Source organism: Oncorhynchus kisutch, linkage group LG17 (genome assembly GCF_002021735.2).
Source record: "Oncorhynchus kisutch isolate 150728-3 linkage group LG17, Okis_V2, whole genome shotgun sequence".
NCBI classification, from domain to species: domain Eukaryota; kingdom Metazoa; phylum Chordata; class Actinopteri; order Salmoniformes; family Salmonidae; genus Oncorhynchus; species Oncorhynchus kisutch.
Window position 1 is genome coordinate 30,928,108 of NC_034190.2, and position 121,896 is coordinate 31,050,003.

The following is a 121,896-nucleotide window of genomic DNA, read 5'->3' on the forward strand; positions in this document are numbered from 1 at the left end:
CATGACGTTGAAGGAATTGTCCATAGTGCTCTGAGACAGGATTGTGTCAAGGCACAGGTCTGCCCGAAGGGTACAAAAACATTTCTGCAGCATTGATGGTCTCCAAGAGCACAGTGGTCTCCATCATTCTTAAATGGAGGAGTTTGGTACCACAGAGACTCTTCCTAGGCCAAACTGAGCAATCAGGGGAGACGGGGCTTGGTCAGGGAGGTGACCAAGAACCCAATGGTCACTCTGATAAAGTTCCAGAGTTCCTCTGTGGAGATGGGAGAACTTTCCAGAAGGACAACCAGAAGGACAACCTCGTCAGCACTCCACCAATCAGGCCTTTATGGTAGAGTGGCTAGACAGAAGCCAGTGAAGCATGGTGGTGGCAGCAACATGCTCTGGGGATGTTTTTCAGCGGCAGGGACTGGGAGACTAGAATCAAGGGGAAGATGAACAGAGCAAAGTACAGAGAGATCATGTACCTCAGACTGGGGGCGAAGGTTCACCTTCCGACAGGACAACGACCCTAAGCACACAGCCAAGACAATGCAGGAGTGGCTTTGGGACAAGTTTCTTAATGTCCTTGAGTGGCCCAGCCAGAGCCCAGACTTGAACCCGATCGAACATCTCTGGAGAGACCTGAAAATAGCTGTAGAGCGACGCTCCCCATCCAACCTGACAGAGCTTGAGACGATCTGCAGAGAAGAATGGGAGAAACTCCCCAAATACATGTGTGCCAAGCTTGTAACGTCATACCCAAGAAGACTCAAGGCTGTAATCACTACCAAAGGTGTTTCAACAAAGTACTGAGTAAATGGTCTGAATAGTTATGTAAATGAGACATTTCAGTTTTTTTCTTATACATCCTGAGTGGCGCAGCGGTCTAAGGCACTGCATCTCAGTGCTAGAGGCATCACTACGGACCATGGTTAGATTCCAGGTTGTATCACAGCTGGCCGTGATTGGGAGTCCCATAGGGCAGTGCACAATTGGCCCAGCGTCGTTAGGGTTTAGCCGGGGTAGGCAGTCATTGTAAATAAGAATTTATTCTTAACCGACTTGCCTAGTTAAATAAAGGTAAAATAAATAAATGTTTTGCTCCAGCTTCAAGACAGGGACCTTGTCAGTTGGCACAACCTCCAGGGCACAATGGCAGGGAATGTGGTGTGAACTGTGGTAAAGGTTAGATCCTTGCTGAACGCCACATTGTCACGCCCTGACCGTAGATTGATTTGTATGTTTCTATTTTTTGTTTGGTCAGGGTGTGATGTGGGTGGGCATTCTATGTTGTTGTTCTATGTTTTCTTTTCTATGTGTTTGGCCTGGTATGGTTCCCAATCAGAGGCAGCTGTCTATCGTTGTCTCTGATTGAGAACCATACTTAGGTAGCCTTTTCCCACCTGGTGTTTGTGGGTAGTTGTTTCCTGTTTTGTGTTTTCACCTTTCAGGACTGTTTCGATTTTCATTTCTTACATTCACTTTGTTATTTTGTATTTTTCGTGTTCTGGTATAATAAATAATCATGTACACTTACCATGCTGCGTTTTGGTTCGATCCTTCCTACTCCTCATCCGATGAAGACGAAGATCGTTACACATATTGAGATTTTATTGCCTATGCTTTTCTATTCTTTGAGCAAATGATTTGAATTATGTTCATGTTTATGATTCTAACTTAAACCATGTTCAAATGAAAATGTTATCTTGGAACAACATACAGAGCCTTCAGAAAGTATTCACACCCCTGGACTTTTCCCACATTTTGCTCTGTTACAGCCTGAATATGAAATGGATTACATTTAAGATTTGTGTCACTGATCTACACACAATACTCCATAATATCAAAGTGGAATTATGGTTTCAGAAATGTTTACAAATTAATAAAAGCTAAAACGTCTTGATTCAATAAGTATTTGTTATGTCAAGCCTGAATAAGTTCCAGATTAAAAATGTGCTTAACAAGTCAGATAATAAATTGCACGGACGACGTGTGAAATAATGGTGTTTAACTTTATTTTTTAAATTACTACCCAATCTCTGTGCCCCATACATAAAATTACCCGTAATGTCCCTTAGTCGAGCAGTGAATTTCAAGCACAGATTCAAGGACAAACACCAGAGGCTTTTCCAATGCTTCGCAAAGAAGGGCATCTATTGGTAGATAGGTAAAAAAGAGCGAGAGAAAAAAAGCAGACATGGAATATCCCTTTGAGCATGGCAAAGTTATTAATTATGCTTTGGATGGTGTATCAACACACCCAGTCACTCCAAAGTTACAGGCGACCTTCCTAACTCAGTTGCAGGACATGAAGGAAACCACTCAGGGATTTCTCCAATGGTGATTTTAAACCAATTACAATGTTACATGACTGTGATAGGAGAAAACTAAGGATGGATCAACAGCATTGTTGTTACTCCACAATATTAACCTAAATGACAATGGGGGAAAAAAGGAAGCCTGTACAGAATACAAATATTCCAAAACATGCATCCAAAACAATACAAAGCATAGCGTTCGGAGCGAATCCAACACGAAACTGATCACTGAGTACCACTCTTCATATTTTCAAACACGATGGTGGCTGAATCATGTTATCGGTATTCTTGTAATCGGCAAGGACTAGGGATTTTTTTTTAGGATACAAATAAAAGGAATAGAACGAAGCACAGGCAAAGTCCTAGAGGAAAACCTGGTTCATTCTGCTTTCCAACAGACACTGGGAGACAAATCCACTTTTCAGCAGGGTAATAGCTGAAACGCAAGGCCAAATATACACTGAAGTTCGTGTAGATGAAGGCGAGGAGACATGTTAAAGAAGGATATTTAACATGGGCCAGCCAGTATCCCTGTGGAACACTTGACAACTTGTAAAGTCCATGCCTGACAAATTGAGGCTGTTCTGAGGGCAAAAGAGGGTGAAACTCAATAATAGGAAGGTGTTCCTAATGTTTTCTACACTTGTTGTATATCCATCCTCTCAGAAAATGAATGTCAAATTCCTTACATATTGCTTTGTAACACTTTTTACCTTCTAATAGAACTATATGAGCTAGAATAATTGGTGTAAGAGCTTTACCAAGCACTTTTTAACAATTATGAGAGATAAATTATGCCGATTACAAATACCTGTGATACCTGTGAAATACCTGTGATTGAACTTTTCACGTTACATAATCACAACCATTTATATGTTCATGTGTGTGATTGTCATAAACATACCACCTCAAAGGCTGATGAAAGAGCCTCTTGGATAAGTAAATGACCAATATCAAGCCCATGTAAATATATCAAGTTTTATTTCTACTAACAGGTATTATGCAATATAAATACTTTGAAAATACAGCCTCATCATCTAAAGTCCTAATAGTCACAGAATATCTAAGCACTGAGTGAACATTGCAAATCATCATGAAGCGTTCTGATTAACACATGTCCATCTAAGCCCCAACCTTTTCTTATTACAAACGTCTATCGTTTTACGATCTATATCATTCTGACTTCAATTCTTTAAACTTTTTAAAAACTTTTTATTTTATTTTTACATACGACAATCAATCAAGGTGGATAACTATCATATAATATTCAATAAATAACGTAGTAATAACATAAGATTGGTACTTCTTTAACATGGATGGCTTTCTTTCCTTGTGCGCAGCTAAAATAACTTGGGGGGAAAACTGCAGAAGCCATTTCTAAGACAGATATCCAGTGATCCAGCAAAACACAAAAAGTAAACCACAGCAAAAAGGAACTAAAGAACAGTGTTATTCGAAACAGACAATCCAAGACTGACCCACAATCCTCCTCATTGAAGAGTAGTCATTTTCATGGAGTCAAACTGCACATTACCATCTAAAAGGGACATTTTCTGTTCTCAGTCCACAACACCATTGGTTGTGTAGATCCAGCTATATGCATGAAGCACTGCAAATCTGTAAGTTACATAGTGATTTCCTTTTCCATGCATTTGTTTTGGATTCATTTTCCATTCCGTCTGGATCACATAGCCCGGGACGTGGACTTACCTCAACTTTCTGAGGTCTGAGAAACACCATGTTTGAAATGTTCCACATGGTCAGTGCTCCCTAGCAACGGAAGCCAGTCTTCCAATGTTGGGATATCCACTTGAGTGGATATACAGGCTTAACGCGACAGAAAATACATAGTCAGCAGCATTGACATAGTGGTAAAACAATGGGTGGGTAAACTATGAAGTCCAGTGGGCGATCAAGAGAAGACTAATGAAATACAGGAAGTTACATTGTTATATCTGTATTGTTTGCATTTTACTGTAGGCCTATAGGGAAGGTAGGATATGGGGAGATATTGAAATGTCTTTTTTTTGTACGTTCTTAAATTTGTCTAATAAGATTAGTACAGATTTTCTCAGGGGACCCCACAGGGTGCCCCGACCCCAAGTTTTGGAACCACTGTACTAACCTCTCGCTCTCTGCTTGCTTCCCCTCTCTCTGTGTCTCCTCTGCCGCCTCCTGCATGCTTTGCAGCCTGCCGCAGCCTCGCCACCGTCTGTCTGACTAGTCCCATTGATAGAACAATGAGCCAGATATTTCACCTGATGTATAAATGTGAAGCATCCGGTTGGCATTTCCACCCACTACCAAATATGGTGATGAGAGGAAGCATAGTTGCCGGCAGTGGAAGAAGATGGAGCGAGATGGATTTTGGCTGACATTCCGAAAAAATAAATAATTGATTAAACATTTGATCTCCATACAGTTTTCTGTTTCCAAAACTAGAATCTGTAACAGTGGACTGTGTTTTGTAGACTTTACCCTTTCCCAAAGTTGTGTTATTTAGTAGGAGGGTAAGGGTAAATGTAATTATTGCACACGCGCACTTCAGAGTAGGCGTTCCCTAAAGGACATATGCAAATAAATGCTAGAACGCTCCAGTAGGATCAAACTAACTTGTGCTTGGCTCTGCCCACCTCCTTAGTTATTCTGCCCACTATGATTAATTTGCTCCCATTGGAAATGACAGGCTCTGGTCTATCTTGGGTTAGTTATAAACATTTCAGTACTCTCTGTAAAGCAAATTTATGATTTATGATTTTGCCCCTGCTCTGGTCAAGCGCCATTTAACATTAGCTTCTTTCTTCATCCAGCTAGCTAGCTGGCTAACACTAGCCAGAGCCTTTAATAATTTAAAATGTTATAGCAATACTAGAAGTCTCTGCCACCTGACTGACATATCTATATGCAACTATTTGCCAGTTGTACACTCATTCTCCAAGAGTCAGGTTTTTTGTTTGTTTGAGGGATGTCTGTAGACACGGCTGGAGTCGCGTATGTTTAGGAAAAAATAATACAATTATGTACGGCATCTCGCAAACCCACTAGTCTGTCAGCGGCGTCTCTAGTTGCCTACTTTTATAGCCACTTGCCGTTGGTCTGCTGGGGTAGTTTGATTCACTGGCCCTCGGTCTGTGCTGCGATTCGCGAGAGGGCAGAGTTTAGCTGTTCGCTAAAAGAAGGAAGGCGCGAGTAGAACTCATCAAGAGAATTTGCGTTCTGAGCTTTGATCTACGCTGGGAACGCAATAATAAGTGGGTAAACGTCATTTCACAACTTAAAAAGGTGAGTAAATAATACGTTTATAATGGATTATATATATATTTCTTTGCATATCCCAACTCCTCAAGTCACTCGCAGTTGCCGTTGTACAGCGCCCCTGGAGCAATTAGGGTTAAGTGCCTTGCTCAAGGGCACACCCGACACATGGTTGGCTCCAGTATTCGTATTCCTTTCGGTTACTGGCCTAACGCTCCAACCTCGAGGCTACTTGCCAGCATTTAGTGTGTTTACCCTCCACTACATCCCTGGTCAGCAGAGTCTAGCATAGTTGTTGTTGATGTAAACATGGCTAGAAATGGACGGTAAGCCACAAACAGCTGCCTCATTATTGTTGCTTAAAGATGGGAGAAACTCCTCAGTGAGGGAAACCATACCACTGTCCACCCAATGGCCATTGTTATTGATTTTGTTTGTTTTGGACGAAGCAGAGGTGGGGAGCGTCGTGCATCAAGGTATACTTTTTTGTTTGTTTTAAGAATAATGAATATATGCTGCTGTTCTATGATGTCCGAGAGAAAAAAATGTGTTTGTTGTTTGCAGTAATTTGTTTCTTGTTGTAATATCACAAATGGACATGGCAGTTTTACTATTAAAGATTCCAGCTTTCAAGGTGGATGGTAACTTTGCTTGTGTGAGCTGGCTGACCAATCCAAACAGTTTCCAAATAACACACACAAAAAAAGTGTCAAAAGCTCAAATAAACAGATGACTAAAACACTAACACACACATTCACAGTAAACACACATACCGATCCGATTACTTCAAAATGTTCTATCAATTCTCTGGAGGGATATAATATAAAAGTTTCAGTCTTTGCTTGTCTTTTTGCTCTGACATGGATTAAAAGGGTTTGCATCGAAGGTTACATAAAACACCCTGGGGGATCCTGGTTTTCTACCCTTTAACAACTGATTTAGAATCAGTTATCACTAACATAGCCTGAACTCAATCACCATGAGCTAAACAACTACACCATCTCTAGGTCAGTATACTGTCACCACATAAACATCTAAGCCCCGTGTGTGATGTAGCAGATGCTTAAGTGCATCGCTACTGCATTCCTGAGAAGTTCTGCCACTCTGAATGCAGAAACGCCTTGTCCTTTCTGTGTCCGAGGTATTGACGGTGCTTCTTGAGTATGTTGAGTTACAGTGTAGAGGGTTGTGAGTTCACACCCCAGTTGGGGAAGAATATCCACTCTGTCACGTCCACATGTAATGGTAGCTTTATCAGTCTGGGAGGGTTAGTTAGTTGTAGACAAAGAGTGTCCCTTGAGACAATTGGGCCCCTCAAGTGAAGAGTCACTGTTCTCCTGTAGTCATGGCTTGGTTCCTGTGAGGGACTGCAGGCTTCTCATCTTGCAGCAGTGCATTTTGGGAAGTCGAGTTTTCAGGGCATGTGGCATGCAGAGTTTTCATGTCCCCTTCCTAAGAGACGTTGTGGAAGTAGAGGAACGGCCGCTCACCTGTAGAGGACAGAGACAAGGGGCAAAGCGGAGTCAGATCACAGATCATACCAAGACATGTTTGTGTTGCTGAGTGTCAGTTGTCTTTCTATGAGTGTATTTGTGTGTGTGTGCAAGTATACTTCTGTGTCTGAATGTGTGTTTCGGATTATGCAAAACTGTCAGTTTGTGTGTGTGTATGTGAGTTAATCTTTCGGTGTGTGTCAGTGTGTCCTCGCGTCTCATGCATTACAAAGGCAACAGAAGAGGAAGGAAATAAGAAGAGAACAACAGACAGGTAGGTAGAGAGAGTCCAGGAGGGCCTGCGTGTGGTCATGATTGGCAGGATGTTGACATGCCATATGGAGACGCACGATTGTTTACCCCAAGGGGGGATGTCAAGGCTTTTTTATTTTTTTGTGTTCCTGTCAGCTCCTCGTACCAAACAGAGAAAGAGGGAGACAGCAGTCTGACACAGACGCTCAAGTATCACTGCTTCGCCTTTAGTGTTTCAAACACTGATTTCTCTTTTGGATTCTCAGAGCTGGGAGCAGAAAAGAGTGGTGAGGGATTTTTTTAAAGGTCTAAATACCATTAGTATTTTGTTATTGACGGGATAGGGGGAATGCAGAGGGAGATATACATGGAAGGGCACACAGAAAGGAGACGGATTCTATTTCTAGCGAAACAAAACCCAAACATGGAAAGTAGCATACTTGTTTGGAGGCCTCAGTGGAGGAATGGACTTCATTTCCAAAATGTCCATTGTACTGCAGTATCGCTGTAGAAACAAGAGAGACAGAGCAACACTTCAGAATCCCAAGACCTTCACAATGAAAAGTTAGAAGAAAAAAACTGAACCTAATAATATCACAGTAAGTTAAGGTATCTGTTGTATTTTTAGGGCAATATTCCATTTAGATTTCAGGGTAATATTGCCTTGGAGTGACAAGCGGGAAAAACACACACACACACACACACACACACACACACACACACACACACACACACACACACACACACACACATATACACTAAATCAAACTGTCCACTTAGGAAGCAACACTGATTGACAATAAATGTCACATGCTGTTGTGCAAATGGAATAGACAACAGGTGGAAATTATAGGCAACAACCCACACAAGTGGCTCAACGAGTGCAGCTCACACAAGTGGCTCAGGTAGTGCAGCTCATCCAGGATGGCACATCAATGCGAGCAGTAGCAAGAAGGTTTGCTGTGTCTGTCAGCGTAGTGTACAGAGCATGGAGGCGCTACCAGGAGACAGGCCAGTACATCAGGAGACGTAGGAGGGTAACAACCCAGCAGCAGGACCGCTACCTCCGCCTTTGTGCAAGGAGGAACAGGAGGAGCACTGCCAGAGCACTGCAAAATGACCTCCAGCAGTCCACAAATGTGCATGTGTCTTACTTATTTTCCACCATAATTTGCAAATAAATTCATTAAAAATCCTACAATGTGATTTTCTGGAATTTTTTTCTCTCATTTTGTCTGTCATAGTTGAAGTGTACCTATGATGAAAATCACAGGCCTCTCTCATCTTTTTAAGTGGGAGAACTTGCACCTCAAACCAATTGAGACGGTTTGGGATGAGTTGGACCTCAGAGTGAAGGAAAAGCAGCCAACAAGTGCTCAGCATATGTGGGAACTCATTCAAGACTGTTGGAAAATAATTATAGGTCGGGTGAGAGAATGCCAAGAGTGTGCAAAGCTGTCATTAAAGTAGCCACCCTTTGCCTTTTAAGAATCTAAAATCTAAAATATATTTTCATTTGCTAAACACTTTATGTTACTACATGATTCCATATGTGTTATTTCATAGTTTTGATGTCTACACTATTACTCTATAATGTAGAAAATAGTTTTTTTTTCTAATTAAAAAAAGAAAACCCTTGAATGAGTAGGTGTGTCCAAACTTTTGACTGGTACTGTGTGTGTGTGTGTGATATATATATGCCATTTAGCTGACACTTTTATCAAAAGCAACTTAGTCAGTTATAAGTACATACATTTTACATATGTGTGGTCCAGGGAATCAAAACCACTATCCTGGCTTTGCAAGCCTCATGCTCTACCAACTGAGCTACAGAGGACCAATGGTCACTGTGCTGGTGGTCAGGCATCTCATTAGCATGCACACACACCAATTACTGTACATCCCCCATAACTGACATCTGATTAATCATGTATAAACATTTTCACAGGTCAGTGTCACAAGCAAATGTGTTTGTTCAAAGTTGAGGGACTGCCATCCAAGGACAAAAGCACACACACAGGCAGACTGGCATTCACAGTCATATCATTAACACCACACTCTTTCCTCTATTGTTCGAGCTAGATAGATGCTTTGTTCATGGAGTATATGCTAGCTAGCTATCTACCATTGCAGCTGACCTGCTAAAGTATGCTAGCGTTAGCTAGCCAGCTAGCTCTAATTGCAGTGTTGGAACCTGTTCCATTGATAAATTGTTTATCTTATGCAATGATAACTTATCCAATCTTTTTACTGGCGCTGTGCAGCAGGCACGTATTATGCAGAAACAGTAGCTAGCCCATTGGGTTTTTCTTTCAGATTTTTTATTGAACAGAATAAACTCAGAGTGATAGCGTGTAAAGAATAGGAGAGTGACAAAGGGCTGTGGGTTAGATTTGAACTCATGCAGACACAGGTATACATGTGTGCTGGAGGCAGTGACGCTAACCGCTAGAACACCTAAGCCACAGAGTATTGGGCTCATTAGTACTTCCGATGTGCCATTAAGATGGGGGAGGGGTGGGCTTCATTCAGAGCAGTGGATGACAACTTTCGTACCAAATCTGACAGCCCTGACACCAGCCCCTGGCTGCCTGGAAAGTAACGCATATATTACCGCAAATTAAACTGCCTGGCCTCTGATGTGCCTTTGGCCAGCGCTCCCGTGTCACATGTCAGATGTCCTCCTCTTGCTCTTTTTCTCTCTATGTCTGCATATCCCTCTCACTAGGTCACTCTTTCGCTCCTTGTTGTTTCTCCCTCTCTTTCCCTGTACTTGCTCACTGCTCTTTCTCCTGCTGTCACCCCAATTGTGTCAGGTCTCTGATGTTCTGGGAGTGGAATTTACTGTGTGTGTGTGTGTGTCTGTAGCCTCGATGCCACCTCTTTCTCTCGCTCAGACACACACACCCTTATCCTTGTCACACAGTACTGGGTGCCCACTGCCCATCTGTGTCACTGTGATCCATGCACGCACATACTGGTACACCAGCGGAGGTTACTGAGGGGAAGACGGCTCATAATAATGGCTGGAATGGAGTGAATGTAATGCTTTTAAACACAGTCATGTGTTCGATACCATTCCAATCACTCCATTCCAGCCAAAATACTCTGTTCCAGCCATTATTATGAGCCGTCCTCCCTGTCCACTGTGACACACACACCCACACACACACACACAGGTCGACAGCAGACAGAGAGACCTATTCCTTGACTGGTACTATCACCGGCAGAAACATGCAATGTCCTTCTGTCGGCCTTGGTAAACATGTTTCCCCCAAGCTATTAGCATTCATGCCAAAACACTCGTAGAAAAACAGAAAAGGCGGCGGACAAATGAAATGAAAAACTCATACTACAAAAAGGTCACGTTATTACATGTGACTCAAAGGGCTAAAGAGGATGATGATGGGATCTACGACGACAGGCTGCAGGTTAGAGCTGCTACTCTCAAAGTGACCTGAGTGTACAGTACATGGTCAGTTTTGTGAATGCATATTTCTCTTCCTCTACATGCTGAATTATGTAGGGCTGTGGTGAACAATAAATAAATGCCATTGGGGCCGCAGGTAGCCTAGTGGTTAGAGCGTATGGCCAGTAGCGGAAAGGTTGCTAGATCAAATCCCTAAGCTGACAAGGTAAAACATCTGTCATTCTGCCCCTGAACAAGGCAGTTAACCCACTGTGCTGTCATTGTAACTAAGAATTTGTTATTAACTGACTTGCCTAGTTAAATAAAAAGGTAGAAAAAAAGGACTACATTACCCAACACTCAATCCCCCCCTTACCTTGTTGGTCAAGCCTGGGATCTACAAAGCCCCAGTGCTGGTAGAGAGCTGCCAGGTCATGGGGGTTGTAGTTCTTCAACAGACCCAGGATGTCCATGTCCATCGGGGAGTCTCTGCTGTCCCCAGCCGTCAACTCCCTCTTCCCATGGCCGAAGACGGTGGTGGGTGCCAGGTACCCACTGCTGCCCTGCGCCCCAAACATGTTTGTGACTGACCAAAGGTCTTGACCTTTCAGGGCTGCAGGGGGATCCTGTGGATGGCTGTGTGGGTGTGGGTGTGGACGGGGATGGGGGTGTAAGTGAGTTCTGTCTGGGGTAAGATGGGATGTGTGGTCGGCCCTGCCATGGTTCCTGGCGAGAATAAAGCCAAGGCCCTCTTGCGGAAGCAGGCTTCCCCCGGCAGCAGCCCGATGATGGCTTCCAGATTTGGGTCTGCTTGTTGACTGCTGGGTGAATCCTCGGATGCTGGTTGAGGCGGCGGTGGTGGCGGCGGCAGGAACTTTAGGGTGGGCTTCTGTTTTAGATCGGGCGCTCTTATTTGCCACCTCCCCCGTATGGTTTGGGAGGCTTGACAACCTCTTCTTTTGAGGTAGGAGCGACTTCCCACCACCAGTGGGTGACCTTGTGGAGGTACGTGACCCTGACATCATGGCCTGGCTGGTGTTGGACTGGACAGTAGTAGTTGTGGTGCTTGTGTGGGTCTTTGGCCTCTTGGTGCCTCCACCTGAAGGTTGCGTGGCAGTGGAACCTGGGGCTTTGGTGCGCTGGGACCGGGGCACTGGGAGCGCTGGGCAGTCTTTTCCTCCCAGGAAAGGCGGGGGCCCCGTGCGTCGTCCAGCAGCCTTGGAGCCCTTGAAACAGGTGACGTAGGGGGCCCACTTGGGGGCCAGGGAGCTGCCACTATCCACCCTGTGGGCCACACGCTGGTGGATCCACAGCACCTCCAGGTAATGGGTGGTGTGGGTGCAGAACGGACACTGGTGTCTGACTAGCTTACCCTCGGACAGCGCTGCCACAGGGTTCGCATCACTATCCTCCTGCTGGCCCTCGGGCGGGGCAGACAGGTTGAGGAGGCTGGCGTTGATGATAGATTCCTGAGAGGATTGCCCTTTGACCTTTAGGCTCCTCGAATTTTCAGACTGTCCGCTCGATGCCGCCCTCTCCTGGCCAGGAGGATTCCAGTAGGGCTGGCTGAGCAGTGTGCTCTTCAGCCGGAGATATTCCATGTAACCTGAGACTTTGGGAGTGCCGTGGCTCGGGTCTTCTATAACTGCTTCCAGTATGTGATGACGTGCATCCCTGATGTGCTTGTGCAGCTTGTGCATGTGGAACGTGAGGCAAGAAGGGTCGCTGGTGTGGAAGTCACAGTGCTCGCAGAAGTATGGCTTGGAATCTGTGGATAGCAGAGTACAGGTAGACTAAGCTCACATTTTAAGAAAATGAGCTTCAGCAAGGTGTGAAGATTTAATAAGCTTTCACAAACATGTGGATGAGATAGAAGGACATTGTAATGCTACTTTTCATCAGTCCTTTTTAGTCATTTAGCCTAACAACTCAACTATTTTCAATACATGCTAAATTCAACCGTGTTCACGTCCAACTTAACTTTTACTGTTGAATGAAGCCTTCATGAACCCTTAAGTATATTCCAGAAAACATTCAAACAAATGTCAAGCTATATGAATGGTACAGAAAGGTTTATGCCTCACAGTACCAGATGCAAGGGCCTTTCATATTCCTTTATGTAGGATGAGGGGTGGAATGGGCAATCCATGCCACACGATGGCGCCATAAAGCCATATAATTTGCAGTGGCACCCTAAAGGCAACTGTTGAACACCCATTTGACCTGTATGAGTACTGCTCCATGACAACTGCTTCTAACTGGAAAACTGAACTAAGACATCCACTTCCATACTACTTCAAAATGTGAGAAAAGTGCTACAGAATAATAAATATATCCATCACTTTTTGCTTGTCAATGTCATGAGTGTAATTTCAAACATTACAAGAGTTGCTAGTGATGGGCATATTTACCATGTAACCATGTTTATTTGTTTTATTTCACCTTTATTTAACCAGGTAGGCCAGTTGAGAACAAGTTCTCAACTGCGAACAGGGCCAAGATAAAGCATAGCATAGCAGTGCAACAAAAACAAAACAGAGTTACACATGGGATAAACATAAACAAACGTACAGTCAATAACACAATAGAAAAGGTATATGTACAGTGTGTGCAAATGTAGTAAGATTAGGGAGGTGAGGCAATAAATAGGTCATAGAGGCAAAATAATTATAATTTAGCATTAACACTGGAGTGATAGATGTGCAGATGATGGTGTGCAAGTAGAGATACTGCGGTGCAAAAGAGCAAAAACAAAATAACAATATGGGGATGAGGTAGTTGGGTGTGCTATTTACAGATGGGCTGTGTACAGGTACAGTGATCGGTAAACTGCCCTGATGCTTAAAGTTGGAGAAGGAGATATAAGTCTCCAGCTTCAGTGATTTTTGCAATTCGTTCCAGTCATTGGCAGCAGAGAACTGGAAGGCGGCCAAAGTAGGTGTTGGCTTTGGGAATGACCAGCGAAATATGGTAATGTGGTAATGTCTGAATTTTGGGGAATTATTGCTGTGAGAGTAAGGAAAATTGTTCTGTTTTTTCAGATTTTTTTTTAACCCTTTTTGTGATATCCAAGTGGTAGTTACAGTACTGTCCATCGCCGCAACTCCCGTACAGACTCGGGAGAGGCGAAGGTCGAGAGTCATGAGTCCTCTGAAACATGACACCGCCAAGCCGCACTGATTCTTGACTCGGAAGCCAGATGCACCAATGTGTCGGAGGACCACCTTTCAGCTGGCGACCGAAGTTAGCGTGCTTGTGCCCAGCCCGCCACAAGGAGTCAATAAAGCGCGATGGGACAAGGACATCCCGGCCAGCCAAACCCTCCCCTAACCCAGACAACGCTGGGCCAATTGTGTGCCACCTCATGGGACTCCCGGTCACGGCTGGCTGCGACACAACCTGTGATCGAACCCCTTGTCTGTAGTGACGCCTGTAGCACTGAGATGCAGTGCCTTAGACTGCTGCGGCAAGAAAAATGCTCCTTTTGAGGATGACTTTTTTCAGAAATGTTCCCTTTTCAATCAGGATTTGAAGTGTGAATACAACCAAGATGCCTTGGTCGAATCGAATTAGTGTTGCTAATCTAGGTGATAGTGTGGTTTTGTCTTACCTTCATAGGTTGGGTCCCTGATATTATTCCTCTTTATGGAAGAGGCAGACAGAGAATGTTCTTCTCTTGGTGTGCTGGGATGACTGGAAGAGTTTGATTTGGTGGCTTGCTTGCTGGCTTGATGGCCATCTTTCACCTTTTTCTGCAATATTCCAAACGTCTCTGGGCTGAGCCCATTCAACAAGGTGCGGCTATTTCTACTGTCACCATGCTGGTGGGAGATCCCACCGCAACCACCATTAACGACAACATCCTGGGAACCTTTCTTCTTCCTGCTTTGGGAGGAGTCCAGCTGCCTCTTCCGCTTCTCCTGTTTCAGCGGCACATACTCGCCTTTCTCCTGGTCAAACACCACGTCGGCATCCGCCAACCTCTCCTCCCATCCTAGACTTTTATCTGTCACCTCAACCACATGCCCTCTGGTGACCAACTGCCAGGCCTGGTAACTGCATACCGGGTCCAGCTCGGGGATCCGTCTTCCAAGATTCCCCTCTATAGCTGCCTCTCCATTCCCGGCTGCCCTGAGGTTAAGGCATTCCAGGAAGCGACTCTTGGCGGCGGGTGATGACGAGCCGTTTTCGGGGTCTTGCTGCAGTGGCTTGTTGGGGGTATGGCTCTTGTGGACCCTCTCGTGCAGCCGGAGGGTCTTGCGGTCGTAAAAGAAGTTGCCGCAGCCAGCACACAGCTCGTAGAGACAGTCATCGTTCACCAGGGACGCCGGCTCCCGGAGGACCCCGTTGAGGGTGGTCGGGGACTCGCCGCTGTCACCACCCCCAGCCCGCAGCTGGCTTTTGGCCCGATGAATCCGCATGTGGCTCTGGAGGAACCAGGCCTGGCGGAAGCGCCGGCCGCAAATGCGGCAGCCATGGTCTAGGGAGCCGCGGTGCTTCTTCATGTGGGCCTTGAGGAGCAGGGCCTGGGAAAAGACTTGGCTGCAAGACCCGCAGGGGAAGGAGCCAGCACTGGCCTCCTCGACCCTTTCGTCCATCCAGTTGGTCCCTCCCGGAAATAAGTTGCCCTCAGCCGTGGTTGGTGATTTGTCCTCCTTGCCGTCATTCTGGATCACTGCGTCGTCGTCTTTCTTCTTTGAGTTTTTCTTTTTTGTCTTGCCATTGACTTTGTGCTTCTTGGCCGAGGTGCCTTTGGCAAGGTTGTTGTCGGGACTAAGCAGTTGCTGGGGGTCTCTCTGTGTTTGTCCTTGCTCCCCATCCTCCTCCACTTCCCCCTCCCTTTTCTTGCCTTCCTCTTCTTTCTTGCCCAGGCTTCGGCTGAACAGGCCCAGCTTGTGGCTGCGGATGTGGACTTTCAGGCTGCCCTTCTGGGCCGCCCGGTGTTCGCAGTAAGGACACTTGTATGGCTTCTCTCCAGTGTGCCTGCGCATGTGCTGGGACAGCGAGCTAAGGAGAGGGAAGCTCCGTCCGCAGAGACCACAGGTGTGGCCAGAGGCCATCGCATTGTCCCCCTCCTGGTCACTCTTGACAGCGTCGGCCTTGCTTTGGTCCGCCCGCTCCTGCTTCGACACCACCTCCATGGGCTGTGGCAGCTCAAGTGTCTGTTGATCCCCAATGAAGAAAACTGACTTGTACGTTCCAAAGTCATAAGGTTCTCATAGTGATGAGGGATCGGTCTGTAGATGTTGGATTTTCTTTAGCAATCATTAAGACTGGAGAGATTATCATTAAAAACACCTAAAAAACAAAAAAAACAATTAGGCCATATTATAAAACTAATCATTTATTATAACCACGCAACCAATACAATAACTGACATCTGTTAGGCTATATTTACAACCCAGAGACAGACGGAGGCAGACAGGGACAGACAGGGACAGAGCGAACACAGTTCTCGGACGGAGCTTCTACAGCTGCACCATCGAGAACATCCTGACTGGTTGCGTCACTGTCTGGTATGGCAACTGTTCGGCCTCCGACTGCAAGGCACGACAGAGGGTAGTGCGTATGGCCCAGTACATCACTTGGGCCAAGCTTCCTGCTATCCAGGACCTCTATACCAGGCGGTGTCAAAGGAAGGCCCTAAAAATTGTCAGTCATGGACTGTTCTCTCTGCTGCCGCACGGCAAGTGGTACCAGAACATCTAAGTCCAAAAGGCATCTTAACAGCTTCTTCTCCCAAGCCATAAGACTTCTGAACAGCTAATCAAATGGCTACCCAGACTATTTGCATTTCCCCCCCTTTTACGCTGATGCTACTCTCTGTTTATTATCTATGCATAGTCACTTTAACTCTACCTACATGTACATATTGCCTCAATTACTAACCGGTTCTCCCGCACCGGTACCCCCTGTATATAGCCTTGCGACTGTTATCTTACTACTGCTCTTTAATTATTTGTTACTTTAATTTCTTATTTTCTTTTACATATCTATTATTATCGCATTGTTGGTTAAGGGCTTGTAAGTATGCATTTCACTGTAAGGTTGTACTTGTCGTATTCGGCGCATGTGACAAATACAATTGAATTTGATTTGATTTGACAGTCACCAGGAGGTCAAGCAGAGGGGAAATGCTATCGTGCTGCAGTCATCAAAAACAAAACAACGCTATGACCATACAAAGAGCACCAACAACTTTGTCTAGAGGACTAGCCTCTATACAATGACGGTTGCAAATAAGTCGAAAATACACATCCCATTCCCTGGTACATTTAAAATGATTTCATCCACAGCTTAAGTTTGCATACATTTTGAAAAGAGCTTCTCGCATTGGGCCCAAGTGTAAAGAGTTTACATAGGACTACTATTACTAACAAATCATCATGTCCACATACGGTCGGTTTTTTGAATGTGTATGTTTCACTGTCACAACGTAAGAGAGTGTTACGTCTGTGCGTATTTAAGTTTTAGAAATGCAATGGCGTGTGTTAGAGAGGAGAGGGAGAGAATTTGCATTACACTCACTTTTGAATGGCTATTGTCCACAACAACAGGATGATTGATGGTTGTCCTTAAAGGAAGCGTACACTGAAAGTGTGTATGTGTGTGCGTGTGAGTGTCCTCTGTTCCCCATGCCTTAATTGCATGTGTGTACTGAAGCATGAAGAGGTGCATTCAGTCCTGACCAGTCAGGATGAGGCCTCAGGGCCAGTCCACTCCAAACTGCATCAATACGCCATTATCAACAAACTACATTTCTTTATCTCACAGACAAACAAACAGGCTGAGACAGTCACACACGCGCAGACAGACACACACACTCGCAATACTAACAGCGAACGTCAAGGTCACATTGAGTGGTTATTAATATGAAGGGAAATGCAATGTCATAAACGAACAGTAGTTAACCTCACTCATACAAGAGACACTGAGATAAGCTCAGATAAAATAATTATAACAATGGGGCAGGTGGCATCAGCATCGTTAAGAGGAGTCAACTCCTCCTGCACTATAGATACCCTAAAGTAAAAGAAAATGTGAGCTGTTCCTATATCAAACAAACAATGTGTTTATTATTTACGTCTAAGATAAAGATGTATCTTTGTGAAGGGGGCATCTGTTCCAAGTTGTGTTTTTTTATTATTTTTGTGGATGATACACACACATCCTTCACGGGCCAAGTAATTGGCGGCAGGGAGATGGTTTCCCAGACCACAGCAGAAGATGGTGCCTTACTTCTCAAAAACTATAACGGTGCGCAAAGTGCCCAGGCTCTCTTAGAGCCAACGCAGTACAGGCAGCCGCGGGAAAGGAACACCATTGTGTCAGCTGCACCAGAACTGTCACATTTCGTCACGTCTCGCCCTCCAACCATTACCAGGGGGTCCTACAGTGGCCATTGTTGGGCAATGGGGCCTGCAAAAGATGTCTAGGGGTGAGAGAGCAGTGGCGGGGGGGGGGATGACAAAAGAGACCTATCTGTCCCGTTTCAGGCCAGTCTGAGCCATGCGTGTGTGCGCGCGCGTCCCAGCATGTCTGTGTGTGTGTGTGTGCGTTCTGGGCTTTTCACTGTGTGTGCTCTTCCAGCAAAACAGCCAAGACACTGGCATGGGCTCCAGAATGGGAGTTGAGTTAGACGAGTGTGGTGGCAGGTGTTAAGAGGGCAGACGCTGAGGGATTAGCGTACAGACCGAGTGGCACAGTGGCTCTGTATGGGGGGGGAGAGACAGGGAAGGGGGTGGTTAGTGGAAATTAAGGGGTTAAGGTGACGGCCGGGCCGGGTGATGATGGGTTAACACAAAGGGGGATGGTGGGATGATGTCAGAGCGAAAGGAGGCAACAGATGGTAGTGGAGGGCCATCAGGCCTGTGTGTGTGTGTGTCTTACAAGCAGACTAAATGAGTCATCCCTGGTAAAGTTTTTTGGAGGGTATGAAGTGTTTCCAACTAGGTACCAACTAGGTCATTGTTAGGTTTGGGGTCTTAAAATGCCATCCAGCTACCTATCCTAATAGGCAGCAACACCATCTTTTATAAAAACTCTCACAAAATGTTTGACAGACATGAACAATTCCATGGTCAGACTAAACAATTTCAAAGGATCATTTTGAAAAAACACATTTACTTGAAGAACAATGCAGATGCAAAGTTTGGTAACAGAATGACTGTTTGTGCCGGCAGTCTGTTACCAAACTTTTGCATCTATACTGTTCAAGTAAATGTGTTTTTGTAAACTTTTCTGGAAATTCTTCCAAGTTGCCCAGTTGTACGGTTTGTTGAACTTTGCAATCATTGGTTTTTGTTTGACATAGATTTTAAAGTAAAAAATCTGAGTCTCAACATAATTCTGTTGTCCGTGGACAACAAACTTTCCTGAATTGAAAACACACACACAAAAACAAACCAAAAAGAGTATTTCTATGAGAGGGTTTAAACACATGCTGTGTCATTTAGTGGAGTGAGAAGACGTCTGACAGTGTGCTGTGTGTTCCGATCTCTCTAACCTCTGGCTGTTCCTTTATTATGTCTCTGTTCGTATAAATCTCTGTTCTTCGAAAGTCCAAACTAAACAGAAATGGGCCTAATAGAGAAGACCATGATCTTGAATGATCATCGATTTGTGCAATAGAAACAAAGAGCAAAAAGAGGAGATTTGAAAAAAAAAAAGGTACAGTCTGCAATATTTACAATTCAAAACAAATGGAAGAGTGTGCCTTTAAAGATGTATTAGCTCTATGTTGAACTTTACAAAGAGGGTAAGCTCTATTGAAGATGAGAGGGGCAGTGTTCTCTCAGATGATCTACATAAAGGAAGACAATACATAATATAGGCCAGGGGTTTCCATCCCTGTTCCCGGAGAGCTACCATCGGTAGCTCTACCTGTCGGTTTTCACTCCAACCCTAATCTAGCGCACCTGATTTGTAATAATTAGCTGATTGATCAATTGAATCAGGTTAGTTACAACTGGGGTTGTAGCGAAAGCCTACAAGAGGGTAGCTCTCCAGGAACAGGGTTGGAGAGCCCTGATATAGGCTTTTAGCCTAGCTAGATAACACATTCAATGAAAACAGAGATGTGACATTGACTTCAAGATACACACACACAAACAAAAAACAGGACACGTTGATGAATGATACACACAGGCACAGATAGCCAAACATATTGCTATGAGCTGACTTTTTCTGTACAGCCCCTCTCTCCCGCTCTCTTTTCTTTGGCAGATGAATAGCCATGTCCAGTCAGCTGTCCTCACATTTATTCAGCCTGACGTCCAAACCAGCTCAGCATAAACTCCCCATGGCCAGGGCTCTGGTGCTGAGCTAAGAGCCTGTGTGTGTGTGCGTGTGAGAGAGAGTGTGTGATGCATGAGAGACAGTATGTGAATACATGCATGTGTGTGGCTATGCGTGCACGCACCAGTGAACCTGTGTCTGAGTATGTGAGTGTGTTGTCTGTGTGTGATGATTAAGTCACCCACATATGCTCTCTCAACCAACTGCAAGCTGTGCCAACATAGCCACTAGTGCTAGCATGTGACAGTCCTTATGCTAATGTTATGCTATACAGTGTGCTTCTGTCAGTGATCCAAATTTGCCCAATCCCAAATCAACCTCTAGACCCTACTCCCTCCTAGATCTGTAAGGATTGGAGTACACAATTCCTGTGAGTTTATCAAAGGGCAAGGTGCAGCTATTATGATATTGCTTACAACTATCCAATTAATGCATAAAGACTATGGGTCAATTAGGGATTGAGTGAAATTATCCCAGTGATTCACCTTGATTATTTGTAGGTGGAAGATGTATTTTTTTAAATACATAAGACAGCATACAAAACAAGAGACCAAGACAACATAAAACACAACGAGAACCATAGTAAATTGAGCTATTGAGATAGGCAGGGAGACGCCTCCACTTTGATCACAAAGGGATGCTCTTTGGTCCCAAAGTGTCCCTATTTTGGCCACAGAGGGTCCGCTCCAACGTCCAGCTAAAAAGAGACAGACAGAGGTGTGAGAGGCGACGGGGATGAAAGCCGTCTGTCGTGGTGAGGTCACAGTGTAGAGGCCCTTTAAACGAGGCATTGTTTACCAGGCCGCACGGCAGCTCCAGTGTCCGTCACACTGACTAACACCCTCTACACTGTCTGCCTAATCCACGTCCTGGAGACCCACTGCGTTATAGACGTGTCAGTAGCACTGCGTTATAGACGTGTCAGTAGCACTGCGTTATAGACGTGTCAGTAGCACTGCGTTATAGACGTGTCAGTAGCACTGCGTTATAGACGTGTCAGTAGCACTGCGTTATAGACGTGTCAGTAGCACTGCGTTATAGACGTGTCAGTAGCACTGCGTTATAGACGTGTCAGTAGCACTGCGTTATAGACGTGTCAGTAGCACTGCGTTATAGACGTGTCAGTAGCACTGCGTTATAGACGTGTGAGAAGCACTGCGTTATAGACGTGTGAGAAGCACTGCGTTATAGACGTGTCAGTAGCACTGCGTTATAGACGTGTCAGTAGCACTGCGTTATAGACGTGTCAGTAGCACTGCGTTATAGACGTGTCAGTAGCACTGCGTTATAGACGTGTCAGTAGCACTGTGTTATAGACGTGTCAGTAGTACTGTGTTATAGACGTGTCAGTAGCACTGTGTTATAGACGTGTCAGTAGCACTGTGTTATAGACGTGTCAGTAGCACTGTGTTATAGACGTGTCAGTAGCACTGTGTTATAGACGTGTGAGAAGCACTGTGTTATAGACGTGTCAGTAGCACTGTGTTATAGACGTGTCAGTAGCACTGTGTTATAGACGTGTCAGTAGCACTGTGTTATAGACGTGTCAGTAGCACTGTGTTATAGACGTGTCAGTAGCACTGTGTTATAGACGTGTCAGTAGCACTGTGTTATAGACGTGTCAGTAGCACTGTGTTATAGACGTGTGAGAAGCACTGTGTTATAGACGTGTGAGAAGCACTGTGTTATAGACGTGTCAGTAGCACTGTGTTATAGACGTGTGAGAAACACTGTGTTATAGACGTGTGAGAAGCACTGTGTTATAGACGTGTGAGAAGCACTGTGTTATAGACGTGTCAGTAGCACTGTGTTATAGACGTGTCAGTAGCACTGTGTTATAGACGTGTCAGTAGCACTGTGTTATAGACGTGTCAGTAGCACTGTGTTATAGACGTGTCAGTAGCACTGTGTTATAGACGTGTCAGTAGCACTGTGTTATAGACGTGTGAGAAGCACTGTGTTATAAACGTGTCAGAAGCACTGTGTTAGACGTGTGAGAAGCACTGTGTTATAAACGTGTCAGAAGCACTGTGTTATAGACGTGTGAGAAGCACTGTGTTATAGACGTGTCAGAAACACTGTGTTAGAGACATGTCAGAAGCACTGTGTTATAGACGTGTCAGTAGCACTGTGTTATAGACGTGTCAGAAACACTGTGTTATAGACGTGTGAGAAGCACTGTGTTATAGACGTGTGAGAAGCACTGTGTTATAGACGTGTGAGAAGCACTGTGTTATAGACGTGTGAGAAGCACTGTGTTATAGACGTGTGAGAAGCACTGTGTTATAGACGTGTGAGAAGCACTGTGTTATAGACGTGTGAGAAGCACTGTGTTATAGACGTGTGAGAAGCACTGTGTTATAGACGTGTCAGTAGCACTGTGTTATAGACGTGTCAGTAGCACTGTGTTATAGACGTGTGAGAAACACTGTGTTATAGACGTGTCAGTAGCACTGTGTTATAGACGTGTGAGAAACACTGTGTTATAGACGTGTGAGAAGCACTGTGTTATAGACGTGTCAGTAGCACTGTGTTATAGACGTGTCAGTAGCACTGTGTTATAGACGTGTCAGTAGCACTGTGTTATAGACGTGTCAGTAGCACTGTGTTATAGACGTGTCAGTAGCACTGTGTTATAGACGTGTCAGTAGCACTGTGTTATAGACGTGTCAGTAGCACTGTGTTATAGACGTGTCAGTAGCACTGTGTTATAGACGTGTCAGAAACACTATTATAGACGTGTCAGAAGCACTGTGTTATAAACGTGTCAGAAGCACTGTGTTATAGACGTGTCAGAAGCACTGTGTTATAGACGTGTGAAAAGCACTGTGTTATAGACGTGTCAGTAGCACTGTGTTATAGACGTGTCAGAAACACTGTGTTATAGACGTGTGAGAAACACTGTGTTATAGACGTGTGAGAAGCACTGTGTTATAGACGTGTGAGAAGCACTGTGTTATAGACGTGTGAGAAGCACTGTGTTATAGACGTGTGAGAAGCACTGTGTTATAGACGTGTGAGAAGCACTGTGTTATAGACGTGTGAGAAGCACTGTGTTATAGACGTGTGAGAAGCACGGTGTTATAGACGTGTGAGAAGCACTGTGTTATAGACGTGTGAGAAGCACTGTGTTATAGACGTGTGAGAAGCACTGTGTTATAGACGTGTGAGAAGCACTGTGTTATAGACGTGTGAGAAGCACTGTGTTATAGACGTGTGAGAAGCACTGTGTTATAGACGTGTGAGAAGCACTGTGTTATAGACGTGTGAGAAGCACTGTGTTATAGACGTGTGAGAAGCACTGTGTTATAGACGTGTCAGAAACACTGTGTTATAGACGTGTCAGTAGCACTGTGTTATAGACGTGTCAGTAGCACTGTGTTATAGACGTGTCAGAAACACTGTGTTAGAGATGTGTCAGAAACACTGTGTTATAGACGTGTCAGAAACACTGTGTTATAGACGTGTGAGAAGCACTGTGTTATAGACGTGTGAGAAGCACTGTGTTATAGACGTGTCAGTAGCACTGTGTTATAGACGTGTCAGTAGCACTGTGTTATAGACGTGTGAGAAACACTGTGTTATAGACGTGTCAGTAGCACTGTGTTATAGACGTGTGAGAAACACTGTGTTATAGACGTGTGAGAAGCACTGTGTTATAGACGTGTCAGTAGCACTGTGTTATAGACGTGTCAGTAGCACTGTGTTATAGACGTGTCAGTAGCACTGTGTTATAGACGTGTCAGTAGCACTGTGTTATAGACGTGTCAGTAGCACTGTGTTATAGACGTGTCAGTAGCACTGTGTTATAGACGTGTCAGTAGCACTGTGTTATAGACGTGTCAGTAGCACTGTGTTATAGACGTGTCAGAAACACTATTATAGACGTGTCAGAAGCACTGTGTTATAAACGTGTCAGAAGCACTGTGTTATAGACGTGTCAGAAGCACTGTGTTATAGACGTGTGAAAAGCACTGTGTTATAGACGTGTCAGTAGCACTGTGTTATAGACGTGTCAGAAACACTGTGTTATAGACGTGTGAGAAACACTGTGTTATAGACGTGTGAGAAGCACTGTGTTATAGACGTGTGAGAAGCACTGTGTTATAGACGTGTGAGAAGCACTGTGTTATAGACGTGTGAGAAGCACTGTGTTATAGACGTGTGAGAAGCACTGTGTTATAGACGTGTGAGAAGCACGGTGTTATAGACGTGTGAGAAGCACTGTGTTATAGACGTGTGAGAAGCACTGTGTTATAGACGTGTGAGAAGCACTGTGTTATAGACGTGTGAGAAGCACTGTGTTATAGACGTGTGAGAAGCACTGTGTTATAGACGTGTGAGAAGCACTGTGTTATAGACGTGTGAGAAGCACTGTGTTATAGACGTGTGAGAAGCACTGTGTTATAGACGTGTGAGAAGCACTGTGTTATAGACGTGTCAGAAACACTGTGTTATAGACGTGTCAGTAGCACTGTGTTATAGACGTGTCAGTAGCACTGTGTTATAGACGTGTCAGAAACACTGTGTTAGAGATGTGTCAGAAACACTGTGTTATAGACGTGTCAGAAACACTGTGTTATAGACGTGTGAGAAGCACTGTGTTATAGACGTGTGAGAAGCACTGTGTTATAGACGTGTCAGTAGCACTGTGTTATAGACGTGTCAGTAGCACTGTGTTATAGACGTGTCAGTAGCACTGTGTTATAGACGTGTCAGTAGCACTGTGTTATAGACGTGTGAGAAGCACTGTGTTATAGACGTGTGAGAAGCACTGTGTTATAGACGTGTGAGAAGCACTGTGTTATAGACGTGTGAGAAGCACTGTGTTATAGACGTGTGAGAAGCACTGTGTTATAGACGTGTGAGAAGCACTGTGTTATAGACGTGTGAGAAGCACTGTGTTATAGACGTGTGAGAAGCACTGTGTTATAGACGTGTCAGAAATACTGTGTTATAGACGTGTCAGAAACACTGTGTTATAGACGTGTCAGAAACACTGTGTTATAGACGTGTCAGAAACACTGTGTTATAGACGTATCAGAAACACTGTGTTATAGACGTGTCAGAAACACAGCCCACTGAGTAGACCTGTCAAATATTGTGTGGAAACAAGAAAGTGCATGTCTGGGTAAGAAACACCGTTTATAGATGTGGTCCACACAATGTGTGTGATTGACATCTATAAACAGTATCTCTATAAACTAAACAGAAATGAGGAAGTATGTCTTGTCGCCATTGCAACTACAACCTAATTCTACAGTGAAACACCGCTTTCCCAAATCAACAAAAAGATCTAGTCTGTATCCCTCAGAAAAGCAAAAAGGTTCAAGTAATTGTTAAAATAAGAGTAAGATATGATGAAGTCTCATGTTCCTTCTTTGATTTAACATTATGGCATAAGAGGTGCAAAATGTGCACTAGTACAAACACACAGCATGTCTGGCCCTTAAAGCAACCAGCAGCTGGTGTGGTTATGCTGCTGCTGTGTGTGTGTGTGTGTGTGTTCAACTCTCCACCCGGTTACACAACAAATACACAGGGATTACTCTTGATAGCATGTGATGAGCTGCTCAATGAGCTGCCTTTTAACATTCCAGGCCTGCTACACCACTGAAATGTGCTGAAGGTAAACCAGGGAGGGATCTTGAGCATGGAGATTGAGGGAATGAAGAAAATGCACGCAAATGCACACAGACACACACACATATAGCTCCCCTAGGTGAGTTTAAAGCCCGATTTTGAGCAATTCCAGAATGTTGTGTAATATGAGGCGGTGTTTCCTGTATTTTCCTGGTGGGCCTGACAGTGCAGCACAGACCTCTCCCTCTCCATCTCTACAGCCTCGATTGGTCGGTGTGGGAGACACTGGAGTATAATCTGGTGGCATTAACTTGCTCTCTAAAAAAAGCACTCTCGACAGGGATTAGATTATCATGGTAAGGTCAGCTCAGACTCCCTCTCTCTCCATCCAACCCTCTGTCTGTTTCTCTGTCAAACATAGTGAATATAATCATTTGAAATGCTACAAGGGTCGAATACCGAAATGAGAATATCTAAAGTAATATGGCCCAACACATATGATCCATCTCATCCAATTCATCAGATTTCGCAGACAGCACATCTTTTACATTTAATTAGTGGCAGCCTGGCAGGTTAATGTTTTGTAGAATACTATACAGAGATTACAATGAGCGTAAATTTGCTAATTGTATACTTATAACAGTATTAGTGCCAATTTCCTGATTGATCAAATTTTAGATGAAATTGGTGGAAATTGACACTGAAATGGTGCTAAACATAGTGATAATCCTAGTATCGTATAGCCTGGCAATAAGCACAACATTTTCAGATGCATCTCTGTCATGTAAAGTAAAGAGTAAGGAAAGCTTACATAATTATGAAATGAAAGGCACTGCAGTCTAAAGCCGGTAAAACATATAGCCTAAGGCTGTGTAGGCTACATCTAAGCTATCACTCTTATGTAGCAGGAAGTAAATACCCACAAAGACAACAGATTAACAACCAATTTTGTTTAGCATTGGATTGAGTTGTCAACAAATGTGAATTCTACTTGAAATAAACCAAATCATTCAATCCGATTGTCGATATGTAGGACAGGAGTTTTTCAAATATGATAAAATGCCATACCTGAAACATTTTTACAGACAAAATCCCCATTAAAAAATATAATATATATATATATTAGTTGGTCAGGCCGAATTACTTGTTAAAAACAGTATTATTAAATCATTTGCAGTCACTAAATAAAACCAGTAGTTTGTAGAAAAAAGAAGGAATGGTATCACTGCTAGGGTACACAATAGTAGGTATTTTTGTAAATAGAAGGTGCTCTTTGGCCATTGAGTGCAAAGTACATCTGTGTACTCCCTGATGAAGGCCATGCTGCCGAAACGTGTCAGTCTTTAATCCTTGTTCCCTTCAACATGCCATACAAATAAATGCAATTTAATTAGAGAGTCCCTTGATCCTCCTTGCATTTTTAAAAGGTGCAATAGGCAGAACACCCTCCACCATTTCCTGGTTGCCAAAATTATAATAGTTAGCCTAATTTCAGTTAATGTGACAAAACAAGCAATGTAGAGAATCATTGTACCATCAAAACCGCTGTGAAATACATGTTCAATAACCCAAAATATTGTATTTTCAGCTAGTGTATAAAACCGAAAGTAAAAGATGCAAAACTTAAGACCAGGAAACCTAAAAATAGCGCACATAGAATAGATCTACATCTTCTTAGACTTGCTTTCAATGAGAAAGAAATGTGCGTTACAGATATGTCTGTGAATTTGGTTGAGTCTCCAAAAAACGTTTCATATTGGAGCTTAAAATGTACCGTTTGAGCATTTACACATCATTTGTGGGGGACCATTCTAATGAAGTGGTATCCAAATCGGTCCTCATTTCATGTGTGCATTTAATTACAGCTGGCTGCATCGGGATCAGGTTCTCTGAGGTGGTGCAGCATCTTTTCCAACACCGCCTCATTGGAAGACTATAGTATAGGTAACCGGACACCCATCCAATCTTGTCTTCTTCTCCCTGTCTCAGAGGGCTGAACAGAAGGGATCTGGGACTGCCTCGCTTCCTCATCTCCCATCTGGACAAATTACCAGTGTTTTCCCTACAGATGTGAGATCTTCATTTGAGCCAGTTTGCTACAGCAGGAAAATAATCCTGCAGCAATAAGACATTTGAATTATGTGGATTAGATTCATGGACATTTTTGTAGGGGTTGAAAATCAAGTCTGAAATTTCAAAGTGGAAGTTACAAACTTCAAAAGCCTCTGTAAACCTCAGATACACTCAGAACCTCAGACAAGTTTTACATGTCCTTACATGCAGGAAAGTTTTCCTGCAACAGGATGATCAAATTACGATTTTACATCTGTATATTGAAATACAGACAAGGCAGCCCCATAATTAATATGTTTCAAGTCTTCTCATTGAAATGTTTTATTTTGTCTGTAATGGATGGTGATTCTGAAAATAAGAATCTAAGGCCATTGTCTTACGTCAGATAACTCAACGATTCTGCCTGCAGTGATATGTCTCGTATCTCACAAAGAGTAATGGGATAGATCAAAAGGAGTTTGGCTACAATATGCTATATAAGATCTGAAACTGTTACCTACAGGAGGTAACATTGTCTGCTGATCCCCATTTCTCCCTCAAAACAGTTGATCTAAGCTAAAACAATGAATATGTAAATAATGTTGATGTTTTTGGGGAGAAAGTCGCCCAGTTTTACATGTAGCTAAGGATTATTGTATTTCAATGGGAAGTATTTCAGAATTTTGACTATGGGCATGAAAGCTATCATAAATGTGTCCAACATTAGCTTGCTAGCTGAGCAAGTCACTGAAACAATGTTGCTAACCAACTAGCTACCAATTTAGTGCTCCATACACAATATTGAATCTTTCAAAAAAAGCTAGCTAGCAATATACTGTAGTGGTACTAATGCTTACACTGAGTTTTCATGAAGCTGCTGTGCTCAGCTAACTCAACGATACAACGTATTTTGGGCCTGCATGTCTACAACTTCATGGTAATTTAAAAAGGTTAAGCAAGGTTTTATGTAGAGCTAGCTAGCTAGGTAAATAGTTAGCTAGCTACAATAGTTACTCCTACAAGACAGGTCGGTTGAGGGACGAGGGTCGCGTAGAAGTAACGCAAACTGTCGTAAGACAATTAGGGGTCAATACTACAGCAATAGTGAGAGGAGAGAGGAGAACCATGGGAGTATGAGTTTTCCCAGCTGATCAATCTTGGTTAGTTTGTATCTACCCACAGTCAGACAGACCAAGAGAACATTACCACTCAAACGGGAAACACTATAGATCGGAGCTGCACAACTCCAGGCCTTAATGAGTAAACTCACAGTCTTACTGCTTTATCGACTTGGTATTTTATCGATCAATTAATGTCATCATTGAATGGCTGGAAAGTCTGCATAACTGTAATGCATCTATTTGAACGTCAACCATAAGGAAGCATGATCAGACACAGAAAAGAATGAAGCACTGACACAGAATAGGCAGGAACTCAGATATGAAAAGGTGACATAAGCTTGATTTCAAATGGGACAACAAAAAAAAGAAAGGTTGCTCAGCAACTCCAGAGGACATCGGTTTTTATTCAAGTCTAGTGTTGAATAAAAAGCAGACCGTGAATCAATGGGGTGATGGAGTTTGTCTGTGTAAACGCAATGTCAGTTTTCAACCCAAACAACATAACCAACTCAACTGAATGGTTTGTAATCACATTAGCAATGGACGAATAATACATTAAATGCTATATTAAGTCAGAGATATGAATATTAACTTCATCGTATGAAGTGTAGCTACAATAACGGCCTTCGTGACAACGGGCTTCTTTCAATCTGTATTGCGGAAGCGCAGCATTACAGTGTGATTGAAATTTAAAGGCAATGTTCCAGCGTTAGCGGAGGCTCAATCAGAAATTACCTTTCATTTCGATAGCGCAATCTGTAACGCTTCAGCAATACAGATTGTAGAGACTTTTGGGGCTCTATCCAATGTACCGTAGAGGTCAGGGGTGGGCAAACTTTTGGCTCGAGGGGCACATCGGGATTTTGAAATTCAACAGAGGGCTGCACAGATTTTTTGGGGGACTGACTTTTTTGGTCAAAATCAATGAGGGTCAGAAAAGGGGCAGTTATTTTGGAACTATATTGTTCCATTATAATTTCTACATGCTTTCTATCTAGTTGTAGACGTTTGAATGTGGCCTGGAGTGTTTTTTTTAACCCAAAATAATAATCTACCACAAAAACAAACAAAAAAACACAGGCTGTAGTTTTCCCACCCCTGGTATTAGCAGTAGCACAAGGCAATTTGCAGATTTAAAAAGTAACAATGCAACCACTTGCCTGAAACCATATGAATAATCAGTTGCTTAAAACTACATGACACCTCCCAATATAGTTATCTTAACTGACTAGGCCTAATTTGCAGAATAGCAAGTAGAAGAACAAATGTTGGCACCTATATCCATTCACTAATCAGGCAACATGTTCCCCATCTGTATAGAGTGGGAGACCTTAGTGATTTTTAAAATTAAAATGCCTAATATTGGCCCTTAAGTGGCACTGTGTACTGTATATACATTTTGTTCAAACCCATATGGTTATTTGTTTAACCTGATTGAAAGCACTGTACCAGGACTTCATTTGAAGAATGGTAATGCTCAAATTATCGCAAAATTAGAAAGCCAAAAACAGGAACAGTAAGCATCCTGAATGCTGCCAAGACAGTCACATGAACAGCCTCTATGGTTAGATAGTCAATCCTCCTGTGTCACTCTATTTAGTACCAACATCCAAAGAGAAGATGCACCTTCAGCATAATCTCTCTGATGCACATACACACTAACGGATGCACAAGCACACACAAACAAAAACAAAAAAACACACACCATGCCAGAACAAAGTCCCCTGCCCACATTGCTCTCAGTTGTGGCATTGCCAACTGACCAGAGCCAAGGTCTTCACCAGACACCAGCATGTGTGTTCTAAACACAGCTGCCGCAAGTGAGCTCTCTCCACACACACACACACACGGCTCTCTCTCTCTCTCTCTCTTACCTACAGTACATGTTGACTGCCCACTGTCATTAGCATGCAAAAATAACACACTTCTACTTACACACACCAAAACCCCTCTTATTTTCTCTACAGCCTTTACACACATTATTGCACAAAGAACTTTAAGCAAAAGCACACTCACGGTTTGAGTTTGAAACATGTCAACGATGTTATGCTAAACTGTCATTCTTGACTATGAATGGTGTTTTTCAGTTTGTGGTCCACAGTGGTACAGCAGAGAATTTGCATACTACTAATGATGCCACTACTGTACCCTGTGCCTGATACAGGAGGTAGGTTATTCAGAAAACTGACTTTACAGTAAAGTGCAGTAAATTTCTACAATGCTGTAGATTGGATCCTACTTCTATTCAGCATAATAACAATGACTTTGGTTAACCATTACTATTAGGCTATTGATTATATGAGGTCATCTTTTTTTTAAGCAGGTTGTCCTGTACCATACATTGACCCGCAGCACTAAGCGGCATGAATACCCCCATCATGGTAATAATACACGACTGCAATGATTTCAAGATCCTACCTATCCACATGATTTCAAAACAACTCTTTCGAGATAAACCCTATCACTGAACAATCTCAACCTCCCTCCGCCATGTCCCCCCCAACCACACCACCCCACCCCAGCCGCCACGTCTCTCCCACTTAATCTGTATGATTAAATCATTTTTTCCTTGCCCCTAATTTTTTGGGGGGACGGCAATACTCTGCCTGCCTGATAGTTGCTGAGCATACTCCCGATTGATCGCCATGCTGAGAAGATTACCCTAATGGCACCGGATTACCTCCCCACATGTTGGCCACACGCGGGGGGATGGTGTGTGTGTATGGGGGGGGGGGGTTATTTAAATAATTATCTACCCATCCATCTATCTCTAGCTCCTATGTATCCGTCTGCCTGTCTACCTACAGTATCTGTCTGTCTGCATCTGTCTGTACAAAAAAATATCTGTCTGTCTTTATGTCTGTCAAATCAAATCAAATGTTATTGGTCGCGTACACATATTTTGCCGATATTGCAGGTGCAGCGAAATACTTGTTTCTAGCTCCAACAGTGCAGCAATACCTAACAATTCACACAAATCCCCAAAATGTAAATACACACAAACATACATACATGATGGTGTATATAGACATTATGGACAATATATGAATAGAAAAGGTGTGTACAGCAGTAGTTATATAGGATTAGCTTTGACTAGAATACAGGATATACAGATGAAGGGGGTAAAACAGTATGTAAACATTACTAAAGTGACCAGTGTTCAATGACTATGTACATAGTGCAGGAGTCTCTAAGGTTCAGGGTAGAGTACAGGGTGGTAGTCAGCTAGTAACAGTGACTATGTTCAGGGCAGGGTACTGGGCGGAGGCCGGCTTGTGGTGACTGTTTAACAGTCTGATGGCCTGGAGATAGACAGACAAGACAGACAGTCTTTCAACCATCCAGATCCATCTACAGGCATCTTTCTCCATCTATATACACACACACACACACATCATTACTTTTACAGGCCTCTAATCATCAGATTAATATATGTCACATGCTATTTTGCCAAGCTTTATGTCCACTGCGTCAGGCCTACACTGTTATGCTTTCTTTCAAAGTGCAGGACAATCCAGGAGGCAAGTCACCCAAGCCATTGGTGACAAAAGGTTTTGTAAATTCTCCCTAGTCACAAGACTTAGATTCGAAAGTGTTGTCTTAGTGTCTCTGGACATGGCTGACCATTCTACAGCATGCTGTGTGGATACCTACCTGCAATACAGAAATACAATTCAACAGGGCGACGGTCTGTCTTTAGACAAACTGTCCATATTTTAGTTATAGGTCTCCAACGTACTGTGGTGAGATGGTTAAACAGCAGCAACAGTTGAAGAAGGACAAAGACGTTCAAATATTAAAGTTGCCTGTGTGGGTTTTTAGGCAGTCCAGATGGAGTAGACTGAGAAGCCATTGAGCGAGTGGAGAGAAAAGGAATTCTAGTAATCTGTTGCTGATCTTGTACAATAGGCGCCTTGTTTCTTGTTAGGGCCCCTCACAAACACAAGTTTGTGTATGTGCACTGACAATGATAGCACCAATAGTCTGCCTTATGAATGTAAAGGAGGCAGAAATATATGGCGAAAAGGATAAGCAATTGTGACAGCAGAGTAGGCCTAGCCTGTTTTCGTTATCTTGTGGAGTCAAGTCAAACATGACACGCTGTCTCTAATCAAGTCAAGTTGTCTTCAATAGACATTATAGATCTAGATATTATAGAACCTTCCGAGCTGCCTGTTGAACATCAAGTTCGCACTGTGAATTAATTAACCATTGAAGGACGGTTTATCCCCTCCTCTTCAGAACAATGGACTTGTGCTCAACCTTTTTGGGGACACCATGAAAAACAATAATTAAAACAATGACAAATATTTGCATATGGCCTTTCGTTGCATAACCTAATATCACTTGAGTCTGTTTCCATCTTTAAAGTTAAAAAAGTCCCTTACCTGACTATAATCAAGGGCTAAACGAATTTGTTCTGTCCTCCAGTAGCCTAACACACTAGAATAAAAAAACAAAAACGCGATGACAGTAGCCTACATCCGTTAAAAAGTTGTCCAATTATTTTAGCGGGGATAATCCTCCAATTATATGTTTATAGCCTCCTGCTCCCAGATGAATTCCTGAAGTGATTTCTTACTGCGCTCAATATGCCCGAATTGCAAAATTTTTGTCGGGTCGTTTAATCATGGTCTCCATGTCCCGTTTCGACTCGCTACCCTTGAAATAGAATCGGCTTAGTACTCGACAGACTTAACAGTTACAAGCAATAGGCTTCAAGACAAAAACGCATCAAAACAAAAAAGTAGGAGCTAAGCTCCGCCCTAAGCTTCCACCAGACCGTAGTTTCTGTAACCTAGGTATAAAAACATTTTATGACAAAATTAGGCAAGATTTGATCTAATTTCTTCAATGGAATGCGCTGTTGAAATAATCCCTCCACACTGCCTCTACACGGACATCCACCGCCAATAAATAAACAAATAATTATGTAAAATAACCCGCGAACCCATCACCGTTTATAAAAACGCTTGTAAATGTAGGTAATGTCAGCCTATAATCGTTCTCTTCTTACCTGTACGTTGTTGATGTTATTAAAAACCTAAGGGCAGAGTAGATGACTGTGCATCGATGGCATACTTCAAAGTGAAGATGTCTGCGTGACGCCACCTCCACAGTGGCTGATAGTTACGTTATCTCTGTTTTGGATGTGTAATAAAGTAGGCTAGCTACCCTGACTCACGTAGCCTAATAACAGCTCTCAGCAATCCTATGTGGGCTGAATGGAATTTCACAGGAGAATACTCGTGGGTTTCCATTGTTGGCAATACAAGCCAAATGTTTTTCAAACTAGTGTGTCAATATAATGTAATTATTTAATAGACCGACATAACTTTCCCAATCATACTGCTCAAGAGACTAATCTGTATCCACTCATTATTGTAAATTGCTCTGGATAAGACCGTCTGCTAAATGACTAAAATGTTAAAAAAATATATATATATGTAGGCTACCTACTATTGCCACTAGCTGCTGAAATAATGCCTTCAAATCTCTCTCCTACTGTATTGTCACAAGTGCAAACACGGATGCAACATTGATTTCAATGTTTAGAAAATAAATACAAAGCACAAGGTAGAATTCTATTATTTTATTAAGATTAATCTGTAAAAGGAGGCAAACACTTAGCATGTAAACTCCAACACAAAAGAAGGCAATTTGAACAGTGTAAATGGACAAGGAGAAGACAATAAGATTCACCCATCTGGTCCAATATTACTTGTATTCATTCAAATTGACATATTTCGTTCCAACTTAGATTTACGAAACAATAAAATTGTCTATGTGAGTATGAAACTATTATGTTAAATACAAAGTTACAATCCAATAAGGAAAGTAACACACCACAACAACTAGAATGTCCATGAAACCTTCTGAGGTTGCCATGTCAGTTGGGAGTGTACAGATTTGAGTATATCATCTCACCAATGTGGGCAACAGCTGTCGCTTGAACAGGACAAAGCCTACTCTGCTGTCTCGCCCTACCATTAAGCAAATGCTCCAGTTTTGTGTGTGTGTCTGAAAAGACATGCCACACGATCCCCTAATCTCCAATTACCCCACAGAAACATAATCTCTCCCCCACCAGCCACCCCCCAATCACTGGGCAAATAGCTGGGAGCGTTACCCATGGTCCCATGGAGAGGGTCCAACATAACAAGAATCACACATTGGCCATAATCAATAGTGGTTTCGATTACTTTATCGTACCATCAAATATTCCCAAAATGTCTTTAAATGCTTCCAAGTAACCATGTTTTTGTAGAGGTAGGCAGTGACATACGCAGAAATCTGTTGATGGTAGGGCCAGCAAAAATGTAGATGTGGGCAAAAATATTATTATTAAATTATCATAAAAGCCTACCCTACTGTAATCGATCACACACAACAAACCATCTAACATGTGATTTTGCAATACAGACCAAATAGACTTGTAGGCCTACGTAACATTTAAAATGCAACTCACATATTTGACCTAGATAGTTTGTGTGTATACATTGATATGTAGGCTACGTGTGCCTTTTAAAAAATGTATGTAGTTCTGTCCTTGAGCTGTTCTTGTCTAATGATGTTCTGTATTGTGTCATTCTGTATTATATTTCATGTTTTGTGCGGACCCTTGGAAGAGTAGCTGCTGCTTTTGCAACAGCAATGGGGATCCTAATAAAATACCAAAATACCAAGCTACAGGGCTTGGTGGCACTCCTTTCACAACGCCATCAGAGACTTAGACTTAACCTATAGTGAAGAAATGGATCTTCACTTGGAAGAGAGGCTGCTGAACATATAAAACAAATCCGAGCCGTTTATGTAAACCATTTAGAATAAGGTCTGAGGATGGTTTGGGATAGACTTGAGGAATGCTACAGTTCACCAGAGGTGATAGAAAGTGCGCTCACCAAACGAATCAACAGTTTCCCCAAGATCTCCAACAAGGACTACCCAAAGCTGAGGGAGTTGGGCGACCTGCTTATGGAGCTTCAGTCCGCCAAGTCCGAAGGAGACCTCCGTGGTCTAGCTTTTCTTGATACAGCTCGAGTTGTTAAACCTATAGTCCAGAAACTGCCCTTCGAGTTACAAGAGAAATGGATCTCCATTGGTTCCAACTACAAGCAACAATATCATGTTCCGTTCCCTCCTTTTGCCTTCTTTGTTGACTTCGTCATCCAGCAAGCCAGAATCATGAACGACCCCAGTTTCAACCTTGTTGCCGATGTTTCTGCTAAAGCAGACGAAGTTCCCTGGAAGCAAAGCAGACAGACAAAAGTCTCAGTTCACAAAACAGAGGTATCCCCCACTACCCCCTCTGACTCAGACAAGCCTATCAAGAAAGCTGAGAACTCTGAACGGCAGTGCCCTATCCACAAGTAGCCTCACTCCTTACGGTAGTGCCGCGCCTTCCGCGAGTAACCACTGGACCAACGCAAGGTTGAAAGGCATGTGCTTTAAATGTTGTTCATCCTCCTTTCACATTGCCAAGAACTGCAAGTCAAGCTTTAGCTGCTCAGAATGTGAAAGCGAGAGTCATAACACCTCCCTTCATCCAGGACCACCCCCCTGGGTAAAAAAAACAGACCCTCCTACAGAGCACGGTGGGGAGGAAGAGCTCACACCTTTCGACGTAACGTCTTAGTGCACGCAAGTCTGCGGTGGGAACATCACCGACAGGTCTTGCTCTAAGATCTGCCTCGTCTAAATCTACCCAACAGGCTACCGAGATAGAGCAGTGAAATTCTATACCATCTTCGATGAGCAAAGCAACAGATCATTGGTTTGTTCTGAGTTCTTCGATATCTTCAGGGTACAAGGCCCCAGCTCTCCCTACTCCCTTAAGACCTGCGTCAGGGTGATGGAGACAGTAGGAAGACGAGCCAATGGCTACCAAGTAGAATCTATGGATGGGCAAGTCAGTCTTCCACTGCCAACTCTTATCAAGTGTAATGAGATCCTGAACAACCGATCTGAGATCCCAACTCCAGAGGCAGCACTCTACCATGCTCACCTGAAGCCCCTTGCTCACCTCATCCCAGAACTCGAGCCCAAGGCTCCCATCATGCTCCGATAATGTCCATAAGGTGCTCAAGCAAGTTAATGGGCCCAATGACTCATCATATGCCCAGAAGCTTGACCTCAGATGGGTCATAATAGGCTATGTCTGCCTGGGGAGCGTTCACAAGCCTCTCTCAGTGAGTACTTTTTACACAAACACTTTGGAGAAAGGACGCCCTACTCTCTTCGAGCCATGTCTCAACCTCTTCGTGGAGAAAGAAAGTTTCCAGAATGCCCAAGCTCCCAATCAACATGCATTGTGCTGCTACAAAAGTCTTCCTTGCGACAAAGAGGAAATTCACTTGGGCTGCAATGTGTTCCAGCAAATAAGAGGCAACAATAAAGTGGCCTTCTCTGTTGAAGACAGCTCTTTTCTGAAAATAATGAAGGAAGGACGACAGCAACAGCTAGGTGGCACCATCGAGAATGGTCATGCTGAAGTGACTCCGCCCATGAAAGAAGAAGAAGAAGGGTGGTACCTACCTACATTTGATGTCTATCACCCAAAGAAGCCTGGTCAAATCCGGGTGGTTTTTGACTCTAGTGTCAAATACGATGGAGTATCCCTCAGTGATGTTCTCATGACTGGGCCCGACCTCAACAACACACTCCTTGGGGTGCTTTCTCGTTTCAGTAAGGAATCTGTCGCTGTGACAGCAGATATCCAACAACTGTTCCACTGTTTTCTGGTGAAGGAAGAAGACAGTAACTTCCTGAGATTCTTGTGGTTCCAGGACAACGACTTGTCCAAAGACATCATCGACTACCACATGAAGGTCCATGTCTTTGGCAACAGTCCCTCTTTAGCAGTGGCCATCTACAGCCTCAGACAGTCTGTTCAACAAGGACAAACAAACTACGATCCTGATGTCAGACAGTTTGTGGAACATGACTTCTATGTCGACGATGGCTTAAAGTTATTTCCTGCAGTCCAAGATGCAGTCACCCTGCTCAAGAGAACACAAGAGATTATCGCTAACTCTAATCTGAGGTTACACAAGATTGCCTCGAACAAGTAGGAGGTAATGGAAGTATTTCTATCTCAAGATCATGCAAACGACCTCAAAGATCTCAACATAGGGTCAGACACTCTGCCTATGCAGCACAGCTTGGGTCTCAACTGGGACCTCAGGACTGACACTTTCAGCTTCAAAATAGCTGAAGATGAGAAGCCCTTCACATGCCGAGGAGTGCTATCAACTGTGAACAGTCTGTATGACCCACTGGGATTTGTGGCCCCTGTCACCATTCAAGGCAAGTCTATTCTCAGGGTGATCACAATGGCCAACGGAGAATGCAGAAATGGAGGAGCCATGGAGAGAGTCCTTGAAAGAGCTATGTAACCAACATATCCCTAGGGCCTACACTAAGGTCTCACTAAGGACGAAGAGAAATATGCATATTCCCAGATGCATCCACGAAGGCAATAGCCGCAGTTGCCTAACTCAAAGTGATAGACATCAAAGGATTGAGTCACATGGGCTTAGTTATGGGTAAAGCAAAACTGACGCCATGCCCAGAACACACGATTCCAAGGTTGGAACTCTGCACAGCAGTCTTGGCAGTCAAGTTGGCCAAGCTCATCACCTCAAAAATAGACATCGAGCTTGATTATACAACCTTCCACACAGACAGCAAGGGGGTGTTAGACTACATATACAACGAGATCCGACGTTTCTACGTCTATGTCAGCAATCGAGTCCATCGGATAAGGAGATCTACTCATCCAGAACAGTGGCGCTATGTACCTACAGATCAGAACCCTGCAGATCATGTGACGACATTCATCCCTGCAGCTTACCTCTCAGACACAACCTGGCTCTCTGGCCCAGAGTTTCTGACACGCCAGTCTCTCAGTCTTGAAAGGGATGCTTTTGAGCTCATCAACCCCTCCTCAGATGCTGACATTCGCTACCAAGTGTCCACACTGAAGACAACAACTTCACCCAAGCAGCTTGGATCCTTAAGCTTTTCAAGGTTCTCCATGTGAGCAAATGAGGTGAGATAAGGGAGGTAAAGGCAAAAAAGGCCATGGTGGCGAAGTAAATACAATATAGCAAGTAAAACACTGGAATGGTAGATTTGAAGTGGAAGAATGTGCAAAATAGAAATAAAAATTATGGGGTGCAAAGGAGCAAAATAAATAAATAAATACAGTAGGGGATGAAGTAGTTGTTTGGGCTAAATTATAGATGGGCTATGTACAGGTGCAGTAATCTGTGAGCTGCTCTGACAGCTTGTGCTTAAAGCTAGTGAGGGAGATAAGTGTTTCCAGTTTCAGAGATTTTTGTAGTTCGTTCCAGTCATTGGCAGCAGAGAACTGGAAGGAGAGGCGGCCAAAGGAGGAATTGGTTTTGGGGGTGACCAGAGAGATATACCTGCTGGAGCGCATGCTACAGGTGGGTGCTGCTATGGTGACCAACGAGCTGAGATAAGGGGAGACTTTACCTAGCAGGGTCTTGTAGATGACCTGTAGCCAGTGGGTTTGGCAACGAGTATGAAGCGAGGGCCAGCCAACGAGAGCGTACTATCTTCATCCATCCTTTATGTTGTATGACTTAGGAAGCTTTGTCATTTCATGCTGTTTCAAACAATGTGCGTAAAAATCCTGGTAGGGCGGCCATTTCTGACATACTGGATCCGTTGCGCCTGGAACCATGCACAAAGTTGCTTAGGTCACTCATTTGGCCATTCTAACTTTCAATCGAACAGTAGCCTAATGCCTCAGTGCCTGTCTGCCTGCTTAATATAACAAGCATTGTCCATGTGCTTCACTGTCTCCATGAGCAATCCATTTTAGTTAAGTGGGTAGTTTACCTAATAAACTGGTCGGTGAATGTATATCCCAAATAATGTTCTCTCAATCTGATTGGGTGGGCACCAGCCCACCCGAGCCTACATCCTTGTTGTAGAGCGTAGTTTTGCAGCTGTATATCTGACATTACATTGAGACTCAAATGAGAGTCCATTACTGTATCTACTACAATATCAGTAGTATGTAGATAGTGTAGTAACTCTAATGGTTTGTAGCATGTCATAAATGTACATCAGTTTAGGTGCATGTGTCCATATATTTTTCAGTTTTGTTTTCTCACTTTTTCCCAACAGATCTGGATATCAATCCTACATAATCAGTAGCAATGTAGGAAATGTAGTTACTCTTTGAATGTTATGTAACATGTCAGTTTGCATATTCGTTTAGATACATTTGGTCTTGTTTTTTCATGTCTCACTTTTATGGAAGTTCAGGGCTTTTTGAAGATGCATGGAGGAAGCTGGTCCTCGTTGGGGGAGGGGCAGTAGCTCTAAGCCCCATCACATCTCTCTGTCTCTCTCTCTCTCTCTCTCTCTCTCTCTCTCTCTCTCTCTCTCTCTCTCTCTCTCTCTCTCTCTCTCTCTCTCTCTCTCTCTCTCTCTCTCTCTCTCTCTCTCTCTCTCTCTCTCTCTCTCTCTCTCTCTCTCTCACTCACTCACACACAGACAGAAACACACACACACACACAGCGGGGTTAGGTTGAATTGGTCACACCCCACAGGATGTAGAATTTGAGTTTGAGTGACAGGAAGTAGAATTGAATTCAGTGCAATTCAAATAAATTCCACTCAGTCATAGAACATGAGAGTTTCACTGTGTCTGACAGTTCACACTTCCAGATACCAAAGAATATATCACTTTTCTCTGGAAACAATGTTCATATACTCTTTTAACCTTAGTGCTTAGAATAGCCAATTGCTGTACTTTATATTTCCAATAACCACATCATTTCTTTGGCTTCTTTTTGAAGGACTAAGGGTCAACTTGAGGGTTAAGCTAATGCATTCTGGGAAAAGTAGTATTTTTCCCATATTGAACAAAATGTAAGTGATTAACATTAAACAACATGATCATGCTGTTTAATCAGCTTCTTGATATGCCACACCTGTAAGGTGGATGGATTATCTTGGCAAAGGAGAAATGCTTACTAACATGGATGTAAGCAAATTTGTGCATAACATTGAAGATAAATAAGCTTTTTTGCATATGGAACATATATGGGATGTTTTATTTCAGCTGATGAAAAATGGGACCAACACTTTACATATTTTTGTTCAAGTTAATATAGAATAGAAGAGGCATTTGAATTTCACTGAATTCAATTCTATTTCTTTTCATTCCAATTCGAATTGCAATTCTGTATCCTGTTTGCTACTCCAATTCCAATTCCTGAATGTAAATGAAAATGTATGAGGCATTCTCAATTCAATTCTAACTGAGACCAACCTTGACACACACATGCCTGGAATCTGGGCACAATATGTAATCAACCAAACTTGATCTGTTGCTCCTCCCCAACAGAAGCCCCTTATCGCCCAACCAGATGCATTTCCCTGGAAGGTAGTTTTGTGAGAACAAGAAAGATTGCATGGATGCAGAACAGTGTTCTTTAGGGATAAGCTTTCATTGGCAAATCTCTTTGGAAAAATGTGAAAAAAGGGACCATGGGGGAAGTGATCATCACTCAAAAGAGTAATATGTCCTCATGTTTATTTAATTATCTCCTCTGATGACTTTCCTTTCCTACGACTTGTCACAATACATTTACATTTTTACATTTTAGTCATTTAGCACACAATCTTATCCAGAGCGACTTAAAGTTAGTGCATTCATCTTAAGATATCTAGGAAATGCAAAAATGCTTCTAAATTTTGTAATTTCCATGTTGAAATTTCAGACTTGATTGTTATAACAAAAAAAGTATTGCCTATAAAAATGTATATTAATTATAATCCACATAATAATTCACATTTCCTGTCATTGCAGGACTATTTTCCTCCTGTAGCAAACTGGCTCAAATTAAGATCCTACATCTGTACTTACTTTTTACTAATAAATCTGTGTTTATACACTGAATGTACAAAACATTAGGAACACCTTCATAGTATTGAGTAGCACTCCATTTTGCCCTCAGAACAGCCTCAATTCGCCAGGACAGGAGTCTACAACGTGTTCACACGAATGCTGGCCCATGTTGACTCCAATGCTTCCCACTGTTGTGTCAAATTTGCTGGACGTCCTTTGGGTGGTGGACCATTCTTGATACACATAGGAAACTGTTGAGATCGGAAAACCTTGCAGCGTTTCAGTTCTTGACACACTCAAACCGGTGTGCCTGGCACCTACTACCATACCCCATTCGAAGACACTTAAATCTTTTGTCTTGCCCATTCACCCTCTGAATGGCACACATACACAATACATGTCTCTATTGTCCCAAGGCTTAAAAATCCTTATTTAATCTGTCCCCTCCCCTTCATCTACACTGATTGAAGTGGATTTAACAAGTGACATCAATATGGGATCGTAGCTTTCACCTGGATTCACCCGGTCAGTCTATGTCATGGAAAGAGCAGGTGTCACTAATATTTTTTACAGTGTTATAAAGTACTTTGAGATTGTTGGCTGTTTGTTGACCAGAGGCTATAACCCATGCACCAGCCGGTTGAACTATATACTGGCTGGCTTATCTGCTCATAACATTAGAAAAATCTTGTATTAGGGAGTTCACACTATTACAGACACACACTGGCTTTATTTATTCAAGGATCATCTGGGTGATTGTGACCCAGATCTCTGTTCTGCTAGTATCAAAGTTAAAACTCTGAAGAAGTGAGTGTCATATTTTCTCAGTTCACTTGAGTTTTTTAGACAACAACCATATCAAGAGTAAAATACTCTATCATTTAGTTCTAACATTATTCATTCTGAAATGGAAATGTCTAATTACAAAATTATACTTTCGTTTCCTTATCCTTTAAGCAGTCTATGGACAGGATATGACAGCAGTCAATTCTTTATATAAGGTAAAAAAAACAAAAAAACATTTGGTGATATTTATCTGGCATTGTTTTCAAAAGCTAATGTTTTAGCATATGTGGCAAAAATCCCGTTCAAGTCCTGGTACTGATATTAGCATTTTTCACGCATCATGTCCAAAAGGTATTTAAAATTGATTGTGAAGCTCAACAAAGTCATTATAGATTATTTTAACATGGATGCATGAAAAATTATAATATCGATAACAGGACTTGAATGGGATTTGTGCCATAAAATCCTAAAACTTTAACATTTGGAAAGTGACAGGGAAACTAAACCAAAGCATGGATTGATGTCATACCTTCTCCATAGCTTACGTGGCAAGGAAACCAATATGTTATTTTGTCATTTGGGTGAACTATCCATTTAAAGAGAGAGTTCACCCAAAATACAAAATGACATATTGGTTTCCTTACCCTGTAAGCAATCTATGGACAAAATGTGATTGACAGCAAGCCATGCATTGGTTTAGTTTCCTAGCACTGTTTTCAAATGCTATCGTCTTTATTCGTATTTTTCGTGCATCGTGTCCAAACAATTACCATTTTTGAATCTAAGGGTGAATAGAGCCGAATATATTTATAAAAGTCACCTTGTCTGAGAGAGTTTACATGGTTATCAAAAAGTCACGCCGGGGTAAAACTACACGAAACACAGCCCTTATTTTATGTGTTTCTAAAATTCCCTATGGGAAAAATGAATGGTGGAAAAACAATTAGAACCATTTCCCTGTTTGACCGCTAGGTTTAATGGGTATTATAACACATCCACTGTGGGGCTCTATTCACATTGAAGGGGAATACCTCAAAATTCTCCTTAACTCCATTTAGAATTGGCACTTTGTTGCCTCAGTCTCTTGTTAAAGGTAAATTCCACCCTTTTCAACATCAAATTCGTCTTTTCCAATACTAACCCAACAGGTTTCTATGTTTTCTACTCAAAAAGATAGATGAAGAGAAGTGTTTCTGATGGCATCATGCGGAGACACCGATGAGGTGCTTCTGCTGCTGATGCAATCATCCAGCTTCCAGCTCAGCCTCCACTCTGAAGGGAAGCCCTTGTTGGTCATGAGAGTGGCCTTCCATTGCTGCAGCTCCGAACTGTAGGCTGGGCTGTCAAGGTGGGACATTATCTCACCTAAAATACAGGTGGGAAGTTAGAGCGAGGGGAGTTGACTGATAAGACAATAATGATGTAGCAGTTTTACATCTTAACTGTAAATGAAGGGTTTATTCCATCAGTAAGTTTCTGTTCTCAAACAGTTTATCTTTGTTTCACCTGAAATCTTTCAGTTTTATCTCTCTTTGAGTAGTTACTGAAGCATATCGACATAATTCACCTTTAGATGACTGAACATACAGTGGTTTGCAAAGGTATTCACTCCCCTGGCATTTTTCCTATTTTGTTGCCTTACAACCTAGAATTAAAAAGGATGTTGGGGGGGGGGGGGGGGTTGTATAATTTGATTTACACAACATGCTACTTTGAAGATGCAAATATTTTTTATTGTGAAACAAACAATAAATAAGACAAAAAAAAACTTGAGTGTGCACAACTATTCACCCCCCCCCAAAGTCAATACTTTGTAGAGCCACCTCTTGCAGCAATTACAGCTGCGAGTATCTTGGGGTACATCTCTATAAGCTTGGCGCATCTAGCCAGTGGGATTTTTGCCCATTCTTCAAGGCAAAACTGCTCCAGATCCTTCAAGTTGGATGGGTTTAAGTCATACCACAGATTCTCAATTGGATTGAGATCTGGGCTTTAACTAGGCCATTCCAAGATATTTAAATGTTTCCCCTTAAACCACTCGAGTGTTGCTTTAGCAGTATGCTTAGGGTCATTGTCCTGCTGGAAGGTGACCTCTGTCCCAGTCTCAAATCTCTGGAAGACTGAAACAGGTTTCCCTCGAGAATTGCCCTGTATTGAGCGCCATCCATCATTCCTTCAATTCTGACCAGTTTCCCAGTCCCTGCCGATGAAAAACATCCCCACAGCATGATGCTGCCACCACCATGCTTCACTGTGGGGATGCTGTTCTCGGGGTGATGAGAGGTGTTGGGTTTGTGCCAGACATTTTCCTTGATGGCCAAGAAGCTCAATTTTAGTCTCGTCTGACCAGAGTACCTTCTTCCATATGTTTGGGGAGTCTCCCACATGCGTTTTGTGGAACACCAAACATGTTTGCTTGTTTTCTTCTTTAAGCAATTTTTAAGCTTTTTTTCTGGCCACTCTTCCGTAAAGCCCAGCTCTGTGGAGTGTACTGCTTAAAGTGGTCCTATGGACAGATACAGATACACAGATCTCAGCTGTGGAGCTTTGCAGCTCCTTCAGGGTTATCTTTGGTCTCTTTGTTGCCTCTCTGATTAATGCTCTCCTTGCATGGTCCGTGAGTTATGGTTGGTGGCCCTCTCTTGGCAGGTTTGTTGTGGTGCCATATGCATTTTTTCCCTTGTTTTGCGATATCATAGATTCATCTGCAAATGCAGAAAATCTATCAATCAACAAGAAAATTAGAAAGTACACCTCCACGTTCGATATTCCAAAAAGTTGAAAATATCAAAACGGTCAGAACAAATGATCTAATTAGAAATAACATGTGGATGAACTTAATTCCAACATCCAGTCTAGTGCCTCCAAAAGTGAACCACAGTGATACAATCTCTTTCAAAGGGCGTAAAACCCTCTAACACTACAGAGACACTAAGCTTGCGCTTTGAAAAGCTACATTTTGCCAAACCAATCAGATCTCAACAATAGCAGCTCACCGAATGCTGCTTTATAACTGATGCCCTCTGCTGGTATGAAATTCCGGCAGACTGGCCACGTTCATGTTTGCTGTTGAACTTTCAACATTACGAAAGTGCTATGTTGATATCGGTAGCATGTTGTATTTTATAATGGAACAATATCAATTCAACGAATATCAGTTCCAACTCACTTGAGCAAATCAAATCATGAAAAGGAGCTTACATGTGATACTTCAAGGAGGTAATCCACGTCCTTATGAAGTTTTCTGCATAATGAGATACATCTTGTCTGTTTACATATGTTTTTTGACATGATTTTTAGACAACACATGAAAGATGGTGGTCAAAGACGTTGTTGTCATGGGTTTCTGTTGTCAGGAAGGACAGCTCTCAGTCATGAAGTGTTCAACTCACAGGGCTGCTAACACACCCATCTTCAAAATAGCTTCCAACACTCTACTCTGCAAACTAGATGCAGTCTATCATAGTGCCATCTGTTTTGTTACCAAATCACCTTATACCCACACCACTGCGACCTGTATGCTCTAGTCGGCTGGCTCTCGCTATATATTCGTCGCCAGACCCACTGGCTCCAGGTCATCTATAAGTCTATGCTAGGTAAAACTCCGCCTTATCTCAGTTCACTGGTCACGATAACAACACCCACCCGTAGCACACGTTCCAGCAGGTATATCTCACTGATCATCCCCAAAGCCAACACCTCATTTGGCCGCCTTTCCTTCCAGTTCTCTGCTGCCAGTGACTGGAACAAACTGCAAAAATCGCTGACGTTGGAGACTTTTATTTCCCTCACCAACTTTAAACATCAACTATCTGAGCAGTTAACCGATCGCTGCAGCTGTACATAGTCCATTTGTAAATAGCCCACCCAATCTACCTACCTCATCCCCCATACTGTTTTTATTTTATTTACTTTTCTGCTCTTTTGCACACCAGTATCTATACTTGCACATCATCATCTGCTCATTTATCACTCCAGTGTTAATCTGCTAAATTGTAACTATTCGCTCCTATGGCCTATTTATTGCCTACCTCCTCATTTTTTTATTTTACCTTTATTTAACCAGGTAGGCAAGTTGAGAACAGGTTCTCATTTACAATTGCGACCTGGCCAAGATAAAGCATAGCAGTTCGACAGATAAAACGACACAGAGTTACACATGGAGTAAAAACAAACATACAGTCAATAATGCAGTATAAACAAGTCTATATACAATGTGAGCAAATGAGGTGAGAAGGGAGGTAAAGGCAAAAAAGGCCACGATGGCAAAGTAAATACAATATAGCAAGTAAAATACTGGAATGGTAGTTTTGCAATGGAAGAATGTGCAAAGTAGAAATAAAAAATAATGGGGTGCAAAGGAGCAAAATAAATAAATAAATTAAAATTAAATACAGTTGGGAAAGAGGTAGTTGTTTGGGCTAAATTATAGGTGGGCTATGTACAGGTGCAGTAATCTCATGCCTTTTGCACACACTGTATATAGACTTTCTTTTTTGTACTGTGTCATTGATTTGTTTATTGTGTTATCGGCTTGTGTATATACAATCCATGTGTAACTCTGTGTTGTTGTCTGTGTCACACTGCTTTATCTTGGCCAGGTCGCAGTTGCAAATGAGAATGTGTTCTCAACTAGCCTACCTGGTTAAATGAAGGTGAAATATAAAATAAACAAATAAAATAGTGAACGTGTCCAATTTTCTGGAGTTCCAGAGTGGACCAGTAGGGGGCATCAGTTCCATGTCTCTCTTATCATTCCCCTCTGTGTCTGTCTGGAGGTTATTGTACAGCCAGTCAATCAGACTCTATCACTGTGGTGGACTTTTGGTGGAGGGACCAAACTGGCTCTAAGTATTCAATTCAAGATCTTGACCTCTGATATCAACATCACAATTCATTTTCTTAACGGTGTTACAACTACCTCAAATAGAAAGTCGAAATGTAGGCTCCATTTATTTTGGGTGAATTTGTATTGCCATTATTTACCTTTAGAATAGTACACTTAAAAAATAACATGTATATTAAAGATGTAATATATCAAAGGGTGCTTATACAGTGCGTTCCTTTCAACGGTTATTGTTGAACTCAGAGTGGTTTGGCTAAATGTATCTTTTCAAAGAGCTGTGTCTCTACAGTGTGAGGGGTTTTTGTATGGCCGCTGAATGACATTGTATCACTGTGGTATACTGTTGGTGGAGGAATTAGGCTGGATCTTGGACAGTACAGTGCATTTGGAGAGTATTTGGACCCCTTGACTTTTTCCACAATTTGTTGTGTTACAGCCTTATTCTAAAATGTATTAAATTGTTTTATTTTTCATCATCAATCTACGCACTATACCTCATAATGAAAAAGCAAAAACAGTTTTTATACATTCTTGCAAATGTATAATGATTTTTTTTTTAAAACATCACATTTATGTAAGTATTCAGACACTTTACTCAGTACTTCGTTGAAGCCCCTTTGGCAGTGATTACAGCCTCGAGTCTTCTTGGGTAAGACGCCACAAGCTTGGCACACCTGTATTTGGGGAGTTTCTCCCATTCTTCTCTGCAGATCCTCTCAAGCACTGTCAGGTTGGATGGGGAGCGTCGCTGCACAGCTATTTTCAGGTATCTCCAGAGATGTTTGATCGGGTTCAAGTCCGGGCTCTGTCTGGGCCACACAAGGACATTCAGACACTTGTCCCGAAGCCACTCCTGCATTGTCTTGGCTGTGTGCTTAGGGTTGTTGTCCTCTTGGAAGGTGAACCTTCGTCCCCAGTCTGAGGTCCTGAGTGGTCTGGAGCAGGTTTTTATCAAGGATCTCTCTGTACTTTGTTCCGTTCATCTTTCCCTCAATCCTGACTTGTCTTCCAGTCCCTGGCACTGAAAAATATCCCCACTGCATGACACAGCCACAATCATGCTTCACCGTAGGGATGGTGCCAGGTTTCTTCCAGACGTGACGCTTGGCATTCAGGCTAAAGAGTTCAATCTTGGTTTCATCAGACCAGAGAATCTTGTTTCTCATGGTCTGAGAGTCCTTTAGGTGTTATGTACTTTTTAACGAGAAGTTTATCTTTAAAATGGTGTAAAATACTTGTATGTTTGAGGAATTTTAATTATGAGATTTCTGTTGTTTTGAATTTGGAGCCCTGCACTTTCACTGGCAGATGTTGACGTGGGACGCTACTGTCCCGAATATCCCAGAGTGGTTCAATCTCTGCACCAAGACAGTATGGTCCACAGTGTCAAACGCCTTTGACAAGTGTATGAATACAAATACGCAATGCGGCTTCCTATCCAGGGCACAGTGAACATCATTCAAAACCTTCAGATTTGCTGTGACAGTGCTGTGGCCAGACCTGAATCCTGATTGCACACCACTCAAAACATTGTTTTCCTGGAGATAGGCCTTAAGCTGCTTATTGACTAGGGACTCCAATATCTTTGCCAGAATAGACAATTTAGATATGGGCCGATAGTTATTCAGTAAAGTGGGATCACATCATTTCAAAAGAAGTAGGACAAATGATGATTTCTCACAATCTGGAGATTTCATTACATTCTAGAGTGAGGTTCAAGATGCATGTTAAAAGAGGGTAGCAGCTAATTGTAGGGGGTCTAGATTATCAGGGCCAGGGGATTTTTCTTTTCAATCAATTGCTTTCAGGGTTCTACACACCTCTGAGACAGTGCTTGGGAGTGTCAGGTAATTTCACAGGGGGCTCATGTTGAGCTTAAACCCTATCAAATAATCAGCCTGCATCAAGAAAATGTTGATTAAAAGAATTCAGAATAGAGGTTCTCTCAGTTACCACCTGTGAGTCAACCAGCAGTTGTTTAGAGAGCTATGCATTTTTGGGGCACTCTAAACCTTTCACAACATGCCAAAATATTGAAGGATTATTCTGATTATCAGCAGTATATTTGAGGTAGTGGTCTGCTTTCAGGTTATAGGCACACCCTGAATCTGAAGGCATTTAAAAGCCATACAATCAACTGAGTCAGACCTTGCTTTAGCCTACATAGCAATCCTTATGATTTCAGCTAGTTCATCTGAGAACCAAGAGTTGTCTCTGCCCTTAATTCTGTATTGTTTGAAAGGGGCATGATTGCTGCATACATCCTGGAAGGCTTCATGGGAGTAAAGAAAATCTAATTCAACATCAGGGATGAATTCAACTTTATTCCAGGCAATGTTAAAAACGTAATGTAACAAACCCTGAGTATCAAACTGTTTCCGTTTTCGTGGTGATGCGTGGAGATAATGTAGTTCAGGAGTTTTACCATCCCTTACACAGGCCACAGCGTAGTAATTTAAAAAATGGTTTATTTGATTTTTGACCTTTATTTAACTAGGCAAGTAATCACTTATATGATTTGCAAAAACACCAGAAGCATTAAAACGATGTGGAGTATTCGTTAAAATAAGGATTTTAGAGGACACTTTGCATTCAACCTTGTTACATTGTTTACAATCTGAGTAAGAGTGTATTGAGTTGATCAGAGTTGGTTGTCAACAAGTCTAGGTTCAGGTTACCCATAAGCACAAATTCAGATTTGACATTCTGTGATAATAATTAAAAAACACCATCCAGAGTGCCAGCAATAGCAGATGGGGGTCTATAATTACAGGATTCAAGGATGCACAGAGATTTATATTCAAAGCCAGATATTCAAATTGCTTGGGTTCGGTAACTGAAGCCAGAATGGTTGATAAAAACAATGTCTTTTATACATACAGCAACACCACCACCCTTAGATTTGCGATCTGACCGAAAAACATTGTAACCAATGTCTTTGTCAGTGATAGATTTTTTTGAGCTAGGTTTCAGAAAGCATAAATGCGTCCGGGGTCTGCGGTTTTTATCCACTCACTGGTCTTTATCATGGTACTAATACTAAACCCATGTGCTCTAAACTCACTGTTCTTTATCATGGTACGAATAATGAAGCCATGTGCTCTAAACTCCCTGGTCTTTATCATGGTACTACTACTGAAGCCATGTGCTGTAAAATCATTGGTCATTGTGATGTTACCAGAGCCATGTATTTAGAGAGTTAGGACATTGAGGTTTCTGCTAACTCTCTGGATGTTTCTAATACTGAAGACATGTGCTCGAAACTCAGTGGAACTCTCTGGGAACAGGTGAACATCTGGCCATGGTACTGCTGTATTCTGGTGTTGTGGTCACCCTGCCCATGTAAATCTGAGTTTCAACTCAACCAGAGCTCATGATCGCTCAGCCTCAAAACCTCTAGGACTGGGGCAGCTGTGTGTCTGACTAAAGAACTGAACATGGGCTGGGGAAGCAGACTTTACACTTAAAAAAGTTTTCCAAAATGAATCTTCAACTGTCCCCATAGGATAACCTTTTTTGGTTCCATGTAGAACCCTCTGTGTATACAGTATACAGTATGTAAACTACAATTATTTGTGACATATATGTAGAATAATGATATCAAAGTGGTACTTCTTGAATGGAATCGATATGACTGTATTCACTTTCAGAGTTGGGGGGTATAGAAGTAGGGCATGAATATTTTGGAAGATGTGTTTGGACAGGTTCAACATTCATTCTGTTGTGTGCTGAAACAGGTGCTCCTTATAATAAGAAAATAAATATATTTAAAATATATATATATAAACCTTTTCTGAATTTTGTTCAACATGTCCTTTAAAAGAAAGCATTTTCTACAGTTCTGTATCATTACAGGTCCCAGTGTGTTTACAAAGATTTTTGCAGAATATATTGAGAGATACTGTATGGACAGTATCATAGTCTATAGGCAAGTCTAGCCAATAAGCTACATTATTGTATTGTAGAGTCATATTGTGAAGAATTGATGTTTAGAATACCTTAGAATATGGGAGACTCTGTAGCTCTGCAGCTGTTGAGTCAGAGCAGTTCCTCTTTAGCTGAGGGAGGTTTTTGTACGACGCTCTAACACTGTGTGAACGGATAGCTGCCACCCTGCTGACAGTAGTAATCTCCTGCATCTTCAGCCTGGACTCCACTGATGGTCAGAGTGTAATGAGTTAATGAACTACCAGATCCACTCCCACTGAAACGACCTGGAATCCCAGACTGACGGTTTGTAGAAGCATAAACCAGGAGTTTAGGAGCTTCTCCAGGTTTCTGCAGGTACCAGTGGAGATAATCACTAGTACTTGAACTGGCTGTACAGCTGATAGAGACAGTCTCTCCTGGACTAACAGACTGAGATTTAGGAGACTGTCATTATTATATCTGCTGATGAGTCTGAAAAATAAAACATAAGTGAAGAAGGAATGATTAATAAGGTTATCACAACAAATAGACATTGCAAATATTCCACATTCTATCATGAAACATGATAAAACCAGATGATTCATTTTAACCAGATGAGTTAAAACCAGATTATTTGTTTTTATTATTTTCTTCAATATTCACAAATTAAGTTTAATTCTGAAGCCAAATCAGCCAAATCATGAATCCAAGTTGGTCAAAGTGTCTCTCACCCTGAACAAGGATCCCCAGTGTCCCCAGCAGTAGAATCAGTGACATCATCATTGTGCTGCGTGTGCGTGTCACACACACACAGATAAATGAAGTCCGCAGTTTCCAAAGGTAGGTCTACTGTATATCACATTTGAGAATACAAAAATCATAAACCACATATTGTAACAGCTATATCTTAAATTATGCATAGTTTGACCCGCCTACATAGTGGTTTATGTCCCTCAACAGTGGTTGTCAGTCCCAGGAAAAGGTAAATGAAGCTGAACAGTAGAATTGCTTCTTCTGCAGTGCTTTCACAAAGTATTCACACCCCTTGACTTTTTCCACATTTTGTTGTGCTACAAATTGGGATTAAAATGGATTTCAAATTCTAAAATGTGTTAAAAGAAATACATAAGTATTCAACCCTCTGAGTCAATAGTTGTTAGAATCACCTTTGGCAGTGATTATAGCTGTGAGTCTTTCTGGGTAAGTCTCTAAGGGCTTTGCACACCTGGATTGTACAATATTTGCACATTATAAGTTTTTAAAATTCTTCAAGCTCTGTTAAAATTATTATTGATCATTGCTAGACAGCCATTTTCAAGTCTTGCCATAGATTTTCAAGCTGATTTAAGTAGAATATTTAACTAGGCCACACAGTAACATTGAATGTCATCTTTATAAGAAACTCCAATGTATATTTGACCTTATATTTTAGGTTATTGTCCTGCTGAAAGGCGAATTTGCCACCCAGTGTCTGGTGGAAAGCAGAGGACATGAACATTATGGGTTTTCCCTGGGTCAAACACTTTCTAACAATTAGCTAGTCATGTCTCTCTACTACAGAATGTATCAGATTGTTGGGTTTGTGGATTGTTACCAGACAGTGCTGAGACTATGCCATTACTAGCTATACCCCTCGGTTCTTATGAAATATTGCTGTGGACCAAAGCAGGAAGTCTTACAGACATGGAGTTTGATTGGGTAGAGGACGAGGTGTTTTACATCAGACGATTTGCTCCCCCAGGTTATTTGTGTAATATAGCAAATGGAACCGGTCTCCAGTAGGGGGAAAAGTCAATGTAAGTATAACCTTTCTGTCTACAATAACATAACTCTGCCTTTACTGTTGAGAAATGGAACATTCCACACGAACATGTCGTTGGGAATAGTTATCAACTCAAGAATCACAATGTGTATGCTTAACCTACTTCCTCGGGAAGTGGAACTACTTTAGAGCTACAACACCAGGCAAAAGTTTGCACACACCAACTCATTCAAGAGTTTTTCTTTATTTGTACTATTCTCTACATTGTAGAATAATAGTGAAGACATCAAAACTATGAAATAACACATAAGGAATAATGTAGTGACCAAAAAAGTGTAGACCTGAGGTGTGTTGGGTCATTGTCCTGTCGAAAAACAAATGATGGGATGGGCAAACCAGATGGGATGGCGTATCGCTGCAGAATGTTGTTGTAGCCATGCTGGTTAAGTGTGCCTTGAATTCTAAATAAATCACAAACAGTGTCACCAGCAAAGCACCCCCACACTATCACACCACCTCCTCCATGCTTCACGGTGAGGAACGTACATGCAGAGATCATGCATCTCTGCATCTCACAATGGTACAGCGGTTGGAACCAATCATCTCAAATTTGGACTCATCAGACCAAAGGACAGACTTCCAACTGCTCGTCCATTGCTCGTGTTTCTTGGCCCAAGCAAGTCTCTTCTTATTATTGGTGTCCTTTATTAGTGGTTTCTTTGCAGCAATTCGACCATGAAGGCCTGATTCACGCAGTCTCATCTGAACAGTTGATGTTGAGATGTATCTGTTGCTTGAACTCTGTGAAGCATTTATTTGGTCTGCAATTTCTGAGGCTGGTTACCCTAATGAACTTATCCTCTGCAGCAGAGGTAACTCTGGGTCTTCCTTTCCTGTGGCGGTCCTTATGATAGCCAGTTTCATCATAGCGCTTGATGGTTTTTGTGACTGCACTTGAAGAAACTTTCCATTTTCTTGAAAGTTTCCGGATTGACTGACCTTCATGTCTTCATCATCTTCAACCAAGATCTCAGCGATCACTGCCTCATTGCCTGCATCCGTAATGGGTCAGCGGTCAAACGACCTCCACTCATCACTGTAAAACGCTCCCTGAAACACTTCTGCGAGCAGGCCTTTCTAATCGACCTGGCCGGGGTATCCTGGAAGGATATTGATCTCATCCCGTCAGTAGAGGATGCCTGGATATTTTTTTTAAATGCCTTCCTAACCATCTTAAATAAACATGCCCCATTCAAGAAATTTAGAACCAGGAACAGATATAGCCCTTGGTTCTCCCCAGACCTGACTGCCCTTAACCAACACAAAAACATCCTATGGCGTTCTGCATTAGCATCGAACAGCCCCCGTGATATGCAGCTGTTCAGGGAAGCTAGAAATCATTATACACAGGCAGTTAGAAAAGCCAAGGCTAGCTTTTTCAAGCAGAAATTTGCTTCCTGCAACACTAACTCAAAAAAGTTCTGGGACACTGTAAAGTCCATGGAGAATAAGAACACCTCCTCCCAGCTGCCCACTGCACTGAAGATAGGAAACACTGTCACCACTGATAAATCCCCCATAATTGAGAATTTCAATAAGCATTTTTCTACGGCTGGCCATGCTTTCCACCTGGCTACTCCTACCCCGGACAACAGCACTGCACCCCCAACAGCAACTCGCCCAAGCCTTCCCCATTTCTCCTTCTCCCAAATCCATTCAGCTGATGTTCTGAAAGAGCTGCAAAATCTGGACCCCTACAAATCAGCCGGGCTAGACAATCTGGACCCTTTCTTTCTAAAATTATCTGCCGAAATTGTTGCCACCCCTATTACTAGCCTGTTCAACCTCTTTTTCGTGTCGTCTGAGATTCCCAAAGATTGGAAAGCAGCTGCGGTCATCCCCCTCTTCAAAGGGGGGGACATTCTTGACCCAAACTGCTACAGACTTATATCTATCCTACCGTGCCTTTCTAAGGTCTTCGAAAGCCAAGTCAACAAACAGATTACCGACCATTTCGAATCTCACCATACCTTCTCTGCTATGCAATCTGGTTTCAGAGCTGGTCATGGGTGCACCTCAGCCACGCTCAAGGTCCTAAACGATATCTTAACCGCCATCGATAAGAAACATTACTGTGCAGCCGTATTCATTGATCTGGCCAAGGCTTTCGACTCTGTCAATCACCATATCCTCATCGGCAGACTCGACAGCCTTGGTTTCTCAAATGATTGCCTCGCCTGGTTCACCAACTACTTCTCTGATAGAGTTCAGTGTGTCAAATCGGAGGGTCTGCTGTCCGGACCTCTGGCAGTCTCTATGGGGGTGCCACAGGGTTCAATTCTTGGACCGACTCTCTTCTCTGTATACATCAATGAGGTCGCTCTTGCTGCTGGTGAGTCCCTGATCCACCTCTACGCAGACGACACCATTCTGTATACTTCCGGCCCTTCTTTGGACACTGTTAACAACCCTCCAGGCAAGCTTCAATGCCATACAACTCTCCTTCCGTGGCCTCCAATTGCTCTTAAATACAAGTAAAACTAAATGCATGCTCTTCAACCGATCGCTACCTGCACCTACCCGCCTGTCCAACATCACTACTCTGGACGGCTCTGACTTAGAATACGTGGACAACTACAAATACTTAGGTGTCTGGTTAGACTGTAAACTCTCCTTCCAGACCCATATCAAACATCTCCAATCCAAAGTTAAATCTAGAATTGGCTTCCTATTTCGCAACAAAGCATCCTTCACTCATGCTGCCAAACATACCCTTGTAAAACTGACCATCCTACCAATCCTCGACTTTGGCGATGTCATTTACAAAATAGCCTCCAATACCCTACTCAACAAATTGGATGCAGTCTATCACAGTGCAATCCGTTTTATCACCAAAGCCCCATATACTACCCACCATTGCGACCTGTACGCTCTCGTTGGCTGGCCCTCGCTTCATACTCGTCGCCAAACCCACTGGCTCCATGTCATCTATAAGACCCTGCTAGGTAAAGTCCCCCCTTATCTCAGCTCGCTGGTCACCATAGCATCTCCCACCTGTAGCACACGCTCCAGCAGGTATATCTCTCTAGTCACCCCCAAAACCAATTCTTTCTTTGGCCGCCTCTCCTTCCAGTTCTCTGCTGCCAATGACTGGAACGAACTACAAAAATCTCTGAAACTGGAAACACTTATCTCCCTCACTAGCTTTAAGCCCCAACTGTCAGAGCAGCTCACAGATTACTGCACCTGTACATAGCCCACCTATAATTTAGCCCAAACAACTACCTCTTTCCCAACTGTATTTAATTTTTATTTATTTATTTATTTTGCTCCTTTGCACCCCATTATTTTTTTATTTCTACTTTGCACATTCTTCCATTGCAAAACTACCATTCCAGTATTTTACTTGCTATATTGTATTTACTTTGCCATCATGGCCTTTTTTGCCTTTACCTCCCTTCTCACCTCATTTGCTCACATTGTATATAGACTTGTTTATACTGCATTATTGACTGTATGTTTGTTTTTACTCCATGTGTAACTCTGTGTCGTTTTATCTGTCGAACTGCTTTGCTTTATCTTGGCCAGGTCGCAATTGTAAATGAGAACTTGTTCTCAACTTGCCTACCTGGTTAAATAAAGGTAAAATAAATAAATAAATAAATGTCTTAAAACCTCTTACGTCGACCCGAGACGCAACTGTCTCATCTAGCCATCAGCAAATGCAAATGCGCTACGCCAAATGCTAATAGCACTCGTTAAAATTCAAACGTTCATTAAAACACACATGCAGGGTAGTGAATTAAAGCTACATTCGTTGTGAATCTAGCCAACAAGTCAGATTATTAAAATGCTTTTCGGCGAAAGCATGAGAAGCTATTATCTGATAGCATGCTACACCCCGAAATACCTGAATGCGACGTAAACAAAAGATTTCGCGTAGCCTGCGCTACACAAATAGCAGAAATAAAATATAAAACTTTCATTACCTTTGACGATCTTCTTTGTTGGCACTCCTATATGTCCCATAAACATCACTATTGGGTCTTTTTTTCGATTAAATCGGTCCATATATACCCAAAATAGCCATCTATGGAAACTGTGTGATTCAGAAAAAAACACAGTTTGAAAACGCTACGTCATTTTTTTAAATTAAAAAAGTTGACGATAAACTTTCACAAAACACTTCGAAATACTTTTGTAATCCAACTTTAGGTATCAGTAAACGTTAATAATCTATCAAAATGATCACGGGGCAATGTGTATTCAAAAGCTCCATGATTTCAAATCATCTTCCAAAATCTGTCTTCCAAACCTTCCAGTCGGAGACCGGATGGAAAGTGATCTCTCTAGTAGGTTTGACCAAGAAACAAAGACACCGGAAATGACGAGACTGGCGACATCGTGTGGAAGCTGTAGGAATTGCAATGTCGGCCCCATGTAATTTAGTTTCCATTCAACAATACATGCAAGTGGCGGATTGATACTTTTTTCAGTATTCAGTGACCAGATTTTCGATGAAACACACGCTCTGTTATAGTCACAGCCGTGATTTAACCAGTTTTAGAAACGTCAGAGTGTTTTCTATCCACACATACTAATCATATGCATATACTATATTCCTGGCATGAGTAGCAGGACGCCGAAATGTTGCGCGATTTTTAACAGAATCTAAGAGGTTTTAAAGTAATGATGATCTGTCATTTCTCTTTGCTTATTTGAGTTGTTCTTGCAGTAATATGGACTTGGTCTTTTACCAAAAATGGCTATCTTCTGTATTCCACCCCTACCTTGTCACAAAACATTTGATGGCTCAAATGCATTAGGAAGGAAAGAAATTCCACAAATTCCACAAACTACCTCATTAACTTGGTTGAGAGAATGCAAAGCTGTCATCAAGGCAGAGGGTGGCTACTTTGAAGGATCTCAAATATAAAATATATTTTGATTTGTTTAACACTTTTTTGGTTACTACATGATTCCGCACACTGCATACCATCTGGATAGATGGGTCTCGATCAGTGGCTGTCAGTGCCGTTTAAGATGAGGAAGGACAATTTGTTTTTCATGAGCATGGCGTTATTACCTAAAATTGGATGACTGTCAATGTAACAGCGATAGTTTAGGCTACGATATGATACTCAAATGATACTCAAAAAGAAAACGTTCCAAGCCAAACTGCTACACACTGCCTACATAGTTGTCACCATATTAACTAAAGTCACCTCATAGTCAGCATAGCTAATAGAACTAAGGCATTAGTAAACCCACTACAATCATGCAGTAATGTTACAGTGTACAGTCAGTAAGCAGTTACAAATTAGTAAAACCAAAAGCTTACCTTGACTTGGTAGAGTTCCAGTGTTGTGTTGGAAAGTCATAGCCAGCTAGTTAACATAGCATCCCTCAGTTTGAGCAGTGTTTCAGTTGGCTAAACTAGCTAACGTTCACTGCATTTGTTAGCTAAGTAAGTGACACTTACTTCTCTCTTCCTTCTCTTTCATTTTGGAAGAAATTATTTTGTTCAAAACTGTTCAACTACTGTCTTTCTCTCTCTTTGAGTCAATTACTCACCACAATTTATGCACTGCAGTGCTAGCTAGCTGTAGCTTCTGCTTTCACTACTAGATTAATTCTCTGATCCTTTGATTGCGTGGACAACATGTCAGTTCATGCTGCAAGAGTTCTGATAGGTTGGAGGACGTCTTCTGGAAGTTGCCATAGTAGCTGTGTAAGTCTATTGAGGGTGGTGAGAACCATGAGCCTCCTATGTTTTGTAATGAAGTCAATATACCCAGAAGAGGATCTTTACAAAATAGTGTGTTTTAATCAATTATTTGGTGAAGTATAGCTTTATCTTAAAAGTAACTCTTTTTTTATGCTTCACAATTTTATGTTTAAGACATTCACTGAGGAGTATGGTCCTCCCCTTCCTCCTCTGAGGAGGCTCCACTGGTCTCGATTGACCGTGACTAGTATTGACAGACCCACCCGCCCACATTGTGAATTCTGATTGGAAAGAACGGACTGGCTGTTTGAGATGGTGACAGTGACTGTAAAAGGTTAAGATTTTAACTGACGAAAGATAATACTTGGACAGTGAAACTATTTCAAACATGAAATAAAGGACAGAAAAATAGAGGGATAGAAGAAGGAAGAAGAAGGTCAATGAAGTGATGAAGGAGAATTCCGGTAGGCTACATATGAGAACTCTCTAAGTGAATCTACAAATAAATTAGATTTATACAAATTACCAGTTATTGTCAATAGCTTCCAAATGAAGATAACATCAGATAGCAGTCATCATGGTGGTGTCACGTTCTGACCTTTATTTCCTTTGTTTTGTCATTATTTAGTATGGTCAGGGCGTGAGTTGGGGTGGGCAGTCTATGTTTGTTTTTCTATGTTTTGGGTATTTCTATGTTTCGGCCTAGTATGGTTCTCAATCAGAGGCAGGTGTCATTAGTTGTCTCTGATTGAGAATCATACTTAGGTAGCCTGGGTTTCACTGTGTGTTTGTTCCTGTCTCTGTGTTTGCACCAGATAGGGCTGTTTAGGTTTTCACGTTTCTTGTTTTTGTATTCAGTTGTTCATGTGTACATTTACGTATTAAAAGAACCATGGACACTTACCACGCCGCATATTGGTCCGCTGATCCTTTTCGGAAGAAGAGGAGGAAATCCCTTACAGGTAGATTTATGCTGGAATCTGTGGCAGGGAGGAAATTAAACGTGCAATCATCCCACTGGGCACAAATGTCAAATCAACGTCTATTCCACGTTGGTTAAACATAATTTCATTGAAATTACATGTAAACAACGTTGATTCAACCAGTGAGTACCAAGTGGCATGTTTGAAATGTTCTTCTACCCGTATCACCCTTATCTTACCACTAGATGGAAGCACCGTATCATGTCCATACATTCACAGACATGGATTAAATGCATGAAGAATCCGTTACTACTCCATTTATCCTTCAAAAGTTTGAATCAACTTTTTACACAGTTAAAATCACTGAACATTTTAGATTTTTCTATGCGGGTAAAAAATAAATAAATAGAGGCTGGCCCCTAGAGACATCTGCAGTAGAAGTTTTGCCTATGTCAGTGTTTCCCAAATTCGGTCCTCGGGACCCCAAGGGTTGCACGTTTTGGTTTTTGCCCTAGCACTACAGTTTATTCAAATAATCAACTAATCATCAAGCTTTCATAATTTGACTCAGCTGTTTAGTGTTAGTGCAAAAACCGAAACGTGCACCTCTTGGAGGGGTCTCAGTGTCGTGTGCTACATTTTAAAATATCTATTTGTGAGAATCGGGTTGGCCGTAGCCTGAATTACAAAATAGTACGCATCTAACTGTTTATGGTTAGATACCAAACAAATCTCTCTCTCTCTCTCTCTCGCACACACACCTCATTGAAAGAAAGTTGACCAGAGGCAGTTAACCCATATCATTCCTATGGTAAGAGAAGTGAAGAAACTTGAGAGGATTTCAAGCAGTGCACAGACTGTTCTAACTATCTATTTTGGGGTGTCAAGCACCTGCAAAAAAACGAGAAACAAAGAATTAGATGTCTAAAGTCTACTGTCTTCCAGATAGCGCTTAGATCTTTTATATTTTTATTTCACCGAAATAACACCTCCAGCTTGGACACCACCACCCCGGATTAGGGCCATCTGATTTTGAGCCTGGGGCTGTGCTGTGCACTGGTCCTCCCTGGTAACATAGTTGTCCTGGTTGTCATTCTGCTCTGCTCGTCCCGACGCCCCAACTTTACCCTGTGCCTCATGCAGAACCTGGTGTCCTCCGACATCCTGTGGCCTGGCCACGGTGCCCGTGTGGATTTATACTGAGTGTATAAAAAACATTAGGATCACTTTTCTAAAATTGAGTTGCACCCCCTTTTCCATCACAATCACCTCAATTCGTGGGTGCATGGACTCTGCAAGGTGTTCGAAAGCGTTCCACACGGATGCTGGCTCATGTTGACTCCAATGCTTCACGGAGTTGTGTCAAGTCGGCTGTAATGGATCCCTAATCCGAATAGCTCGCTCCAACTCATCCCACAGAATCTCAACCTGATTGAGATCTGGTGACTGGGCAGGCCACTGCAGTAAGATGAATTCAGTGTCATGTTCATTGAGCCATTCCTGGACAATCCTAGCTTTGTGAAATGGGACATTATCCTGCTTAAAAAATACATTTGCAGATGGATACACTGCTGCCATGAAGGGATGCACCTGAATGGCAATGATGTTCAGATATCGTGAGGCATTAAAACATTGCTCCACTTTTATCAAAGGGCCCAATGTGTGCCATGAAAACACACCCCACACCATCACACCACCACCAGCCTGTAATGTTGACAAGCGGCATGATTGATGCATGTATTCATGTGGTTTTATCCATATTCTAGTCCTCCCATCAGAGTGAAACAGTAGTTTTTCCACTTCTCCAGTGTTTTCATTCCTCAGCCCACTACTACTGCAGTTTCTTGTTTTGAGCTGAAAGAAGTGGATCTCTGTAACGTCGTCGGCTGCCATACTCCATTCGTGTCATGGTACGACGAGTTGTGCATTCTTTTATGGGTCTTTGGGCACCATTGTTGTACTGGACAGTCAGTTGACTAACTGTAGCCCGTCTGTTGCTCTGCACAATTCGTGTCAGCCTCCTTTGTCCTCTTTCATCAATTACCATATTCGACCACTGGCCTGCCGTTGGATGGATGTCCTTTGGGTGGTGGACCATTCTTGATACACACAGGAAACTGTTTAGCATGAAAAACCCAGTACTTGACACAATCAATCTGGTACGCCTATCACCAACTACTATACCCCGTTCAAAGGCACTTAAATCTTTTGTCTTGCCCATTCACCCTCTGAATGATACTAATATGCAATCCATGTCTCAATTGTCTCATGACTTAAAAATCCTTCTTTATCCTGTCTCCTCCCCTTCATCAACACTGATTGAAGTGGATTTAACAGGTGATAAAGTGGATTTAACAGGTGATAAAGTATCATAGCACCTGGATTCACATGGTCAGTCTAAGTCAAAGAAAGAGCAGGTTTCCTTAATGTTTTGTACACTCTGTATATACAGTGCCTTCGGAAAGTATTCAGACTCCTTGACTTTTTCCACATTTTGTTATGTTACAGACTTATTCTAAAATGGATTTCATATATTTTTCTCAGCAATCTACACATAATTAAAAATATATTTAATATTTGAGCTTCTTCAAAGTAGCCACCCTTTGCATTGATGACAGCTTTGCACACTCTTGACATTCTCTCAACCAGCTTCATGAGGTAGTCACCTGGAATGCATTTTAATTAACAGGTGTGCCTTATTAAAAGTTAATTTGTGGAATTTCTTTCCTTAATGTGTATGAGCCAATCAGCTGTGTTGTGTCAAGGTAGTGGTGGTATACAGAAGATAGCCTTATTCGGTGAAAGACCATGTCCATATTATGGCAAAAACAGCTCAAATAAGCAAAGAGAAACGGCAGTCCATCATTACTTTAATTAAGACATGAAGGTTTGAGCCAATGTATATTTATAAAAAAGTATTATTTACCTCAGATCTGTAATCCTCCAAGAAGCTAGCCAGAAACTCCAGGAGGCTGGCCTGAAACTAGCCAGAAGCTAATCCAGAAGCTAGTTCAGAAGCTAGTTGGCTCCTTTACTGGCAAGTCGTTGGTGTTCAGCTAACCACGGTTTGTGGTCATCGGCTATCCTTTGGCTCGAAAGTCTATCGCCAGTTCTGTACGGTGCAGCGCGGCTCGGAGCGGAGCATACCGGACCAATTTTTCTCTCCATGTCCCTGGATTTCGACTGCTCTCTGGACATTCATGCCCGGATCTCACAGCTAGCTAGCTGCTATCCGTGTGACTATCGGCCTTCGTCGATTCCGGAGCAAACATCAATTGTTCCGGAGCTAGCAAGCTCCGTCAATCACTCCTGAGTTCCATCAATCGCACCTGGGCTGCAGTCGCCTATCCGGACCCGTTTTGCTGCCTTCGCGGAGCCCCACCGGGCCTTCACAACTGGACTGCCGACGTTATCTACCCGAAGGAGTTATTCGGCTGGCTCCTCCGTCGCGACGTTACCTGAACGCCCATCTGCGGCCTGCTAACCGTTGGCTGTCTTACCGGCTGCTATCTGAATAGACAATCGGACCATTAATTTTTTATTTTTTCATTATTATTATTATGTTTTCTTCTTGGGCCTCTATAACTATATCTATTGTTTTTATTTTTGTTGTTGTTGTGTGATTTGGATTGATCCCCTCTACCACACGGAACCCCACTAATCTACTGACGGAGCGCAGGAGGTGGCTAACAACAGACCTCCATCCTATGCTAGCTTGCTACCGATGCCCTGGCTAGCTGTCTAAATCACCAACCAACCTCTCCACTCACCGGACCCTTTTGATCACTCGACTAAGCATGCCTCTCCTTAATGTCAATATGTCTTGTCCATTTCTGTTCTGGTTAGTGTTTATTGGCTTATTTCACTGTAGAGCCTCTAGTCCTGCTCACTATACCTTATCCAACCTATTAGTTCCACCACCCACACATGCAATGACATCTCCTGGTTTCAACGATGTTTCTAGAGACAATATCTCTCTCTTCATCACTCAATACCTAGGTTTACCTCCACTGTATTCACATCCTACCATACATTTGTCTGTACATTATACCTTGATGCTATTTTATCGCCCCCAGAAACCTCCTTTTACTCTATGTTCCAGACGTTCTAGACGACCAATTCTCATAGCTTTTAGCCGTACCCTTATTCTACTCCTCCTATGTTCCTCTGGCGATGTAGAGGTGAATCCAGGCCCTGCAGTGCCTAGCTCCACTCCTATTCCCCAGGCGCTCTCTTTTGACGACTTCTGTAACCGTAATAGCCTTGGTTTCATGCATGTTAACATTAGAAGCCTCCTCCCTAAGTTTGTTCTATTCACTGCTTTAGCACACTCTGCCAACCCGGATGTTCTAGCTGTGTCTGAATCCTGGCTTAGGAAGACCACCAAAAACTCAGACATTTTAATTCCAAACTACAACATTTTCAGACAAGATAGAACTGCCAAAGGGGGCGGTGTTGCTATCTACTGCAAAGATAGCCTGCAGAGTTCTGTCCTACTATCCAGGTCTGTACCCAAACAATTTGAACTTCTACTTTTAAAAATCCACCTCTCTAAAAACAAGTCTCTCACCGTTGCCGCCTGCTATAGACCACCCTCTGCCCCCAGCTGTGCTCTGGACACCATATGTGAACTGATTGCCCCCCATCTATCTTCAGAGTTCGTGCTGCTAGGCGACCTAAACTGGAACATGCTTAACACCCCAGCCATCCTACAATCTAAACTTGATGCCCTCAATCTCACACAAATAATCAATGAACCTACCAGGTACCTCCCCAAAACCTTAAACATGGGCACCCTCATAGATATCATCCTAACCAACTTCCCCTCTAAATACACCTCTGCTGTCTTCAACCAAGATCTCAGCGATCACTGCCTCATTGCCTGCATCCGTAATGGGTCAGCGGTCAAACGACCTCCACTCATCACTGTAAAACGCTCCCTGAAACACTTCTGCGAGAAAAGCCAAGGCTAGCTTTTTCAAGCAGAAATTTGCTTCCTGCAACACTAACTCAAAAAAGTTCTGGGACACTGTAAAGTCCATGGAGAATAAGAACACCTCCTCCCAGCTGCCCACTGCACTGAAGATAGGAAACACTGTCACCACTGATAAATCCACCATAATTGAGAATTTCAATAAGCATTTTTCTACGGCTGGCCATGCTTTCCACCTGGCTACTCCTACCCCGGACAACAGCACTGCACCCCCAACAGCAACTCGCCCAAGCCTTCCCCATTTCTCCTTCTCCCAAATCCATTCAGCTGATGTTCTGAAAGAGCTGCAAAATCTGGACCCCTACAAATCAGCCGGGCTAGACAATCTGGACCCTTTCTTTCTAAAATTATCTGCCGAAATTGTTGCCACCCCTATTACTAGCCTGTTCAACCTCTTTTTCGTGTCGTCTGAGATTCCCAAAGATTGGAAAGCAGCTGCGGTCATCCCCCTCTTCAAAGGGGGGGACATTCTTGACCCAAACTGCTACAGACTTATATCTATCCTACCGTGCCTTTCTAAGGTCTTCGAAAGCCAAGTCAACAAACAGATTACCGACCATTTCGAATCTCACCATACCTTCTCTGCTATGCAATCTGGTTTCAGAGCTGGTCATGGGTGCACCTCAGCCACGCTCAAGGTCCTAAACGATATCTTAACCGCCATCGATAAGAAACATTACTGTGCAGCCGTATTCATTGATCTGGCCAAGGCTTTCGACTCTGTCAATCACCATATCCTCATCGGCAGACTCGACAGCCTTGGTTTCTCAAATGATTGCCTCGCCTGGTTCACCAACTACTTCTCTGATAGAGTTCAGTGTGTCAAATCGGAGGGTCTGCTGTCCGGACCTCTGGCAGTCTCTATGGGGGTGCCACAGGGTTCAATTCTTGGACCGACTCTCTTCTCTGTATACATCAATGAGGTCGCTCTTGCTGCTGGTGAGTCCCTGATCCACCTCTACGCAGACGACACCATTCTGTATACTTCCGGCCCTTCTTTGGACACTGTGTTAACAACCCTCCAGGCAAGCTTCAATGCCATACAACTCTCCTTCCGTGGCCTCCAATTGCTCTTAAATACAAGTAAAACTAAATGCATGCTCTTCAACCGATCGCTACCTGCACCTACCCGCCTGTCCAACATCACTACTCTGGACGGCTCTGACTTAGAATACGTGGACAACTACAAATACTTAGGTGTCTGGTTAGACTGTAAACTCTCCTTCCAGACCCATATCAAACATCTCCAATCCAAAGTTAAATCTAGAATTGGCTTCCTATTTCGCAACAAAGCATCCTTCACTCATGCTGCCAAACATACCCTTGTAAAACTGACCATCCTACCAATCCTCGACTTTGGCGATGTCATTTACAAAATAGCCTCCAATACCCTACTCAACAAATTGGATGCAGTCTATCACAGTGCAATCCGTTTTATCACCAAAGCCCCATATACTACCCACCATTGCGACCTGTACGCTCTCGTTGGCTGGCCCTCGCTTCATACTCGTCGCCAAACCCACTTGCTCCATGTCATCTATAAGACCCTGCTAGGTAAAGTCCCCCCTTATCTCAGCTCGCTGGTCACCATAGCATCTCCCACCTGTAGCACACGCTCCAGCAGGTATATCTCTCTAGTCACCCCCAAAACCAATTCTTTCTTTGGCCGCCTCTCCTTCCAGTTCTCTGCTGCCAATGACTGGAACGAACTACAAAAATCTCTGAAACTGGAAACACTTATCTCCCTCACTAGCTTTAAGCACCAACTGTCAGAGCAGCTCACAGATTACTGCACCTGTACATAGCCCACCTATAATTTAGCCCAAACAACTACCTCTTTCCCAACTGTATTTAATTTTTATTTATTTATTTAGCTCCTTTGCACCCCATTATTTTTTTATTTCTACTTTGCACATTCTTCCATTGCAAAACTACCATTCCAGTATTTTACTTGCTATATTGTATTTACTTTGCCATCATGGCCTTTTTTGCCTTTACCTCCCTTCTCACCTCATTTGCTCACATTGTATATAGACTTGTTTATACTGCATTATTGACTGTATGTTTGTTTTTACTCCATGTGTAACTCTGTGTCGTTTTATCTGTCGAACTGCTTTGCTTTATCTTGGGCAGGTCGCAATTGTAAATGAGAACTTGTTCTCAACTTGCCTACCTGGTTAAATAAAGGTAAAATAAATAAATAAAAAAGGTCAGTCAATGAGGAACATTTCTAGAACTATGAAAGTTTCTTCAAGTGCAGTCGCAAAAACCATCAAGCGGCATCATGAAACTGGCTCTCATGAGGACCGCCACAGGAAAGGAGGACCCAGAATTACCTCTGCTGCAGAGGATAAGTTCATTACAAATTGCAGCCCAAATAAATGCTTCACAGAGTTCAAGTAACACACATCTCAACATCAACTGTTCAGAGGAGACTGCGTGAATCAGGCCTTCATGGTCGAATTGCTGTGAAGAAACCACTACTGAAGGACACCAATAATAAGAAGAGACTTCCTTGGGCCAAGAAACATGAGCAATGGGCATTAGACAGGTGAAAATCCTTACTTTGGTCTGATGAGTCCAAATTTGAGATGTTTGGCTCCAACCGCCGTGTCTTTGTGAGACGCAGAGTAGGTGAACAGATGCTCTCCTCATGTGTGGTTCTCACCGTGAAGCATGGAGGAGGAGGTGTGATAGTGTGGGGGTGCTTTTCTGGTGACACTGTCTGATTTATTTAGAATTCAAGGCACACTTAACCAGCATGGCTACCACAACATTCTGCAACAATACATCATCCCATCTGGTTTGCGCTTAGTGGGACTATAATTTGTTTTTCAACAAGACAATGACCCAACACATCTCCAGGCTGTGTAAGGGCTATTTGACCAAGAAGGAGAGTGATGGAGTGCTGCATCAGATGACCTGGCCTCCACAATCACCCGGCCTCAACACAACTGAAATGGTGGGATGAGTTGGATCGCAGAGTGAAAGAAAAGCAGCCAACAAGTGCTCAGCATATGTTGGAACTCCTTCAAGACTGTTGGAAAAGCATTCCTCATGAAGATGGTTGAAAGAATGCCAAGAGTGTGCAAAGCTGTCATCAAGGCAAAGGGTGGCTACTTTGAAGAATCTCAAATATAAAATATATTTTGATTTGTTTGACACTTTTTTTGGTTATACATGAATTCATGTGTTATTTCATAGTTTTGATGTCTTCCTTATTATTCTACAATGTGAAAAATAGTAAAAGTAAAGAGAACCCCTTGAATGAGTAGGTGTGTCCAAACCTTTGACTGGTACTGTATATAAATATGAACATAAAATAGGATTTCATTGGTACCAGACAGGATGACATTGATTCTGCCTTAAATATGTATAGTAGTAATTTTAAATACTATTTGAATTACCATCATATTTGTATTTTGTTCAGACTATCGTCAAATTTAAATTAAATTAAAATATTGTAACAAAAAATTGAAGTATCATTGAATTGGAAATCAAATTACATGCATGGGAAAGCATATTTTTTTTACAACAAATATTACATCCATAGAATGAAAGTATTAATGGATTTATCTCACACAAAATAACACATACACAGAAATCTTACAACAGTAAGTACTGTTTTTCTGGGAACTATACATAGTCATATAAATTGTACAATGAGCATATGATCCAATGAATGGAATTATACATGTTTTCATTTGATATTCACACTATGCACATGTCTTCATTTAATTATTCCAGATGTATGCACAGTTGCAAGAAAAAAGTGTGAACCCTTTGGAATTACCTGGATTTCTGCATAAATCTGATCTTCATCCAAGTCACAACAATTGACAAACAGTGTGCTTAAATTAACACACATTATTTTTAATTGGCTTGTCTGTATTGAATACATCATTTAAGCATTCACAGTGTAGGTTGGAATATGTATGTGAACCCCTAGGCTAATGACTTCTCCTAAAGCTAATTGAAGTCAGGAGTCAGCTAACCTGGAGTCCGATCAATGAGACGAGATTGGAGATTGTCACGCCCTGACCATAGTTTGCTTTGTATGTTTATGTTTTGTTTGGTCAGGGTGTGATCTGAGTGGGCATTCTATGTTGTGTGTCTAGTTTGTCTTTTTCTGTGTTTGGCCTGATATGGTTCTCAATCAGAGGCAGGTGTTAGTCATTATCTCTGAATGGGAACCATATTTAGGTAGCCTGTTTTGTCATTGTGGGTTGTGGGTGATTGTCTATGTTATGTTGCTTGTTAGCACAGGTTCATTAGTGTCACGGTGTTTTGTAGTGTTCAGTTTTTCCATTAAAATGACGAACACTTACCACGCCACATCTTGGTCCGGTCCTTACTCCTCTTCAGACGAAGAGGAGGAAATCTGCCGTGACAGAGATATTGGTTTGAGCTGCCTTGCCCTATAAAAAAACACTCACAAAATTTGAGTTTGCTATTCACAAGAATCATTGTCTGATGTGAACCATGCCTCGAACAAAAGAGATCTCAGAAGACCTCAGTTTAAGAATTGTTGACTTGCATAAAGCTGGAAAGGGTTACAAAAGTATCTCTAAAAGCCTTGATGTTCATCAGTTCACAGTAAGACCGATTGTCTATAAATGGAGAAAGTTCAGCACTGTTGCTACTCTCCCTAGGAGTGGCCTTCCTGCAAAGATGACTGCAAGAGCACAGCACCGAAGACTCAATAAGGTTAAGAAGAATCCTACTGTCGGCTAAAGACTTGCAGAAATCTCTGGAACATGCCAACATCTCTTTTGAGTCTACGATACGGAAAACACTAAACAAGAATGGTGTTCATGGGAGGACACCACAAAAGAAGCCACTGCTGTGCAAAAAAAGTTGATAATGAAACCACTTTCAATAGAACAGTCATGACACAGCTGGACTGATGAGTTCCTATACATGTGGAAACAAAAAAGACAACATTCCAACATTCCAAGTAAATGATGTCATTAACTATATAAAGTGAAAAGTATTGAATAAATTGCACAATCCACATGATTAACATATAGTGGAAACAAAGCTTGGTCCTTTCAAAATACATTTGGTTTAGTATCTAACCATTAAACTAATGTTTGATACACAAACCATTGTCACCTGTTAGCCTATTCTTGCAGTCCAATACTTACTATTGGATGTTTTCAGTATGAGCATAATCAAACGTTGCAATAAAAATGTCCATTGGTATAGTGCAGCTTGTGGATATGTTGGCGCATCGATGGTGTAGAGAATACAGCTAAGTTGCTGCATTATACATATTTACGTTCATACGTTCAGAGCAGAGAGTAAAATGAGCAGATTTCTGGGCGCGATAGATTCAAGGCATAATGTACAGACAAAGGTATGGTAGGATGTGAATACAGTGGATGTAAACCTAGGCATTGATTGATGATGAGAGATGGGCATTAGTATTTAATTCACCCAGCTCGATGTAGGTTTAGGATACTACATGATACTCAAATTTTCCCTATACCCATCGTGAGATACTACGACCAAGACTTCAAATAATAATAATGAAGGTGCACATGTCGAGAGACAAATCAGAGTAATTAAAGTGACAGACAGTGACACATTCAATACCGCATTGACACTCTTGCTTGCATCTAGCTGATCTGGGATATAATCATTAGTCCAAACGGAGTTTCTATTAGACAAATTCATGTAGGTCCATCTGCGTTTCGTTCCTTTTAAGAAGCGTTTTGCAACAATCAGCAGAATGAATACACCCCTGATAACCCCCACACACAGTTCACTTTCAAACAGCAGCAGCCTTACAGCATCATCACTTTGCTTGTTGTATAATTCCTTCTCTTATCTGTGCACTCTCTTCCTCCCACCTTTTCCATTCGCTTGTGGAGTTCAGTGCACTACAAAACAGCTGTCTGTGACAGTCCAAAAAACCTCTCCATGCCAAACCTTTATATCATAACTGCAACACAGACTACATCATTGTAATCATATTAGCTATTGTCATAGTTAACTAAACTACTTTGTACACATGGATTGGATTGTGGGTTTACTATCACACAGTACAGCAAGCAGTTTAGCAGTTACACCGGCGGGCCCCGGTGGTGATACATTTATAAAACCTAAAGCTTACCTTGACTTGGAAGAGTTGCAGTGTTGGATAGCCTTAGCTACCCAGCTAACATAAATAGCATCCCTCTCTATTTAAGTCAGGTTAAGTAGGCCAAATTAGCTGCATTAGCTAGCTAAGTAACAAAGGTAAACTACAAGTACAACCAAATATAGCTATATTTCTCTCGCTTGCTCGCTCGCTCTCGCTCTCTCTCTCTCTCTCTGCTTCTCCTTAATTTTGAAGAGATTTATTTAAAAACTGTTAAACTATTGTCTTTCTCTCTCTTTGAGTCAACTTCTCACCACACTTTATGCACTGCAGTGCTAGCTAGCTGTAGCTTATAATGTCAATACTATAGTCATTCTCTGATTCTTTGATTAGATGGTCATAGTGTCAATACATGCTGCAGGAGCTCTGATTGGTTGGAGGACGTCCTCCGGAAGAAGGAGGCGAGAACCATGAGCCTCCTAGGTTTTATATTGAAGTCTATGTACCCAGAGGAGGACAGAAAATAGTCGTCCTTCGGCTACACCATGGTGCTGTTGAGGCTACTGTAGACCATTGCAAAACAGCTTGTTTTAATCAGTTATTTGGTGATATTTAGTAGAGTTTTATCTAAAAATGATATCTTTCTAAATGTTGACTCGTTGACAAAGCCAAGTTTCATTAGAACATTGTGTGAAGTATTTGTTATGACATAGGCCTACACTTCTCAGGGTAAACTTTTGTGATCCAACTTGCAATAAAAGGCCATTTGAGATCATGAGAATGTAGATGAGGTGAAAATATCATACTGTCGATTTTATAGGTGTCTCAAAAAGCACAAGTAAAACCCAAGCTGATCTTCTGCTCTTAGATTTTTTTAAGGACCCAATCTGGAACATATTCAAAGGTCCATTTATATTGGAGAAACATGGGACGATTCAGAACCATAGTTTATATGTGAACAAGAGTTTTGAGCAGTCTGACTGTGAGTCGAATGCCTTTTGTATCCGATTCCCCTGGAGAATTTTGAATCCTCCATCAGCTGACCTGCTATTATGCTACATTTGCCTGTGCCACAGGTGAACCCCAGTCTCCGGCTCAGGGACAATATGTGGACTAGAGTTGTGGTGTTAACGACTCAGCTGCACTGTATCTGTTTCCTAACACAAACACACTTAAAATAAACAGTGTAAACAAGTGCTACATTCTCACTGAGTCCAAGTGTTTGTGGCATTACAAACTCACATTTAAAAAAAAGTCTGTATACAAGGTTAAAGATTGACCGAATGGACCTATGCTAGAGAGGAAGCTCAAGGGCGAGGCAACATTAAGTGGCCCGCTTCATAACTCTGTCTGGCCTTGCTTTGCTCAAATCAAGAAAGCTGCATATGCAACCACATGAGGGCATTAGAGTGTGTGCATGAATGCACGTGTGCATTTGTGTAAAAGATGGGACATTTGCATAGCTGTCCTGCCTGACTGCTCCACATACATTTAAAACCCCAGTGTTGATCAGTGACTGTTCACTCCTTTCAGATCCACTGACACGCAGCACAATGATGATGTCACTGATTCTACTGCTGGGAACACTGGGACTCCTTGTTCAGGGTGAGAGACACTTTGACCAACTTTTATTCATGTTTGGTTTAGCTTCATATTTAATCATTTGGTTTTGACTGATATGTTTCATGATAGGCTTCTGAAGATTAGCAATGTCTATTTCTTGTGATAACCTTACTAATCAGCTTTCTTCACTTTTATTTTATTTTTCAGAATCAGCAGCAGATATAATTCTGACTCAGTCTCCTAAATCTGTCTGTTCGCCCAGGAGAGACTGTCTCTATCAGCTGTACAGCCAGTTCAAGTACGGGTAATAATCTCCACTGGTACCTGCAGAAACCTGGAGAAGCTCCTAAACTCCTGGTTTATGCTGCTACAACCCGTCAGTCTGAGATTCCAGGTCGTTTCAGTGGGAGTGGATCTGGTAGTTCATTAACTCATTACACTCTGACCATCAGTGGAGTCCAGGCTGAAGATGCAGGAGATTACTACTGTCAGCAGGGTGGCAGCTATCCGTTCACACAGTGTTAGAGCGTCGTACAAAAACCTCCCTCAGCTAAAGAGGAACTGCTCTGACTCAACAGCTGCAGAGCTACTAAAACTTTAGAGAACTTTATCAAAATATGGCACATTATCAATCATACTATATAACTTGTTTAGACTATAAAGGATTATCTTTCAATGTATTAGGCAAAGAAATGGAAACCATTGCAATCAGGCTAAGTGTTTATTTTCATAGATTCAATAATTGTATAATTTGGTCAATTAATATGAATACTGCACATCTCATGAATTTAAAAAAATAGAATTTAAAATTATAAAACGTAAATGAATAGAAGTGTTTAATTTAATACATAGAAATCTATTTGACCCCAACCCAGATAGGTCCAACACATTGAATCAATATTTGAATTTGAAAACAAAACAAGTAAGGCTTTTATGTTTTTGTATTCACAACTAAAGTCAGTTATGTGATACATTTGATCTCCTAATGTTATCACAAGTCCTAACTGTGAGTCGTAACGTGTGTTTTTGTCTCTGTCTGTGTGTTTCTATCTCCTATTGAAGGTTGTATTCATGGCTGGGGCTCCTCTGATCTCTGGTCAGTATGAGTAAGGGAGACTACCAGCAGAATCCTCCTGGATTGCAACTCTAGTTTGGAACACTCTTCTCTCTGGAGCTTCATTCACAAACACACTGGGACCCGGAGGATCCTGAGTTGTAGAGGATGCTTCTCTTTTGAAGAAGATGCTGAACAAAGTGTTAGAAGTAAAGATTGGGATAAGTTTCCTGTTATGTTCAGGACATTAGGTACTGATTTAGCGCTGTTCATGACTGATCTCCGAATGTTTAACCTGTCTGACCCAACTCAACTATTCATCACACTGTCCCAACCCAACTTCTACACCCCTTCAACTCTGAAAGAGTGAAGGAAGTCATATTGATTCCAATTTAAGAAGCACCCCTTTCATATGATTAAACAGTACATACATAAATGCACATAGCTAACCATACAGTATTAAACCCATCAAAATAACATTTGAGTAAAGTTCCCCATTTCAGCATTATACAAAGTCCAGTGTAAAGTCTCTTTCCACAGCCCATGCTCAGTTCTCTAGTCCAATATACAGCTGCCCCAGTCCCAGAGGATTTGATTTCAGGGGATTGTGGTGGAGTGGAAACTCAAATTTGCATGGCCAAAGTGACTGCCACAGTCCCAGAATAGAGCAGTACCATGGCCCGGTGTTCACCTGTCCCCAGAGAGTAATCAGTGAATTCTTCAGTATAGGTATCAATCATGGCTTCCATATTTGTAAAATCATGAAGACTAGTGAGTTTAAAGCACATGGCTTCAGTTTTGGTATAATCATGACCATTGAGTTTAGAGCACATAGCTTTACTATCGCTGCAGATATCATTTTGAGGGGTACCAAATTTGGCCCAATAGCCATGCATTCTTTGAGAGAGGTTCATAGACTGAAATGTATTTGTAAAATAATTTACTATGGGTCATGAATATCTCCATGTGTAATGGTAAAACTCATTTGATAAGGATATCCAGGCAACAATATTAAGGATGGAAAAGTTATTTATTATCGCAACATGTCAGAACCAACAGCATTACAGAAAAGCTCATTTAATTTTTTGTGTTTTTGTCCATTAAAATAACATCAAACTGATCAGAAATACAGTGTAGACATTGTTAATGTTGTAAATGACTATTGTAACTAGAAACGGGATATTTTTTTATGGAATATCTACATGGGCGTACAGAGGCCCATTATCAGCAACCATCACTCCTGTGTTCCAATGGCACGTTGTGTTAGCTAATCCAAGTTTATAATGTTAATAAATCATTAGAAAACCATTTTGCAATTATGTTAGGACAGCTGAAAACTGTTGACCTGATTAAAGAAGCAATAAAACTGGCCTTCTTTAGACTAGTTGAGTATCTGGAGTATCAGCTTCCAGTCTGAGGGGAAGCCATTGTTGGCCAGGCACATGAAAGTGGCCTTCCCCTGCTGCAGCTCCACGCTGGAGGGGGGCAGGACTGTCAGGGTTGGACGAACATCACCTAGGAGACAGATAGTTAGGGAGAGGGGAGCTAACGATCAAATCACCAGACTGATACGACAATCTTGCTGCAGCAGTTTAAAATCTTAGCTTTAAATGAAGGTTTTTCCATTCGTAGGCTTCTGTTCTTCAAACAGTTCATTTATAATTCCTTATGTCACTCTTTCACTTCCATTTGAGTAGCTACGGAAGCATATTATAACTACATGAGATGACTGAAAATACAATCAACTATCTTCAAAATGTAATTATTTCAAATGTGAAATATTTCAGCATACTTCTCACTTATTGTAATGCAGAGTAATAAAATGCTAAATAAACTAAAGTTTAAAAAAAAATGAATACAATAAAAGAACAATAAACGGGCTACAGTGCATTCGGAAAATATTCAGACCCATTGACTTTTTCCACATTTTGTTACGTTACAGCCTTATTCTAAAATTGATTAAATTGTTTTGTTTCTTCATCCATCTACACACAATACCCCATAAAGAGAAAGCAAAAACAGATTTTTAGAAATGTAAATATGACATTTACATAAGTACTCAAATCCTTTATTCAGTACTTTGTTGACGCACCATTGGCAGCGATTACAACCTTGAGTCTTCTTGGGTATGACGCTACAAGCTTGGCACACATTTATTTGGGGAGTTTCTCCCACTTTTCTCTGCAGATCCTCTCAGGCTATGTCAGGTTTATGGGGAGGGTTACTGCACAGCTATTTTCAGGTCTCTCCAGAGATGTTCTATCAGGTTAAAGTCTGGGATCTGGCTGGGCCACCCAAGGACATTCAGAGACTTGTCCCGAAGCCACTCCTATGTTGTTTTGGCTGTGTGCTTAAGGTTGTTTACTGTTGGAAGATAAACCTTCACCCCAGTCTGAGGTCCTGAGTGCTCTGGAACAGATTTGCATCAAGGATCTCACTGTACTTTGCTCCAGTTATCTTTCCCTCGATCCTGACTCGTGTCCAAGTCCCTACCGCTGAAAGACATCCCCGCAGCATGGTGCCGCCACTACCGTGCTTCACCGTAGAGATGGTGCAAGGTTTCCTCCAGACGTGACGCTTGGCATTCAGGCCAAAGAGTTAGATCTTGGTTTCATCAGACCAGAGAATTTTGTTTCTCATAGACAGAGAGTCCTTTTAAGTGCATTTTGGCAAACCCCAAGCAGGCTGTCATGTGCCTTTTACTGAGGAGTGGGTTCCGTCTGGCCACTCTACCATAATGGCCTGATTGGTGGAGTGCCACAAAGATGGTTGTCCTTCTGGAAGGTTCTCCCATCTCCACAGAGGAATTCTGGAGGTCTGTCAGAGTGACCATTGGGTTCTTGGTCACCACCCTGACCAAGGCCCTTCTCCCACGATTGCTCAGTATTGTTATTGTGAAGTGGACAAGTCTAGGAGTAGCAACAGCTCAACCGCGAAGTGTTAGGCCACACAAGCTCACAGAACGGAACCGCCGAGTGCTGAAGCGCGTAAAAATCGTCTTTTCCTCGGTTGCAACACTGACTACCGAATTCCAAACTGCCTCTGGAAGCAATGCCGGCAAAATAACTGTTTGTTGGGAGATTCAAGAAATGGGTTTCCTTGGCTGAGCAGCCACACACAAGCATAAGATCACCATGCGCAATTCCAAGCGTTCTCTGGAGTGATGACTCACACTTCACCATCTGGCAGTCCGACAGACGAATCTACAGCATACAATGACATCTAGACGATTCTGTGATTCCAACTTTGTGGCAAAACGTTGGGGAACGTCCTTTCCTGTTTCAGCATGACAATGCCCTTGTGCACAAAGTGAGGTACATACAGAAATGGTTTGTTGAGATTGGTGTGGAATAACTTGACTGGCCTGCACAGCGCCCTGACCTCAACCCCATCGAACACTTTTGGGATGAATTGGAAGGAATGGTCTGTTCCATATCTTCAATCAAATTAAACATGTACAACTGTGACATTACAATGTTTAATGGTATTTTTCATCAGTTGTTTTATATGAAATGTAATTTCCACCACACTGTCATTGCCACAATGCTAATTCATCACCATCACAGATATTATTTTAGAGCAAAGGTGTATTAAAATACAATTGATATTGACTGTTTTTCCCATATGTGGACCGTGTATGCGTGTTCTTAAGATAACTCCTAATATAATGTAAAATATTACGATTTTAATGTGGTAAATTCAGATTTCTAAGTATCATTAAGGCACATATGGACATTTGACATGACAATGATGAATACATTTAATTAAGAAAACTTCCAAATAGTAAAGAAATACATGAAAAAAATTAATTTGTGTGAAATGTTATACAAAATACCTTAGGCACAATTTCTGTAAATTCCTTTTCAGATAAAATAGAAAATGTTATGACGTGGTGGTTATGACATTTCCCCTCTGGTATTTGGGGAAACTGATTAAAAGCTTTATATTCTTAAATAGTATGGTCTTAGCCACTAGTAGATCTTGTTTCCAGACAGAGTGACGAACATTTTCAGAAAGATAAAAATCAGTTTCAATAGGTTTCATTTTCAAAAACATTTAACATCCAAACGTGCCCGTATTCGTCAAATCAACCGGCTATGAAACGAAACAGCAGAAATACTTTTGAAAAGAGCTACTGCAAAAATGTTTCCTCCGAATTGCTCTCCGAGGACGGTGTTTTTGACCGTGACAACCTGCTGACTATCTGCTGCTTCAGTGGACCGAAGAGACTGGAAAGAGAACACTATTTCTTTACCATGTATTTGTTTTTATATAAAAAAGTACATATTGTTTAATAGGAATAAAGCTGTTTTTTTAAGGTGTTTTATATAGATTTTATAGTGACATTGCTAGCTACTTATTTACCTCAGCCAGACAGTTTTATTTAGCTAAAGTCGTTATCTAAATTAGCTATCTAGCTGTTATTGTAGCTGCTTTCTGTTTGTCTAGCTAGCTAACTTTTTTTTCTTTTTCTAGCTAGCTAACTGTTGTTGTAGCTGCTTTCGGTTTGTATGTAGCTTGTACTTTAATGGCATCCTCAAAAATATTGTATCTTTCCAACCAGGCAAAGTACTATGAAGGCACTGATCTCGACAAGAGGCGCATCATTCGTAGGGGAGGCAGAGAAATTCACAATTCAGTGTAACGTTAAGCAGTTCATTTCTGTTACTGTTAGATAACTGGAAGTATTTATGAACAACCATTTAACAACACTTTATTTTTCATCTAGCTAACGTTAGTTGGTCATCTACATGTACTGTACTCTATATCATCGACTGCATCCTTATGTAATACATGTATCACTAGCCACTTTAACTATGCCACTTTGTTTACATACTCATCTCATATGTATATACTGTACTCGATATCATCTACTGTATCTTGCCTATGCTGCTCTGTACCATCACTCATTCATATATCCTTATGTACATATTCTTTATCCCCTTACACTGTGTATAAGACAGTAGTTTTTTGGAATTGTTAGTTAGATTACTTGTTCGTTATTACTGCATTGTCGGAACTAGAAGCACAAGCATTTCGCTACACTCGCATTAACATCTGCTAACCATGTGTATGTGACAAATAAAATTTGATTTGATTTGTTGCTAGCTATACATTTAGTTGTATGTCAGTCCGATTTAGGTATCTAGCTATAAGTTAACCCTGATCAATCAAATGGATAGGTGTAAACAATTATGGTAACTCCAACTGCTCTTAACTACATTTAGGTGTCTTTGTTTGACAGAGCGAGACCCATACAGAAAGAGAGAGAGGAAGAAAGTGAGAAAGAAAGTGACAGAGGGAGAGAGAGAGGTGGGAAGAGAGCGAAAAACAGAGAGAGAAATGAAGAGCGAGAGAAACAGAAAGAGAAAGACATCAGTGCAAACTTACTTAGACTTTAGTATTTCAACAACTCTTCTCTTCCAATTTGTTAGGCAATCACATGTACCTACCGGGGAAGGATGGCCAGCCACACAGGAGAGTGATTTTCACCAAGGAGGAAATGGAGACCGTGCTGACAGATGCATGCTGGACATTTCGGAGTGAATCGCATGATTGCCAAAATCAACGGTCAACCACTGAAATCCCTGACGCCTTACACTTCGGTGAAGCCCGTGAGACAAAGTATGTTAAGCCTTGGTTGACATTTGAGAAAGCAATAAATGGTGGTTATGCTGAGCTCATTAAAAAAGACAAGCCAGTGTATGAATCAAACGGATTTGCATATGAATGGAGTGGAAATGAACTGATTTTGTGATCTGCTAGGTAAGCAACTTTAATGTGTCAAGCAGATTACACGTTTTCATTACCATTTCCAAAACGTAACAACGTGTTTAAGACATGGATTTCATGTTGTAATGTTAACAAGGTACCAAAATGTCATTAGAATTAATGTTTTCATTTTATTAGCTAAACAAAACTTGTTTAAACAGTGAATAAATCAGCCTTGTTTGCATAGCGATGATGAAAAGAACGTCATTTAGGCTGTAATGATCTCCAAAATTTGAATCATTAGGTAATCACACCTTTGATATAGCAACGGACGCTAATAGTTTGTCAAATCCCATCGTGACGTAGAGGGGGACCCTATTTGGCTGGGGGACATTATTTGGCATGACAGGCCCAACAAATTAACCACCAGCCAATGTGACTGGTGAAATACACATTCTTGCATTACTCTACCCACATTTGTCAGGTGGCTGGTGTTCATTTTATGCCCTACATAGGACACTGAGAAGATAGTTTCAAGCTATATATACACTGAACAAAAACATTAACGCAACATGCAGCAATTTCAAAGATTTGACTGAGTTACAGTTCATATAAGGAAATCAGTCAATTGAAATAAATAAATTAGACCCTAATCTGGGGATACAGATATGCATCTGTTGGTCACAGATACCTTTAAAAAAAGTAGGGGAGTGGATCAGAAAACCAGTCCGTATGTGGTAAAAAATACAATTTGTCTCATCCAGCACGACACATCTCCTTCCCATAGAGTTGATCAGGCTGTTGATTGTGGCCTGTTGAATGGTGTCCCACTCCTCTTCAATGACTGTACAAAGTTGCTGGATATTGGTGGGAACACGCTGTCATACACGTCAATCCAGAGCATCCCAAACATGCTCAATAGGTGACCTGTTTGGTGAATGAGTATGCAGGCCATGGAAGAACTGGAACATTTTCAGCTTCCAGAAAATGTGTATAGATCCTTGCATCATGGGGTCGTGCATTATCATGCTGAAACATGAGGTGATGTTGGCAGATGACTGGCAAGACAATGGGCCTCAGGATTTCATCACGATATCTCTGTGCATTCAAATGCCCATTGAAATGCAATTGTGTTCGTTGTCCGTAGCTTATGCCTTCCCACACCATAAACCCACTACCACCATGGGGCACTCTGTTCACAAAGTTGACCGCAACAAACTGCTCGCCCACATGACACCATACACGTGGTCTGCAGTTGTGAGGCTGGTTGGAAGTACTGCCAAATTCTCTGAAACTACATTGGATGCGGCTTATGGTAGAGACATGAACATTTAATTATCTGGTGGACATTCCTGCAGTCAGAATACCAATTGTAATCGTTTAATTCAGCTCATTAAACATGGGACCAGGACTTTGTGTGTTGCGTTTATATTTTTGTTCAGTATACAGTATATGGGCAAAACGTCTACTGCAGATTGTGGATGTGTCTAGGGGCCAGCCTCTACATTTTGTATATTTTACCACCATTATGAATTCATCATTTTCCTTTGACTTTAACAGTGTGTAAAAAGTTGATCTGAACTTTTGACAGATAAATGGATGAGTAATGAATTCTTCATGCATTTCATCCGCCTTTGTCCGTGAATGTATGAACATGCTTCAATGCTGCTATCTAGTGGTAAGGTAAGGGTGATAAGGGTAGAAGAACATTTCAAACATGCCACTTGTCACTCACTGGTTGAATCAACGTTGTTTCCACGTCATTTCAATGACATTATGTTGAATCAATGTGGAACAGACATTGAATTAACATCTGTGCCCAGTATACAATATGGATGGGTTGCTCTGTCGTTCTAGGCTAACAATGCAGAAGACAGAAAAGAGAACATTTGCATGTTCGAGGGGATCACTTTTGTGATCTCGGTTGACCATCTAAAGTCTGTTGTATTATGGGGATAAAAAAATCAGATTTCCTCCTACATGACAACTGCGTAAACTTTACAAAAACCATGTGATCAAAGGTCATGAAGTTTTGACTGTAGTTGACTGCAAGTTTCTGCAGTTTCTCCTCACCAGTTGCAAATTGCAGCCATCGCCTGCGTTGTGGGAGGCTCTATTGTCAACCAATCATTAGGGTGTTGTTGTTTGACCCATATGAACGTGACCAAAGACATGACTGAAACAGCATTTCCACAATTCATGTGATATTTGAGTCTCTCACACCAATTGATTGTACATTTTCAGGTTGTGACTGTGTGATATGTGGGTTAGAGACATTATGTTTATTTTGACATTATGAAGAAAAACATTTGCAGATGCACCTCTCCCCAACTTCACTCCTTGGGCTTGTTCGACATTTAGGCGACTGCCAACTGACTGATCTACAAATCACCTTCCATCATAAATAATGTCTCATTATTTGTTGGTCAGTCAGTCACAATTTACCCATGATACATTACGGTTTTGATCCTCTCGAACAATCCCCTTGACTTTTGTTTACAGTTGGTTGCTTTCGCCTTACCGCTCAATATTAGGAAAGTGTCCTTAATGTTTTGTACACTCAGTGTATAGTGTCATAACCCAAGAATTAAAGCAATTCTAATGTCCAGCAACCTTGCTAGCAGGCATGCCAGCTAAGATAGTAAGATTAGCTGCTCTAACTTCATTGATAGCCTGAACTGGCTTGGTAGCTAATTATGAGGTTGGGAGATTAGGAACCCATGAAGCTGGCTAGCTGAAGCTAACTTAATAAAATTGATAGGTGGCTAGTATTACCAAGAAACAATGCAACATTTTAGTTGTATTTATTAATCCATGAAGGCTACATAGCTTGATCAAATTCATTTACAAACATATATCCTGCGAGTCCTGCCCATCACAGGAGAGCTAAAATCGAATAAAATGATGATGAAACTGTTTTCACGCAGTAGAGAATCTAGGGTCCTGCCTAGCATATGTGTGCTCCGAGGGACTATTTGGCTGTTGCAGTCAGTGCCTCTTCCACAATACCGCCGACAGATCTTTTTTATAAATAACTATGTAAGAATTTGGGCTTGTGACATTTTCCACATTTTGTTGTGTAACAAGGTGGGACTCAGATGGATTTAATTGTCAATTTTTGTCAACAATTTAAGTGAATAATGGATTTAATTGTCATTTTAAGTCAAATCTGTAATTATATGTAGGCCACTCGGGAACATTCAATGTTGTCTTGGTAAGCAACTCCAGTGTATATTTGGCCTTGTGTTTTAGGTTATTTTCCTGCTGAAAGGGGAATTTGTCTCCCAGTGTCTATTGGAAAGCAGGCTGAACCAGGTTTTCCTCTAGGATTTTGCTTGTGCTTAGCTCCATTCCATTTCATTTATCCCCACAAAAACTCCCTAGTCCTTACCGATGACAAGCATACCCATAACATGATGAAGCCACCACCATGCTTGAAATTATGAAGTGTGGTACTCAGTGATGTGTTTTGTTGGATTTTCCCCAAACATAATGCTTTGTATTCAGGACATAAAGTTAGAGAGGAGCTAGTCATTCAAAAAACATTTGAAACACTATTATAACTTGTCATGTGACTTGTTAAGCACATTTTTACTGCCAAACTTATTTAGGCTTGTCATAACAAAGGGGTTGAATACTTATTGACTCACGCCATTTCAGCTTTTCATTTTTAAATCATTTGTAAAAAATTTAAATAAAAAATTTACATTTAAAAATAAAAATACATGATAATATGGGGTATTTTGTGTAGTGAATGTGTCCAGTCTACTGGAGTTCCAGAGTGTACCAGTAGGGGGCATCAGTTCCATGTCTCTGTTACCATTCCCCTCTGTGTCTGTCTAGAGGTTTTTGTACAGCCAGTCAATCAGAATCTATCACTGTGGTGGACTTTCGGTGGAGGGACCAAACTGAGTGTTGGCAGTAAGTATTCAATTCTAGACCTTGACCTCTGAAATCAAAATCTAATACATTTTATTAACAGTATTACAACTCCCTTAAATAGAAAGTAGATATGTCTATTTATTTGTTCTAAATTTTTGTTGCATTTGTTTTCCTTAGATGTAAATATAGTTAAATTAAAAAGTCTATTCAAGATGTAATATATCAAACAAGGTTATACAGTGTGTATTCATTTGGGACAGAGATACTGTTGAAATCAGTGGTTTAGAAAAATGTAGCTTTACAAAGAGCAAAAGCAGTGTCTCTATAGTGTCAGAGGTTTTTGTACGGCCGCTGAATGAGATTGTATCACTGTGGTACACTTTTGGTGGAGGCACTAGACTGGATGTTGGAAGTAAGTTTACCTACCTCTAATATAGAAAATGTTCTGACCTTGCATATAGATGCACTGATGATCTTGTGAGAAAGATTAAAATTGAAAGAAATGTTATGCATGGTTATGTTTGAAGTAAAATAGTTATTCTCTTAATCCGAGTCACAAAATACCTTTAGGTTAGACCTAAAATATTAAGCTATTGTTTTTGGTTAAGTAACCCTTTTTATTTGAATGTGTCTTTTAAATGTATATGATTGTTGTAAGATGGTTATACTCTACTTAAATTGACTCCTTCAGCATTCAGCTTTGCTATCCATTGAAACGTTTTGCTATTTTGCGAAGTCCAGCTGTTCTGCTGTTCATATGAATGTACATTTATTTTCAATTTGTGGTTGAATATCATGTAAATGACACACAACTTCATTCACCTTCTTACGATAAGTTAAAACTTAAATGTTTTAGTGTGTCTTTTAAATTAAATGTATATCATTGTTAGATGGTTGCATTCAAGTAGGCATATTTTAAACTAATTTGAAATACATTCATAATTTAAGAATTGTTCTTCAAAATAATAATAATTATTCATATTGAAATGCAGTTTGATTCTTAAGAGTTTATTCCATTACAATGAGTGAGAAGTATACTGAAATATTCCACATTTTAAATAGTTACATTTTGAAGATAGTTGAATGTATTTTCAGTCATCTCACGTAGTTATAATATGCTTCAGTAGCTACTCAAAGGGAAGTGAAATAGTGACAGAAAGACTGATAAACTGTCTGTATGAGGATCAGAAACCTACTGATGGAAAAAAAATGTAATTTACAGCTAAGATGTTAAACTGCTGAATCAATATTGTCGTATCAATCTAGTGATTGATTGATAGTTCCCCTCTCCCTAACTTCCCACCTGTCTCCTAGGTGACGTTCGTCCCACCCTGACAGTCCTGCCCCCCTCCAGTGTGGAGCTGCAGCAGGGGAAGGCCACTCTCATGTGCCTGGCCAACAAGGGCTTCCCCTCAAACTGGAAGCTGAGCTGGAAGGTGGACGGTAGCAGCAGCAACACCTGGGAGGTGACCGGGAGCCCCGGGGTCCTGGAGAAGGACGGCCACTACAGCTGGAGCAGCACCCTGACCCTCCCTGTTGATCAGTGGAAGAAGGTGGGCTCTGTGACCTGTGAGGCCACCCAGGGCTCCCAGTCTCCTCTCGCTGAGACACTGAAGAGAGACCAGTGTTCTGATTAATGAGCCCCCCCCCCCTCTGACTCCACTTTTTTTTACTCTGTTCTGCACTCAGCATCTCTCCTTACTGATCCAGCAGACCACACTGGTCTGGTTCTGGGCTGGGCCTTTCTCCAGAATATCTGTCTGATTCTGATGTCATAGTTCTGCTTGGCTTTCTTACATTTGTTATAATCTTTATTCCTGTAATGCTGTTGGTTCTGACATGCTGAGATAATAAATACTTTTCCCATCCTTAATATTGTTGCCTGGATATCCTTATAATGGTTTTACCATTATATATGAATATATTTATGTATAATGTATATTATGTATAAAAAAAATCCTTATACATTTCAGTCAATGAACCTCTCTCATAGGGTGCATGGCTAATTGGGCCAAATTTGTTACCTGTCAAAGTGATACCTGCAGTGATACTGAAGTCATGTGCTCTAAACTCACTGGTCTTAATTATAATATAAATACTGAAGCCATGGGCTTTAAACTCACTGGTCTTCATGGTGATACTAATACTGAAGCCATCATTGATACTAATACTGAAAAAATCACTGAAACTCTCTGGGGACACGTGAACATCTGGCCACGGTACTGCTCTATTCTGGGAGTGTGGAAATCACTCTGGTCATGCAAATCTGAGTTCCACTCCACCACAGCTCACAATATCCTGAAGTCAAATCCTCTGGGACTGGGGCAGCTGTGAACATGGGTGGGGGAAGCAGACTTTACATTGGACTTTGCATAACATTCAAATGGGGAATTCTACTCAAGGGGATTTTTATGGGTTTTATACTGTGTGGTTAACTGTATTTATGACTACTACTATGCACTGTTAAGTCAAATGAAAAGGGTGCTTCTTAAATTGGAATCAATATGACTTACTTCACTCTTTCAGGGTTGAAGGGGTATAGAAGTTGAATATGGACTGTGAGATGAGTAGTTGAATTTGGTCAGACAGGTTAAACGTTCAGAGGTCAATCATAAACAGAGGTGTAAAATCAGAACCTGATGTCCTGAACATAACAGGAAACACATCCCAATCTTTACTTATAACACTTTGTTCAGCATCTTCTTCAAAAGAGAAGCATCCTCTATAGCTCAGTATCCTCCGTATCCCAGTGTGTTTGTGAATGAAGCTCCAGAGATGAAACAAAAGTGAAGAATGACTGATTAGGAAGGTTATCACAAAAAATAGACATTGCCACTTTTCCAAAGCCTACCATGAAACATATCAGGGAAAATCATAATTGTTGTTATTTATTCAGCAATATTCATAAACTATGTTTAAATCTGAGGCTAAAACAAACATGAATCAGAGTTGGTCAAAATGTCTCTCACCCTGAACAAGGAGCCCCAGTCTACACAGCAGTAGAATCAGTGACATCATCATTGTGCTGCGTGTCAGTGGCTCTGAAAGGAGAGAACGGTCACTGATCAACGCTGGGGTTTTTAAAGTATGTGGAGCAATGAGGCAGGACAGCTATGCAAAGCGTTCCTTTTTTACACATATACATCACTGTGCACGTGCACACACACACACACATAAATGAAGACGTCAGTTTACTAGGGTAGGCCTACTGGGTGTCATATTTGAGAATATTAAAATCGTAAACCACACAATGTAACAACTACAGCATATCTTAAATGGAGCCTAGTTTGACTCGTCAACACAGTGTCTGATGTCCCTCAACAGTGGTTGTCACTCCTAGTCCCAGGAGAAGGTGAATTAAGCTTAACAGTAGAATTGCTGCCTCTTTATGTTTCAAACCTTCTCATGAGGGACAGTAGTGGAGCTCTGTCGCCTTCCTCTGACCAGACTGTGTAATAGCAGTCTGTGTGATGAGTAGAGTGGGTGTTTTACTTTAAAGGTAAAGTTATCCCACAACTATATAAAAATAAAGTCACACACTTTATATACCCATTCAATTGTCTGGAGCATAATGTAGTGTGACTTTAAAAAAAATCTTTAAACAGTTTACTTTCTATTAGTCAGCACCTCTACAAACATTGTTCAGTTTGCATGTGTCAGTCAGCTCATGCTTTTCACCACCCTATCATAAACCCCCAAAACATAAAAAACACCAGCTTTTACCATGACATGGGCTAACCTGGTGGATCCAGATAAAAGCTAATGATCCCTTATTGACTAGCAGGATTTTTAAGCCATGAGACAATTGAGACATGGGTTGTGTGTGTGTGCCATTCGGAGGGTGACTGGGAAAGACAACGTTTTAAGTTCCTTTGAACGGGTTATGGTAGTAGTTGCCAGGCACACTGTGGAACTCTTTCAACAACTTGTAGAGTCCATGCCCTGACTAATTGGGGCTCTTCTGAGGGCAAAAGGGGGTGCAACTCAATATTAGGACGGCGTTCTGAATTGATTTTTCAAATGTTTTACTTAAAGGCATGGTCCTATTGGGATGAAGCTGTTTGTCCTTGTACTAAATGTGTTGTGCAGAGCTATTTTGTTTGACAGTGTTGTTAAGTTGTCTCACTTCTTGTTGTGGCTTGAAAATGACATGGTTGAAAATGACAATGACATGGTTGAACCCATGTTGGGCACCAGAGTGGTGTAAGGTTTGAAATGCATCCTTTTATTGATCTATTTAGGCACAAATGTTGTTGCCTACATCCAGTGTGTTTCTACATTGTGCTCAATGCTTAAATTAGTCAACTTCACAGGTATGATGAAATGGTCTAACTCTTTATGGGAAGTTGGAGCTCCTCGGAACCAAAGCTATAAAGGGCTCAAAACTCTATAAGTAAAACCAAATACATTGTATGATTGATAGTGTGTCATAGATTTTTCATGAGTTTGTAAAGCCACAACCACATGGGCTCAGTGAGAATGCAGCACTTGTTTACACTGTTTATTTTAAGTGTGTTTGTGTTAGGAAACAGATACAGTGTAGCTGAGTCGGTAACACCACAACTCTAGTCCACATATTGTCCCTGAGCCGGAGACCGGGGTTCACCTGTGGCACAGGCAAATGTAGCATGATAGCAGGTCAGCTGATGGAGGATTCAAAATTCTCCAGGGGAATCGGATACATAGGCATTCAACTCACAGTCAGACTGCTCCCAACTCTTGTTCACATATAAACTATGGTACTGAATCGTCCCATGTTTCTCCAATATAAATGGAGCTTTAAATATGTTCCAGATTGGGTCCTTCAAAAAATCTAAGAGCAGAAGATCAGCTTGGGTTTCCCTTTTTGAGACACCTATAATCTCGACAGTATACCATTTTCATCTCCACTAGAATACATTCTCATGATCCCAAATGAACTTTCATTGCAAGTTGGTACGCAAAAATGTACCAGGAGAAGAGTAGCCCTATGTCACAACAAAGACATCACACAATGTTATAATGAAACTTGGCGTTGTCAACGAGTCAACGTTATCACAGAGAGCACATTTTTCATGCCCTACAGGATGTTGGAGCTAAAAAGTCATGTGGAGGGATATCTTATCTCTCCTGTAGGTAGATGGGTTGATGGTATGACAGTAAACACTAAAGTGTTTTCTCATTCTCTGCTTCTCACGTTATGCGGGTCAATATTTGACAGGATAGAACAAAGAAGATAAGCGGGACTCGCTAAAAATCCTGAACCTGACCAGATTCAGAGTGTTGAATAGTCACATGGTTGCAGGTGTGATTGTGGTTCTGACATGTTGAGATAATAAATAGTATTTCCATCCTTAATATTGTTGCCTGGATATCCTTATCAAATGAGTTTTACCATTACACATGGAGATATTCATGACCCATAGTAAATTATTTTCCTGATACATTTCAGTCAATGAACCTCTCTCATAGAGTGCATGGCTAATTGGGCCAAATTTGGTACCTGTCAAAATTATACCTGCTGTCACGACTTCAGCCGAAGTCAGGTCCTCTCCTAGTTCGGGCGGTACTCGGCGGTCGGTGTCGCCGGTCTTCTAGCCATCATCAATCGACTTTTCATTTTCCATTTGTTTTGTTTTCCTCACACCTGGTTTCAATTCCCTCATTTACTTGTTTTGTATTTAACCCTCTGTTCCCCCTATGTCTTTGTGTGGGATTGTTTATTGTTTTGTGTATATGCACGTTAGACTGGTTGCACTGGGTCACTGATCAACACTGGGGTTTTAAAAGTATGTGGAGCAATGAGTCAGAACACATTTTTCATGCCCTAGCCCTAGATGGGTTGATGGTATGACAGTAAACACTAAAGTGTTTTCTCATTCTCTGCTTCTCACGTTATGCGGGTCAATATTTGACAGGACAGAACAAAGATGATAAGTGGGACTCACTAGAAATCCTGGACCTGACCAGATTCAGAGTGTTTAATAGTCACATGTACAGGGTTGCAGGTGTGATTGTGGGGTACAGTAAAAATATTAGGCTCTGAGCTTCAACATGCAGGACTAAGTGAAATTAAAATGGTATTAAAATATAAAATGCACTAAATACAGTCATGGCCAAATGTTTTGAGAATGACACAAATATTAATTTTCGCAAAGTCTGCTGCCTCAGTTTGTATGATGGCAATTTGCATATACTCCAGAATGTTATGAAGAGTGATCAGATGAATTGCAATTCATTGCAAAGTCCCTCTGCCATGCAAATGAACTGAATCCCAAAAAAGCATTTCCACTGCATTTCTGCAGAAGGCTTCAGGGCGCCCAAGACCGTCTCCTAAAGTTGATTCAGCTGCAGGATCGGGGCAACACCAGTACAGAGCTTGCTCAGGAATGGCAGCAGGCAGGTGTGCGTGCATCTGCACGCACAATGAGGCGAAGACTTTTGGAGGATGGCCTGGTGTCAAGTAGGGCAGCAAAGAAGCCACTTCTCTCCAGGAAAAACATCAGGGACAGACTGATATTCTGCAAAAGGTACAGGGATTGGACTGCTGAGGACTGGGGTAAAGTCATTTTCTCTGATGAATCCCCTTTCCGATTGTTTGGGGCATCTGGAAAAAAGCTTGTCCGGAGATTACAAGGTGAGCGCTACCATCAGTCCTGTGTCATGCCAACAGTAAAGCATCCTGAGACCATTCATGTGTGGGGTTGCTTCTCAGCCAAGGGAGTGGGCTCACTCACAATTTTGCCTAAGAACACAGCCATGAATGAAGAATGGTACCAACACATCCTCCGAGAGCAACTTCTCCCAACCAAGCTCCCCAGACCTTAATCACATTGAGAACTTGTGGTCAATCCTCAAGAGGCGGGTGGACATACAGTGCCTTGCGAAAGTATTCGGCCCCCTTGAACTTTGCGACCTTTTGCCACATTTCAGGCTTCAAACATAAAGATATAAAACTGTATTTTTTTTGTGAAGAATCAACAACAAGTGGGACACAATCATGAAGTGGAACGACATTTATTGGATATTTCAAACTTTTTTAACAAATCAAAAACTGAAAAATTGGGCGTGCAAAATTATTCAGCCCCCTTAAGTTACTACTTTGTAGCACCACCTTTTGCTGCGATTACAGCTGTAAGTCGCTTGGGGTATGTCTCTATCAGTTTTGCACATCGAGAGAGTGAAATGTTTTCCCATTCCTCCTTGCAAAACAGCTCGAGCTCAGTGAGGTTGGATGGACAGCATTTGTGAACAGCAGTTTTCAGTTCTTTCCACAGATTCTCGATTGGATTCAGGTCTGGACTTTGACTTGGCCATTCTAACACCTGGATATGTTTATTTTTTAACCATTCCATTGTAGATTTTGCTTTATGTTTTGGATCATTGTCTTGTTAGAAGACAAATCTCCGTCCCAGTCTCAGGTCTTTTGCAGACTCCATCAGGTTTTCTTCCAGAATGGTCCTGTATTTGGCTCCATCCATCTTCCCATCAATTTTAACCATCTTCCCTGTCCCTGCTGAAGAAAAGCAGGCCCAAACCATGATGCTGCCACCACCATGTTTGACAGTGGGGATGTGTGTTCAGGGTGATGGGCTGTGTTGCTTTTACGCCAAACATAACGTTTTGCATTGTTGCCAAAAAGTTCAATTTTGGTTTCATCTGACCAGAGCACCTTCTTCCACATGTTTGGTGTGTCTCCCAGGTGGCTTGTGGCAAACTTTAAATGACACTTTTTATGGATATCTTTAAGAAATGGCTTTCTTCTTGCCACTCTTCCATAAAGGCCAGATTTGTGCAATATACGACTGATTGTTGTCCTATGGACAGAGTCTCCCACCTCAGCTGTAGATCTCTGCAGTTCATCCAGAGTGATCATGGGCCTCTTGGCTGCATCTCTGATCAGTCTTCTCCTTGTATGAGCTGAAAGTTTAGAGGGACGGCCAGGTCTTGGTAGATTTGCAGTGGTCTGATCCTCCTTCCATTTCAATATTTTTGCTTGCACAGTGCTCCTTGGGATGTTTAAAGCTTGGGAAATCTTTTTGTATCCAAATCCGGCTTTAAACTTCTTCACAACAGTATCTCGGACCTGCCTGGTGTGTTCCTTGTTCTTCATGATGTTCTCTGCGCTTTTAACGGACCTCTGAGACTATCACAGTGCAGGTGCATTTATACGGAGACTTGATTACACACAGGTGGATTGTATTTATCATCATTAGTCATTTAGGTCAACATTGGATCATTCACTGAACTTCTGGAGAGAGTTTGCTGCACTGAAAGTAAAGGGGCTGAATAATTTTGCACGCCCAATTTTAAAGTTTTTGATTTGTTAAAAAAGTTTGAAATATCCAATAAATGTCGTTCCACTTCATGATTGTGTCCCACTTGTTGTTGATTCTTCACAAAAAAATACAGTTTTATATCTTTATGTTTGAAGCCTGAAATGTGGCAAAAGGTCGCAAAGTTCAAGGGGGCCAAATACTTTCGCAAGGCACTGTACTAAAACCCATAAATTCTGACAGACTCCAAGTATTGATTATGCAAGAATGGGCTGCCATCAGTCAGGATGTGGCCCAGAAGTTAATTGACAACATGCCAGGGCGGATTGCAGAGGTCTGGAAAAAGAATGGTCAACACTGCAAATATTGACTCTTTGCATCAAGCCAGAGCCCGGACTTGAACCTGATCGAACATCTCTAGAGAGATCTGAAAATAGCTGTGCAGCGATGCTCCCCATTCAACCTGGCAGAGCTTGAGAGGATCTGCAGAGAAGAATGTGAGAAACTCCCCAAATACAGGTGTGCCAAGCTTGTAGTGTCATACCCAAGACTCAAGGCTGTAATTGGTGCCAAAGGTGCTTCAACAAAGTACTGAATAAAGGGTCTGAATACTTATGTAAATGTGAGGTTTTTTTTTCTCGTTTTTAGCAAACATTTCTGAAAACCTGTTTTTCTTTGTCATTATGGCATATTGTGTGTAGATTAATGAGGGAAAAACAATTTGATAAAATGTAGAATAAGGCTGTAACAGAACAAAATGTGAAAAAAATCAAAGGGTCTGAATACTTTCCGAATGCACTGTATAAATTATAGACTTATGTGCGTAGATTGTCATCTCATCGACATTCCCATGATCTCAAAAAAATCTCTTTCATTGCAAGCTGGGGCACAAAAGTGTACCCTGGGACGAGTAGGCCTATGGCATAACAAACACCTTACACAATGTTGTAATGAAGCTTCGCAAATGTCACCCACCATGCCAGTCTAGTGACATTGTCAACGAGTCAACGTTGTGATATCTTGTCCTACAGGTCTATGGGTTGTTTAAACACTGAACTGTTGTCTCACATTATGCAGGTAGATATTTGCCAAGATTCCTGGAGGAACATAGGGCCTGTACACATGTTTTCTAATGTGGCCAGTCATTGGCTGCTTTCTTTGCCTCAGGCCACATGACAAGATAGAACAAAACTCTAATTGTGTTTCTCTCCTCTTCATACCAGATAAAAGATTCACAAGTAAACAGATTATGAAAATGGATTTGCTTTCTCATCTTTGGTTTAAAGGTGAATGGTCAGTGATGAAATCTCACAACTTGTTAACTCGGGCATCTCAATCTCTGATTTTCCCACTTCTGATTTCTTCTCCTGGATGGGTCATTCAAGTGGTTATGTCCTAGTCTGAAGCTCGTATTTCCCACTTGGAAGCATTAAGCTGTGAGGGGTGTGTTTATGATAATGATGCTTGCTGACTGTTATAAAAGCCTCAAGTAAAGCAATATCCAAAGTGAGGAGAAGAAATCAAAACTGTCAAAGTCAAAGTCATGGCATAATCAACTCGCACAGGTATGTTTTTCTTTATTTGAAATGCTTGAGATGTGCATTCATAGTGGTACAAATCCTAACAAGATCAACAAGCAAAATTAGACGATTTCCACTTTAATTCATTTCCTGGCAGTTACTGTGAAAATGCAAATACCTTACGCTTTCAAAGAAATGTCTCTGCTTATTAAACCACCTTGGAGATAATGCTAGAAAGATCAGATTATATGTAGAAGAAGCACTTGCAAGACTCGTTCAAGTGTGTAACACAAATATGATTTATGTTTTGAATTATGACTTCATCTTTGAAAATGTATTAATTAATCAGATGTTGATGAGTAACCTATGAAATACAAACAATGCATCTAGTCAAAAACAGACTTAATAAAGTACAGAAGTGACCAGAAGAGAAGAAAATGGCTTCCATTTCCATGACCGAGAGGTACTATTTCTTTAATGAACTATTTCTATTTCTTTAAGTCAATGGGTTTCACAGTGCACCACAGTTGTGTGTCTAGTATTTTGAGATGCTGTAATAAGATCCATGGTAAGTAAAGGTAAGAGGACATAAATGGTTGTATAAACAACATCATTTTGAGGATGGTATTGAACCCAATTAAATGTAAGAAATGTTGGACCCACTTATTTGTACTATTTGATACTTTATATGTACTTCATGATACTTTAGAAAGGATGTATGTTTTGCTTACATTTAAATATATTTTAGTACTTTTCCCCACATTGTCCAAATTGCAGAATACCTGCCCCTACTTAGAACTTAGAATAAACAATATGCTCCAAGTTTACTTTTTGAAAGCAAATTATTAGTATAATAAAAAAGCTATGTGTGCCAGAGTATACTGTAAATATTACTGAAAACAGCAAAAAGTAATATTCTTCTTAACTATTCTATTTGAAAGTTAAGGACCAAATGACAAACTGAAGGTCATACTTTTTCCCTGATAGAAAAAAAAACATTCAAGTTGATTAGGAGCTGTATTTCTTTAACACAAGATTTTGAAATGAACAGGTCCTGTACTATTTAGCAACGCTAGCAGGGGCACAACATTCACTAGGGACAGGGGGGACATGTCCCCCCCACATTCAGAAATTACGTCATTGTCCCCCCCAGTTTTGTCATTGGAATGTGATACAAAATGAGGCAATGGTGTGCTTTAGGACCATGCGGACGTCTCTGAGCAGTCGGGTAGGCTGTTTGGAGTCTTTATCCGACCGGATAATTTTTTTTACAAAACTGTTGCGCCAGTGAATGCTAGTAATCATTCGTATTTTAATCAGCCCTTGCATTTGCAAAGAAAATTAAGTCAGATGTTTTATGAATACTTTTTACAATGGCAACCACAGTCACTGCCCGATGAGTCACTCAGCTTACCTTCCTGTCTTCACAAAACAGTTTTTTTGCTGGCTGCACACCTAATTAGGGTGAAACCTGTCAAATCTAGACTATGTTCTAAGAGAAAGTAACATTATGTGACTATATTCAGGTATATTAGGACTCCCGAGTGGCATAGTGGTCTAAGGCACTGCATCTCAGTGCTTGAGGCACTGGTTCGATTCCAGTCTGTATCACAACTGGCCATGATTGGGAGTTCCATAGGGCGGTGCACAATTGACCCAGTGTCATCCAGGTTTGGCCGGTGTCAACAGGCATTGTAAATAATAATTTATCCTTAACAGACTTACCTGGTTAAAGAAAGGTATCAAGTCAGTATATTGACATATTCACATAAAGTACCAGTCAAGATTGGACACACATTCAAGGATTTTTCTTTATTTTTTACTATTTTCAACATTGTAGAATAGTAGTGAAGACATCAAAACTATGAAATAACACATATAGAATCATGTACAGTAGTAACCGAAAACGTGTTAAACAAATATATTTTATATTTGAGATTCTTCAAAGTAGCCACCCTTTGCCTTGATGACAGCTTTGCACACTCTTGGCATTCTAGTTGTGATGTCTTCACTATTATTCTACAATGTAGAAAATAGTACAAATAAGAAAAACCCTTGAATGAGTAGGTATGTCCAAAGGTATGTCCAAAGGTATGTCCAAAGGTATGTCCAATGGTATGTCCAAACGTATGTCCAAAGGTATGTCCAAAGGTATGTCCAAACGTATGTCCAAAGGTATGTCCAAAGGTATGTCCAAAGGTATGTCCAAATGTATGTCCAAAGGTATGTCCAAAGGTATGTCCAAAGGTATGTCCAAACGTATGTCCAAAGGTATGTCCAAAGGTATGTCCAAACGTATGTCCAAAGGTATGTCCAAACATATGTCCAAAGGTATGTCCAAAGGTATGTCCAAAGGTATGTCCAAAGGTATGTCCAAAGGTATGTCCAACGGTTTGATTGTTATAGCATGTCTTTTGAAAAAGTTACATTTTTATTCAAAGTCAAATGTTGCACCTCCCACAGTTGCACCTCTCACGCAGAAAACTTTCACACAGAAACTGTCATTGGATAATGAAACAAAACAACGAGACAAAAATTCCACAGCTGCACCTCTCACACAGAAACGGTCATTGGAAAATGAAACAAAACAATGCCCATCCTTAAAATATGTGTTTCCGACACTGATATGCCAAGTTGAAACAACAAAACTCACTATACTCTGCTCCAAGATTTGTGTTGTAATGATTATACAAACTTTGATACACTTTTTCTCGATAACCATTTTAGATACAGAAGAAGAAGTCTGAATATTAATTAAAGATCTTTCATCTAAATGATATGTTTTTGTACTGTATTTCAGAAAAATATCAAATGTTCTGAAAATATATGTTTAATTATCACGTGGAATGACCCAAATTCCTTATGAAGATGGCACATGGTATGGTTGTATGAGTTTCCATGGTGACATTACTTTTCTCCTGATTGATAGTCCTGTATGTATATTCTCATTACAGGGCCACAAGCGGTATCACTGGATCAAATGTAGACCATTCGCTAACTAGACACCAGGCGATTGAAATTCATCCATTGGATAATATCAAAGTTGACCTGAATGAGGAGGGAACAGTTAGAAGATGGACAGTAGGCAAACATAATCTGAAGGCAAACAAAACAGTGTTACTCATGGGAGCGACTGGAGTGGGAAAATCAACTCTCATCAATTATATTGCCAACTACATCCTTGGGGTCAATTTCGAGGACAACAAAAGATTCCAATTAATCCCAGATGAAAAAAAGAGTCAAACTGAATCTCAAACTACTGCCATCACTGTGTATGAAATCTTTGGTTATGAAGGGGACCGTGTTCCTTTTTCAGTTACAATCATCGACACTCCAGGATTTGGAGACACAAATGGGATTGAACAAGATCAACTCATTACTAAAAACCTTCAAGAATTGTTTGAGTCCGAAAATGGAGTGCACCAAATTGATGCCGTGTGTTTTGTTGTTAGAGAGGATGAGGTTCGTCTCACCCTCACCCAACGCTACATCTTTGAGTCCATCCTTTCCATATTTGGAAAAGACATTGAAAACAATATCCTTGCACTTATCACATTTGCAAATGGAGGCAAGCATCCTCCCCCTGCTCTTAAAGCCATTAAGGAAGCAGGGATTCCATGTTCAAAAGAGAAACTGAAATTCAACATTACATCTTTCACAAACAGATCAGCTGATCCACATATAATAACAAATAATAAAAGACATTGGGTAATGGGAGAGAAAAGCATGACAAAGTTCATCAACCTACTAACAACGCTGGAAACAAGAAGCTTGCAGCTGACCCAAGAAGTGCTAGCGGAACGCAGACATCTTGAGGCTTGTATTGATGGGATAGAAGATCAGCTAAAGATAACCCTTGACAAACAGATCGAACTTAAAGAAATTCAAAATGTCTTGAAAGAAAACAAGGAAATGATAGATGCTCAAAGGGATTTTGAATTTGTGGTCACCACTAATGAGCTTGTAAGGGTTGATTCTGAAAAGATGGCAACCAACTGCAACAACTGTGAAATGACTTGTCATCTAAGGTGTCCATTAGCCCCACAGAAGCTGTTATTTCTTTGTGACGCCATGAGAAACCGCCAGTGTAAAATTTGCCCTGGAAAATGTTCCTGGAAAGATCATGTCAAAGAAAAGGTGGTATACCAGATGACTCCAAAAGTTGTGAAGAAAACATACAATAATATAAAAGTTGAGTATGGACAGGGACTAGGTGGAAAAATCACAGCGGAGGATGTGGAGGAAAAGATTCAGTCTGAGATACAAGAATCAGAAGACAAAGGAAACAAACTGCTGGAGACTTCATACAAATGTGTGGCAAGGCTGGAGGAGATTGCACTAAGGCCCAATCCATTGACAGCAGAGGAATACATTGATTTTCTGATTCATAGAGAAACAGAAAATATCAACAGGGTAAAGAAACTTCAGGAAATGAAGGCAAAAGCTCTGCTGATATCTTCAATGACCAAGGAAAAACTTGAACAAGGCAAGGGTTCTTAAAAAAATGAAAGGATGGACATCGCATGATTAGCTATACAAACCAGTAAGATTGTGTAAGGTTTGATGGAATCATCTTGACAGAAGAGGTCCTCAAACAAAAGCTGACATAGACACTGAGTGCACAAAACATTAGGAACATCTGCTCTTTACATGACATAACCTGTCCAGGTGAATTCAGCTGTGATCCCTTATGGATGTCACCTGTTAAACCAACTTCAATCAGTGTAGATGAACGCGAGGAGACAGGTTAAAGAAGGATTTTTCAGCCTTGAGACAATTGAGACATGGATTGTGTATGTGTGCCCATCAGAGGGTGAATGGGCAAGACAAAAACATGTAAGTGCCTTTGTACGGGGTTTTTCATGCTCATCAGTGTGTATCAAGAATGGTCCACCACGCAAAGGACACCCATCCAACTTGACATAACTGTGGGAAGCATTGGAGTCAGCATGGGCCAGCATCCCTGTGGAACACTTTTGACACCTTGTAGAGTCCATGCCCCAATGATTTGAAGCTGTTCTGAGGGCAAACGTGGGTGCAACTCAACATATTTACAAGATGCACTATGTCGAGGGACATCTTTACTGCAACGTGATTATGTGATTATGCTCATAATGAAAATATCCAATAGGAGCATATTGGACTGCAACAATAGGTTAACAGTTGACAATGATTTGTGTATCAAACATCATTAGTTAGTTAGATACTAAGTCACAAAATGTATCTTGAAACTATTAAGTTGGTTCCTATACTGTAGTACTATACTGGAGTACTATACTGTAGTACTATACTGTAGTACTATACTGTAGTAGTAATGTTGATTGTGCAATACTTTTTACTTTATATTTAACAGTCAAACAGAATGTAGAGCAGTGGGGATGGGGAGACATTGCAATGTAATGGTCATTGTATGTTTTGTTTCAGTAGGTTTACCAATTGTTTTCATTTCCATGTATTGAATCAATCACTCTTAAGAACATGCATAATGGAACATAACTGTTGAGGTGTCTTGTGAAGACAGGCATTAGAATCAGCACTGTTATTGCACAAACAATTTTAGTCAACTTTAAATAGAATTTGAAGTGATTTCAAATGAGATCACCAAGGCTGCGGTTACAAAGGCAGCACAATCTTTTTTTTCACTAATTGGTCTATTGAACAATCAGATCAGCTCTGAAAAATATCTGATGGAAAGACCTGATGTGATTGGTCAAAAGATCAATTAGTGGAAAAAATATCAGAATTGGGCTGTCAGTGTAAATGCAGGCCTAAGATCCGGGTGGATTACATCCACATCTATCCACATCATGGAATGTTGTCTTTTTTTGTTTTCACATGTATAGGAATGCATCAGTCCAGGTATGTCATGACTATGTTCTATTAAAAATGGTTTTATTTTCAACCAACATTATATCTAATTTAGATCATATATGCATATGAGCATCTTGCATATTGCAAGTGAAGTTTGACTGATAATGCCTCGCAAGTGTCTGCATCTAATCGCAGGGGACCACCTGTTTGGAAGGTCTAATGGACAGCCTAACAGTCCAGGAAAATTAAGAATGCTTTTACACTACATTTTGCTGAGGTCTACAGCGATCGATCTGGATCCCTTTTTCTTAACGCGACGAAAGCACTTTTAGGTTGTCACGCCCAGTGGGGATTGAAATAATTTTACTTTATATTACTGTAGAATTTTACTTTATTTTAATAATTTACTTTCCCTTTAGAATTGCTTAAAACAATATAAGCACCGCAAGCACTTCTGAACCATTCCCATTTGAGATAGGGACTAAACAAGGCTGACCACTCTCCCCACTCTTATTTTCCATGAGTCATCATGTTAGCAGAGATAATTAGAAAAGATATGGACATAACAGGGGTCACCATAAACCAACAGGAATTTTAACTTTTTCTATTTGCATATTTAACAGCTTTGGTAGTGATTCTCGGATGTTTCTTGAATATCAGATAGCACTGTTGTTTTACTCAAAATACTCAGGGTTTAATTTGTACTTTTAGAAAAAAAATTATACGAATCAAGATTAACGTAGAAGACGTCCCACAATCCCTAAATGTAGTTAAATCCTTAACAAATACATTCAAATTTTTAGGATGCAATACCAGGAAGAATAAAACACAGCTCTACCATAAGCGCAATATAGTGTGTTCTGTATTAAATATGTGTAGTCCTACTACATACCATTTTTGCGCTGGTATTTCATGTTTAATTTATATTTTTATATATATATATATTTTTTTTTACAGGCAATCAGCAAGCGCAATGAGTTCAGAATATAAACCCAGATCCAAGCTTCTGCATGCTGACATTATCAAAGATTGTAAACAAACCAGTCCAGGACCTCCAACAAAGCATCTTCTAATGACAGAGAAAGAGATTCTGCATGACAGTGAAAATATCAGGCGATGGACTTTTGGTAAAAAGGACCCGAGCAAAATGAACCGAACGATATTGATGATGGGAGAAACAGGAGCAGGAAAATCAACCCTCATCAATGTGATGGTGAACTACATCCTTTGTGTTGATTGGGAGGATAAATACAGATTTGAAATCATTGCTGATGAGAGTCAAAGTCAAACTAGTTCACAAACAACTGCCATCACTGTGTATGAGATCTTTGGTCACGAAGGTGATCACATTCCATTTTCTCTAACCATCATCGACACTCCAGGATTTGGTGACACAAGCGGAATAGAGCAAGACAAACTCATCACAAAAAATCTACAGGAGCTGTTTCAATCTCCAAAAGGAGTCCACCACATTGATGCAGTGTGCTTTGTTGTAAAAGCTGCACAAGTGCGCCTCACACCTACACAGCGGTACATTTTTGATTCTGTCCTCTCAATTTTTGGAAAGGACATAGAAAATAACATTGTGGCACTCAGTACTTTTGCAGATAGTGGGGAGCCTTTAGTCCTTCAAGCACTGGTAATGGCAGAAGTTCCATGTGTCAGAAATGAACTTGGTACACCTGTTTACTTCAAATTCAACAATGTGTTTGCTGGTTTACAAATGGATGAAGATGATGAAGAACATAATGATGAAGAGGATGAAGAGGAGGAGGAGGAGGAAAATGATGAGGTGTGTCAATCATCTTGGAAAATGAGCATGAAAAACATGGCCATGTTTTTTGAATCACTATGTACAATGGAAGCAAAAAGCTTGGTATTAACACGTCAAGTTTTAGAGAAACGCAAACAACTGGAAATGGAAATCCAGACATTAACAAAGCAGCTACAAGTTGCAATGCAGCAGGCAGAAGCACTGAGGAGGGTCAGCGACCAATTAGAACAACATGAAGAGGACATGGAAGCCAACAGAAACTTCTCCATTCTTTTAGATGTAAGTGTGAAGGAGAAATGTGCCGTAAACAAGAAGGCAACAAATTGTAATTCTTGCAGGGAAACTTGCCATCACCCTTGCACAGAATATTTTGGGTGTACACGCATGCAGCAAGACAGATGCACCGTCTGTATAAAGAAATGCAGCTGGAACGATCATTGTAAAGAGAAGTTCATTTATGTCTTTAAAACAGAAGAAGGTGACTCAACGTACCTAGACCTAAAGAGAAAGTATGAAGAATTGGAAGGTCAATCGCTGACAGCACAGATGTTCCTCATCATCTTTTTGAATGAACTTCACCTGCAACTCATTGCCAGCTTAATCTTAATTCTTAAAATAAACAGCATTGTTCAAAAACTGGATCAGATCGCTCTGAGACCAAATCCAATGAGCGCAGCCAAATACCTTGACCTCCTGATTGAAAAAGCGCAAAGGAATCACAACCCCGAGAGAGTCAAGACACTGACAGATATGAAAGAGCAAGAAAAGCTGAAGAATAACTTTGCCAATCTGGTTCATGAATAAGTGAGTAAATATTGCATTTAATGTCTTCTCCAATACCTTCGTGATTGGCAAACATATGGTTAACCTGCATTTTGTTCTGCTTTCCTGTCTTCTACAGGGGTGTATCCTGTCAGTACCCACCACAGGAAGAGCTGAGAGTTAAGCCTGCATAATGAATAATTATTAAGACATGTTTATAGTGCTAATGTCAAACTAAATGTACCATTACATAGTTGGGCCATCCATTCATTGGATCCTCTGCTCAACGTACAATTTATGTATAGTTAAACAAAATGATTCATTTTCATTACTCTTGTAAGTTTTCTGTAATGTGTGAAATATTTTTGTGTGAGATAATCCATTGATACTTTTATTCTATTGACGTAATATTTGTTCGAAAAATCGACATTCCGGTTTAGCATGTGAATGGAGAAGAATCTCGTAGACAAGGCGTTAATTTTGCCAAATGTGTACTTTGCATTCTACTTTCTTACATATCAGATTTGATTGGTGAGTTCGTAAATGACCTTTCTGACGCAAATGTCACACGACTTGAGGAGCAGAAGACCTGTAACTAAAGTTTCAACCGCGATGGCAAACGTGAATGGTAATGGCGTCGACTCCAGTCGTTAATGGTAATGGCTCCGACTCCAGTCTGGAAGTAGTCTTACCAGGACTCATATCACAGGAACAACCCATCTTTATAAAGGACAGATATTCATTTTTTAACATTCGGACACTGTTTAACATGATTTATTCTAAACAATTCTCCAACTCCCCTGAGGTGGTAATCTCCCTAGACGTCCATTCGACAGAATTGAAAGGGAGTACCTATTTGCTGTTCTTAAAAAAATTGGATTTGGGGAAAAATGTAGCTCATGGATCCGTTTCTTGTATACATTTCCCCAGGACAGTGTCTGTACCAATGACACCCGTTCTGATTATTTTGCTCTGGAACGTGGGACACCCCAAGGTTGCCCACTGTCCCCTTTATTATTTGCCATCTCCATTGAGCCCCTTTCAGTAGCTTTACGGACATCTTCCTCTTTCCAAGGTGTAACACGGGAAGGAGTTGAACGTAGGTTATCATTATATGCAGATGATTTGTTACTCTATGTAAATAACCCTGTAACCTGTTTGCCTTCTATCCTTTATATTCTGGAGAACTTTGTCTCCTTCTCCGGTTACAACCTGAATCTCCAGAAAAGTGAGTGCTTCCCAATCAATCCAGCAGCGCTGCAGCTCCAGCAGATAGATTTGCTCTTTCAGATTAGCCGCTCTGGTTTCAAATACCTTGGATTGAAATTCATTATATGCTCTTTTGTTCTGCAAACTTTCCTCCCCTTCTTGCGCAAATGAAAACTTTCAGAGACGGGGTAGCTTAACACTATCACTTATAGGAAGAATTAATGCTGTAAAAATGAACAGTTTACCCAAATTCTATTTCAATCTATCCCATTGTTTTTACCAAAGTGTTGTTGTTTTTTTAAAGTCAATCAATCAGGCGGTTACCACATTTATCTGGGGAGGAAAGGTACCCAGAGTCAATAGATCTTTACTTCAGAGATTCAAGTTTAGTGGAGGGCTGGCACTACCCAGCGTTTTATACTATTACTGGGCAGCCAGCTTTCAGAAATTGCCATTCTGGTTACATGCTCCAGATACTTCATGGTGCCACCTAAAGGCACATTCTTGTATTTTTGCTTCTCTTCGTTACTCTGCTTTTCTCTCCCAACATCCCCCTCTCTCTATACTCGCAAACCTGTAGTGCTTTACACACTTAAGATTTGGTACCAGTTTCGACTGTATTTTAAATTCTCCTCTGCATCTACTATGGGTCCTATTGACAGGAATCACTTATTCCCCGCTTCTCTAATAGATAATGCTTTCTTTCACTGGACGAGGAAAGGTAATAAAGTCCTTCCAAGACTTATATGTACATTTATTTTTTTCTAGTTTTCCTAACCTGGCCTCTAAATACTTTTTGCCTCCATCTCACTTTTTCTGTTACCTTCAAATTAGGCATTGTGTCTCCTCCCAATTTTCTGGCTTTCCTGCTCCACCCCCTTGCTAACACTGGGATGGTATTTCTGTCTATTACCTCGACAGCAGTAATTTCTCAGATCTATCTGTGTATTTTGTCATTGGACAAACACTCCACCAACAAAACTAAATCTGCTTGGCAATGGGAAATGGGTGTTGAATTTACACAGGAGTGGTGGGACGAGGTAATTGATAGGGAACGCTCCATTGCATCTTGAGCTCATCTTGGTCTCATACAATGTAAGGTTTTACATAGAGTGCATTTTTCCAAATCCAGATTGTCTGAAATATATCCAAATGTAAATGATGAGTGTGATAGATGTCATGTCTCACCATATGACCTTAGTCACATGTTCGTTCAATGCTTTAAACTACAAAAGTATTGGGATTCATTTTTTAAAACTTTATCTGGGGTGCTTGAAATGAACATGCAGCAATGTACCTTGATAGCTGTTTTTGGTATTCCAGGAGACTTGTTCTCCTTGGATCCCAAACATGGCGATGTTGTTGCTTTTTACATCTTTATTAGCTCACCGTGGAATTCTTCTCCAGTGGAAGTCTGCTCAGTCCCCCTCTACTTCTCAATGGCTCAAAGATGTAATGTTCTTCCTAAAGCTTTAGAAAGTTTTCTCTTAGGGGATCCAATGATACATTGGAACCCCTAAGAGAAACTCACTGGTCTTCATGATGTTACTAATACTGAAACCATGAACGCTAAACCCACTGGTCTTCATGATGTTACTAATACTGAAGCTATGAACGCTAAACCCACTGGTCTTCATGATGTTACTAATACTGAAGCTATGTGTTCTAAACCCACTGGTCTTCATGATGTTACTAATACTGAAACCATGAACGCTAAACCCACTGGTCTTCATGATGTTACTAATACTGAAACCATGAACGCTAAACCCACTGGTCTTCATGATGTTACTAATACTGAAGCTATGTGTTCTAAACCCACTGGTCTTCATCATGTTACTAATACTGAAACCATGAACGCTAAACCCACTGGTCTTCATGATGTTACTAATACTGAAGACGTGTTCTAAACCCACTGGTCTTCATGATGTTACTGATACTGAAACCATGAACGCTAAACCCACTGGTCTTCATGATGTTACTAATACTGAAGACATGTGTTCTAAACCCACTGGTCTTCATGATGTTACTGATACTGAAGACATGTGTTCTAAACCCATTGGTCTTCATGATGTTACTAATACTGAAGACATGTGTTCTAAACCCACTGGTCTTCATGATGTTACTGATAGTGAAGACATGTGTTCTAAATCCACTGGTCTTCATGATGTTACTAATACTGAAGACATTATAGACCCATTGATCTTCATGATGTTACTAATACTGAAGTCATGTGTTCTAAACTCACTGGAACTCTCTGGGGACAGGTGAACATCTGGCTACTGTGCTGCTCTATTCTGGGAGTGTTGCAGTAACCCTGCCCATGCAAATATTACGAAACCACAGTTCACAATCTCCCAGCCTCAAACCCTATGGGACTGGGGCAGCTGTGTGAGTCTGACTTGGGTTGACGAGGTCTGGGGAACCAGAATTCACGCTGGACTTTGCATAACGTTCAAGTTGGGGACTTCACTCTCAGGTCTTTATATAGCTATGAATTTAAATCAAAGCTTTAAAAAACTCAAAACCTATTCTGAATTTTGTTCAACATGTCCTTCAAAATAATGCATTTTCTACAGCTCGATACCCTTAGTGGTCCCAGTATGTTAACAATGATTTAACATTTTTGCAGAATATATTGAGAGATATGTACATTATCATAGTCCGTAGACAGTCTAACAAATTACATTATTGTATTGTCGTGTCATATTTCAAAGAATTTGTTATTAGAATATGGGAGACTCCGTCAGAGCTGTTCCTCTTTAGCTGAGGGAGGTTTTTGTACGACGCTCTAACACTGTGTGAACGGAGAGCTGTTACCCTGCTGACAGTAGTAATCTCCTGCATCTTCAGCCTGGACTCCACTGATGGTCAGAGTGTAATGAGTATAAGGACTACCAGATCCACTCCCACTGAAACGACCTGGAATCCCAGACTGACGGGTTGTTGCATAATAAACCAGGAGTTTAGGAGCTTCTCCAGGTTTCTGCAGGTACCAGTGTAGATAATTACCAGTACTTGAACTGGCTGTACAGCTGATAGAGACAACCTCTCCTGGACTAACAGACTGAGATTTAGGAGACTGAGTCAGAATTATATCTGCTGATGATTCTGAAAAATAAAACAAAATTCAAGAAAGGCTGATTTGTAAGATTATCACAACAACAATGATATTGTAAAGCATAGCATATCAAGCTAAATGTTAAAATGTGTTTTTAAATTCTATCATGTTAAATTAACAAATGAAGTGTAAATCTGAATCCAAATCCATAATGAATAAAAGTTGGTGAAAGTGTCTCTCACCCTGAACAAGGAGCCCCAGTGTCCCCAGCAGTAGAATCAGTGACATCATCATTGTGTTGTGTGCCAGTGGCTCTGAAAGGAGTGAACTGTCACTGATCAACACTGGGGTTTTAAAAGTATGTGGAGCAATGAGGCAGGACAGATATGCAAAGCTTTCATATTTTACGCACATACATGCACCATGCACGTGTACACACACCGATAAATGACATCAGCAGTTTCCAAAAGTCGACCTAGTGTGTATCATATTTGAGAATGCTAAAATCATAAACCACACAATGTAACAACTATATCTTAAATCAGGCCTAGTTTGACCCACTTACACAGTGGTTTATGTCCATCAACACTGGTTGTCAGTCTCAGAAGGTCGATTAAGTTTAACAGTATAATTACTGCCTCTGTATGTTTCAAACCTTCTCAAGATGGAGAGTAGTGGTGCTCTGTCACCCTCCTCTGACCACACTGCGTAATGGCCGTTTGTGTGATGTGTATAGCAGGTGTTTAACTTTAAGTTCAAGGTCCCCCAGATCTGTATAAAAAGAAAGTCACACACTACATAAACTCATTCAATTGTTGGGAGTATATGTAGTGTACATCTTTCATTCTTTCGTTTTATACAGTTGTCTTCATACAGTCAGCACCTCTACAAAACATTTTGGGGTGTGCGTCACCCTATCATAATGGTTCTAGTTTCAAAATATGTTTTAAACTACAGTATTGTGTCGTTCTCATGTATGGTCAATCCTTGCATCTACACTGGGGACTAATGATAGGTGGCAGAGGGAGGAGGGTGTACTGACAGAGTCATATAAGTCATATCAAAGGTGTTGAGCTCTTTCATATAAAAAATATATCTTATAGTGTTGAATACAAGGTTTATAGTATCAATATTGAGGATTTAGCCTTTTTTCTCATTTTGAAAGGAAAGGCATAATCCTTTGGGTGGGGATAAAGTTGTTTGTCCATGTATCAGGTGTTTTTACATCTGAAAAACAGTGTTGGCGAGTCGTCTCACTTCTTGTCGTGGCTTAAACTGAAACTAACATGGTTGAACCCATGTTAGTGCAAGGTTTGAAATTCATGCTTTTATTGATCTATTTAGGCAGAAATGTTGTTGCATACATCTAGTGTGTTTTTCCATTGTGCCCACTGATTATGTACCTGTCAAGATCTTGACGTAGAATGAGGCACACAGTACTGTATGTGTCACGATCGTTATAAGGAGTGGACCAAGATGCAGCGTGGTATATTTCCATGCTATTATTTGGAAGAGAAACTTAAAGCAGAGAAACTTAAAGCACAAAAACAATAAAGCGAATAAACGAAACGTGAAGCTACATGCAGAAGCTACAGTGCAGAAAGCAACTACACACAAACATAGTCAAGATCCCACAAATACAATGGGGAAATGGCTACCTAAACAGCTGCTAAACAACGATAAACAGCTGCCTCTGATTGGGAACCATATCAGGCCAAAATAGATATATAATTCCCCTAGATAACCCATTCTTAATCACACCCCGACCTATCCAACATAGAGAATAAACAGCTCTCTATGGTCAGGGCGTGACAGTATGATGAAATAGTCCAACACTTAGAAGTTAGAGCTCCTCTGAACCAAAGCAGAACTAGCCTAGCTGTAGACTACTTCAAGATAAATAAATAAAATATTTATTCATGAAATCCAAATCTATTTCTTTATGTATAGGAGAGCTGAGAAGGAATAGAATATGGATTTGACCAATGGAGGTCAACCTTGAAGGGCGATAGGTCACTAAAGGAACAAATCTAGGCTACCATATGGATACATAGAAAGTACAGGCTAGCCTCCCGGGTGGCGCAGTGGTTTAAGGCACTGCGCCACCCGGGAGCTGTGCCACCAGAGTCTCTGGGCTCGAGCCCAGGCTCTGTCGCGACCGGGAGGCCCATGGGGTGGCGCACAATTGGCCTAGTGTTATCCGGGTTAGGGAGGGTTTGGCCGGCAGGGATATCCTTGTCTCATCGTGCACTAGCAACTCTGGCTGTTTGGGCGCAGTGCACGCTAACCAGGTTGCTAGGTTTATGGTGTTTCCTCTTACACATTGGTGTGGCTGGCTTCTGGGTTGGATGCGTGCTGTGTTAAGAAGCAGTGTGGCTTGGTTGGGTTGTGTTTCGGAGGACGCATGCCTCTCGACCTTTGCCGCTCCCGAGTCTGTAAGTGATGAGACAAGACAGTAACTACTAAACATTTGGATAACATGCAATTGGGGAGAAAAAGGGTGTAAAACAAATTATTCAAAATAAAATAAAAGTACAGGCTATACAGACCCAGAGTCAGCGACCCAACACCTTAAAAATGTATATTTCATTTTGGGAGAACCTGCATCCTGCGCTCAGACGATTACTTGGCCTCCTTTGTGAGATGAAGACGTACAAGAAGGGGTCCAGGCAGCTGTTGATAAACGTAAAGCTCCGGACGACATGTGCTGCTTCGCTCCTGTGGCACAGCAGCACTGCCGACGCCTCAATTGAGCAGTTCAACCGCCGGTGGAGGCAGATGTAGGACATGACCACACAGAGAATGGGACCACAAACTTCAGTAGGGTCTCCAAGACAGGACAACTGCTCTTTCAGCATAGGAGCCTGTGTGTCGCCTGCACTTGAGCTTGCCATCGTCTACTTTGTGAGTGGCCACATCGGGGGCAGTCAGGATGCAGGCGAGCCACCACAGGGCCAGGAGCAGCGCCGCCTCCCCTTGCTTCCCAGCCAGTTCCACTTCTGTGGGTAGAGCACGTGGAGAAGGCGTTGGACGACGATTAGAGTAGAAAATGGCTAGCTTACAGGGGACACTGCGCAGAGTCCAGCCGTGCAGGAATGTATAGATCCGCACCGGCACCGTGGCCAGGAACAGGATGTCGGGGGACGCTGGGTTCAGCATGAGGCACAGGGTGAAGTTAGGGCAATGGGATGAGCGGTGCAGGATGACCACCAGGCCAGCTATGTTAACAGGAAGGCCCAGCGCACAGCACAGCTGCAAGACGGAGTACAAAATCAAGCAGCCCGAATTTGAAAGAGACAGACTGGTCCCTTATGGCTCAGTAGGTAGAGCATGTTGCTTGCAACACCAGGGTTGTGGGTTTGATTCCCATGGGGGACCAGTACAAAAATGTGTACACTCACTACTGTAAATCGCTCTGGATAAAAGTATCTGCTAAATTACGAAAATGAAACATTATTGACGATAACCTGGTGTTGAGAAAATGTATGTGTTATGGCTTTTCAACCTCTGCCATATCATGGATTCATAGCTATCTATCTAATAGTACTCAGAGGATTCTCTAATGGAAGATTCTCTAATGTCAAACATGTAAAGTGTGGTGTACCGCAGGGCAGCTCTCTAGTTCCTCTACTCTTTTCTATTTTTACCAATGACCTGCCACTGGCATTAAACAAGGCATAAGTGTCCATGTATGCTGATGATTCAACCATATACGCATCAGCAACCACAGCTAATGAAGTCACTGAAACCCTTAACAAAGGGTTGCAGTCTGTTTTGGATTGAGTGGCCAGTAATAAACTGGTCCTGAACATCTCTAAAACTAAGAGCAATGTATTTGGTACAAATGATTCCCTAAGTTCTAGACCTCAGATGAATCTGTAAATGAATGGTGTGGCTGTTGAGGAGATTAAATTACTTGGTGTTACCTTAGATTGAAAACTGTCATGGCCAAAACATATATATTCAATGGTTGTAAAGATGGGGAGAGGTTGTCCGTAATAAAGCTTTTTTGACACCACATTCCAAAAAGCAAGTCCAGCAGACTCTAGTTTTGTCTTATCTTGATTAGTGTCTCATCATGTGGTCGAGTGCTGCAAGGAAAGCCCTAGGTGCTGGCGGAGAACAGAGCAGCATGTCTTGATCTTCATTTCAATCAGAGGGCTGATATGCAGCTCATTCGGAACGTATTCAGACCCCTTGACTTGTTCCACAATTTGTTACATTACAGCCTTATTCTAAAACTGAGTGAATTGTTTTCCTCATCAATCTACACACAATACCCCATAATGACAAAGCAAAAAACATTTAACTTCTTATGGCTGCAGGGGCAGTATTGAGTAGCTTGGATGAAAAGGTGCCCAGAGGTGCCCAGAGTAAACTGCCTGCTCCTCAGTCCCAGTTACTAATATATGCATATTATTATTATTATTGGATAGAAAACACTCTGAAGTTTCTAAAACTGTTTGAATGATGACTGAGTATATCAGAACTCATATGGCAGGCAAAAACCTGAGAGAAAAATCCAACCAGGAAGTGGGAAATCTGAGCTTTGTAGGTTTTCAACTCATCGCCTATCGAATACACAGTGGGATATGGGTCCGTTTGCACTTCATACGGCTTCCACTAGATGTCAACAGTCTTTAGAACCTTGTCTGGTGCTTCTACTGTGAGATGGGGCCGAAGCAGAAGGGAATGAGTAAGGTCTACCATGACTTCAACATGCACTGACCATGCACGTTCATGCGAGAGCGAGCTATGTTCCATCATACTTCTGAAGACAATGGAATTCCCCGGTTGGAACATTATTGAAGATTTATGTTAAAAACATCCTAAAGATTGATTCAATAAATAGTTTGACATGTTTCTACTGACTGTTATGGAACTTTTTAACATTTCGTCTGCTTTTAGTGAACACGCTTCATAACTTTTGATTTTTTTTACCAAATGTGCTAACAAAAGTATCTATTTGGTCATAAATGATGGACATTACCGAGCAAAACAAACATTTCTTGTGGAAGTGGGAGTCCTGGGAGTGCATTCCGATGAAGATCAGCAAAGGTAAGTGAAGATTTATAATGCTATTTATGACTTTTGTTGATTTCACTATTTGGCGGGTAACTGTATGGCTTGCTTTTGTGGCTGAACACTGTTCTCAGATTATTGAATATTGTGCTTTTGCCATAAAGCTTATTTGAAATCTAACACAGCGGTTGCATTAAGAACAAGTGTATCTTTAATTCTATGTAAAAACATGTATCTTTCATCAAAGTTTATGATGAGTATTTCTGTTATTTGATGTGGCTCTCTGCAATTTCTCCGGATATTTTGGAAGCATTTCTGAACATGGCGCCAATGTAAACTGAGGTTTTTGGATATAAATATGAACTTTATCAAACAAAACATATATGTATTATGTAACATGAACTCCTATGAGTGTCATCTGCTGAAGATAATCAAAGGTTAGTGATTCATTTTATCTCTATTTCTGCTTTTTGTGACTCCTGTCTTTGTCTGGAAAAATGGCTGTGTTTTTCTGTGATTTTGCGGTGACCTAACATAATCGTTTGTGGTGCTTTCGCTGTAAATCCTTTTTGAAATCGGACACTGTTGTGGGATTAACAGGAAGTGTATCTTTAAAATGGTGTGAAATACTTGTATGCTTGAGGAATTTTAATGATGAGATTTCTGTTGTTTGAATTTGGCGCCCTGCACTTTCACTGGCTGTTGTCATATCGATCCCGTTAACGGGATTGCAGTTTTAAAAAATGTTTGCAAGTGTATTAGAAAACAATTGGAAGTATCACATTTACATAAGTATTCAGACTATTTACTCAGTACTTTGTTGAAGCACCTTTGGCAGCAATTACAGTCTAGAGTCTTCTTGGGTAAGACGCTATAGGCATGTCACACCTGTATTTGGGTAGTTTCTCCCATTCCTCTCTGCAGATCCTCTCAAGCTCGGTCAGGTTGGATGGGGAGCATTGCTGCACAGCTATTTTCAGGTCTCTCCAGGGATGTTCGTGATGTTACTAATACTGAAGCCATGTGCTCTAAACACACTGGTCTTCATGATGTTACTCATACTGAAACCATGTGCTCTAAATCCACTAGTCTTCATGATGTTACTAATACTGAAACCATGTGCTCTAAACTCACTGGAACTATCTGGGGACAGGTGAACATCTGGCTACTGTGCTGCTCTATTCTGGGAGTGTTGCAGTAACCCTGCCCATGCAAATATCTCTTTCAGCCTCACCACAGAACACAATCTCCCAGCCTCAAACCCTCTGGGACTGGGGCAGGTGTGTGTGTCTGACTATGGCTGAGAAACCAGACTTCATGTTAGACTTTGCATGACGTTCAAGTTGGGGACTTCACTCGCAGATATTTTATGGCTACGTAAACTACATTTATTTGTGAAAGACATATGTTAGATGTATTCCTATCTGACAAACAGAAGTCAAAAGGTTCGTCTGGGGGACACTGTCAGACTTTCTTTACTACATTGGGGTCTCACAAGGGTCAATATTAGGCCCCCTTCTGTTTACCATCTGTCACGCCCTGACCGTAGATTGCTTTGTATGTTTCTATTTTTAGTTTGGTCAGGGTGTGATGTGGGTGGGTATTCTATGTTTCATGTTCTATGTTTTCTATTTCTATGTGTTTGGCCTGGTATGGTTCCCAATCAGAGGCAGCTGGCAATCGTTGTCTCTGATCGACACTGCACTTTGGTCCTCCTCTATATAAATGATCTCCCACTTACTTGCCCACAAGTTAACATGCATATGTATGAATACGATACATTCATGTATGTACACTCCAAAAATTGTTCACAAGTTAACTGAAGCTATGTTATATGTTTCTAAATGGATGACTGATTATTACCTGCATATTACCTGCATTACAAGACTGTTTTTCTGTACTTATCTAAAAAAATCCATTGATTCTTCCCAACAAGCTGTTCTTGTTAATGGGGAGAATCTGAACGTTGTGTCTCTCTTCAGGTATCTCGGCGTCATTTTGGAGTCCAACTTTAAGATACATGAAGAAGGTTGGTTAACACGGTCAAGTTTGGATTATCCAACACTAGGTTTATAAAACTGTAACTTCTTCTGGAGGCCGCCTAACTATATCTGCTTGCTATGATCTTCTCACATCTGAGATATTGCCTCACAAGCAGGAGCTTCTATTCTGAAACCAATTGAATCACTCTGCAAACAAACACTTAAGATGTTTGATACCAACCCAAACAGTTACCACCATTATCACATCATTCACAAACATGATTAATTCAGTCTGGATAGGTTTAAGCAGTATGTAGATGCAAGCCTTGTCTTTAAGATCCTGCATGGTGTTGCCCCTCCACCCCTATGCTGGCATTTCATGCTCAAGGAAGGCACCTCCAAGATAACAAGGGCAGTAACTACATGGGATTGCATTTGTCCCTTTTTGACACAGTATATTCGCTCAATCTGCCTTCTCTGTTAGAGCTACAATATACTGGAATGCAATGCCCATGGACTTGAGAAGCTGCACTGATTATTGTACTTTTAAATTTAAATTGAAAACATGGCTCAACTCTTTCCAAACCTTTACAAGAGTTATCTGTAGTTCCTTATATGTAAGACAACAGTGTTTTTATTGCGAATAATTTGTTGTTGTTAGAATTATATATTATTGGATGTAATGTATTTGTACTTTGTATTGTTTAATTAAGTATTTGTATTGTGGCTGTGTGATTGCCCTTACCTGCCCTGGGACTACAGGTACAAAATAGCTTTTGGCTAACCCCGGCACATTTACCTGGATGTTGCATTATTGTAAGATTGATGTTGATTTATGTGCATTGTCCCCTATGAAAATATATAGTTCCTCTTTAGCTGAAGGAGGTTTTTGTACGACGCTCTAACACTGTGAGAATGGAAAGCTGACACCCTGCTGACAGTAGTAATCTCCTGCATCTTCAGCCTGGACTCCACTGATGGTCAGAGTGTAATGAGTATAAGGACTACCATATCCACTCCCACTGAAACGACCTGGAATCCCAGAATGACGGGTTGTAGCAGCATAAACCAGGAGTTTAGGAGCTTCTCCAGGTTTCTGCAGGTACCAGTGGAGATAATCACTAGTACTTGAACTGGCTGTACAGCTGATAGAGACAGTCTCTCCTGGACTAACAGACTGAGATTTAGGAGACTGAGTCAGAATGATATCTGCTGATGATTCTGAAAAATAAAACAAAAGTGAAGAAAGGATGATTAGTAAGGTTATCACAACAATCAGACATTTATAATCTTCCACATTCTATCATGAAACATATCAGGCAAAATCAGATTTGTTTTTATTAATATCTTCAATATTCACGAATGAAATGTAATTCTGAAATCAAATCCATCATGAATCAAAGTTAGTCAAAGTGTCTCTCACCCTGAAAAAGGAGCCCCAATGTCCCCAGCAGTAGAATCAGTGACATCATCATTATGCTGCGTGTCAGTGGCTCTGAAAGGAGTGAACAGTCACTGATCAACACTGGGGTTTTAAAAGTATGTGGAGCAATGAGGCAGGACAGATATGCAAAACCCCAATATTTTACGCAAAGACATCACACAGATAAAAGAAGTCAACAGGCCTACTGTATATTACATTTGAGAATACTGAAATCATAAACCACACAAGGTAACAACTATATCTTAAATGAGGCGTAGTTTGACCCACTTACACAGTGGTTTATGTCCATCAACAGTGGTTGTCAGTCTCAGTAGGTCAATTAAGTTTAACAGTATAATTACTGCCTCTGTATGTTTCAGACCTTCTCAAGATGGACCGTAGTGGTGCTCTGTACAAGCTCCCCCAGATCCATATGAAATTAAAGTTACACACTCTATATACCCAATCAGTTGTTAGGAGCATATGTAGTGTACAACTTTATTTATTTTTATCCAGTTTAGTTTCCATTAGTCAGCACCTATTGAAACATTTTGGGGGTGTGCGTCAGATCATGCTTTTCACCATCCTATCATAACCCCAAAAAACTGTTTATAGTTTCAAAATATGTTTTAAACTACAGTATAATGTCAATCTCATGGTGTGTCAATCCTTGCATCCACACTGGGGACTCAAGATAGGAGGGAGGACTGACAGTCATAGCAGTCATACCACACAGCACAGCCACAGGACGATGTTTGAAATCAGGCGACCTGAATCCAGGGAGGTGGGGTCCATGCAGGATGTGCTGGAGGAGTTCAGGTGCTCCGTGGTCGATGAAAGATAAGAGATCTAAGAGATATCTGGAAGACAGTAGACTTTAGACATTTAATTATTTGTTTCTAAAAAATATATATACTGTTAAAACAGTCTCTACACTAGTAAACAGAGTGCATGAAATCCTCACAAGTTTTTCTCTTCTCTTGATCTCATGTCATAGAGTGATAGTAAGTGAAAGGTGTGGGTTAACTGCCTCTGGTCAGATTCCTCCTGATGAGCTGTGTGTGTGTTTTTTGTTGTTTTAGATTTACCCCCTTTTCTCCCCAATTTGTAATTTACAGTCTTGTCTCATCACAGCAACTCCCCTATGGACTCAGGAGAGGCGAAGGTCGAGAGCCATGCGTCCTCCGAAACACAATCCTGGAAAGCCGCACTGCTTCTTGACACACTACTCACTGAACTCGAAGCCAGCCACAGCAATGTGTTGGAGGAAACACTGTCCAGCTGGCAACCGAGATCAGCTTGCAGGCGCTTTTTCCACCACAAGAAGTCGCTAGAGCTTGATGGGACAAGGAAATCCAGGCCGGCCAAACTCTTACCTAACCCGGAAGACGCTGGCCCAATTGTGCGATGCTTCATGGGTCTCCCGGTCATGGCCAGCTGTGACACAGCCTGGGATCAACCTCAGGTCTGTAATGACGCCTCAATCACTGCGATGCAGTGCCTTAAACCGCTACGCCACGTTTCCACATCATTTCAATGAAATTATGTTAAACCAATGTGAAACAGACATTGAAATGACATCTGCCCAGTGGGATGATTGCACCTTTAATGTCATACCTGACACAGATAAATCTAGCAGAAATCTACCATGACTGCTATCTTATGTTATCTTAATTTGGAAGCTATTGACAATATCTGGTCATTTGCATAAAGAGTGGGAAGCAACTATGAGTTCTCATATGTAGCCTACTGACATTCTCCCTTCATCTCTTCATTGACTTTCCTTCTTCTATCCCTCTATTTATTGTCTCCTTTGTTTCTTGATTGAGGTAGTTTCACTGTCCAAGTATTATCTTTTATCAGTTGAAACCTCAACCTTTTACAGTAACTGTCAACATCTCAAACATTCTCTCCAACCATAACTCACAGTCCTTATAAAGTCTCACTTAGTCTTTGTGAACTTGATCAGATCCACAGATGACTGACTATACAACGTGGATGGGTGGGTCTGTCAATACTATTCGCAGTCAATATAGATTCTAGACTCATCTATTTGTTCTAAGCTAGTCTCCCAGTTTCTGGTGGAAAGCAGACTGAACCAACTTTTCCTCTAAGATTGTGCCTGTGCTTAGCTTCATTCAATTTAATTTATCCCTCCAAAAAACTCCAGAGTCCTTGCCGATGAGAACCATACCCATAATATGGAGCCTCCACTATGCTTGAAAATATGAAGAGTGGTACTCAGTAATGTGTTTTATTGGATTTGTCCAAAACATAACACTTTGCTTTCAGGACATAAAGTTAATTTCAATGCCACATTTTTGCAGTTTTACTTTAGTGCCTTATTCCAAACAGGATGAATGTTTTGGAATATTTGTATTCTGCACAGGCTTCCTTCTTTTCACTCTGTCGTTTAGGTTAGTACTGTATTGAGGAGTAACTACCGTATAATGTTGTTGATCCATGCTCAGTTTTCTCCTATCACAGCCATCACACTCTGTAACTATCTTAAAAAGTCCCCATTCAATTCAGGCTGTTAGACAACAAAATGTGTAAAAAGTCAAAGGGTGTGAATACTTTCTGAAGGCACTGCACATCAACCTAGTCAACCAGCCATTTTCAAAATGTTGAAAGTTCAATGGGGAAAGTGAATGTGTCCAGTCTACTGGAGTTCCAGAGTGGACCAGTAGGGGGCATCAGTTCCATGTCTCTGTTATCATTCCCCTCTGTGTCTGTCTAGAGGTTTTTGTCCAGCCAGTCAATCAGAATCTATCACTGTGGTGGACTTTCGGTGGAGGGACCAAACTGAGTGTTGGCAGTAAGTATTCAGTTCTTGATCTTGACCTCTGATATCAAAATCCAAATTAATTTTCTTAACAATATTACAACTCCCTTAAATAGAAGGTAGAAATGTATATTTATTCTTGGAGAATTTGTTTTGCATTTATTTTCCTTAAAGTAAACTTAGTTAAATCAAAATGCCTATTCAAGATGTAATATATCAAACAAGGTTATACAGTGTGTATTCATTTGGAACAGAGATACTGTTGAAATAAGAGTGGTTTAGATTAATGTAGCTTTACAAAGAGCAAAGGCAGTGTCTCTATAGTGTCAGAGGTTTTTGTACGGCCGCTGAATGAGATTGTATCACTGTGGTACACTTTTGGTGGAGGCACTAGACTGGATGTTGGAAGTAAGTTTACCTACCTCTAATAAAGAAAATGTTCTGACCTTGCATATAGATGCACTGATGATCTTGTGAGAGAAGAAACTAAGATTAAAATGGAAATAAATGCTATGCATAGTTATGTTTTTGGTTAAAGAGTTATTCTCTTCATAAGAGTCCCCATTTGTATAAAAATATATTTTGGTTAAACCTCAAATATTAAGCTATTATTTATGGTTAACAGACCTAGTCTCGTAAATAATATCACTATTCATTTTATTTAAATGTGTCTTTTAAATGTATATAATTGTTGTAAGATGGTTATATTCAACTTAATTCACTCCTTCAGCATTCAGCTGCAAGGTATTGCTTAGATTTGCTATCTATTGAAAAGACTTGCTATCTTGTGAAGTCCAGCTTTTCTGCTGTTCATATGAATATAGGTTTATTTTCAATTTGATACAATATCTTGTAAATTACACGTAACTTTATTCATTTTCCTTCGAAAAATTAAAACTTAAATGTTTTAGTGTGTCTTTTAAATGAAATGTATTTCATTGTTAGATGTTTACAGTCAACTGGAATATTTCCTCAGCACAGGCATATTATCAACCAATTGTAATTTAATTCATAATTTAAGAATTGTTCATACATTCTGTGAAATGTTCTTTAAAAGAATCATCATAATAATTAATAATGAAATGCAGTTTGATTCCTATGAGTTTATTCCATTACAGTAAGGGAGGAATATTTCACATTTTAAATAGTACAATTTTGAAGATAGTTGATTGTATTTTCAGTCATCTCATGTAGTTATAATATGCTTCAGTAGCTACTCAAAGGGAAGTGTGATAAACTGACTGTCTGTATGAGGAACAGAAACCTACTGATGGAAAAAAAAAAGTAATTTACAGCTAAGATGTTAAACTGCTGCATCATTATTGTCATATCAGTCTGATGATTGATAGTTCCCCTCTCCATAACTTCCCACCTGTCTTTTAGGTGATGTTCGTCCCACCCTGACAGTCCTGCCCCCCTCCAGTGTGGAGCTGCAGCAGGGGAAGGCCACTCTCATGTGCCTGGCCAACAAGGGCTTCCCCTCAGACTGGAAGCTGAGCTGGAAGGTGGACGGCAGCAGCAGCAACACCTGGGAGGTGACCGGGAGCCCCGGGGTCCTGGAGAAGGACGGCCACTACAGCTGGAGCAGCACCCTAACCCTCCCTGTCGACCAGTGGAAGAAGGTGGGCTCTGTGACCTGTGAGGCCACCCAGGGCTCCCAGTCTCCTCTCTCTGAGACACTGAGGAGAGACCAGTGTTCTGATTAATGAGCTCCCCCCTCTGACTCCACTGTTTTTACTCTGCACCTCTCCTTCTTACTGTTCCAGCAATACCAGCACACTGATCTAATGCTGGGCTGGATCCTGTGTGGGAATCCTTCCTCCAGCAGGAGCTTTTAGCATAGTGGAACAAAGAACAGAACACATGTCTGATTCTGATGTCAAGTAGATCTGTTTGGCTTTCATATCACATGTGTTCTGAACCTAATTACTGTAATGCTGTTGGTTCTGACATGTTGAGATAATAAAGACGTTCAAAATGTTAAATTGTGTGCCTGGATATCATTCTTTACTGAGGTTTACCATTAGACATGTTTCTTTATGATTTGTTTAGTTTTCATAAAGAATGGAGAGCTCTGCCATGAAACACAATGTTACTGATACATTTCAGTTAATGAACCTCTCTCAATGAACGCTTAGCTGATTGGGCCAAATTTGGTACCAGTCAAACGGATATCTACAGTACGACTCAAACTGAATCCATGTGCTCTAAACCCACTGGTCTTTATGATGTTACTAATACTAAAGACATGTTCTAAACCCACTGGTCTTTATGATGTTACTAATACTAAAGACATGTTCTAAACCCACTGGTCTTTATGATGTTACTAATACTAAAGACATGTTCTAAACTCACTGGTCTTTATGATGTTACTAATACTAAAGACATGTTCTAAACCCACTGGTCTTTATGATGTTACTAATACTAAAGACATGTTCTAAACTCACTGGTCTTCGTGATGTTACTAATACTAAAGACATATTATAAACCCACTGGTCTTCATGATGTTACTAATACTGAAGCTATGTGCTCTAAACACACTGGTCTTCATGATGTTACTAATACTGAAACCATGTGCTCTAAACTCACTGGAACTATCTGGGACAGGTGAACATCTGGCTACTGTGCTGCTCTATTCTGGGAGTGTTGCAGTAACCCTGCCCATGCAAATATCACTTTCAGCCTCACCACAGAACACAATCTCCCAGCCTCAAACCCTCTGGGACTGGGGCAGGTGTGTGTGTCTGACTATGGCTGAGGAACCAGACTTCACGTTAGACTTTGCATGACGTTCAAGTTGGGGACTTCACTTGCAGGTCTTTTATGGCTACGTAAACTACATTTATTTGTGAAAGATATATGTTAGATGTATTCCTATCTGACAAACAGAAGTCAAAAGGTTTGTCTGGGGGACACTGTCATACTTTCTTTACTATAACATTGGGGTCTCACAAGGGTCAATATTAGGCCCCCTTCTGTTTACCATCTGTCACGCCCTGACCGTAGATTGCTTTGTATGTTTCTATTTTTAGTTTGGTCAGGGTGTGATGTGGGTGGGTATTCTATGTTTCGTGTTCTATGTTTTCTATTTCTATGTGTTTGGCCTGGTTTGGTTCCCAATCAGAGGCAGCTGGCAATCGTTGTCTCTGATCGAGAACCATACTTAGGTAGCCTGTTTTCCCACTTTGAGTTGTGGGTGATTATTTTCTGGTTTGTTGCACCTGTCAGAACTGTTCGTTTGTCGTTTTGTTGTTTTTGTTCCCCTATTCATTCTTCATTAAAAATATTATGGATAAGTACCACGCTGCACTTTGGTCCTCCTCTATATAAATGATCTCCCACTATCTTGCCCACAAGTTAACATGCATATGTAGGAAGATGATACATTCATGTATGCACACTCCAAAAATTGTTTACAAGTTAGCTGAAGCTATGTTATACGTTTCTAAATGGATGAGAGATCTGATGAGAGATTGCCTCACAAGCAGGAGCTTCTATTCTGACACCAATTGAATCACTCTGCAAACAAACACTTAAGATGTTTGATACCAACCCAAACAGTTACCACCATTCACATCCTTCACAAACATGATTATTTCAGTCTGGATAGGTTTAAGCAGTATGTAGATGCAAGCCTTGTCTTTAAGATCCTGCATGGTGTTGCCCCTCCACCCCTATGCTGGCATTTCATGCTCAAGGAAGGCACCTCCAAGATAACAAAGGCAGTAACTACAGGAGATTGCATTTGTCCCTTTTTGACACAGTATATTCGCTCAATCTGCCTTTTCTGTTAGAGATACAATATACTGGAATGCAATGCCCATGGACTTGAGAAGCTGCACTGATTATTGTACTTTTACATTTAAATTGAAAACATGGCTCAACTCTTTCCAAACCTTTACAAGAGTTATCTGTAGTTCCTTATATGTAAGACGACAGTTGATGAAAGTGTTTTTATTACGAATAATTAGTTGTTGTTAGAATTATATATTATTGGATGTAATGTATTTGTACTTTGTATTGTTTAATTAAGTATTTGTATTGTGGCTGTGTGATTGCCCTTACCTGCCCTGGGACTACAGGTGCAAATTAGCTTTTGGCTAACCCCGGCACATTTACCTGGATGTTGCATTATTGTAAGATTGATGTTGATTCATGTGCATTGTCCCCTATGAAAATATATATATATATTATACAAAAAATATATATACTGTATCATAATGATATCAAACTAGTACTTCTTGAATGCAAACGATATGACTGTATTCACTCTGTCAAGGTTGGAGCGGTGTAGAAGTTGAGTAGGGCATGAATAGTTGGGTTCGGACAGGGTCAACATTCTTGCTATTGCGTACTGAAATTGGTGCTTCTTACAATTTGAATAGAAATCAAAGCGTTAAAAAAATTATCTAAATCTATTTTTCATTTTGCTTAACATGTCCTTCAAAAGAAATCATTTTCTACAGCTCTGTATCCTTAGTGGTCCTTGTGTTTTTTACAGTGATTTAACATTTTTGCAGAATATATTGAGAGATATGTACAGTATGCGTCATATTTAGAAGAATTGGTGTTTAGAATACGGGAGACTCTGTAGCTCTGCAGCTGTTGAGTCAGAGCAGTTCCTCTTTAGCTGAGGGAGGTTTTTGTACGACGCTCTAACACTGTGTGAACGGAGAGCTGTTACCCTGCTGACAGTAGTAATCTCCTGCATCTTCAGCCTGGACTCCACTGATGGTCAGAGTGTAATGAGTTAATGAACTACCAGATCCACTCCCACTGAAACGACCTGGAATCCCAGACTGACGGTTTGTAGCAGTATAAATCAGGAGTTTATGAGCTTCTCCAGGTTTCTGCAGGTACCAGTGGAGATAATTACCAGTACTTGAACTGGCTGTACAGCTGATAGAGACAATCTCTCCTGGACTAACAGACTGAGATTTAGGAGACTGAGTCAGAATTATATCTGCTGATGATTCTGAAAAATAAACAAAAGTGAAGAAAGGTTGATTAGTAAGGTTCTCACAACAACAACCATATCGTAAAGCATAGCCTATCAAGCATAGCGTGTCAGGTTAAAATAACGAATGAAGTGTAACTCTGAAGCCAAACACATTATGAATCAAATCAAAGTGTCTCTCACCCTGAACAAGGAGCCCCAGTGTCCCCAGCAGTAGAATCAGTGACATCATCATTGTGCTGCGTGTCAATGGCTCTGAAAGGAGTGAACAGTCACTGATCAACACTGGGGTTTTAAAAGTATGTGGAGCAATGAGGCAGGACAGATATGCAAATGTCTTTTATGCAAATGCATGCATTTGCACACACACATACAGATAAAATTAGTCACCAGTTTCCAGAAGTATGCTTACTGTATATCAAATCGGAGAATACTAAA

The 121,896-nt window shown here is 41.2% G+C and overlaps 3 protein-coding genes, 1 long non-coding RNA gene and 2 gene segments (V, D, J or C); 4 read left to right on the top strand and 2 right to left on the bottom strand.

Moving 5' to 3' along the window:
• Positions 1-3,267: 3,267 nt before the first annotated feature.
• On the bottom strand, positions 3,268-33,970 carry LOC109907433 (zinc finger protein 516). 2 transcript variants are annotated; one of them, XM_020505397.2, is made up of 5 exons: positions 33,783-33,970; positions 14,323-16,010; positions 11,089-12,480; positions 7,744-7,808; positions 3,268-7,048 (listed from the first exon to the last, which is right to left on the bottom strand). In XM_020505397.2, exons 2-5 carry the CDS (start codon positions 15,851-15,853, stop codon positions 6,998-7,000), a joined length of 3,039 nt encoding a protein of 1,012 aa, XP_020360986.1. In that variant the 5' UTR covers positions 15,854-16,010; positions 33,783-33,970; the 3' UTR covers positions 3,268-6,997. The 2 variants fall into 2 exon arrangements, with proteins under 2 accessions (XP_020360986.1, XP_020360987.1); XM_020505398.2 differs by lacking the exon at positions 33,783-33,970 and adding an exon at positions 33,154-33,590 and having other exon boundaries at positions 3,510-7,048.
• A 17,317-nt stretch (positions 33,971-51,287) lies between these two features.
• On the bottom strand, positions 51,288-51,996 carry LOC116354389 (Ig kappa chain V region GOM-like). The segment is given in 2 exon segments: positions 51,288-51,690; positions 51,930-51,996. Coding segments are annotated over 2 exon segments (370 nt in total).
• Positions 51,997-59,121: 7,125 nt separating this feature from the next.
• LOC109907436 (immunoglobulin kappa light chain-like) lies at positions 59,122-84,773 on the top strand. Its single transcript, XM_020505399.1, has 5 exons — positions 59,122-59,152; positions 72,223-72,294; positions 72,515-72,761; positions 83,275-83,312; positions 84,215-84,773. Exons 1-5 carry the CDS (start codon positions 59,137-59,139, stop codon positions 84,535-84,537), a joined length of 696 nt encoding a protein of 231 aa, XP_020360988.1. The 5' UTR covers positions 59,122-59,136; the 3' UTR covers positions 84,538-84,773.
• On the top strand, positions 76,637-79,601 carry LOC109907440 (uncharacterized). Its single transcript, XR_002257542.2, has 3 exons — positions 76,637-77,564; positions 77,871-77,947; positions 78,742-79,601. It is a non-coding gene; the product is annotated as an uncharacterized LOC109907440 (long non-coding RNA).
• Positions 84,774-92,361: 7,588 nt separating the features above from the next.
• Positions 92,362-121,475, top strand: LOC116354388 (uncharacterized). 2 transcript variants are annotated; one of them, XR_004203575.1, is made up of 5 exons: positions 92,362-92,720; positions 93,076-93,138; positions 99,444-101,064; positions 101,162-105,003; positions 121,141-121,475. XR_004203575.1 is itself a non-coding variant. In XM_031793539.1 (4 exons), the coding sequence occupies exons 2-3, from the start codon at positions 93,113-93,115 to the stop codon at positions 101,062-101,064; spliced, it is 1,647 nt and encodes a 548-aa protein (XP_031649399.1). In that variant the 5' UTR covers positions 92,362-92,720; positions 93,076-93,112; the 3' UTR covers positions 101,162-105,544. The 2 variants fall into 2 exon arrangements, 1 of the variants encoding a protein (XP_031649399.1); XM_031793539.1 differs by lacking the exon at positions 121,141-121,475 and having other exon boundaries at positions 101,162-105,544.
• On the top strand, positions 116,789-118,486 carry LOC109907439 (Ig kappa-b4 chain C region-like; the record flags this gene model as incomplete). The annotated part of the segment is given in 2 exon segments: positions 116,789-116,909; positions 117,885-118,486. Coding segments are annotated over 2 exon segments (444 nt in total), but the record flags the coding sequence as incomplete, so codon positions are not given.
• Positions 121,476-121,896: the final 421 nt, after the last annotated feature.

Coding starts and splice junctions, on each gene's coding strand:
- LOC109907433 (XM_020505397.2), bottom strand. CDS start 15,853: ATGGAGGTGGTGTCGAAGCAGGAGCGGGCGGACCAAAGCAAGGCCGAC. Junction 12,481..14,322: donor CAGGGACCCAACCTATGAAG/GTAAGACAAAAC, acceptor TGCTATCCACAG/ATTCCAAGCCATACTTCTGC. Junction 7,809..11,088: donor TCCCAGGCTTGACCAACAAG/GTAAGGGGGGGA, acceptor TTGTTTCTACAG/CGATACTGCAGTACAATGGA.
- LOC109907436 (XM_020505399.1), top strand. Junction 72,295..72,514: donor ACTGGGACTCCTTGTTCAGG/GTGAGAGACACT, acceptor CTGTTCGCCCAG/GAGAGACTGTCTCTATCAGC. Junction 72,762..83,274: donor CAGCAGGGTGGCAGCTATCC/GTTCACACAGTG, acceptor TGTATCACTGTG/GTACACTTTTGGTGGAGGCA.
- LOC116354388 (XM_031793539.1), top strand. CDS start 93,113: ATGGCTTCCATTTCCATGACCGAGAG. Junction 93,139..99,443: donor TCCATTTCCATGACCGAGAG/GTACTATTTCTT, acceptor TTTTTTTTACAG/GCAATCAGCAAGCGCAATGA.